The sequence below is a fragment of the Cebidichthys violaceus genome, unplaced genomic scaffold (assembly GCF_023349555.1).
Source record: "Cebidichthys violaceus isolate CVI_PGR_0920_01 unplaced genomic scaffold, fCebVio1.0.p SCAF_16, whole genome shotgun sequence".
Classification (NCBI taxonomy): domain Eukaryota; kingdom Metazoa; phylum Chordata; class Actinopteri; order Perciformes; family Stichaeidae; genus Cebidichthys; species Cebidichthys violaceus.
The window spans coordinates 3689711-3833889 of record NW_027176329.1 but is presented as its reverse complement, the minus strand read 5'-3'; the positions used below and the strand labels follow the sequence as shown (position 1 = coordinate 3833889).

The following is a 144179-nucleotide window of genomic DNA, read 5'->3' as shown; positions in this document are numbered from 1 at the left end:
AGATGAGAAGTGAAGGAACCCCTTTGAAAATGGTCATGCCAGTTTTTCCCTCGCCAAAATGTTGCAGGACTTTGGAAGGGGTTACCTTTCCCGACAAGCTAGCATTACGCAGTTGGTACCAATCGGTTCCTTTTCCAGTTTCATATGATACGAGTATTTTCACTCTAGCCTGTCACAGCCAGAAAGACAGTATGTCGGCCGGGCACGCCATCAGATTGCTAACAAGTTCAACTTTAACATTAGACAGGCAACACAACACCATAAATAGACAATGTTACACATGCTGTATTAAATATGAATGCCTTTCTACATAGGCAGCACTATTAAGAGTCTCTCCGGTAAACGGAGGCTGAATAAGTGACCTTCATGAGATGGTAAACAAACCGGTTAGGGCGGTGCAGGCCCACATGGGACCACAAACATCCCGCACGCTAACGTTGGCACTAGAATTAGCTGCTAACGGAAATCACTCCTTAATTAAATAAAATTCAGACAAACTTAATTTCTTCATTATTTCTTTATTATCCAAATCCAAATATGATAATTAAGAGGATTACTATATAATAGCACAGGCATTTAACAAATGTCTATTCATTAAATACATGTATTTTATTGTGTGAAGCACTACATGTTTGTATTAAAAGTATTATACAAATTAAGATTGACATTATACACACACAAACACAGTCCTCTCTATCTATATGACAACATGAAATACAGCAATTAAGTGCTGACTAAATGGTAAATAGTAAATGGATGTACTTGTATAGTTCTTTTCGAGTCTTTTCGACCACTCATTCACCCATTCACACCCATTCACACACTGATGACGGGCTACCATGCAAGGTGTCACCTGCCCCTCAGGACTACCTAACATAACATTCAGAAAACATTCTTACATCGCAGGCTCAGCTACAGGAGCAATTTGGGGTTAAGTGTCTTGCCCAAGGACACATCGACATGGACTAGTGGAGCCGGGCATCGAACCACCGATCTTCTGATTGACAAACGACCCTGCTCTCCACTGAGCCACATTAAAGAGATTGTCGATACAATAATTTGACGACAGCAGCTGTTTGCAATTGTAAACATCATGTCACGATTATAGCAGTTGAAATGGATGCAGGCTACAGTCAATATAAAAACACAAATATCAAGGTCGGAATGTTTTTAACCTTCAGTGTTCTCTGAGAATTACTCAGCATTCATTCACAACTATGGTAGCAATCTACTACCAAAGGACATTGAATGCACCACGGTTAATATTTATACGGGAAAAGTGTGTGGCAGCTGGACTAATGTGTTTGTCAGTAGCGTGCCTCTCTGCAGGCAACTGTGTTAAGTCTGCAGACTTGGTCTTTCACTTTGAATCCTTCATAAGCGCAGCCTCCGTCATCAGGCACTTTGACTTTTTCTTCGACCGCTCCTCCTACGTTTCACACTCTGCCGAGAAAGCTCTGCCGTCTTTGTGGTGAGGCTTCACCTCCGGCCCAATTTGTGGGCTTAGATTAGGGTGAAGCCAGCTGGTGGGCTCTGCAGTCCACGATGAGTCGAAGCGACGACATGCATGAGGCTCTGCAGCGTGCCCAGAAAACACAAATGCCATGTCAGAATTTCTCACAGATGCATGTTCCACATTAGACACTCGTATGTTCTGTAGACACACACACACACACACACACATGCACTAGTTTCTGTTGGTTTGTAAAAAGGATGATTACTTGTGATCAGGATATGTTGTGAGCATGACATTTTACGGTTTGAAAATGAACTCGTCACTTCTATGAAAGGAAGACAAAGTTTCTAAATCAACGCAAACATATTTAACGATATGTTATTTATTGGCCAACACGATATATTTGTGATAAGCAAATAGCACATAATATTGGCTATTCGATTAATCATTTGGGCTTCAATATGCAGCAGCGCCGCTTCTAAAATCCCTTTGCGTTCAGTCTGTCTGAAAGTGTAAGCAGAAAAGATATGACTGTGACCAGGTTTCTAAAGGATTCTCAACTGCTCAGTGTGAATAACTCTGACATTCTTCCCTCAAGTGTTCTTCAAAGACATCACTGCTCTCTGTGTCTATAATTGGCTGGGCCTGTTCGCTCTGTCACACCGCCAGATAAAGTGTTCAGCTTTTTAATGTGTGTCCTAGAACAAGAAGTCGTTTCACTGCAACCAAATATCACTCGACAAAACGCAAAGTATCCCTCTCTCCATGGCAATTTAATAGACAAGTGAGGCAGCTACTGTTTTGAAATGCCATTCTCTTTCCAGCCAGGCACACACACACACGCAATCACACACACACACACACACACACACACACACACACACACACACAAACACACACACACACACACACACACCCTTAAAGTGGCTTTATAATGAACAACATTCTCCAGTACGGCTGATTTTGTAATTTTCATTCGTGTCGTTGTATTTTAATTTATCTCTGAGCATTGTCCATTATGCACTGAACCCAGTTGAAGGTGAAATTGAAATTGGTACAGAGAAAGAATCATGTGTTTCCTCTCTTCTTCCTGCTTTGGTCTGTTTTTCATCAATGAGTGGCCCGTCATCCCCTCTCTCTCTCTCTCTCTCTCTCTCTAAAACAAATACATAATGGTTAGCTGTAGGATCTATTTGTGGAATCTTCTACATGCTTTAGATTTCTTTTTAAATATCTGCCTGTTCATTTTGGAACCAGAAATAGTCAATCATTATTTTTCTCTCGGTGAAAGTAGTTCCAATAAATACTGTGCAGAGCAACAAAGATACTGTGTCTGTGTCTGGGTGGTTGATTGAGTGATTGACCCAAAACTTAAGTCAGATTTGTGGCATCTAATCAGGCTTGATCCTGGGCGCCCTTCATTGGACTTTTTCTACTGACTTGAGACTGGACTTGGGCTGGCCTTAAATGACTCAAGACTTGACTAAACTTGTCTTGACAGAATCCAGACTTCCCGACTTGACATTTCACTTGGACGATAGGATTGTTAGGATACAATAAAGGATACAATAAAGTCTTTATATGTCACAATAAAGTCTTTCTATGTCACAAGTTGAACTGTCCCTGCTTAGCCTACTGCCACCACGATCTGCATCAGTATAAGTGGCAAACAATGGATGGGTGTCCTCCAAAGCTGCCTCTGTAAAGGCTGCAGACTGTGTGGAAACGGTTCGTCTCCTCAACGAATCCCCCAAGCGCACAACAATGCTATTCGGTGCCAGTGAGGTGGTTGAAATGAATTGGCTGAATTGTGTGCGAGCAGAGGACAGGATTGTGTTTATGCGTCGCTGTGTGTGAGTAATGACACAGCAGAGAAAACATGGCTGGCGCTGGTGTCGGCCTGCTGCTTCCATTTGCCAGTCTAGATGGGATTTTTCAGCGTTTGCACAGAGACGACTGACTGTTGATCAATATGTATTGATTTCCAGCCTCACCTCCACCGCTCTCATGTTTCATTGGATGTTGTGCTTCTCTTCCTGCTGCCTTTTGGATTAAACTTTGTTGGTATGACAATAATGAAACTCGTGTTGTCAGATCGACCACACATACCGCAATTATACAATCAGCAATCAAACAAGTAAGAAATGAAATTCAACAAATTACAATGCCATCCTTGTTGCAGATGGATGGTGAAAACTATGTGTTTTGGAGTCTTCAGTTATATTCAGTTGTCTGTTTTCTATAAGTAGCTGTTGTGAGAAAATATGTTTTTGCAATTGGGATCAAATTTACTCAAAGTTAAACGTAACCCAATAATAACAAAAACTAGAAGAAATTCTTTGACAGTGATACGAAAAATATATTGAATGCATACACAAGAGGAAACACTAGATGGCAACATTATTCAGCTTAGCCGTCAAAAGCGTTAAAGATCATTCGCCAGAAAGGTTTTAAAACATATTTTTGGTTTATTAGAACATGTGTCTTATTTGAGTTGTTTCGACCATCATCTTTATCAGTTATGATAATATTGTGCTCACTAAAGTAATTGCTGAGATCTGGGATTACAGTGGCATGATGTCCAACAGGTCAAGAAAACCCAGTGGACAGACAATTCAATTTCATTTATACAAACCCCAAATGAGCACAAACTAGTGCTGCAGCTAACAATCATTTTCAACATCGATGACTCTATTTTCTATCATAAAAATAACTAAAGGTGTTGTTTCTATCCACCGTTCTCCTCAGGTGCTGTGTATGATAACAGCTCCAGTCACCATGATCCTGTCCTCTCAGCAGGACGCCTCCTTCGCCTTCGCCTCCTTGGCCATAGTCTTCTCGGTCTACATCACTCTGGTGGTTCTGTTCGTCCCCAAGGTAAAAGCGGAGCGCTGTCCTCCTCTCATCACATCCTCCCTGTAGATTGCAGCACAACGGTTCAGAGGCAATGGATTGCCTTTCATCAGGGATCTAAGTCATCTGGGCTGGAACAACATGTCACATAATGACTCGTAGATTGGCTCAGCCTAGCTGTGTCAGCATCAATACCTGCTCAAGTCTCCAACAGTCTGCTATGCTTTCACCGTGGTTGTGTGTATTCATTTGCTCTTACCCTTCCCAGTCTGATTAATGCATTAATGCATTAATTACTATAACAGCCTCCATTCTTCTGGTTGCTTTTTTTCCACCAGATGTTGAACCTATAGTTTCAGGGATTTGCAGCCATTAGTGAGGTCTCATTGAACAAACAAGATGCAACGTTGTAATCAGTGAACTAAACTGGTGTTGTATTTTAGTTCTGGACAGATCCAGGCTAGTTGTTTTTACCTTTTTTTCAGAGTGAGATGAGAAGGTGGTTATTAAATGCACGATCTCTTAGATCACTTAACTCACGATTTGAAGTGAAAGCAGACTTGATGAGTGAAAGTTACCGTTCAAACCGTCCTCTGTAAAGATGCTTTGCAGTCATGTATACTTTTAACTTTGACATCCTCTACTTACCATGGTCCAAATGACCATTACATCAGAACTAAACATTTTGAGAAACATGCTGTTGTGATTTGAATTGAATTGAATGCAATGTGACGCACTAAATTCAGACTTTTGTTATGTATTGTTAGTCTATGGAAACATGGAGCATATTGTGTATTCCAGGTTAGTTTGGATGAAATACTGGCTGGGTTCAGCAGAGCTGTGTAGATAAACAGAAATCAGTGACTGAATACAGGACATGCTGATAAATATTCTGCTCAAAGTGTCCAGGGTTTTTAGACTGATGGCAGCAGCTCAAACAATGACTCACTCAGCAGTTTTCTCTCTGTAGGGAGTGGGAAGCAGCTCTTATTTTCCAAAGTGGAAGCCAGCTATTGTCCATAATTGTATAATTATTCAGCAACAGGAATGTATGGTTATTTATCCAGATTACAAGGCATTTATAGTGTCTCATTCTAAGCAGTCATCCGAACAATATTATATATCAACATTAGAGATTGAGAATATGGCTCTGTGAAAAAAAACAGACATTTAATCAGATAACAAATCAAAAGCAGTTTTAATATTGAATTATTCTGTGAATCATGTCAGAAATGCACTAGTTCTTGCTTCTGGAATGTAAATATGTCTTAGTGTCTTAGAGAGTAAATTGTTTCAGTAATGGGTGAGAATTTATTCATATTTAAACAGCAAACAAGTATATCTTGAAAAAGACACTTGATGGACAGTTATGGAGAAGCAGTGTATTTTGTGACATTAGAAACATTAAACGTTTATTTATTGGTTCCAAAGCCTCTGGATGTAGAATACAATCATTCAAGATAATACAATTGCAGAATAAAAATGTGAACAAAAAATGATATTATGAATATACGTCTATTATTCCCGCTCAGATGAATTAGTGGAATCCATTTTAACTTCCGCTGGAAGAGCTAAGCATCAACACGATCGGGAGAAGTCAGAAAGTATAAATGTGTACAAAACATGTAGTCCTTTACACCATAGATATATTGTCTTAAAATATACAATTAGACAATAGAGAAATCTGAAAAAAACGATCAAATATAATAAGAATAGTACAAAATAAAATATGAATAGGATAAAAAGTGACATTCAAGTACAAGCGTCCACAGTGAAGTTAAAATGAGGTTGTTAAATATTAGACTCAAGGTGAAAAGTTAAGTATTGTGTCACCCCACATGTCCCTGTTGTGGTTATTCTAAATGATGACAAAGACCTGGGCCCAGTAACAAATAACCATAATAATAACAACATGTATTCAGGTCTCAAAAATACGTTAAGCACATTTATACATCATTATTTAAGCTCTAAAGGGGTCAGTCCAAAAACTGACCCCTGAGGAACTCCGTCAGTGACTGGTGCACACTCAGAAGTCTTACATAGAAAGGATAACATGCGCATGATTTGTAGATGCGCCGTCTGATCACGCGGGGCGAGTGGCAGTCCGATGCCCAGGAGACCATGAAGACCGGCTCGTCCACCAATAACAATGACGAGGAGAAGTCCAGACAGCTGGAGAGAGAGAACAAGGAGCTCCAGAAGATCATCCAGGAGGTCAGCCAGGTCCTTTCTCTTTTCCCTCACATTTAGCAGGTCAATCTCTTATTAGGATTAAAATACACGTCAAGAAGATGGCATAGAATTAAGATTTTGATCTTGGCTTTGTAAATATGAATTTTTCAATATATGATAAAACAAAACAAAAAAAGTCCTCAAAGCCTTCCTCCTGTCGTCATATCTATTCATGCTTCACATATCACATGATGACAAGGCATCTCTGTGACTTTTCTGGTTTCTTTGATCAAAACTACCAGTTCAAGAAGGATCACTCCATTTTTCAAAACTTTGAGTAGCACACATGTCATATTGTTTACTTTGAATGCATTGTGTGGAGACAGATATCTTGACAACATATCTCAAAACCTGGGAAATGAAATGAAAACTATTGTCAGGGATTGATACGACTAGATGGATGTGAATTTGGGTAAACCGACCCGTTAAGCCATGTTTAGGGAATCAGTCTGAAACATGTCGTTCCACACAACTGCTTTCAACAATCAAACAAATTACATCATAAGCCTACCATGAACCAGCCTTTAGCATCAGAGGACAGATTGCTGAGTTGTTGTCACGATTTGTCCCCTCAGAAAGAGGAGCGTGTGTCTGAGCTAAGGAACCAGCTGTCTGAGCGACAGGCCCTGCGATCAAGGAGAAGAGCGTCCACTGTCACCAATCAGAACCACAGCTCCTCATCCAATGCCATTCCCCAGAGTGACCCACGGTCCCTGGCCCCTCCTCCGGGCTACCCCACCCCCATCTCTGACATCCACCCCATCCCTTCGTCCTTCGGCAACTCGTCCAGCCTCTACCAGCCGGACAGCAAGATCAGCCGAAACAACTGCCACACCAGCCATCTGCAGCTGCTGTACAAGTGAGGTGGTGGTGAACATTGGGGGGGGGGGGGGCGAGGACAGTAATGATGTTCACAGCTACATGGAGATGGAGAAAATGAAATACAAACATAGTTTGAAAAATAAATCAGTATCTGATGGAGCACCTGACTCCAAGACCCCTTCCACCAATCAGCTGATGCCGGAGGATAACCAGTTTTCGAGCAGATCAACATGTTATTTTTTTGTTAATGATACAATTTTGTATGTAATCTGCCGGTGATTTATCATGTGCCATCCAGAGTCTGAGAAACGATCGCTATCAGCTTAGCCCTGGCCTCCTTAGCTACAGGTGCTCGCCGTTTCTCATTGTAACACTGCTCATAACAGTGGAAGCAGGTTAACCACCGGAATTTATGTCAACTTCTAAAACTAAATGTTCTTGCCTCAAGATTAAAGAAAGACAAGCTCTTTAGTTTAAGTTGTATATGTATTTATTGGACTCTTATCAAGAGCAATACACCACCCTCCAAAACCAGAAGCACTCGAGCTAAAGTGTGTTCGTGTAGCATTAGCCTCAGTCTTTCAGCATGGTACCATGTATAAGTGCATATTTAAGACCCCTTTAAACAGGGCTCTCATGTTGAAATGAAACAGCCAGAAACTATTTTAAATCGTAGTGTTATATAGCAAGCTACAGCTGACAAAAATCTGCCAGCGACAAAATAGATGGTCTCTGACAAAAAATGTGAAGACTGCTTTTGTTAACTTATGTGTGAAATCAAAGTCCCAAGAATTTTGATGGTAAATCTGCAAACGTCATCATTGAAAACTGCAGTGCCAGAATGGAAAGACGGACATAGCAAGAGTAGCTAATGGGGCGTGGGGCTTAGCGAAGGGTCCGCTGGAGACCAAGATGCTACGGCAAAGCATTTATCATATCTGTACCTTCCGATGTTGCCTCCTAATGTGTCTAGATAGTGCTATGTACTGTATTAAGAGGCTGGACGAAAGGACAGACTCCATGATGATGTCAGATTTGTGACAAAGTAACTGGTTGTGTCCATAAAGTGATTTGTCATTTTAGCTCCTCTTGTTGAATGTTTGATGGTTTTTATATTGTTATTAGTCTCTGTTCAAAGAGACTGCTGAGTCATTGTACATAGTTGTGTGTCCATGCTAAACTCCTCACTGTAGATGAACGTAGTCCTGTAGATTTAGGGCCGAATAGAAAAGTACACTGCTGTCACTGTATCCAGTGTTGTGACTGCCACCCTGAAGTAGGCTACGAGCATCAATTCAAACACCTTTAAGTGTTTAATGTTAGACTGCAGTTGCGTGTGGGTGTACAAGAAAGGCAGACGTTAATACCGCTTTCAACTGACTAGGCTTAAATGTCAAACCTGAAGCTAATGCAGTTAGTTTTATTGGTATGTATTCAACTTTTTGAAGTTGTTCTTCAAGAGCTGAATTGTTTACATGTCTTAATGAATAAGTGAGTAAGAAAAATGTGACTGTTTAAAGAGATATGAATTGAAAAGAAGGTACATTCAGTGTCTGTGACATTTAGGGACTGAGGTATACCACAGTATCGAAACCTCCGCTTCCGATGCGGAATATGTTTGAAGGAAAAAAAATGTCGGCCGGCGAGGAAACATCTCGGTGAGTCTATCGTCTTGTTCAGATTCAGATCCACTTTATTATCCACACGGGGAAATTCCTTTGGTCCAGTGCTCCAGACATGAGGACAGCATAAAGTCCACAGTGAAAACAATAGCATAACGTACAGAGTAAGACCACAACATACTCATAGTAAAACACTTTTGATGACGCTCGCCCAAAGTTTAACATTTCTTTAAACTGTCAGCGACCAGAAAGAAAACGGCAAATGTGAAGCGCTCAGCTCAGAATAGACATTCAGCCCCTTGTGACTCGGCTGCTGATTGTAGCTGAGCGTAACTACATGGCACTCCCACTGGCCTCAGGAAAAAAACTCTTTAATGGACACGGCCCCTAATAGTGCACGTGACCCACATGTTGGGTTCCTTGCTCTCTTACAAAAAGTGTCTGATCAAATCCTTCAGGGTTAGTGAATAGGAGAAGCCATCATGTTGCTTCCATTCACAAGGTCAGTTTGTTCTCTTTCTGCTGTGTTCACTCTTCTGCTTTTTTTGCTTTCACTTCCAAATATAGCTTTCTGTGAACAGACAGGAAGACTCCCTGATACAGTTTCAATAGCAAGCTTTTCATGGCAGACAGTGAAATTACAGCAGGCGCTGGACTTCTTTAATCATAATACTAACTTGAGAATAACAGAGTTAACAGAATGGGGCTTTTGGTTTCTTAATGTGTTTCTCTGAGCTTTAAGTTGTCATTGTGTGACCAACATCTTTATTGAAACAACATGAGCTTATTTGGCTGCACTGGAAACACACTCACACCTCTTCTGTTGGATTCCTGGCTGTAGCTGCTCAATAAGCCGCAGTATTAAACACTGTAACCACAGATGTCACCAACGCAACCAGGGCGGAAATCATAAGGGTTCTAACTGTAGAGAAGGTAATGATAATGATAACCAAAACATGTTGTTTATACCTTCCAGAACTGTCACAAATCACCAGTACAAATAGTAGCTATACAGTTTGGTTAGATTCAGACTCAAAGTGATTTAGTTGGTGACAATGGGTTCAAGAAACTAATCATGACCATCAGTAGGAAACAGGAAGGGAACGGCAGTCTTTTGTGTCAAAGTCGCATTCACTTGCAAACTTCTTCTGGGGCTTTCAACTGCAATCCATCGTCGACTTCAGTGAAAGGAGTTTGCTACAGTTGTCATGGAGACCTGGGGTTATGATTTTGACCAAACTTCTGTTTCAAAAGGTCAAGAATACTTTTTGATAATCAATTTTGCAAGGCAGCACATGAAAATTGCAAGTGCTACAGTATGTAATGTTTGTCTTTGGCACTGCTCTGTATTTAAATTGAGGGTTCAGCTTTTCATTTTGAATGTTTCTTTGTATGCAATTCATTCTCAAAAGCACATTGTCTTCAACTCTCATGACAAATATATTGTGTGATCTCTACCTAAAGTGTAGATTTTGTCTTGACTCTCGTGTTATCACCGTGTGGCAGCACGACTTGTTTCATTAGTGTGGGTTGCAGTAACCACTTTTGAAGTGACTAACTACAGTATGTGGCGCAGATGTATAAACCATGAGAACATTGTGCACTGCTCCTGCTACATTCTTTTAAAGAGACCATGTGTAAAGATCCTGCTGTTTGTTTGTTTATGGTGTGTTTTAACTGTCCAGTCTGTAAAGCAGTGAAGATGTGATGATGTTGATACACATGACAATATGCACACTGACTGTAAATAATGATGATGTAAATAATGATGACATGTGACTTTGCATATACAAGCTGTATTTCATGTGGTACAGTATTCAAAATATATTTCTATATGCTGTAATATCTGATATCAGAGATCATTTGAAATGCAAGAATGAAAATAAAACTAGTTGTTTTTCCCAAACTATCATCTGTGTGCAATGTAGAACGCCTGTGGCTCAGTGGCAGTGCAGGGTCAAGACATTTAACCCCAAATTGCTGTATGAATGGGTGTGAATGCTAGTCGGTCCTGATGGGCAGGAGGCCCCTGTCATCAGTGCTCCTCCGCTCAGCCAACCGGTACCCCACAGCGGCCAACCGGCGCCGCACCAAAGCCCCCGTCTACCAGGTTGGCCAGAAAGTGTGGTTGTCGACCCGGGACCTACCCTTGTGGGTAGAGTCTAAGAAGTTAGCCAGGTTCATTGGCCCATTCGAGATCCAGAAGGTCATCAATCCTGCAGCAGTGAGGCTCAATCTGCCCCGGACCATGCGGGTCCACCCGTCATTCCACGTCTCCAAGGTGGAGCCGGTTCGAGAGAGCCCACTGGTTCCTGCTGCTCAACCTCCGCCGCCACCTCGATTCATCGATACCGGTCCAATACCTGGTCGACTGGGAGGGCTACGGTCCAGAAGAAAGATCCTGGGTCCCAGCTCGACACATTCTGGATGCCCCCTCTCATCAGGGAGTTTCACCGCTGCCGTCCTGACCAGCCCTCCAAGGGCTCTGTGCTCACTGGGGCTACCCAGCTAGACTCTGTTCCCCCTCTTCCATATGAAGCTCTAGCGCAAGTTCAGACAGGAAGACTATCCCCTCATGCTAGGCTTAAAGGCCTTTCTCCATACGGCTCTCCCACTAGCAGCACATACTCTATACCGGCTGTCACTGTCAGAGGTGTCATAGACTCAATCAGCTGTTAGTCAGCCGGGTCGCCCTCAGCCAATAGCGCTCAGGCACACCCTCTTCGTCAGCCTATCAGCATGCTGCTGTCTACTTTTAAAGGTGCTGCATCCCCGCTGCCAGGGTCTGCTGCTGTTTCATGCGACCCTCCTCCTCCCCAGCACCATCCGTCTTCGCCGATTCAGCGCTCCATCATCATCATCTCCAGCCAACTCCAGCCGATCCTCCAGCCACCACCACCAGTGTCTGGACTCCTCGGGGGGATTGATATTGTTGCCGCTCAGGGCGATCACAACTCGATCACAAATCTCCTCGGCGAGTTCAAGCGCCAAATAATTTCTGCGTAACTAATTAATGCATCATTCCGTCATAATAAAATGTTAACTACTAATCAGTCACTTGTCTCTCCTGATTGAACTGTAACTTCAGATGTTGGGGAGGATGAAGAGGAGCCGTCTTCTGGCGAGGACCACTCACCCACCGATGCTGAGGAGAAGGAGGCCGAGATGGATATGTCTGATGAATATTAGCCCCCCTCCGCCCGCCCGGCTTGGTTGTGGTTGTTTTGGGCCGTCGGGAGCCGTTCCTGTAATCTTGTGTGCTGCAATTGGGTCCGTATACAATCTGTTACAACATGTAAAGATGTCTATAGAGTTCTGTGGAAATGAGTCCTAAAACCCAGAAATGAGTCAACGTTTTTACACATCCGGTTCCCTCTTAGGTTTTTTTTTAATGGGATTTTGTTTAGATTTGAAGCTTTTTAAGTTTCTTTAAAAAAGCAGTTGCTTACAAAAAGCAAGATAAGACTAAATGTCGTCATGCCAACTAGTCCACCTTCACAGCCTCGTTGTGTATACTCACTCATGCGGATGTGGTGTAGTTTTGTTTATATCGTTCGTTTTTTTTACTTCTGGTGGTTGCATTCGTGCTTCAAAAATCATAAAAGTGGGGTTCATTTGTGCTGAACAAACAAGAGCTTATTTTCAGCTATAATCCAAAAAACAATGAAAATCAGCAGTACTAGGGCATAACGTCAAGCCCTGTACTGTATATACAGCACATCGGATTTATATTGACTGTGACAGATTCAAATGTTCATCAGAGTGACGGCCTGAAAGGAGAAAAGAGTCTGTTCAGTTTAGTCTTTTGAATTGTATTTTCATTTGTATTAGTGATATGTAGCACAGTACAATAGAATGTGTTAGACAATACAATATGCAATAGGCTCGCTCTGCAATAAGATACAACTCATAAAAAAATAGAATGCAAGAAAACAAATGAAAAAGGTGATAAGGTTAATGATACTTAGAGTGTTACAATAATCATAATACATTGAACTACTAATCAACTAAATACCAGTTTTGCTCTGGGTGTCTGTCATTATTTAGTTCATGCATTTTTCTATTATTATTCAGCTAATGTATCATGCATCATCTGTCATTTGGATTGACTTTGTTGTAATTGTATTGTATTGTTCATTCTGTACACATGACGTCTCTGTCCATCCTGATGGAGGGTCCCTCCTCTCTCCCTGAGGGTTAAAATGGAATTGAATTGAATCATTTTTGCATCTCCCTGTATGGCGACAGATAGGCATAGACAGTTTTATTTGTAAGTGCAGATGTCCATAAATTCTTAACGTTACTGTTAGAAATCCAATTTCAAGTGAAATGTTATACTTGCAGAAGTCATACAATGCAGTAAAATGAAATAGATTTTCAGCAGTAGTGTTTCAGGCAGAACAGCAGTTACCACTCGAGAGCCTTGCCTCAGCTCCAGATAATGTGGGCTTAGCCCCAGACCCCTCGATTCCCAGAAACGCCCCTGTTGTAGACCGTTAGTCCTGTTGAGGTAACAAGACACTACAGAAATAGAAACTAACGCCAGTGGAGCATTACATCATCAAAAAGTCAAATAAAGGAAAGATCAGATCAGTTTCAACCACACCAGGGTTTCTTCAGGTTGTGGTTGGGAAGGTGCTGCACTGACACAAGCTGCATTGTTTGCAATGCATTGAGTCATTAAAGTGTAACTTCACCCCGAGGTCTGAGCCTAACTCCACAATTTGCATTATTTAAAAAAAAAAAAAAATGCAAAAAACAAGACAAGATGCTGAGAAATGCTATGAATTTCATGACATAGCTAAGTCCATGGTTAAGATTGTTAGAGGGAAGATTGAGGCGTCTCCTAAAACTGATTCTGTGGATTCCAAAGATACCTCTAGACATCCTGTTTAAGAGCTGCTACTGTGCTGCCAACAACCACCACATACACCTAAGTGGCTCCCCTGCCCCTTACCTAATGTGTATGTGTGTGTGTGTGTGTGTGTGTGTGTGTGTGTGTGTGTGTGTGTGTGTGTGTGTGCCAGGACCGGTTAACTGGCACACACACACACACACACACACACACACACACACACACACACACACACACTAATACAATCTTTTCTTCTTATACATATATAGAAATGCACACACCTAGGTTAAGCTTTACATTTGAAGTACATTGTAAAGCTGAAGTGATTATAAAAATAATTTATATGAAAAGAGAAAATGAAATCATTTATTCGGATACAAAATATTGAAAGCCCTGATTCCCCACCAGGGGAGCTGGGTCGGTTGGGACACTTTTGTATCGACACCAAATAACCTTACATTGCTCACAGACTACCTGAACACTGATGAAAATAATTTGATCCCAGAGCAATTTGAATGATAAATGTGATTTTGAAAATGCTGTATGATTATGAAATGGTTAAATCACCGACGTCATAATGTCGCAGGCCTAGTGACGTAGGCTGTAGGTCAGTGTCAATGTCGCTGTGAACATGACGAGCGTAAACGTAGATTCTAATTGTAATCGTGTTAAGGCCTGCACTGCTAGCCCCAGTTTGCAGGAAGCCTGCACTCCTTGTGGATGATGCAAGCAGCACTACCAGCCCTCTCAGACGCTTTGCTGTAGGGAGATACTATATCCAGTGACAAAATAAAAACGGTTGTTATTGAAAGAGGGGCATCTTCGATTCACAACCGATGAGCGGAACACCCCGCTTGGGCAAGAGACAGTGGTCCAGGTGGCCACTTTTCTTCATTAACAAATGACATGTTTGAACAGTCGACTGCCCAACGGACAGCGAGCCATGAGAAGTGCTGACTGGCATTCAGAGGAAATAATGAGCTCCTAGAATTTGCTCTATAACGGGAACTATTTGGGGATTTTAGAGTTAATAGAAGAGTTCATCGACTTAATAGGAGAAAAAAAAAAAACAGGCAAGTAATTGCAGAGGAGCTTTGTGATGCAAAATCCATTGATCAATGTTATGCCTTATGTTGCCCATTCTCTAAACTTTAAACCATTCTCTAGAGGCCAGCAGTGTTTTGATTTACTGCAATCTGTGAACTCATTCTGCTCTGCATCTACACATGGGTGGAGGTGAGTTTTTAGGATCTATATAGACTTAACAATAAAGTCACTATCAAACACTTGGTGGCGCTGCTGAGCTGCCGCCACTAAAGCTATTTGGCAAAACTACAGTGAAATGAGAGAGACATTAGAGAGCATAGCTGCAGATGAAAATGAGAAAAGAGACACCGGAAGAGAAGCCAGCACACTCCACACACAGTTAGAGAAACATCTATGGTTAATACCTGGAATAATATTCTTATTGTATTCAAAATGACAAGTTTGCAGCTTCAAAAAGTGGACATAGATCTCATGACAGTACTGCAACTTCTTTGGTCTTGGCGCGATTTGCCTTCATACTATGCACCTTTGACTGTATAAAGCTCTCTACTTTATTTGATGTTCTGTAATGTATTCTTTCACATTTTGTTGGTGTTGGTTTTATTCAAATTAAGGTGTGTATTTTCACTCCTAATGATATATACTGTACATGGCATGTAGAGAACAAAACAGGCAGATAAGGGCAGTAATTAAACATGGAAAAATAAGAAATATCATTTCTAAATTAAAATATATGCTGTGTAGGGCTGTACTGAATGCCATTGTTTTTTTGTGTTTTTTTTTACCTGATGCTTTTATTAATGTTTTGAAATGAAGCTTTGAATGTTATATTTTATGATGTCATCACCTTAAAAAAATATGAATGTGTGTTACTGTGGTTGTAATTCATGAAGCTGTTGCTGCTATACCACCATAATACAGGTGCGTGCTTCCTTTTTGGGTTTTTTGACCGCAGTGAAAATGTTGTTTCTGAAAAGCTATTTACCAACAAATACGGTCTGAAGGCGAATATTTCTTTCAATAAAAATATGTTGTGAATTTTGGAAATGATTACATCTATCTTTTTTCATTAAATTTTGACTTTTGGACGGAGGCCGCGACGTTCACCGCGTGTGTAAGAAAGATCGGGGCTATAACACACAATGTTTTTGTCAGTTATTTATAATAATAATTTGAATGGCAATGTTATGAATGAATCTTAAAGCTATTAGGTAAAGCCCTAATGAAGTGTGATTTTTGCCTTCTACTATTGTGCGACCAAACTCTGTATGAGGGCATGTGTTGTATTTGTGTGTGCAGGGAGACAAATTGGTGTCCAGGGCCTGTGGTCACTGTTAGCAGATGTAAATTGTACAGCGATTCTGGCGTTTATACCCAGTGCTAGCCCGAATATAAATACAGAGGAATAATACACAGTGGAGCATCAGTTCTGCTCAGTGGAACTCTCTCCAAAACAAAACTTTATTGACACATGTCAATTTTAGCACCTCTTATTGACTGTTATCTTTGTCTATTGTTAACAGTCATGATAATGCGTCCATGCCCTGGATGGTTGGGACAGTGGGTATGGTCTGTTTTGGACAGTTGAAAAGGACGACTGTGACAATGGGTTGGGGGACGGGTTGGGACAGTGTGTAGGGACCGTTGGGACAGTTGCTAGTCACAGTGGGTAGGGTTGGTTGGGACAGTGGGTAGGGACAGCTTGGACAGTTGGTAGGGTTGGTTGGGACAGTGTGTGGGGATCATTGGGACAGTTGGTAAAGTCATAGTGGGTAGGGCCGATTGGTAGGGTTGGTTGGGACAGTGGTAGGGACAGTTTGGACACTGGCTAGGGGGACGGTTGGGACAGTAAGAAGGGAAAGTTGCGTAGAAACGGTTCAGGCATCTTTCTCTGGTAAATTATAAAATTAGAAGTATTACAATCTAAATTTGAACACCTTATAATTACAATGTCTCTTGTTCACAGATTTCTTTGAGGAAAAAATAAATAGAATATTATGTTTTCATAAATTACTGAGATATGAGATTTGGCAAACAATGGTTTCTGATTGGCTACATCACAGTGGCTCCTGTTCTGCTAGGACAAGCCTTTGTCTTGTTTTTGACTGCTCTTTGTTGATTTGTAACAAGGAACTGTAAACAATACTGTCCCAGGTGAAGCAGACACACTTTGGATTCATGAGCTCACCACCAGCAAAAAGTCATACAGCTAACTCTAGCATCAACTGACGGGCCGGAAAACTAGTTTTCCAACATGTTTTTCTTTTGTATGTGGCATATCTAAAAACAGTATCGTAGAAGGAACACAAAAAAGATGCCAAACATACTTGCACACTGTAGATTTCAAAACTGTGAATAAAATATGAGTATAGTGAGACTAGTTAGAAGGTTCCCACTTTTAGGTTGAATGTGAAGAGGGACTGGCTGAGTTTAAACATGGTGAATGACCAATACTTGCTAAAAAGTATCGGCCATTGTGCCAACCAACCCCGCTCTCCACTGTCACGGAGGGAACTCTTGATGAGGACTCGGACACAGGTGTTAAGGTTCAACTGACGATCTTTTATTTTCAACAAAAAGGCTCAGGGAAATCCCTGGAAACAAAACCTCTTTTAGCGAGGCAGGAAAACAAACTAACAAAGCAGAACTAAAAACTCCGATTTAACTCAAAGTGCAGTAAAGTTAAAACGGCAAAAGCCAAACCAAAAATCACTTCGCTAGGAAGGTATAATACTACAAATAAAAAAGCTCTGATTCAACTCAAAGAGCTGAATGATCAAAATGGCAAAATACAAAACAAGGTCGCTCTTACAGAGGAAACAAGAAACAAGAAACGAGAAACAAGAAACAAGAACAGGATAGACAATACTAAGGCTTGGACTTGCTGATATCATGAGGCGGGTGTGCAAGGCAAAAGGACATGACACACTGGCACAGGACAAGGGGAGACGCAGACTATAAGTACACATGAGGGAAGTGGGGGAACAGGTGGAGACAATCAGGAATCAGGGAAGACAATCAGACTGGTGACACATGAGGAAGGGCAAGGAACCTGAAACGAGAGGAGAGTTAATTTCCAAAATAAAACAGGAAGTCACAAAACAAACGTGGAGACAGGACAAAAACCCAGCTTGACATACAGGTGTGACATCCACCTTTCCACTGCAGGTGTCAGGTGCCGCTCTGTAGGCAGCTGGAGGAGGAAGCGGGGGGATTACCGTGATTACCAGGGACTTCCCCTCCTCACTTCCACTCAGTGTAGCTGTTGAGGAACTTTCACTCCACAGGAAACTCTCTCACTACACTCTAAAGTTATAATACAGAGCCAGCAAAGGCAAGTCATGGTATCTGATGTAATACCAAGGCAACTGGCAACAAACAGAAGTGCATTTTGCCATACAAAATGTTTGCAAAAATGTGTTCAGAACACACTGAGCATTGGGGTGGACATCAGCAGAGACACTGATTATGCTGAAGGGGAGGTTTAAGAGGGCTTTATGGATTCTGTGATACCTTCTTCTAGGCTGTGGAACTGGGATATTGTTAGAAACCATTGTACATGTTGACAAAAGCTGCAGAAGAGCAACCTTTCTGCGCTAACAACTGTTTAAAGGTGCTAAATTTGATATTCTGAGCATTAATATAGGACCAAACAACTATTGTCTGTGTAAAGATATAGTGTTGTAATGTCTACCTGAGCAGAGAATGAAGTAGCTCTCTCTCTCGCTCTGTGATTTTATCTGAGCTTTATTTACTGGATAAGGCAGTTTATTTTATGTGTTACAGCCTCTTTCACAGTGCACAGAAGCCTTAGAACAATGTGGTTCTTTTGCCCTGCGGTTTACAATTTAACCATAATGTTGCAACTTCCTCCCAACCGGCATTTGATATTTTCTTCCAACAGTCGACAGCCCCTGCATTCAGCTAATTGTCGTTTTTTTGTTTTTACATTTCTTAGTTTAACATTGTATGTAGTTCTAACACAAACCACAAACCTTTCATTTATTCTTTCCTTTTCAGAATTATTTTTATTCAAACATTCATACAGCACCACAGGCACCATGGCATTATTTGAAAATATCACTAAAAAATACAGTGACAAATAGCTGATCAATAATCAATAATAATAAATAAATAAAATAAATTATGTATAAAATCCAGCCCAAATACTGAAAACATAAATAAATAAATAAATAAATACATAGATAAATAAAATAAATATCACAATGTTATATTGAATAAATACATCCTTTAAAATCTTCTTCTGTCAGTCTGTAGTAACACAATAAATACGCAGTCGTTGTAATACATTTGTACAAATGACCGCTTGAGCATTAGAGTACATCAAAAGGTATTGACACTAAGGCCAGTACATAGTACGTAACATTATAGACCCATAGAGATATCTATGATACTACACTACAGTGATCTCCTTGTTCATTGCTACAGTTAACTAATCTTGGTTTACTTGAAAACTTGAAATGACTTGCTAAAAGTTTTGGGTGTGAAGTCTATTCTGAAAGTTGCACAGACTGGCTATAGGCCTCACAGTGGAGCCCTCTAGATGTCAGTCACCTGTCCTCACAAAGCAAACACACCGAAGAATGTCTTCCCCGACTCCTCCTCCAGGCCCGGCAGCATCTTCTCTTCCGTCACCGTCCTTAGTCTGTCGAACTTCTCCAGGTCGAACACAGCTCCCATGTACACAGAGGAGAACCAGCTCCCCTCCTCATCTGGATTGCTGCTGGCTTTCTTTTGGCAGACACTGCGGATGGAGTGCAGGATGGTCCGTTCCCCAGTCCCCATTGAACTGGACCTGCGCTTCACAGTGTGACTCACGTGGACGATGGGCTGCGAGGTGACATCATCAGTATCGCTGCTGCTGCACTTGACCCGGAACGACGCCTGGCTGTAAACGAAGTAGAGGCCACTTTGAGGAATCACAATTTGGTTGTTGTTGAGTTTCAGCCCTCCTTGAGAGTGGGACTGGTCCACCGCATTCCTCCATTCCACTGAGGTCTTCATAGTAGAGTTGTATCGTCCTGTTGAAGAGGATTGCGAGATGATTATCGAGAAAAGAATGGAGTATTTTAAGGCAAACAACAAGGACAGGGAGGATTCAAAAGAATGTTACTATCCTTCATAATGAAATGGAAGTTTGTCTTTAACATGACTCAGGAATAAATAAATAAGAGGTAACCCCAAGAACTTCCCCGAAGAAGCCCTGGAGCTCAATCGAGAAGCCTTAGAACTTCCTGAAGGATTACTAACTCTAACCCCCTCAAGAACCTTTGGTTTCAGACCTACTGGACTGAGAAAACCAAAAGTTAAGACTAAAAGCCCAAAATAATTGAAAATACTTCTGCGATCAATTTTCTCACATCGCTCTTGTTATATGTATCAAACAGCCCCAGGTATTCTTTGATGCTGAATTGATTGCTTATATTTACCTTCTAAATGAATGGCTGCTCTCACATCTGAAATCTGCCTCAATGTGCGTCGAAGATCTGGAAAGAAGATAAGAAAGAAGTTTAGAATAACAGCTCCACTTTTCACTTAATAAGTAATAAGTGTCTCAACAAGGGTCAAATTAAGTCAATTAAAGGAAAGGTTCTCACCATAATGTTCTTCACTGTGTCCTGGGCTCTGTTTCAAGAAGAGAAAGATAGAGAGACTGTTAAGGATGGCTGGGTTCAGGTGAGTCCCTTTCGATAATGCAGAGACTAATGCAAGACTTGTGTTCCTACCTTGTCATGCCTGTTGAAGAAGAGAACAGCAGCGGCAGCAGCAGCAGCCACAAGGCAGAGTGTGAACACCAGCAGGGCCGTGGTTTGCTTTGAGCTCGGTTTGGCTCGCGTTGTTTCTCTCCTGGCTTCTGTGTGGACAGTGGCGTCCAGCAGTACCTTGCATTCACCTTCCATTGTTTTGAATGAGTTCCGTTTATCACTTCAAGTAAAGCTGAGCTCTTCGACGCTGTATTGAGAGCAGTCGTTCTTCTTCTACTGTCGCTCAAGCGAGCGTCTCTTTTAAAACCAGTTACCTTCGGGGAAACTCCAGTGATGTCACTCAATGTGAGTGAATGGAGATTTGATGAGGAAGAGAGACCCAGAGACTGGGAGGATCTTACACACCACACACTCCTACACACACAGCATATTTATGACTGTGTTATCCCATGAGCACATACACACAACCCCCTTTCACACCTCAGTGTACACACACACACACACACACACACACACACACACACCCACAGAGATTCACACACACACACAAACACACACAAGGATACACACATTGACACCCTGACATGGTCTCAAACACCCTTATACTCAGTCTGCCATACACCTGCATACCAAACGCACCTGCAGTAATTTTCTCTGAAATTTTAAACCAAAAAAATTTCACATTTTACCCAATCGAGTGTTACGTATGCTGTGGTGTACTGGTCATCTCTATGTAGGTCAAACATATGGAAACTGGGTTAAAGTGAGGGGTAGCAAACCACAGAAACATCATTCACTTATTCATCAAAACATCTGCTGTATTTGACAACATTGCAAAAAATTACTCACACTACCAGAATACTAATTAACTGCAACATGACATTGTGTCATTGATAATATCTACCATGCATTGTCTCGCTTCCTTTATTTATATATAAATCGACCAGCGGGAACGCAGGGTCAACGCAGTTCAGCTTTTCATGTGTGGGTCAAAATAGAAATATTTTAGAATGTAAAAACAAACACTGATAAAACATGTTTTCATGATAAATAGATGAATTAAATGATTCCTATACAGTATATACCTATCGGAACATAAAATTGGAATTGACGTTTTCGACGCGATGTATGACTTAAACTCTGATTACCTGAAACAAAATTATTTTCATAGTCGTTTAGGTTATTAGGTTAACATGGTGGCTATGACAACATCACAGAGCATCTGTACATATACTATATATAGATACATAGTAGCAGTAACGACTCTGATGAGTAGCAATGAGTCGTGTCTATTGGAGACAGGAGTGTGGGAGAGTTATTATTCAGATTGACTCAGATTTTATAAACATTTATACCACAGCATTTCAAAACAACCCTTTAGAGCAGCTGTCTGCTGTAGTGGAAGCTCAACTAACAAACAGCCATTCTACAGTATTACTTCAGTTTGGATTGACTTCTTGACCGTGCAAATACACCCCCCCAGAGATATGGAACCAAGTCTGTAGCTCTTTTTATTTCATGGATAACAAATGATAATCGCTTGGCAGAAATCCCAGATCTGGATCAGCACCAAAGAGTAATCAGTAGATCTGTGGCCCCAGGCTTATCTGCCACCACGTTGTATAGAAAACCCTTTTTCTATCCCACAAGAAGCCTGAAAACCAACCTTCTTGGTAGAGATAATGTAGAAGGAACATTTACCGTTTTAATTTAATTTATATATAAAACAGTGTACAAAGTGAAGCTTGTGCAAAATAGCTGCAGTTGTCAAGTTAATTAAGGAGGGTTTTGTGGTCATATCACAGGTCTCAAATCAACCATGTGACTCCGTCATGAGGATCAGACTTTTCATTCTTACATTTTTTACAGCCACATTTCATGTGGCTGTAAAAGCTGTCATACTCTAAATATATTTTGGGTGGAGTATCACGGCAGCTAAATGAGATCACTGATGGTTTACCAGATAAGATGATTAGTGTTGTTTAAAATATATCTTGAGCAGATGATCAGACAGGTTGTATACAGTTAACAACGGATAAGATATTTGAGCTAAAACCTTATACGGAGGATAAAACTCAACATGTCTAGTAATACCACATTACATATGGAAACTATACGCACACAACTACAGCAAGAGCACTAGTCAAATGTATGTAATCATTTTTCCAAATACATTTATCTAACCTGGGGGTTTATTTAAAACCTGTATGGCAGCTTGCATTTCTTGACCCATGAGGTCAATGGTATCATTATTGATATGAATGATGGCTAAAAACAAGGCGCACATCCCTCAATAATAATAATACATTTTATTTGTATAGCGCTTTAAAAGGTACTCAAAGACACTTTACATGGTCAAAACAGAAACAATAAAAGCCATTACAATGTAAAATAAATAGATGACATATCAGTAAGGAACAGCACAAAAACATACAGAACTTCACAGGTTAAAAGCAGATTTAAATCGGTGAGTTTTAAGTGCAGTTTTGAAAGTGCCGAGTGACGTAGAATGTCTGAGGTGTTGGGGGAGGGAGTTTCGGAGGGAGGGGGCAGTGATGGAGAAGGCCCTGTCCCCCCAGGTCCGATGCTTGGACAGAGTAGGAGGGGTAAGGAGGTTGGCTGAGGTTGCGGTTGGGAGCGTGTCGATGCAGGAGGCCTTAAGGTATGAAGGGGCGAGGTTGTGAAGGGCTTTGTATGTGATGAGGAGAATCTGGAACTTCTTCTCTGCTCTATGTGGAGCCAGTGGAGGTTCTGAAGGACTGGGGTGATCTGATCTCTGGTGGAGTGGGAGAGCAGACGGGCAGCTGAGTTCTGGATGTTTCGTAGTTTGTTGATGATTTTGGTGGGTGAGCCGTACAGGATGCTGTTGCAGTAGTCCAGTCGAGAGGTGATGAAGGTGTGGATGAGTGCTGTGGAGGAGAGGGAGGGGCGGAGACGGGCGATGTTTTTGAGATGAAATCATTTTTTGTGATGTGATTGACGTGGCGTTCAAAAGAGAGGGTTTGATAAAAAATGATTCCAAGGTTACAGATACTGAAAGTTAGCTGCCACATGCCAGTCGGATGCTACTGGCTAGCTAACAAGCTGATCAAGCTGATGCTTTATCAATTTTCCTCCTAATTCCTCCCTTCTCCCTGATGATTTCGCCAACTTCTTTGACAAGAAGGTGAACGATATCAGATCCTCCTTCTCTCAGCCCCCCTCTCCCTGTCCACCCGCTCCCTCTCTACCCTGTCCAGCTCTTACCCCTCAGCTATCCCTCCCCTCTCCATGCCCCATCTTACCCTATCTTGCTCCCCTCTCCCCTAACGAAGTTCTCAACCTTGTTACATCTAACCGCCCCACCACGTGCTCCCTTGACCCGATCCCCTCGCCTCTTCTTCTTGTTTTTGCTCTGGTTTATGCTCTGTTTCATGCTCTTAGATGCTTGTGTAAACAAAGGAGATGCACTTATGACTTCCGGTGACTAGTAGTTCTCTTGAATACCTGTGTTGAATACACTTATTGTAAGTCGCTTTGGATAAAAGCGTCTGCTAAATGACTGTAACGTAATGTTCGATCCCTCACTTGCTCCCTCACACACTGTGCCTACATACAACAATCACATTAGATGCATTCCCCCTTCGTTCTCACACTGTACCATAGGAAGACAATGGTTTTGCAGTTTCTAGCGACGCACCTTGGTGTGATCGGGGCCTAACTCTAAATGAGTTAGTTAGATTGATGTGTTTTGAATCTGTTTAACTACAATAATAATGAATTATCTCTTTTTATACTTCAATAACTGGATTATTTCACAGTTCAACCTGAGGGATAAGTAGTTTCACATACTGTACAAAACTCTTCCTATCATTGATTAAACAGTGATAGTGAAATCTGGGCACTCACAATACTGTATTTAAACTTGATTATAATATGCTGATTGTAAATATTTACTGTAGCAATTAAACAAGAACAGATGGACTGAGTATTTCTGAGCGTTTATTTAACTTGATAAATAGTAATGTATGAAGTAAATAAAGAGGAACATTACAGCTTTGAAAACAAAATCTCATTCAGTGAGAATGACTAAACTTCCTTTTCCAATGAGGGTGATTTTAGCAGCGTAGAGTATGCTAAATAAAAACATGACATTATTTTTACCCCTCCTCTTGTGGTCTACAGAAGTATACTTTTACTAAGTTTCTGCATCTCATTTTGCATTACAATTTGAAAAGAATTACGGAGAAGAAAAGTCTCCTCGTTGCAGTACATCCCCCGGTTTTTTGGTTTCTATTTCTGCCACAAAAAGTAAATTCCCTTCATATGAAAAAGAAAACTTGAAACTTGTCCCCAAACCTACAAATACACTGTGTTTTTTCGTAGATTGGCTCACACTGCTCAGCTTCCTCATCCACATATCCCTGGTAGATATTCTGCTGGTAAGAAGTGGGCTACACAAAGAATATACTGCTGCTCACACATAATTACAACTTGATTACATCAGTAATTCTTTGACATTAGTTGAACGGTTATTTGGCTCTTTTCATTTGATGCAGTACCTCTTAGACCAGAAAACATCTGGATAGGGCAAAATGCATGGAGAAAGTATAAAACTCAAAAACTTGACCTTTTCCCATACTGAAGCCAGGCCTGCCTGGGTAGGGTGCTTGCAGGTGCCTGGTCACCTGAACCATGGGTTTGCCAATAAGGGAGGTCACGCTCACAAGAAGGGCCGAAATCATTTGGCAGCCTATGGCGGGCAAAAGCCTTGGCATGCTGACCTCCAGCTGCAGGAACTTACCATACAAGGAAATGAAATGGACAGGATGGTTGCCTTTATGTGACTGTGTGTGGCAGAGTGGGCTCTTCTGACTGTTGTCAGTCACTTGGGTGCTCCTGAGTGGTGTTTTTTTATTGGACTGCTGATCTAGTTAATCACTGTCCATAATGTAAATGGTAAATAGACTTTACACCCATAGGCAAAGCCTACGGGAGCAATTTAGGGTGTAGTGTCTTGTCCAAGGACACATCGTCATAGACTAGCGAAGCCGGGGATCGAACCGCCGATCATCTGATTGAAGGACAACCCGCTCAATCACTGAGCTCAGTCGTCCCTGTTTGACTGTCCACCATGTTCAAACTCCTGTGGCGAGAGGACCAGAGCAGTCACCTGATCACCATCGATTGATTGCAGTTTTAGAAAAACTGTTCCGACATCACAATGGTGTCGATGGTGTGCCTTCATGTTCATTTTGAGGCCAAATCATTACTTACTTTCTCTTTTGCTTCAGTCTATACAATTTCAAGTTATTGTGGATTGCCATTCATTTATGCTGTCTCTTCCCCTACATTATGTATGTAATAATTATGTATGTAATCCAACCAGTGCTACTGAGTGAGAAGCTGCGGGTGGTGGGGGTTAACGCGTCCACCGTCTCCTGGATCACTGACTACCTCACAGGCAGACCACAGTTTGTCCGACTGGGCCGTGTGCTGTCTGATACGGTGGTCAGTGATACTGGAGCCCCACAGGGAACTGTTCTGTCTCCCTTCCTGTTCACCTTGTACACCACTGACTTCCAGTACAACTCGGGGTCATGCCATCTGCAGAAGTTCTCTGATGACTCTGCAGTGGTCGGGTGTATAAGGGACGGACGGGAGGAGGAGTACAGGGCAGTGGTGGATGACTTTGTGGAGTGGGCCGGTAGAAATCACCTGCTTCTGAACCTGGCCAAGACCAGAGAGATGGTGGTCGACTTCGGGAGGAGGACGACGGCTCCACAGCCACTGAGAGTTCTGGGAGAGGACGTGGACATGGTGAAGGAGTACAAGTACCTGGGTGTTTCCATCGACAGCAGACTGAGCTGGAAGGCCAACATCAACGCTGTGTACAAGAAGGGGATGAGTCGACTCTTTTTCTTGAGGAAACTTGGATCCTTCAACGTGTGCAGTAAGATGTTGGAGATGTTCTACCAGTCTGTTGTGGCCAGTGCACTTCACTTTGCTGTAGTCTGCTGGGGGAGCAGCATTGGAGCCGGAGACACCAACAGACTTAATAAACTGATTAAGAAGGCCGGCTCCATCATCGGCTGCAAACTGGACACTCTGGAAAAGGTGGTGGAGAGGAGGACACTGAAGAAACTATTATCCATATTGGATAACCAGGACCACCCTCTCCACCACCTACTGCAGGGACAGCGGAGCACTTTCTCCAACAGACTGATCCAGCTCTGCTGTTACAAGGACAGATACAGGAGAACATTCCTGCCTACTGCTATAAGACTCTATAACAAATCACCTCAGGCCAAATCATTCACTGGTGGTTAAACCTTTGCACTACTGTTTATTTAGTTGATTTAATATTATTCTGTTATTCTATTCATTGTGTATATAGTGTGCAATTTTTATATAATATCTTTACTCTGTTATTATAATTGTATATATTGTGTATTGAAATGTGCATTTTTTTTTTTTTATATATATATATATATATATATATATATATATATATATATATATAATAAGATTTGTACTGTAAGCTATTGCTGCTCTGTATCCTATTGCTGCTTGCAACTAAATAATTTCCCCTCGCGGGATCAATAAAGTTACTATCTATTTATCTATCTATCTATCTATCTATCTGTCTGTCTGTCTGTCTGTCTGTCTGTCTGTCTGTCTATCTATCTATCTATCTATCTATCTATCTATCTATCTATCTATCTATCTGTCTGTCTGTCTGTCTGTCTGTCTGTCTGTCTGTCTGTCTGTCTATCTATCTATCTATCTATCTATCTATCTATCTATCTATCTATCTATCTATCTATCTATCAGTCAGTCTGTCTGTCTGTCTGTCTGTCTGTCTGTCTGTCTGTCTGTCTATCTATCTATCTATCTATCTATCTCTATCTATCTATCTATCTATCTATCTCTATCTATCTATCTATCTATCTATCTATCTATCTATCTATCTATCTATCTATCTATCTATCTATCTATCTGTCTATCTAATAAACCTTCAGTGAGTCGTTCACCTCATGCATGAACTAGGTCATACTCTGGAGCTAGTCTGGGCATTTGGTTTTCCTGTTTGCGATGCTGTGCAGTGAACATGTTGCGCAAGTTCCTCTCTTTAACCTAATACTTTCTGGAGGGGGGGTTCAAACTTGCTCTGAGCTGGCATCACCTATTGTTTGTCCTCCTCAGATACAGATAATAACTAATATCTGGCCTATTGTCAGTCTACCGAATGTATCCCAGGAGGCCAAAATGGCTGACCTGCCTGCAGCTTTCCTTCCATTTTAGGGGAAGCAAGCAGCACATCACTCATTCAGTAATGTCAACCACAAGAAAAGGTGATAATGTGGAGGAATGTTTCAGGTGATAATTCTGAGGAGGTTGTTTGAGGAGAGCCAGGGGAAACCCCATGTCTTCCCTTCTTGGTTTGATTCCATTCTTAACACCTTTCAAGTGAGAGTAATTTTATAATAGAATGTTGGTCTTTAAAATTCCATTTGTCATAGTAGTAATAGTTTTGGGCATCTAGTCAAATCCTTTTTGATAGAGCCAGATGAAAAACATGTATGTACAGCATCTATCTAAACTACATTGTACTGTTTGTGTTAGTATTTGGATAACTGAACATTACAGCCGCATGTGATAGTTGAACATGTGATTGTGACACCATGAGCAGTAACATTTTTGGACTTTACTTGAGAAAGATAAAGTGAAAAACCACCCACTTATAGTCATACACACAAACTTAAGAATAACATACTTTTTCAGTATGTTATTCAGATACAGATTTCTCGGGACATGATGAATAATAAGTGAGCTTGGCTGTGAGAAGGCGTAAGTTGCTTGATAAATGTCTCTTATTCCTATGATAAATATGGCTCTGTGCAGGCCAGTCCAGTTCTTTCACAACAAACTGGGAGAACCCTTTATGGAGCTCACTTTGTGCACATGATGACTCTGTTTAAACAGCAAAGGGACGAACACAAACTGTTGGCACAAAGTTAAAAGCGTACTATAGTCTAGAATATCAGTGTAGCATTAAGAAGTCCATCCATTTAAACTAAGGGACTGAGTCCAAACTTTGAAAAACTACCATCCATTTTCGCTGAAATGAGGAAGTCATCTGATCCAAACAGAAGCAGTGAACCTGCTGACCTCTATCCAATATGGAAATTCAAATAGAAACCATTCCAGAGAATAAGAGATGACTTTAGTCACATGGGGACCAGTTAGCACATGCATGTGAAAATGTGATGCGAGGAGTTCAGAAAGAAAAGAAAACACCAGAGTTATGCAACAGTGGCTGGATAATGAGGCAATGCAGGATTCCCATTGAACTTTCTACCTGTCTGGGCGAGCCTCGTGGAGGCTCAGGGAGGATCAGGAGGGAGGAGGGATTGAAGGGGTGGAGAGGTCTGGAGTTTTGTAGAGGTGGATGAAACTCTATGTGAAACCTGTGGTTTCCTGTCACCTTGTAAACCCCTGAGCCGTTGCGTATGCAAAATGTTTGTTCCTGTTGGGTTAGGTTTGTCGCAACATTTTCCACAATCATGGAGGAGGGGTTTATCACATAACAGTGTGACCCATATAAGGTCCCCGCTAACAAATTTGGATTGAAGCTGTAAATAGATTCTGTAGTCAGTATATTCAATTCACTGTGTTTGAATGTGGTCACTTTTAAGCAGAAAACATTGGAGAAACAAATCTGGAGTTTAGGTAGAAAATCCTCTGGAAAAGGAAGACTGTCATGGGACACTACTTTCCCCTCAAAATTCCACTATTACTACTTCCAGAAATGGAATGATGGAGTTTAATAGAGACCTTGAAACATAGTTCCAAAACTCCTCTCAATTACACAAGAGTAACACTGAAATAATAGTTTTTGATTCAAATATGAAAGACTGATATTCACTGTGCACATCTTAATGTTGTACTGATCAATATTTATTATAGTAGCAATGGGTCAAGTGCCTATGTATGAGGTGAAAGGTGACACTCGTCTCAGCCATCTCTACAGACCTCACTTTAACAGGGGTTTTTTTTAGCCTCTACTAAAACATAGATTTGGTTTCATGGCTCACATATTCTGTTCCTATGAACTCATTATAGCAGCAGGCAGATGTTCATTTGGAAAACCAAATAATTTAAAGCATTTTAAATTGTCTTGAGGGGGCTCGACCTCAGACCTAAGATTTCAGATGTGACCCTGTTGCTAGTGAGCATAATAGAGCATGCAGTCTTGGATATTGAATATATACATCTGGTGGCCAAAAACATGATTCTAAATGCTGATGTTGTAAATATGCAACTGTTTGCTAACATGTTTGGCATAACATTTCATAAGGTTATAATAAGCCAAAGTTGTGTTTACAGCTTTTCAATAACAAATTAATGAATGCAGCTTTGACTATAGGTCCCTGAAGAGCAAGACTAAAACTACAAAACCTAAAATTCAAAAAGCTGCATCGAGACCACAGCAAAGTCTGTCTTTTACTGCCACACACTGCACTAGAAACATGACTATTCCACTTGTTCTGTCATATATGTTGTTGTTTTGTTGTTTTAGTCATGGTGTCTAATGCAAAGCACTATGAATTGCCCTGTACATGAAAATTGTTATACAAATAAAGTTGCATTGCTTTGCCAAACTAGTACCAGAGGCAGTGTTGCAACACTATTACTGTTGCTAAGCCCAGCACTACATCTTCTACTGCTATTACAACCACAGATGGGTGACAAAGGAACAGAGCAGGGCTTCCGGAACAGCTTCAGTGCTGCTTGTCACAGATGCTTCAATTGTGTGGAACTCGACTGGATGGATGAAGAGTGTTCCTCCAGAATATGTGTTCTGATTTGGTGTTTTTGAAGATGGTGGTGGAGAGCCCTGTCTAACATGCTAACATCTAATGAGATCTGGTGATTGTGAAGACCTAGCACATGATGAACAGAGCCCTGGTGCCCTGTATGGAGAAATCAGTGGTGATTTTGGAGTGAAAATTGAAGTGGGGCCAGACAATCTTCAAACAATAAAATATGATGATGCAATCCAAACATACCATCGATACAGTATGTCTGAACCGCACTCTCACAACCAATAAACTGTGACTGCTGTGACCAAAGTATCGCCAACAGCAGTGATGACAAGATTCCAGCCAAATAGTGATACCATCTAAAATGACACACTGAAGATCTGATGACATATCTTACCATACCAACAAATAGGACATCAAATAGCTAACTCATGACCAGCAACGAAAGGTGCATTTGTCATCTGTTGAGCAACTTCCACCGTGTAAACATTGTACATGCAATCCAAAAGTTGCTTTTGAATAATGGCTGAAGTGCCCTTAAAACAGGGTTGAGCATCATAATGGTTCCTTAGTCTGGAGTCTCCCTCGTACTTAGGTATGTTCTAGGCAGAATTATAGCATGTATAAAACCTTGTGACGAGTCTGCCGGCTCGTTAAACCCTGGCTTTTTGAGATTCATATTTGAGACTGTGTTCTTCAGTCTGACGTTCAATTGTTCAATGCCACGTCTGTACGCACCGTCAAGCTGAGAGGCAATGTTCGTTGTTCCCAGTAAGCCTAACTTGATGGAATTATCCACCTGCGATGCTTAACTCTCCTGTTTTACCAGCTTTTCTGAAAGACGTTTCAGACAGTTTCCCCTCCGAAAAGAAGACATGGAAATCAAAACAGGGCTTTTTATATATTTTAGCAAGTTAGCCAAGTTTTCCTTCAGAACCACTCGTGGTTGAATTATCTCTTTTTCATCTTTTCCTTCTTGAGATATGATTAAGTCGTCCGGTCGATGTGGTCCCAAACGTTTTGTTTCCAATTTTTGCTCCAGGGAGTAAAGTGATAAATTGTAGTGTCGTTAAATAATCGGGTCATCACTGCTGTTAATGTAACATTAATGTAGGTACAATATAAATCTCTTTTTAGCTAGCTAGTAAGACGTGTACACCCTTGCTCCATTAAAAACAACCAACGGGATGCTTCTAGGGGCCCTGGCCATCAGGCTACACTCACAATCTAAATATTCACGTTGAACGTGCGCGTACATGCGCATATGGTTTGTCGTGAGAGTGCAGTCGGTCAAGTTCTGTCATGCCCCACCAAGCGGGAACGAGCAAGCAGCTTCAGGTACAAAGACAAAGAGATTTCAGTCAGAATATGATGAAAAATTGCAAAAATGTTGAGTTTGCCACTATTGTGTCTGAAATAGAGAGAAGCCTATAACTTCTTCTGTACAACAGCACCCTCTGGTGGGGCCGTGCACCACGGGCCCCAAATGATGGGAGAAATCTGTTGTCATTGTGTTTCTCCACTCAGTTATTCAGATTTTTTTAGTATGTGTTGCTATCTTCTTACTGATACTACTGATAGCAGTACCACTTCTTCTACTGGTAAACACATTTGTGTATTATGGTATATCATTTTACTGTTGTGAAAACACAGCTAAGGACTAAACCGGTGATATAAACGGTGTCTACAGTCAGGCTTCACAATGTTTGCTTGCAGCACCACCGTGTGGTGACACTGGCTGCTTGTCACTCAATTGTAACATGAAACTAACAGTAAGAGGGTTTACTTACACTGAGGCACCGAAACAGAAACATCTGTATGTTGTAGTGCGATGCAATACAGCAGCCCTGTAATAACACTATGTTAGTTATTTTTGTATTTACTCAGTCAGTATGCTTTTAGGCTATTGGCTGTACTCTGCAGTGTTGTTTGGGACCAAATTATGTTGAAAGGTGATGGTTACAATTGTCCACCCCATTTACATAAAGAAGATCAAATTATTAGAATTATTATTTATGTAATGAAATCAGAAACCATAGAGATGAATCCACATAACTCTGACTGTGTCCACAAAAATTCAAAACCAGTTTCACAAAGGTAGCATACAAGATCATTATAAAGTTTTTACTTTTCTGCTTTCACTTGTAAGATTAGATAAGCTAGTGTTGCCATGGTCACAACATTACTTTACAGACTACTGTCAGTCAACGGTCTGGTCCAAAATGATTAAGTGGACCTTTATGGCAGTAGCTTGTACTGCCTAGCTATTTAGTTATTTAGAACGGTGGTGCATGTTGCTTTTTGACATTTGCACAATAACACAATTTATTGATTGCATACTAAATGTATTTATATGGATTTACAATACATTAATTGTATCTAAAATTCCAAATCTATTCTGGTCCCTGAACCATTTAATCTAAATAAATATAAATACATCTGATGAATTATGAAATTAATATAGGCTGATACAAAAGCAGTATGTACCTTCTTTTTTTTTTTAAAATAGGCTAATAATAGCCTATTAGCTAGTACAAGCTTATGTCATGAGACAGACACCTTTAAATCCGTCTGTGAACTGATAGAGGATTTTGATCAGAGAATGGCGGTACTAGCAAATTGTCATCTAATCCTGCAAATATTGTGTACCATAAAATCATTTGTTCTTCGTTTTTGCATGCAAAACAGCATCTAATGACAAAATGGCAAAATGTAAAGTATAATGTTTTCACTAATAACCACGATTCCAAATGAACTAGATGTACCAATATTAGTGGTAACAGTAGTGGCCTAGTACAGGAATAGCAGGGATGCTGCTGTGAAGCTGTTCAAATCAAGCCTCCGTCTAGCTTCATCAATTTTACCGTAAAACCGGAACAAAATGTTCCCTAACAATTGTGGAAAAAATATTTTATTTATTTTATTATGGAGTGAAAGTTGGATTTCTACGGTATTACCGATATTATCTTATACGTGTTCAACTTTATGTCTTACTCTGGAAAACGTTCAGTCATGTTACTTAACGAGGCGTTAGTAGTTACAGCAGATAGAGGCCGCTGTGACTTTTAGACACATTACGGTTTTATGTTGCTAGGGAGTGACTCACACGACACAATGGAGCTGCAATGACAACGTAGTAGATAGCAGGTGCCTGTTAATGCAGCTCACACGGCGCGTTATTAAGTGTCCCTCAAACTTTGACAACGCGTGGTTGAAATGGTGTTATCTTCGGACTGCTAGCAGCTAACTAACTGTTGTTTTTGCGCTGACGAATCAGCTTTGAGGGATAACCAACAGCTCCGTTAGCTAGATGGCTAGTTAGCTCAGCGCTTGAGCTCTGCTGAATAATACTGGCATTGGCTGTTTTCCCTGCTAACCGAGATATTAGAATCTGTCTGAAAGGTATCATGGAGTTTCCTTTTGACATTAACCAGTTATTCTCCGAGAGGGTCTCCATCTTGGACCAGACCCTTGTTGCTGGTCGTAAATCAGCAGGAATGTAAGTCAGAAGATGTGAATTCTTGTTCTCTTTATTGTAACGTTAAGTTAACGCGTTGTTTGTAGATAAAGTTACCAACAACGGGACCATCTCTAGATCTCTTATATAGAGAGAATGTCATTCCAAACTCCGTTTAAACTGTGCATATAAGCCGACTAAGTTAAATGCTGCTGTTGTTTTGATGAAATATTCGATTTTGACGTTACTTCTGTAATAATACAAATATAACAGGACAATATTGAGAAAATGACAGCAGGCTGGACACTTCATGCCCATCGACCGTCTAGAACCCTGCATGTAGTAATACTGTGAGGAAGAGGCGGAGCATCCACAGGAAGTGGTGTCATTCAACCACTGCTTTTCACTCATATTCTACTCCTCTGTTGTGATTGTAGGCCACAGCTTCAAGCCCACATAGCCACAGTTATTGATGAACTTGGGAGAGCCTCAGCAAAGGTAAGTCTCTGATCGTGTAGTAATATGTTCATGATTTTATTTGTTGTTTAGTTGTATGTGTAGACAAACTATTTGTATAGATATACACTCTGTGACCTCAGACACATATATTCTGTATCACTTAGAACCAGCTTGTTCACACTGTGGCAGTGACTTAACACCACTAGCAATCCTGTCATAGAACTGAGCATGCAGACCTCAATGCTTTGCGCAACCGTCCAGACTGTGAGTGGACACGGCAATCAACTTCACCCCAGAAATGTTCAGTGGGGTCGATATGACGGGATTCAGGTCGTCATGACATTAGCAAAATTTCATCTGACATAACATTCCTAAACCATTCCAGTACCAATTGTGTGTTGTATGACAGCTAGCAGTAAGAAGCCATCGGGGCTACGTGATGTCATTGCATGCAATGGAACACTAGCTAGCTAACATCTGCAAAAGGCATTCATCTCTACCTGATCACCGTGGTTGGTACGGTGATAACCAAACGTAACTGGTCCTTGAAATTCTGCTTTTTTATTTGATGTTTTTATTTATTAATGTGAATTCTTGAGCACATTTGGATATAAAAATAACTAACTTAGTAAATTACCCATATATATATATATATATATATATATATATATATATATATATATGTTTGTGTATTGTTATATCTCCTTAACGCTTTGTGCTATATGAGTGACCGTAAAAGAATTGGCGCCATTTGGCCAATAGATGGCGCTGTAGCAGCATGAACTATACAGCAAGGAATCTCCGTCCGTATGCTTGTGTCTTTAGCACATCGAATCTACTTTCTACTTTTTACTTGGTGACTGGAGGTAGTGGTTAGTGTAGTTCTGCTGCCTTGCCGCTTGCTGGCATAGTGGGCAACATTGTGGAACCTCCTCTTTGCGTAGCACTGCATACCGTTTAGCAGCTGGAGATGGGTACTGCTCAATGCACCCCTCCATAGAGGTTAACCTTTAACCTTTCCATGTTTAAGGTTAATTCACTTTGTTAATTAGTATCTGATGTGAACATGTATCATTCACAGAGAGAAGATGAAGGGTCCATCACTCAGCTCCAGATGGTCATTAATTAAAGGGATAGTTCAGGTGCTTGTCAGGTTTTTTTTTTACTACAGTAGATGGAGTTTGGAGAAACTACAGGAGTAGCAGCACTTGAGCAAAGCAATGAACTGCTCTGGACGTCTTTTAGACACCTAAAATCAATATCAGTCGAAGTGTAGCCATTGTATTTATCTCTCCGGTCTTCAAAGCCACAATAACAAACAAACTGACCAATCAGAGGCAGAGGTAGACCAGCAGCTTCAATGTTGTGAGACATTCCAGTTGTTTTCAAAGGAGTTCATAGATAAGTGCTTCAGTTTCCCGTCTGACAGCGAGATAAAGCACAGAAAATATTAAATATAGCAAACACTTTATCTGATATAGATGTTTTATGCAGGCCTTTTTTGAGGAGACTGAAATAGGTTTTGCTGCAAATGAATATGAGGATTGTGAATGAGTAGATGATCAGGAGAGAAGACATTTAGTCAGTGAGGCTGTGTGGAATCCATGTCAACCTTGAAAACCCTAATATATCCTAACCATTGAAATGGTGTGTTTTCATGCAAATAACCAGTATAGATGACAGTATCAATATCCGTGTATTTGCATAATGAGCGTTGGCGTGTCGAAAGAATGTCTACGTGTGGGACTCACAACGTTGTCAGCTGTGCGCCGGGAACCGAGGAGTAATATTATCACTGGAGACGGCTACAGACGATACTGCCGCTGCTGTGGAGGCTGTTCTAAACTCGGCACTCTGCTTTCATGTCTGGAACGTGGATTATTTTCCTACGAGATTCCGGTTGAGACTCGTTTCAAGGTTCCTCCTCTCCTCTTTTCTCTCCTCTTCCTCGTTTGTGTCAGTAACTGTAACATAATGCTCTGACTGCCACGTCTTTACGACACTCTGTGAATCTTCCACCCTACAAGTAATGTAAAACATTTCCACAAATCCTCCCAGAATCTATAAGGGAGACCCCGACATCTCTCCAGCCTTCACTCAGTGGCCTCTCTTTGGTGTTTGGGCTGCTGAATAATAGTTTCAAATTTGATAAGACCTTCTTGATTTACAAATTAATTTGAGATATACGGCATGTCTTCTAAATATTGTCCGACGTCATAGGCTAGTTCTTTCTTTTTTATATATATATATTTTAACTCGCTTTGCTCCAGCACAAAGTGTCTTCATACTTCACCCACAGAATGACCATCTGTAGAAAAGTAAAGTTTAAACTTAAACTCTTTTAAACTTAAAGATTCTTGGTTCACTGTGGAGACATACAAGAAGAACTAAGCTTCTTTTAGGAATTCAAGGTAACACAGGTTGGGTAGGGTTACACTGATGGTCATTAAGAGGTTGATCTTTTGCAAAGTAAGGTATTGTTGTTGTGGTACCAAAACTCTGAGGTCATGTCAGCATGTTGATAGCCGTTTACCAGTGTTCATGTTTGCTGTCCACAGGCCCAACAGCTCCCAGCATCTATAACCAGCGCTTCTAAGCTGCAGTCCCAGAGGCATCAGCTCTACCTGCTGAAGGACGGAGAGAGCAACGGGTACATCGCACACCTTCCCTCAGCTTTCACTCGTTACACACACACACACACACACACACACACACACACACACACACACACACACACACACACACTCACACACACACACTGTTTGTCTCTTTAGTTCACAATGCATGGACTGTAGTGTCTTACTCATTGCTGCTCTACTTCCTTCATCCCAACCAAACTCTCTGCCCCTCCTCTCCCCGCATACAGAGGACGTGGTGTGGCCGTGGGATTCCTCAAGGTCGGCTACAAGAAGTTATTTCTGCTGGTAAGTCACTTATTTTCTTTAATTCTCTTCATTTCTGACTTCTCAGTCCAGCTATAATTCCACATCCTCCACTGATTATATGTCGATATGAATTTGCTTCACCTGCTGTTCTGGTTGTATTTCCTCCACAGGACCGACAGGGTGTGCACATAGAGGCGGAGCCACTGTGTGTTCTGGATTTCTACATAGCAGAGAACCTTCAGCGACACGGCTATGGGCTGGAGCTGTTTGATTTCATGTTGCAGGTGAAACATTCCTCTCTCTGGGACAAATTACTAGAAAGCAGGCTCAGTGCAGTGGAAGATGTGCAGATATGTGAAAGTACTAATCTTTAGTACTGATCTTTGGTCCTGATCTTTAGTACTGATCTTTGGTCATGATCTTTAGTACTGATCTTTAGTATTGATCTTTAGTATTGATCTTTAGTCCTGATCTTTAGTACTGATCTTTAGTATTGATCTTTGGTCATGATCTTTAGTACTGATCTTTGGTCATGATCTTTAGTCCTGATCTTTGGTCATGATCTTTAGTACTGATCTTTAGTACTGATCTTTAGTACTGATCTTTAGTCCTGATCTTTAGTCCTGATCTTTAGTATTGATCTTTGGTCATGATCTTTAGTCCTGATCTTTAGTACTGATCTTTAGTATTGATCTTTAGTCCTGATCTTTAGTACTGATCTTTAGTCCTGATCTTTAGTCCTGATCTTTAGTATTGATCTTTAGTATTGATCTTTAGTCCTGATCTTTAGTCCTGATCTTTAGTACTGATCTTTAGTACTGATCTTTAGTCCTGATCTTTAGTCCTGATCTTTAGTCCTGATCTTTAGTATTGATCTTTGGTCATGATCTTTAGTCCTGATCTTTAGTACTGATCTTTAGTATTGATCTTTAGTCCTGATCTTTAGTACTGATCTTTAGTCCTGATCTTTAGTCCTGATCTTTAGTCCTGATCTTTAGTATTGATCTTTAGTATTGATCTTTAGTCCTGATCTTTAGTCCTGATCTTTAGTACTGATCTTTAGTACTGATCTTTAGTCCTGATCTTTAGTCCTGATCTTTAGTACTGATCTTTAGTCCTGATCTTTAGTATTGATCTTTAGTCATGATCTTTAGTACTGATCTTTAGTACTAATCTTTAGTCCTGATCTTTAGTACTGATCTTTAGTCCTGATCTTTAGTCCTGATCTTTAGTCCTGATCTTTAGTCCTGATCTTTAGTACTGATCTTTAGTACTGATCTTTAGTACTGATCTTTAGTCCTGATCTTTAGTATTGATCTTTAGTACTGATCTTTAGTACTGATCTTTAGTATTGATCTTTAGTACTGATCTTTAGTCCTGATCTTTAGTATTGATCTTTAGTACTGATCTTTCGTACTGATCTTTCAAACCCATGCTCATGTCCATCCTTACTTTGAAAGTTCTCTGCCACCTACATTGTTGATGCAGAAAATTATTGGGACTAATTAAACCCTAAACTGTATATGGGTATTTATGAATACAATGAATACACATATCCCAGCCTTGCATGTAAACTCAAATTCACAAATGTTTATGCGTGTACTGTATTTCTCACAATAACAGACCCTTTACAGAAGTTACCTAACCATAATCACAACAATAGTCAGCATGCTAGAGATTAACATAAACACCAGTGATTAGCATCAGCTAATTCAAAAGGTAACAGCTTTAATGAATGGTAAGTCCAGCTACATGTTAAAGTGAAGTAGACCAAGGCCAGCACTTCATGAGGTGCTTTTTATGTTCTGTGACTGTAGCATGAGGCGGAATTAGCAAGCTAGCTCGCTAACTAACCAGCCCCTACATGAACAATAGAAAAACGTAATGCTTCATCCACACACTCATGTCACAGCTTAAAGTACATCGCTATCACCAGATAATCAGTCACTAAAACTGATTTACCACATTTTCTAATGTGCTGATGTCTTAATTTCAAGAAAAGAGAGAAAAGGCCTCTTCAGTGCTGTGACTGTAATGCTACAGTGGTTACGGAAAATGAGCTGACAATAGACATGACTGGTTGTGTCTTAGCCCCCCATCCCTACCCATGTTGATACGTTTTTGCATTTTGAATTTCAAGGTTAGAGGCACTTTAGCTAAAACTCTGGGGTTTAGTTTGTCTTTAACAACTCTGTTGAGAGAAACCACATCTGAATATTGTAAAACCAGTTATCTTCCACCTGCAGTACAGATGATAATCACATCATACCTTTGTGTTGTTTATCAGTGACAGCATGTTTTCTCTTTCTCTTCTGCAGCACAAGAATTTAGAGCCAGTTCTGATGGCTTACGACAGACCCTCGCCCAAATTCCTGTCTTTCCTGGCGAAGCATTACTGCCTGACACCAAGTGTTCCTCAGGTACAGTCTGTACTTTCTCTGGATGTGTAACATAAAACAGAGCGGTAGTATTAGCAATCCAAGGTGTTAAAAGATAGCTTCACATCTTTAACCCTGTGCTTACATGAACTTACTGTAATCTGTCTTTTAATGATTCTATTTTCAATGTATACAAGTTAAACACTTAATGTCTCCATCAAAAAGAATGGTACATAACACAAATACCAAAGCCAGCCGACCAACCATAAAACATCCTTCAATGACAATGAAATATGAATTGTTAAGAATCATGTGGACTTTAGGGATCTTAAGGGAGAGGCCCAAACAGAGCAAAATCCATCCACGTCTGCTTAAAGGACATGTGTGAGCCTTTCCAATGGGACAAGAAGAACTTGAAACATATATAAATAACCTCCATATAGATAATAACCACTGCTGCTGCTTTGGTCCTGTTGTGGAAGTCCCAGATGTCCTGTCTGGGTTCATAACATAACGTGTGAGTTATCACAACGTACAACTTTCAAAAAGCACTGCTTTTTATGCCGCTATGGTTGGTGGAGGGTCCGAGGGCATTTTGTACATTTGAAAGTTAAATGCATCAACTTTGAGAGCAAAATGAAGAGGCTGGATCTATGAAGAACCGTGTTCTCTTATTCCAGCAGCGGTGACAATATTAGTTATCCCGTCTGAATTGGGACATGAATTACACATATGATGTTTGTCAATTTGAAAGGTCGTTTTGCTCGTGAAGAAAGTTTCAGTTTACTACATCTCTGTCCCATACACAAATGTGACCTTATCCTACCTGAATATGTTTTATCAAGCCTCTTTTTTTGTAATCTTATCTTTAAGTTTTTGTGTGTGAGTACATACATCCCAGTACAAAACACACAGGCGGCGCAGCTTCAGAGAGAGAAGTCTCTTACGCCTCTCTTCAGTGTGTTGTTTTTCAATTACGTATTTTCAGTCTTATATGATCTTTTAAATTGACTAACGTCATATGAGTGATTCACGGGATCAAAAAAAGTTTGTCCCTTGAAGGCATCCACCTAAATAACCCAGAACCAAATAGAAAGCTCTCCAGTCAAGCGATATCTGCAATATCTTTTGCCCAGATCTAAAAAAAACAGAGACTTCTTCTCTAGTAAACCCATTAGCTTCATGTCATTCTACCAGGTAAACGTTATCAACATTTAAGATGATCGGTTTTGAATGATGAGCTCCAGTTTATGAATCAAATAGCTTGTGAACAAAAGCTGTGTCAGGTTTAGTAGCTACAGCTAATGTTTCAGATCAACATTTAAGAACGCATAAGGATCAGACTCAGCAATATTTAGGACTCGGGTCAGCATCAGGGCCGAGCTGGCGGTGCTTCTGGTGGTCTACAGAGTGAGCCGTGTTCGTATACTGGTCTTATTCATCAGTCCCTCCTCGTTTCCACTTGACGGCACCTTAGCAAGCTCCGTTTTCTGAATGAATACCATGAGATGTGGTTAAAAGCTAGTAAGCAGACCTTTGAGCTTAGATTGTTCGTGGTTACATAGCTTGCTCCTAAAGGCTCAACCTCTACGCTCATAGCCACAGGAAGCTCACTGCGCATGTAAACACACAGGGTTACAGACAGACACACTGTGGGCGTAATGTCCTGCATTATTGTAAAACAACATTACTCGTGAGCACCTTGACTGATCTTGTCTTTCTTTTTGTTCTGTCCAGGCCAATAACTTTGTGGTGTTTCAAGGCTTCTTCCTCAACAGATCAGGTAACTTTTCCACGACTCTGATGCCATGGCTTTTTTTTTTTTTTTTTTTCGTCGTGAAAGGTTCTCTGTGGTAATGTGAGCGTTGAGGTCAGGTAAGTGCGCGGGTTCAAACGTGACGTCGAACCAGCCGAACCTGTATTTGACCGGCTTTCTTGGAAATTGAATCTCAACCCAAAATCCGTTTATATTTGTCTGGAAAAAGAAGCTGCTCAATGCCATAACAACCGCATACTTTTGTAAATACTCGTTGTCAAGTTCAGTTACATCACGTAATGTTGCATGCTACAGCTTTACAGTGAATTCTTGCTTTTGGCATCACATTCAGTTCACCTTTTTTGTTGGAAGACAAGAGTCCCCCTCATTAGAGATTCTGCGAGTCCAAAAGAAGGCTCTAGACCCAGGACTGCTGATCTGCTTTTATTCCACTTCCAAAATCTTTTGTTTCATCAAACTCCCCCAGGCTCGCCCTCCTCTCTTCTGACGGATCAGGGGCAGTACGGCTGTTTGTAAGGACTTTTCTTTTCTCATACGTCCCCAGCATCACGTCCTCCCTCCTTCCTTTGTCCCATAATCAAGTCCTTACTCTATGTATGAAGCTCTTGGTCTCACGTAGTTTCTCAGCCAGTGTCAGTTCCTCTATCGCCTGTATTGATCTACATATACATGTCCAATATATGTCATGCATTTTGTCATATATTGAACCCAGGAAGCTACAACCTGTAGACCCCCTGACTGACAAGACAGTACCCGCCTGGTTCCTGACCCTCCGATGTCTCTAAATGTGTGTCAGTCGATGCTTTGTGTGACACTCTGCCACCATTACGCCACATGAATGTGATCCCTGTAAACGATAAGAGCATGCTAAGAAGATAGGTAGCCTCCAAAAAGATTGGATTGCTTTATTGCACAAAACAGGAAGGGTTGCCATTCACGCACAGAAAGCACAGCCGGGTCTCCCTGCAGCTTGCAGCCTACAAAACAAGGCCAATGGTACACACACACACACACACACACACACACACACACACACACACACACACACACACACACACACATATACTGTTTTCTAGTTGTCTACTTCTCTAGTAAAGGAAATTACATTCAAATCAGATGCACACACTTTTAGACTCAATGTGTTTTTCCTTTAATCCATTTACACTATGATGACTATGATGATTGATGTTGGTGGATCACACTAGTAATACATCATTATTTCATCATGATAACTCTCACCTGCACACTGCCTTAGGTTAACGGTGTTGTGGGTGTGTGTCTTGCACTGCGTGGTGCTCATTGTACCAACTGTTAGTTATTCTTCAACACCAATAAGAACCAGATAGCATGAAAGGAAGCGAAATGCAAGTCTGAAACAAATTGTACATGTTAGAAACATTGGTTCTAACAATATGGCTGCTGTCAGACGGAGGCTACCACTCCATTGTAAGCATTCATTCATTGTGTCGAAGGCCTCGCAGTAGAGATGAATCAAATCCACCTCAAAAACTGAATCTGAATGTTGGATTCTTGTTATCTTGAACTACTCCAGTGACTGTGAGCAAGAGCAACTCTTCCACACGGCAGAAGAGACGATTGTCAAGTCTCTCAATGAGTCCAGTCGTTGTTGACAGAAATGTTGCTCCTGTTCCCAAATCTGGTTCAAGTTGCTGAAGATCTCAAGGCCAGTATGTGAATTGTGTTTTGGGGGCGGATCTTTCACAGGCTTTCACCACTGGATCATTTTCTAACACTGGGAAAGGAGGCAGCGTTATCATGTAGCTCGTGAAGGGCGGTGTGTGAGGGAGGCAGAGCCCACCGTGTTCTGAGTGTGTTTCTCCTCCACAGCGGCGCAGTTGAGAAAAGTTCCCCTCAGAAAGCCGGACGGAGAGATCAAACCCTACTCTTTAATGGAGAGAGAAGGTGAGCAGCCATAGACGGAGACGGTGTGACTGCGGTGTATGAAGTAATATAAAGTGGGAGTTTATATTAAGCCTCCTACCATGAGATGGAAGTCAAACTGTATTATATTCAGGCCATATAGATCAAAGAGTTCACTACGTGTTTAATGCCCTGCGTTACAAAACATAAGCCGAGGTCGAACTAACCAACAGTCTATCTCAAATATAGTTCTATTAAATATGACAGAACCATTTCGATTAGCATTTACAGGCAGGAGTGAAATATCTCACCATCAAAATATATACATAAATATATAGATTTACTGTCATTTTAACTGTAAAATGATTATCTTTGGATTCTATTTGTCTATATAGGGGCACCCCACCAATTTAAATCTGTTTACTGTCTTCTGTGTCTCTGGGGAGCTTTACCCCCGTGACATCATCAGGGTGAGCATTTAACAAAGGCACAAAAGACACGAGATAATAGGAAGTGTAGGATCTGGTGTCATCCTCCAGCAGCAGTGCACATTAGTACTCTTCTTTGAGTCGGCAATGACTTCTGTGCACAGAACACTCCCTGTTTTACTCATGAGTACTCCAGGTGGCCGCGTCAAACTACTCTTATCAGTTTTTTACGAGTGACATTTGGCACTTTTTAAAGTTTAGACGAAGCCTCTAGATATCTTTCTTTTGTTCCCGTTCAGTGGTGCTTCGGGAGCAGCGGGCTCGTCCTTGGCCGTTTGCTCCTCCTCACTCCCCCCAGCGGTCGGGATCCTCCCAGTGCTCCCCCTCCCTCAGCGTGGGATCCTCCCCCAGCAGGGCGCCCCCTCACACCTCCCCAGCTTCTGCCCCTGGGGGCCACAGGGACCAGAGCCCGCAGTCCCCTCTCATCGAGCGCTGCAGAGCAAGACGCAGCAGGTAAGAAAGAACAAACATGTAGAGCTTTTAAAATGTGTTTTTAAAAGATGTGTCAGAGATACATGTATTCATTCATTCATTGTATTGTGAAAGTGTAAAAGAACGCTATGATGGAGTATACATATGATGGCCATTCATAAGTTGTTCCACAATGTTTTGGGTTGGTACCATGTATTTGACACACTTGAGGAACAGCATAAAAAAAGTCATGCTGTGATTTGGATTCAAAACTTTTGACTTTTGGAGATTTCTGTAAGCGTTTCATTTTTTTGCAGCTTGGATAGTGAGCTGTGGAATCGGCTCAGAAACCCTCTTATCGTCAGTATAGCTGGAAAGCCATGTGTCCAGAAGTGGTGTCTCTGGATAGCCCACAGGTCTCACTGTGGACAGGTCTCACTGTGGACAGGTCTCACTGTGGATAGCCCACAGGTCTCACTGTGGACAGGTCTCACTGTGGATAGGTCTCACTGTGGATAGGTCTCACTGTGGACAGCCCACAGGTCTCACTATGGACAGGTCTCACTGTGGATAGGTCTCACTGTGGACAGGTCTCACTGTGGATAGGTCTCACTGTGGACAGGTCTCACTGTGGATAGGTCTCACTGTGGACAGGTCTCACTCTGGATAGCCCACAGGTCTCACTGTGGACAGGTCTCACTGTGGATAGCCCACAGGTCTCACTGTGGACAGGTGTCACTGTGGATAGGTCTCACTGTGGATAGCCCACAGGTCTCACTGTGGACAGGTCTCACTGTGGACAGGTCTCACTGTGGATAGCCCACAGGTCTCACTGTGGATAGCCCACAGGTCTCACTGTGGACAGGTCTCACTGTGGACAGGTCTCACTGTGGATAGGTCTCACTGTGGACAGGTCTCACTCTGGATAGCCCACAGGTCTCACTGTGGACAGGTCTCACTGTGGACAGGTCTCACTGTGGATAGGTCTCACTGTGGATAGCCCACAGGTCTCACTGTGGACAGGTCTCACTGTGGACAGGTCTCACTGTGGATAGGTCTCACTGTGGATAGCCCACAGGTCTCACTGTGGACAGGTCTCACTGTGGATAGCCCACAGGTCTCACTGTTGACAGGTCTCACTGTGGACAGGTCTCACTGTGGACAGTTTGTTTGAGAAAACGGTCACAGTGAGGTCTGTGTCGCTGCACACGGTCAGAGGTTCAAGACACTAATACCTGGTGACTGAATGCAGTTTAATCTTCCAGATTTAAATGATGTCCCAAATGATTGATTATCATCTGACTCATTGCTTCACTATTGATGCCATTTAGCTTCTGCTCCATTCATTTCAGTTGATTGAAAACTTTCTAAACACTGTCTCTCTCTCTCTCTGTCTCTCTTCATCTTGTGTTCTCCATATCACTCCATGTATCTTCTGTTCCCTATCTGATGTACTCCTCTCACTGTCATCGTCTGCTCATACTTCACACGATAGTTCCCTAAATAGAGCTCATCTGGGCTTCCATTGACCCGCCTCTGACTGGCACTCTTCCCTTTAAAGGAGTGGCTGTGGTGTTTTAGAAGTTTCTGTGACGTGAAGTGTGTTAACATGTGCACTAGTGTCTTATTCTGTTTTTGGTCGTGTTCTGAACATCCTGGGTTTTCATGTCCCAGTATGAGTTTTCACCGACTCAGCTACTACGTTCTGTAAACAGACGCAATGTCCAGCGTCCTGCTGTCATAACCCGGACACTAGAGCGCCTGTAGACACACTCATGAAGAAGAGGAGTGTGCTGTTAGCATCGTTTTTAAAACATGGTGGTGATCCACTGAGCAGAGGAGAACACCATGGCTCTGTCTCTGCTTGCCTTTTTTCTAGAACCCATTAAAGTATCTGCCACAGAACTCCACGTGAGAGATTGCCTTCTGTCACACACTTTATTATTATTATTATTATTATAGGAGATGAGGCTGCTCTTTCTACTCTACTTCTTTTCATTCTTGGGCTTTTTATTTCTTATGAGTTTGGTTTTATTCATACGCCATGTGTGTTTACTCTCATTCATGTTTTGTCGTATTTTGGTTTTACTCAGTTTTGTAATTATGTCCTTTTTTTTTTTTGCCCCTTTTTTTTTTTCTTGCCCTTGTCTTTTGACGTGCATGTCCATCCCCTCTTGTACCCCCGTCTCCCCTCTCTGGATGTTTTGGGATGCTTTCATCCTCCATCTCTCTGGTGCAGACTGGGTCTGGTTGCCAGAAGCAGCCTGTACAGTCGGCACATGGACAGCAGAGCTGCTGGGCTGCTGGACAGACCCTTACCAGGTAAGGTAACGTGAGGATCAGTCACACTAATGCTTGGTTACTGTGTTATACTGGTCATCAATATTACATGGTCAAAATGCTCCATTTCCATGTCCACGGTCATTATTTGGTATAGAATGGATCCAAATGAAGCTGTGTGCGTCTGTGTGACGATGCCAAAGAGTCCCGCACACACTTTATTAACAACAGTTCTTCTTCAGACATTCAAAGCATGATATGAATCCTACCCGATGGACGATGAGTGGGCGTGGTGTAACACCTGAGCCGCTGACGAGGAGTGGGACCCGGTCGAAAGACGGTATCAAATGCATTCAGGACACTTTATGTGTCCGATATCTGTCCTCGCTGTAGAGAGAGTAACGTCATAGAAGAAAACAGGCTCACAGTCACACCCGTAGACACATTCACTCACAGTCAGTGTGTGAATGTGTCTTCTGATGGTTGAACACTACTGTGAGTGCTCAGAGGACTAGAAAGGGTCTATACTAGTCCATTACAGTTAGTTTGTAAAGCTGTTAGGTTTTCACATTACATAAGTGTAATTTACAATTATTGTTGATTGAATCTATTTGTAATTGATTTAAAAGTTGAAGTGTAGAGATGCTGAATGTTGCTCTTGGTGACCTCTACCCTGAGAATAGGGAGCAGCACAGTCAGGGAGCTCCGCTCATGTGGTAGGACCTTGTGCCTCCTCAGGTCTGAGACCAGTGGGGGATCAGTCACACGCACTGGGATACACAGACACACAGAGGTTGGCCAGTATTCACACAGCAGGAAGCAGGTATTTACATAACAAGCATGAAAGAAGCAATGAGGAGGTGTAGTGACCCCCCCCCTTTGTGCAGACGTTTGTGGCTGAAACGCATCATGAACTGGGAGACCGAGCAAACAACCAACGCTGTCTTTACTCTCTTATTTTTATTTTTTTATTTTGAACACATTGCTGTATCTTTCAATGTTGAAGATCACAACTTTTTGTGTCTGTAGGGACTCACACACACACACACACACACACACACACACACACACACACACACACACACACACACACACACACACACACACACACACACACACACACACCTCCCAATGAGGCCCTGCACAACAAACAGCTGATCTGATGTCATTTGTTCCTCACCAAAAAGAAAAGAATACCGTATTTTTCGTACTATAAGGCGCACTTAAAATCCTTACATTTTCTCAAAAATTGATAGTGCGCCTTATAATCCAGCGCCCCTTATGTATGGTTACTTGTTGTGCTTATTGATCGATTTTATGTGGTACAATGCGCTCAAAAATCTGTCGAAATGTGTAAGTACGACTTTGGTAAGCAACGAAGCCGCTCCGCTCAATGGATATTCGGAGCATTACGGTACGCACGGGAGGCAACGCCGGGCTAGTTACGCCACTATCTGCCAATGGATTGCTGATGCGTGGGCTGAGGTGTCGGTCGCAACTGTCGTCCGAGCTTTCACGAAAGCTGGAATCATCACTGAACAGCCAAGTACCGATAACAGCAACAAGACTGACTCGGAAAATGACTTTTCGCCTTATAGTCCGAAAAGTACGGTAGTTCACCTTCAGTATGAAGTGATCAGACACCTGATTCGGAGCATGTTCCCGTACGCCCGGCACACATGAACAGGTTCCAGCCTTCAGAACGTTGTTCACGTTTTTATGCCGAGCAGCCAAGAAACGATACACCGCTCATGCCGGGATCAGACCGCTTGAGATCCGCTCAGCAGTTTTTTTTTACCTGTTGTGTCTCAGTGGAAGACAACAGACAGCATGTGGGATGCTTCACCCCCTAAAAACGGTCCTAAACTCATCTAAGTTCTTTACATGAACGCACATCTTGTCCTGTGAGCCACCGAACAAACAATCACCACAAATATCACTAACAACCCTTGACATGTAGGCTATATTCACACACACACACACACACTCACACACACACACTCCTGATATTTCTACCAAGTCCTTTTAATAATATAAACTCTTAACAGTACATGTGAAGGCACATAGAAATGTTCAGTAGGAGGACGTGGTGGCTGTTAGAGTTGCTCTCTGCCGTGCGTTTTAGTCACACATGTCTGCACATAGGGTCATTATGCAGCGACGTGTTTATGTCAACTTTAAGGCAGCAGTCTTCCCCTTCCTTCTTGCTGACCCCTGTACTGTCTTGCCCCTGAACCCAGGTCCCAGCCTCTCTCGCTTCCACCTCTGTGTGCGTCCAAGAGGGATGTCATCCACAGGCAGGCCCCCGTAGACGGCACAGAGAGGCTCCTGGATTCACGTGCCGAGGCCCGTGGTGCTCAGGAGGAGATCGGGCTGTTGGACGGTCCACGGCGTCCGGCGCCAGGCGTGCCGGCCAGCCGGAGACGTACGTTGGAGAAGGACAGTGACGGAGGCAGGCGAGGCTGGTCCTGGACTGTAGGAGAGAACTGCTACACCGCCCAGTGGGTGAAGCAGAGGCAGGAGCACAGGAGCACCCGGCCCTGGTGATCGGGGAGCTAGTTGTTATATTTAACTCTGTATTGTATTCTGGAACCATTAAACACTTTCAGAACACAAATGTGTGCTGAAGCAGAAACTTTCAAGTCACTTCAGGCCCAAACTCTGATGTGGAATAAAGCACGGCCAGTCTGTCTGTTCTGAAGGGGTTAGTGCTCATATAGAGATAAAAAAAGAGTGTGAATGAGAGGACTAAGCGTCCTCACTAGAACACTAGTCCTCCTTCAGCTTAGTGGTGGAGACGTGAAGTCATGTGACCGTGGTGGACTTCCTTTATAGCCTAACGTTAGCTTTTTACTTCTGCTGATTGTATTCACGCTTCAAAAAAAAAAGAAGAAAAATACAAGTGGTGTTCATTAGGGAAGTATCATAAACGTTTGTTTGCCACAGAGATTATTTCCTGCAATAATTCAGAATCCCATTGGCTGTTTGTGGAGGGAACCAGTGATGCCAACTTCCTGTTGGACTACAAAACTCCATGGTCCCTGCAGCTCTCTATAGGAAGGAACCAAGCACAGCGCTTCACTACCAGAACGGCGTCAACGGAAGATTATGGCTCAAATGCAAACACAAAGAAGAATGATGACATCCATCAATCATACATAATATAATCCTAGTGTTTGAATGCAGCTTTGATTGAAACAGAACTCAACAAATATCCTCAGTGAAATGAGGAAATAAGCTAAATGAGCAAGGTTTTACTCAGTCTCACCTAATACTTCTTCTTACTGAAGCATTTGGCTGAATATGAGCAGATAATATTGCCCGAAACACTTCAGAATTCATCCTACTGCTTTTGTCAGCAGTCACATCATCAATAAATACAAGGGAACCAGTTCCATTGGCAGCCATACATGCCCACGCCATAACGCTAACCTCCACCATGCTTCACTGATGAGGTGGTATGCTTTGGATCATGAGCAGTTCCTTCCCTTCTCCATACTCTTCTCTTCCCATCATTCTGGTACAAGTTGATCTTTGTCTCATCTGTCCATAGGATGTTGTTCCAGAACTGTTCAGGCTCTTTTAGATGTTTTTTTTGGCAAACTCTAATCTGGTCTTCCTGTTTTTGAGGCTCACCAATGGTTTACATCTTGTGGTGAACCCTCTGTATTTACTCTGGTGAAGTCTTCTCTTGATTGTTGACTTTGACACAGATACGCCTACCTCCTGGAGAGTGTTCTTGATCTGGCCAACTGCTGTGAAGGGGTTTTTCTTCACCAGGGAAATAATTCTTCTGTCATCCACCACAGTTGTTTTCCGTGGTCTTCCAGGTCTTTTGGTGTTGCTGAGCTCACCAGTGCGTTCTTTCTTTTTAAGAATGTACCAAACAGTTGATTTGGCCACACCCAATGTTTTTCGCTATCTCTCTGATAGGTTTGTTTCGATTTTTCAGCCTAATAATGGCTTGCTTCACTGATAGTGACAGCTCTTTGGACTTCATATTGAGAGTTGACAGCAACAGACTCCAAACACAAATACCACACTTGAAATGAACTCTAGACCTTTTGTCTGCTCCTTGTCAATGAAATAACGAGGGAATAACACACACCTGGCCATGGAACAGCTGAGCAGCCAATTGTCCAATTACTTTTGGTCCCTTAAAAAGGAGGGGCCACATATAAAATGTGTTGTAATTCCTACACCGTTCACCTGATTGGGATGTAAATACCCTCAAATTAAAGCTGAAAGTCTGCACTTAAGGCGCATCTTGATTGTTTCATTCAAAATCCATTGTGGTGGTGTACAGAGCCAAAATGATGAAAATTGTGTCAATGTCCAAATATTTATGGACCCAACTGTAGCTTGGTGTTGCATCGCTTGATAACACAAGACGTTGAATATGCTTCAGTGCAGACATATTTCCACAGAAAACTCTCTGTCACATGGAACTACTTTTCTTCCCAAAAAGCAGTGCCAGGGAAAGCTGTTGAGACTTTGCCATTCACTCCCAGTGTACTGGAGGGGAAGCGCACGTTTCTGACGCGGATGTTCACAATCGTAACACATGAAACATGAAAGATACGGCCATTCCTCAGCTGGTTAGGTGAACATCTTCTCTTTGTACGTTTGGCCGACCGAGGCTCATCACATGAGTCATTTGTTTGAGATGAGTCAGACTCTGCTGTTAGTTTAGAGGAGGGGCGATTCTGGGCTTTTCACCCATGTTGCTACACACAAACTGAACCCAAGCAGGAAACGCACCAGGATCCACATTAGCTGTGAATTATACTTTATATAATGTGCTTAAAATCCATATGGAGGTCAATATTCTGTGACAGTTCCCATTATCATTATCATAATAAGTAATTACCATTATCGCTGTTTATTTCTGTCCATTGTTAATATTGCTTTTTGTTATTTCTGTTTGTTTCATTGTTTGCTTTCAGTCGTTACTCTTCTTATGATTTTCCCATTCTTATTATTGTTAGTAACATTATCTATACAGGACAAACGCTCACATACACACACACACACACACACACACGTGACAAACACAACCGATCTCATCACACAACTCTCCACCCAGGAGAGTGTGGTGGCTTGTTGTGGTGCCGGCACTGGGCCTGGCCACTCGACTGACTGATCCACTTCCCTACATTTTACTTTTATTCTCCTCAGTCTAAACCTGTTATTTTCCTCAGTGTCCTTGTGTCCTTTGTTCTCGTCTTACTTTGTATCATTTCTTGGCTCGTATATGTGTTTATGTACGTGTCTGCACTTGTTTTGTACTCACCTCTCTACACAGTAATACAAAAAGAAAAAGTTCCTCTATTTACACAAGGCAGTGAAAAGGCCATTTAGGCAAATTATAGAAGCAGCATTGTGTGTTCAGCTCTGCTCTCCTTTTAATCCTCATAATCAATAAGCAGTGACTAGCTGCTTTCACCACAAATACACACCCTCAACACGCTGTCGTATGAACACATCAGATCATCTCCACGCGTGTATGATTACGCGTTCATCAGTCCGTCTGATCGCCCTCATGGTTAGCTCTGTACAGTACGGGCAGGGCTGGGTTTACCGACGCCAACATGATACCCGAGACCAGAACAACTGCTAAAATAAATACTAAATAATCCTCACTCAAGGTCCACCTTCTAGCTTCCATACATAGGTCATGTGATGACAACAGAGCAAACTCCATCCACTTGTGAGAACCGGTTGATAGCGAGTCACCCTGGCTTGATCCCTTATTTATAGTGATGGTAATACTGACGATCTCCTGTCAGGAGGAGCCAGAGGAGGCTCGGGTAAAGGCCGTCAGGACTATCCACCGGTTTAAAAGATCTCTATTCATATATAGTGCGGAATACATTTGCGTCTGATAAAACAGTGAATCACAGAAATGACACCAGAATGAAGTCCATATAGAAGATGAGGTGGATTGTAGCAGCCTGCCGTGGCGCGTTAATGTTTGCTCTGGCCCTCGACACATTCGGCACGTCCCGTCACTCAGTATCCCGGCAACCTCTGCATGAGCAGACACTCTGCAGCGCCTCTGAATCACTGCTGAATGCATGACTGCAGAATCAGTCAGACACATCAGGTAAGAGTAACCGGACTTCATTCATTTCTCCTGGAAACTCTCAAAACTCGTACGCCATTCCGTTTCTTTCAAGTGTTCTTCGTCATTAAATGAGGGCGTTTACATTTTGACACGATTAACAGTCGGGGTCTTTGAACAGTGGTGCGTTGAGGAGCAGAGTGAACTCATCTTCCCCGTAGCTGCGTAGTCACTTTACCTGTCAGACTCAATTTGCTCAGGTTTCTCATCTTTGCCATTTACTTTGACCTTTTCCAGCAAAGAGCTCATTCTTGCTGAGCTTGTTTTTCCTCTCCGTCAGCAGAGGAAAGATAGACTGGGCTTGTTGAACCATGAGAACATTAGCTGCTTACAGGGAGGATGTTTAATGACTAAAATGAGAGCTGCATAGTTTCACGGGTCGCTTAATGTGAGGGGAACAAAAAAAACATTTCCACATTCTCAGGGCCAACAAGAAGCCCAATAAAGGAATTATTTAACATTTTGGGAAATTAGCTTATTCTCTTTATTTATTTATCAAACTCATGTGTACAGAAGTGGAGTCAGGGTTGGGTTAGCTTAGCTTACCATAGCATAAAGACTGAGAGCAGGGGGAAACAAAGAAAATCAGTTAAATGAGTATATTCTTCCTTTTGGGGAGTGAGATGTCCAGATACATATTAATTTCATGCTTCTATGTTACATTAACGTCACAACCTACACAGCAGCTCTATCCTTTGAAGACATATTCAGGTCTACAGTGTTTAGGGGTCCTGGAAGCCTCCATGTGGCGTCTAGTCGGCGTCTCGCAGTAAGGAGAGGTAGACGTCGGACTGGAGGAAGCGGGGATAACAGTCTGTGTCCAGGAGGGAGTAGATGCGCTTCTGTGCGTGGGACAGAGAGGTGTGAGAGGGAGCCTGCAGCAGCTGGACGGTCAGATCCCTGGTCTTACTGTCCAGGTTCACCTACAGGACGACACACACAGCATGGGCTACGCTCATTCACGGGACAATCCAGTATCGTTTCTATCAGCTCAACTGTCGCCTCTACTGCAGACTCAACCGCGAAGACATCCAAAACGTAAGGCTGTTAAATGGTAAATAGAAAATGTTAAAGGACTGTACTTGTATTTCTCTTTTCTAGTCTTTCCGACATCTCAAGGGAGCTTTCACACTACTTGTCATCATTCACCCATTCACGCACTGATGACAGGAGCTAAGTTGCCACCTGCCCATCAGACTAACTCATTCACACACCGCAGGCACAGATACGGGCGCAATTTCGGGGTTGAGTGTCTTGCTCAAGGACACGTCGACGTGCGGCCAGCGGAGCCGGGGATCGAACCACCGACCCTCTGATTGAAGGGCGACCCTGCTCTCCACTGAGCCACAGTTAAGCAAAACTTAATGCTAGGAAACATAAACCTTATGCAACGGAACGCAACGCTTGATGCTAAAGTAGTAAATTCCCACCTACGGGAGGCCTTAACTGGAGCCACTCATGAAGACCACGGTAAATAGTAAATGGACTGTTCTGGTATAGTTCTTTTCTAGTCTTACGACCGCTCAAAGCTCTTTAACACTACATGTCATCATTCACCCATTCATACACTGATGACAGGGCTACCATGCAAGGTACCACCTGCTCATCAGGACTAACTAACATCTGTAGGAACAGCCTGCAGGAGTTTGGGGTTAAGTGTCTTGACCAAGGACACATGGACATGGACTAGTGGAGCCAGGGATCGAACCTCTGATTGAAGGACGACCCGCTCTACCACTGAGCCACAGTCCCCAGTTAAAAGCTACCTTACAATAGCAACACTCTCTGTCTGTACCTCTTTATCTCTATGAGATATGTATATGTAATGTATACTTATATCAATAGATATATAGATGCATCCATCAATGATTATCGGAGCTGAAGGGGTTTTACTGCAGTCGGAAATAAAACCCTCTAAAAAGTCCCTGTACTGAGTCATTAACTCTTAAGAGAGCAAGATCCCACACTGGGAGCATTTTGATTGCCTCTAAATGGCTCTCAACATGGCCGGGATCTCACAGCTAATGGGGCTAATAACAGCGCTAACTACGGCAAAAGCGCTAACAGTGTTTACCTGAGGGGGAACTGGAGGGTAGGCGCTATGTTTCCTTGACAACGCTGTTGGTCGGGAGAAACACATTCAAATAATTGAAGAGGTCTCATCCTAAAGGGGACAGCTGGCCCCCCAACAACACGTTCTGTCCTGCCCAGCAGGTGTCGCTGTTGAAGCATGTTAATAATAAAATTAAAAAAAATAAAAGAAGAGGGGAAAAATATTCAATATATTCAATTTGAAATGATACTGAGATATCATGGTATATTTCAACCAATGACTCTTTTCCTATATTTTGGTGGAGCTGAGCCATCTGTTTAATCTCAGAACTAAAAGGTCACCTAAAGGCTTTAGAAAGAAGCTGGAGTTTGCAAATGATTACATGAAATCAGCTGATGATGCAACGCTGTGATGTAAAACTCAAAGCGCCCACACAAGCTTCCCAAAACACAAGGAGCATCCACAACACACAGAGCACATTGTTCGGAGGGGAGTGCATTGAGGGACAAACAGACAAGGTGGCAGGACTGGAATTACACTTCCTGTTTCATGCAGCGCCGCGTAGCTGGAGGTGCATGCAGCTGAATGGGGTATAAAAGCAGGCGTGTACCTCCCGGGGGGCACCTGGCTGGATGTAGGTGCCGCAGATATCTTTGGCTCTCCTCTGCAGGCTGAAGTTGTTGGACGACTGTCTGTACTGCTCACAGGCCAGATAGAACTGCAGATTCTCCTCGCTGAACTCAGATCGCAGGAATGCTCCAAACACTGACACACCAGCTGAGAGGAGGAGGAGGAGGAGGAAGAGGAGGGAGAAGATAAGTGGGGCAGGTTAAAAGAGGACACCCACACTGTGACACACCAATCCCTCAGGCCTTATAAGCACATCTCGAACAGCGACGTTTCCCAGCTTCACGATAAAAACACCCGTCGTCTCCACGCTCATCGTCCTGTGACTCATGGCTTGTTTTTAGTCTGAGGTATCAAACGTGACCGACTGCTTTGTACAGGGCGGCTTCAAACTGCTGACAGCACACCTACAACATGTCACAGTTCACATGTGGCAGCTGCAGAGGACTGCACTCCAAATTAGCATGGCACTGATAAGGAGGCCAAGTCACACAGGGAGCTGAAGTTAGTCCTCAGGCTGTTTGGGTGTGGGTGTGGGGGTGGGGGTGTGTGTGTGTGTGTGTGTGTGTGCGCGTGTTGAGGACAGTTAAGCAATGACGTACCAAAACATATGACATATTGAAGCACACCAATCAACTCCTTATACCTCAGCTTCAAAGAAGAGCAAATGACAAATCTCAATAAATAATCTGAATGTTAAGGAGCAGTCAGGAAACTTTTTCATATTCTTTGATACTGGGCTTCTTTACAGCAACATTTCAAAAGAGTACATAACACATTCTTGGTTTTTTTTTGTATTATTTAACTTTTTTATTTAACTTTTATTTAACGATTGAATGAATGAATTTTAAAATACATTGAGATAAAATCTTGTTCTGTCCAAGAAGACAGCACAGTTTAACCTCAAGTGCAATTCATTTTAATAAATACACCAAAACAAAAACAAAACATTACAGAGTAAAAACTAAAGTCTACGCATCAACAGAAGAGGTCTGGTGTGAACAAGTAGCTCATGGTGGTAACTTTACATAGATATTACTCTAGAACCACTGTTGTTTTTAGGTGCAAATTGCACACTGGTATTTTATATAATGTGCTCTATAACATTTCACACACAGGTGATGATGTGTTGGGCACACACATGTTCTCCTCACTTTGCTGTTATATTGCTCAATTCCCTGTTAGTATGTGCTGTCAGGATGTTCGCTTCACCTTGTTGTCCTGCTGCTTCATGTTTGCTAATCCTCTCAGAAAGGTGCCTGAGATCCTGTTCTGGACCAGGTCTCTCCCAAAACACACGCACACACACACACGCACACACACACACACACACACACACACACACACGCACACACACACGCACACGCACACACACACACACACACGGGAAGCAAGCCTCTTCGTTCGTGCCTCTAGTTAGCGCTGCATGTGACTATATGCATGTACAGGGGTTCCATTACAACCCACACATGATGTTATACTAGGAGCTGACACAATTGAAGACCAGGACAAAGAGCTTTTAACCTACAACAGAGATCCACCTTAAATCTCAGCAGTTGTGAGATCCCGTCTACTTGTTTGTCTGGACTAGAGTTACATTATTGTTGTGTGCTAATCTCAGATTATTCTGTACTTCCATCATCTCAAGGCAATGATTGTGATGCATTACCTTAAAAGAGACCTCCAGTGATTTAGTATTGAACTTTCATAAAGTTGGAGAGAACATTAAATCGAAATCAAAGCAGCAGAGTCCCAGACATCCTGCTTTTAGTCTCTAGAATGGGAGAAGCTCCAAAATCACATCACACTTGGTAGAACCTTCCTGCCTGGTACACATTCACAATCCCTGATTTAAGAATTGTGACATATCCCCTAAAACTGAGTCCATGGTTCTCAGCAGGAAACCGGTGGATTGCCCACTCCGGGTAGGGAATGATTGTCCTTACCCCAAGTGAAGGAGTTCAAGTACCTCGGGGTCTTGTTCGCGAGTGAGGGAACAATGGAACGTGAGATCGGCCGGAGAATCGGAGCAGCTGGGGCGGTATTGCAGTCGCTCTACCGCACCGTTGTGACGAAAAGAGAGCTGAGCCGCAAGGCAAAGCTCTCTATCTACCGGGCGATCTTCGTTCCTACCCTCACCTATGGTCATGTGGACTGGGTCATGACCCAAAGAATTAGATCGCGGGTACAAGCGGCCGAAATGGGTTTCCTCAGCAGGGTGGCTGGCGTCTCCCTTAGAGATAGGGTGAGAAGTTGGGTCATCCGTGAGGGACTCGGAGTAGAGCCGCCGCTCCTTTGCGTGGAAAGGAGCCAGTCGAGGTGGTTCGGGCATCTGGTGAGGATACCACCTGGGCGCCTCCCTAGGGAGGTGTTCCAGGCACGACCAGCTGGGAGGAGACCCAGAGGGAGGCCCGGGACCAGGTGGATGGACTATATCTCCAAACTGGCCTGGGAGCGCCTCGGGATCCCCCCAGTCAGAGCTGGCTGATGTGGCTCGGGAAAGAGAAGTTTGGAGTCCACCTGCTGGAGCTGTTGCCCCAGCGACCCGATCCCGGATAAGTGGTTGAAGAGGAGAAGAGATGAGACTTGAGTATCTTAAGGTTAAGTGTCTCGCTCAAGGACACATCGACATGAGACTAACGGAGCAGGAGCCGGGGGATCGAACCGCCGATCCTCTGCTCTCCACTTAACCGCGGTCACCCCTTATATGCATAGCCAGAGCGTAGCCAGAGCCATCTCTACAGCGCTGTGTCAGCGCTAAAGAAAGAACGGTCCGCCTCCACACATTACCATTAATGTAAAGGGACATTTTCATTTTCAATTCAGGTGACAGAAGCATGTTTTAGCACGCTTATGACATTAATGTACTGCCGTAAGACGGACTCTGTTACAGTAGTGATTTATATTAGTCTCTGTGTTTACTAGCTGTTCTATTCATAGAAGCAGCAGGTCAGGTGAAGTGCTGCTCTTTCAGCTTTATTGCACAGCACACAGTAACCAGTGACGTCAGCTCTGATGTCAACATCACATGGGAGCTCAGATAAAAGCAGGGCGACCTTGAGACCGATTAGACTTTTAGTTGCACAAACATTTCTCCAAGGAAGACGTGGTCAGTCAGCTGAACGTCAGAGTGTAGAGGAAAGAAGAAGCTATCCTGTAACAGCAGTTAAAGGCTACCTGAGGAGTTTGCATTGCTATAAAGCATCATCAGTAACACATTTCCTACCACATAAAGAATGTGTAAAGCCTTGTTTCACGTCTTAAAGTTGGAATTGTTAGCTAAGGGTCTTCTTCTCCCGTTTTATTGGCACAACTTTTATGTTTTTTTTAAAGAAATAGACAAAATGGACAAAGAAGTAAACGCTAAGAGGTAAGTTAAGCCAATGAGGAGTGTGATGACAGTATGTTAAACGTCCAATAGTAGTTTAAATCGGGTAATGTTAAGGGGGGGGGCTGAGTTATGCATGTGTGGGGGGGGGGGAAAGTAGAGGAAATATTAAACATATAATACTAATGTCACAGTGCTGAAGAAAACATGCAGTCCTAACGTAGAGACAACTTTCATAGCCTGTATGAACCCTGGTTTACTGCACAACTCAGACAGCCTCATCAGTCTGAGGAGGAGACAGACTGTAGATCCAGACCAGCAACACACTGACAGCAAAGAGCAGCTACTCTGAAAAGATGCAAACAGGGTTTCTGCATCAGTTTGGAAGGGCCTGTCTTTTGTAGGCCGAGTTTCTTTTCAAGAGAAAACGAGTGTGATGTGAAAAGATCCGAGATGCTGTTTTTAGGCCGTAGCGCTGCGCCCAACACTGTACTTATACTGACAGATGTGGAGCATTCTGTATCTGTCGTACGGAATTATGGCTCCACAGTGACATCATCACTCCGGTGGGAACAGATACCTGCTGCCTTCAGGTGACTGTAGAGAGTGAGCAGTGTGAAGGAGAGGCCTTCAGTATAGGCAAGGCAAGTTTATTTGTATAGCACATTTCAACAACAAGAGATCCAGTAATACTGAGACTGAAATTCTGCCATTGTCTGTGTTTAAGTGGATGTCGTTGAAAACCTTAACAAGAGCAGTTTCAGTACTGTGGTGCTGTCGAAAGCCTGACTGGAAGACATCCAAACAGTTATTTACGGCCAAGAAGTTGTTCAGCTGTTGAAAAAACGCCTTTTCAATTATTTTACTTAAAAATGGAAGGTTTGATATTGGCCTATAATTTGTCATTGTTGCGGAGTCTAAATTAGCCTTCTTTAGGAGTGGTTTAATAACTGCAGTTTTTAGGGCTTGTGGGAAGACACCTGAGCGAAGGGATGTGTTTACAATTTGTAATAATCACTTACTACTAACGGTCATGACACACATGTCATATAGAAATGTGTAATTAGAGAATCAACAGATTTGAACCATGTATGTGCTGGAGGAACAGGCAGCATTGAGAAGTAATAGTTAATATGGGGAAGTATTTCCATTTTGATGAGTGCAGTTCATCCTATGAGGGACACACAGACCTATCAGCTATCCTCAGGCCCACTTCTCCCTGGGTTTATAGGTTAGCAGGGGACCAGACCTCTGAATCCATTTCTCTGGTGTGTTCAGTGGTTTGGGCTCACTTTGGGCTCACTGAGCGGGTCGTCCTCTAATGAAGACCAGTTCCTCAGTCACCACGTGGAAGACTTCGGGCAAGTTACTGAACCCCAAATGGCAACTCAGTGTGTGTGAATGTGGATTAGATTAGATCCTGATGGGCAGGTAGCATCTTGTATAGCAGCCTCTGTAATCAGTGCGTGAACGTATGCGTGACTGGGTGAATGATGAAGTGTACAGCTCTTTGATTGGTCGGAAGACTAGGAAGGTTCTGTATAAATGTAAGTCCGTGTATGACTGAATCAACCTTTCAAAAGGTCATCAAGTGTTCGTCTACATCTCACCTCAGAACGGAGCAGGACTTACTTCGGCTGAGCAGCAGCGCGTTCAGGGACTCCGCCCAATTCTCCAGCTCTTCTTGACTGATCTTCCTCTTCTTGTAGTGGCCCACCTGACTCCACTGACGCATGAAGAGCAGGCGAGACCTCCTCTCCGTGACACTGTGGACCAGGACCACCAAAGGACAGGGAGAGTTCATACCAAACAGTGCTGCACTCATCACATCTCACCACAGGCTCACGTGAGGCTTCACAGCAATCTCATGAGGGTAAGATTTAACAATACAGACTCAGAACCAGGTGGATTTCATGTGAGACATCGGTTTGTCTAAGAACAGTCACTTAAAAAGGCACAGTAACAGCTACGTGAGATGGATCTATCAGTTAGCAACATGTATGATTCTCACCTGTCTTTCTGTTCTGTGTTGGACAGGTTGGAGTTTGAGGAATGAGGACTCTGAAAGAGAAAACACAAAGTCAACTGTGTTTCTTCCTCCTGTTGCACTCGGTGAGAGCCCAATGAAGCAGCTCTCCAGGTTTCACCATCACATAGAACCGGGTTTAAATCTCTGAACTAAGCCAACAATAAGATACAAATAAGCAGACCCGGACAAGTTGAAAGTGTAACTAACATCTTTTATAACTCATAACTAATCCCAGCTCAAGGGTTTCCAGCGCTTTCAACCACTTCACATGGTTGTCATCAGCAGGTGGAGTCGCAGCAGAGCTCAGTAGCTGTACGATTAACCCGGACATTATATTTGTAGAAATGTTAAGCTTAACTGTTGAGTTAAGCGTAATCTAAAGCATCTACAATCCATATTAATACGAACAGAAAGCTAACGTTTGGTAAGATTTGTAACAAATGATCAAACCTTCGCTATGGATCGTCTTTAGGACCCGGCCTCTATACTGCCCTACTGTGTAGACTGAAGCTGAACTGGTTGCCCACCTGGCCGAACAGACTCCTGAGGTGTAGTTTAGCAGATGTCAGTTTGGGTTTATGGTGGTGCCTGTGCTGGGATTTGAAGGGGTTGGAGGAGGAGGAAGGAGACGAGGGATGCATATCGTCTCTCTCCATGCTCTCCGTGCTGCCCTGGGCGGCCGGGGCCAGCTGGCCGTCACTGTAGGCCCTGCAGCCTTCATTGATGACACACACTCTGAGGTGGTTCTTGCCCGGTTTCTCCAGCTCGCTCAGGTTCTCTGCGCTGACGCTGTGCTCCTTGACCAGCCCCTTGGGACTGGCTGTAGGCTCCCGGATGGTGGGGGTCGGGCAGGTCGAGCTCCCTACCAGCTCATCTCCCTCCGTGTGAGGTGTGTAGGTGCCGGACTTCCGGTTCTTCTCGTGATCCGAGGTCTTCAGTGCCACCCTCTTCCATGGGAAGAAGTCCAGATCCAGGAGGGATCCCTCTGAGCTGAATCTGCGCATGGTAGCTGTATAAGAAGTGATGGAATGGAGCAGGAACAAGACAAGTACAGGCCAGAGATGAGGAGAAAGGGCTGAGAGGAGATGGGAGCTGCAGTGAAGTACAGCCTGCTAAACAAAGCAGAGAGGATTGGGGATGGGAAAATTGGACGATCAGAAAAATGGGTCAAAGAATGAATGAATTGCTCCACATGAATGACGCCTGATAGAAACGCCTTTCAAACTCTTCATTTACATACACACTTAAATTAGTTAATTACAATTGTAAGCGTAGACCGTTTCAGATCTGACTCAGCTTTATCATCATTTTGGCTTAACTGTCCTCAACACGCGCACACACACACACACACACACACACACACACACACACACACACACACATATATCATTGTGGCAAGCACTACAAATATTTGTATGAAAAGTACTATACAACTAAAGAGTTATATACAGTATATGATTGAGTGATTTTTATTATATACACACACAAACACAGTCCTGTCTATCTATATGACAACATACAATACAGCAAAAAAAGTGCTGAATAAAGAGAATGTTGATATAATAAGCAGCTGTTTGTCACAATTACAGCAGTTGAAGTGGATGCAGGCTGCAGTCAACATGAAAACATAAGTAGTGTCTTTACGTAATGGTTTGGGATTATTCCAGCTGTGTGTCAAACCTCTTTCATTCGTTTACGGATGCTGAAAAGACTTCCTCAAAAGGATCGAGGAGTGAGAGGTGCTTCTTACTTGTTTGCAGTGAAAGGGATCGCGTGTGTAAACTTTGTAAAGAGTCAACTCACTTATCATATAGATTGCAGGGTGTAGGTGTGCTAGTGGAGCTCCGCCCCTCCCTGTTAGTATAGCAGGGGAGTAAACAGTGAGACGGGTTAGGGTGGGGGAGTGTGAATTGTAAAGATGAACTTGTGTAATTAAAGCTTTCTACTCTTTCTACCTCCCTGATTGTCCTTCTTCACTGTTTTTCCTTAAATGCAAGTCAAAAAGATGATATAGAGAGGAAGTACAATTAGTATTAGTAAAAAAGAAGAGGAGATTATGTGTAAATAAACGTTTGATATGATTTAGTCTCATCATTTTACAATTTGTGACAACGTATTTTAAGTTTTGACTTAAAAGGTTACCAACTTCTACATAGTGCCTTCTATTTTGACTTCAAAAATAATGGTTTTACTTTAGTATTTTTTACTTATTATGAGTATCTAGCAGGATTGGGCTTCCATAGACTACCGAGTGAAAGGAGAACATTGTTATCACTAGAATTACCAGTCAGCCCATAAGGAAGTGGACCTGAATTCTACCACTTTTCCATTGTATACTGGTTGATGATCGTTTGAATTCATTTCATGCCACCCAGCCACATGCAGCCCTCTCTCACGGCACTGGGAACAGCAACAGTTGGCTGATGTTTCCACTCTAAAGGACGTTCAGAGAGCACCCGTGTAGATTTACCTCTTCGTCCAGCAGTTATTCAGCTTACTCCATGGCCGATACTTCCATTCCTCCAGACCTCATGAGCAACAGGACCCGAAGGTTCCAGATACAGCAATGCCGATGTCAGCTCCCCAAAGACAGAGAAATCCAACCTGAGACGTGCTGTCTCCAGTTCTAGGCTCAGCGACCCGCGCGGACTCGGACCGCTCTGTCCTCCTGTGTCCAAACAGACTCGCGATGAAGAGAGAATTCCGGTGTCATAAAGTTTCCACCCGTGACACTTCTAAGGTAGAGACAAGCCTCCTCCTCATGACTGCCGCCACACCTTCACTTCTGTCTGAACTTGTCCGTCAGACCAGACTTCTTAAGGTGAACTGCCGCATGCACGCGCGCACACACAGACACACACACACACACACACACACACACACGCGCGCGCGCGCGCACACGCACACAAACAGACACACACACACACACACACACACACACACACACACACGCACACGCGCACACAAACAAACAAACACACACACACACACACACACACACACAAATAAACAGACACACCTGTGTGTGAATAGAAAGTCTGAAGAATAGAATAGAAAATACAACCCCATTTTACAACATCGAATCCTACATTCTACCACTACAACAACCATTGGCTATCATAGTAGCTACTATACCACTACCACTAATAATAATAATAACAATTATAACAATTATAATCACAATTTTTTTTTCTTATCTAGATATATAGAATCATGTATTAAGGTGGAAGTAGAAATACTACGCACGTTGAACACTACGAACAGTTTTAAATGAACTATAAACTTATAGTTTATATAGAACTATAAAGTGACAGCTATCAGGCATGACACAGACGCGTCTCGCTACGTCATTGGGGTCCTTTGACGTTGCGTTCAGTGCCTTGTTTAATTTGGGAAAACTAAGCTAGTTAGCTAACGGATCAACCGGAATCCGGGTCACACTCAGACCAGGATTTTCCTTCAAATTGGAATTCCCCAGGTTGTAGTATACTATAGCAGACTATAAATGAAGAAAAGCAAGACCTCCACTGTACGTGGATAGCGATCTCCCAGGGGAGATCGGCTAGTTAGCACTGTTATCGTTCCGGTAACTGGGATTATTACCTAATGTTAGCTGGCTGGCTAAGCTAATAACGTCAACAAGGCACTGAAGCTGTCTGTAACTGGTGCTGTCTTATTATTTAACCACTTAAGTAGTTTGGTGGTGGATAAAGGTTGCTAGGTTGGTTCCTTTCCCCTTAATAGTTCAAATTAACGCTTGCTACCTAACGCTCAATTTGCGGTTCTGACTTTATTTCAGACATTCTGAAGTCTGTCGGAGTCTGGCGGTATGATAGAAGTCACTGTGAAGACTCTGGACTCCCAGAGCAGGAGCTACCAAGTCAGAGGCGAGGTAATGCTCTTACCCGGATTCAAACACACTTTACTGAGACTCCTCTTTTCCCTCCCGTTTCAATTGTGTGTTGTGTCACCAGCTGACAGTGAAGCAGTTCAAGGAACACATAGCTTCATCAGTGGAGATCCCAGTAGACAAGCAGAGGCTCATCTACCAGGGCAGAGTGCTGCAGGACGACAGAACGCTGACTGAATACAGTGAGTACACGAAACCTGCTCAATTAACATCTGTTTTAAGTTATTACTATATGTATTCATATATTACAGTATGAAGTCCATCTTTTTGTTTCTCCATCAGATGTAGATGGGAAGGTAATCCACCTGGTGGAGCGTGCCCCACCTCAGGCCACCATGTCTGGTTCCAGTGGTGCGGGTGTTTCTCCTGGGGGACCAGATGGGGGAAGCAGCAGCAGCAGCAGCAGCAGCAGCAGCCATGCCTCTACCTCTTCCCAGGGTGCACCACACGACCGTAACAGTTACGTGATGCTGGGGACCTTCAACCTGCCCGTCAACATCATGGACACTCAGCAGATCCAGGTGGGGATGACCCTGCTGCATGCAAACTGAAGCTTCAGGATCATTTGCTGGAGGGAAGAACGATTTTCATGCTTTGTGATAGCTGGAATTTGTTTTGTAGATGTCTGTTCAGCAGATGATGGCTGGAGTCGGTGAAGCTGGAAGGAACACCAGGGTCAGCACCAGCTCCGGGGTAAAGGCTCATCATTCACCAGTCATCATCTCATCAGTCTTTAAGTCCTTAGTCTCCCTCTTCCTGTACAGCTGACTGATGTCTGTGTGTACAGAGCAATGGCTCGGTGGACGTGCAGATCAACTTGGACCAGTCGGTGCAGAGTGAGCCCAGGATGAGGCTGCAGCTGGCGGAGAACCTGCTCAGAGACGCTCGCTCTCTGATCCACAGGCTGGAGGTACGGTGCACATGCTGCTTTTGTTGCCTTGGTTGTTATTTACAGGCTCATAGCATTGTCACCATGTTCAGAGTAATAAAGGCCCTGTCTACGCGTATACAGATATAGTTTTTAAAATGGATATTTTCCTCTACGTTTTAAAATACAATTCTGTTCACAAATTTGTTTTATAAAATATTACGGTCCACACTAGAACCATAGACTGTATATATGGAGGCGACGCAGTCATCGTGACATCATACATTGTTTTGTGGACTGCTGTTTTGAAGCCTTGATTTTGGCGATTTTGCCGTTGCCATCTTGGATTACAGCAGTCACCATGTTGTTGTTTTTGACAACCAATGAACAGAAGTTACCATATTTGGAATGCGGAGGAGTGACGTAGAGACGCCGTATACGGCTCTGGTAGCTGCATCGACCTGTCAATCACAGTGTAGCCCCGCCCTAAAGCATACCCTGCTTTATGGTCTGTTTGACTCTAAATGGACCATCATTTACTAAATGAACATCATGCTGTATTGAAGAAGACCTAAACTAGAGATTGAGACCATAAACTCGTGTTTACAATGTTTACTGAGGGAATAAATCAAGAGAGAAGTAGAGTCATTTTAGACTAGACTTCTACACAATTTGAATTTTTGATTGAAAGTTTTAAGACACTTCCGCGTTGGCTTCACTCGGCAGAACCGGAGGTTGCTGTCTGACTAGAATGCAAAAATAACTCAAAATGCTTGCTGGGCCAGTAGGTGTCAATAAAGGCTATGTCAACTGTCCCTCAAAGAGGACTCTGAGCATGCTCAGTAAGCTTATTTTCTGTTGGCAGTGTTAACAAATCGTAAACAATAGTTGTTGGGACTTCACCATGTGGATGGAACAAATGGAGTTGGGCCTACATTGGCCTACATGGTTCAACAGCCTGATATGGGTTAAAATCACATGTTCCCTTCCCCTTAAAGTCGACATTTGCTGGTTTTAAGGAAGAAAGTTCCCTTATTTTTCGTGGAATTCCCGCTGCCATACGGAGGAATTATCACAGCGCAGCTTCAAGCTCCGGATCATAAATTTAACAAAGAATCTCAGAGTAAGAGGCTTGTGTCTGGGCAGGGATAGGTCATAGTGTATTTATTACCTTGTTTTGTTTAAGTTTACAATAATGTTAACGGGACAATCTGCCTTGTTTTGAGTGTTTCTTTTATTTTTTCTTTATTGTTTAACTAACACACACACACACACACACACACACACACACACACACACACACACACACACATACATACATATAGGTTTTGCTAGTCATCTCAGGCACACATGGTATGTAAACGCGGTCTGTATCATGGCCCCGCCGCCAATTTGTAGTTTTGAGTAGTGACCACGTACGAGACTACATCCACCATTTTGGTAGTCCTATATATCTTCCACCATTTTTGTATTCGAAACTGCATCTGCTATTTTTCCGTGCAAAATGCTATTTTGTAGTCTCGCGTGGTGTGGACATGTACAAGACTACACCCACCATTTTGATAGTTTTCTTGCTCCCCCCCCCCCCCCCCCCCCCCCCCACACACACACACACACACACACACACACACACACACACACACACACACACACAAACACGCACACTCTCTTTCACCACAGATTGTTTGTTGATTTTAGAATGTAGGCTCGTAATTGTATAGTAGTTGTTAGTCAGAATCAGAACCGTTTATTGCCAAGTACGTTACACATACAAGGAATTTGACTTGGTGAACGGTGCAAAACAATGAACACAATGCAATATTCAAGACGTTGAATATTTAGAAAAACATTGAAATTTACAATAAAATATGGTAAACAAACGGATAACTACAATAATACTACAATAATAGGTTTAGATATTATTTGACTTGATCAATATTATTTGAACTTAATAAACTGTTATACTGTAAAGAGCAGCTGTCTGTGATTACTTTGTGCATGTGTAGTGTGATAATAGCTGATATGTGGTCTGTACTCAAATTCAAACCTTCACTGTTCACTCTGAATGTGGAATAGTACTTTGACTGTTGACATTGTGAGTGAACACTAATTATGAGACTTAGTTTATAGTTTGGTTATTGGTCCCTGTTCTCAGGATGGTGCCCTGTTATTATTAATAATTGTTAATAATCTTATTGATATTAATGATTTTATTGATAATAATATATAACAATAATTTAGTTTTTATACTTGCTGATAACCAAACACGCTCCTGCCAGATCCCAACACAGTTCCCACCATGCTTTGGGTGAAAAGGAAGTGTACTGTAACGTTTTGAGAAAAAGTCTAAATTTGACCAGAAAAGGGGTAATATTTTTAGAATAAAGTCATATAAGTTCAAGATGTTCACTGAAATAATTGTTCATAGTAAACACAGGCGAGTGCAGTCTGTCTTGTATCTGTCAAATGACGGGTGTGAATGACCTTAAAGTGGAAATGAAGCAATCAACCAAGTTGAGCTGGTTTACTAACTGGATTTCCACTTGATTGGCCCGGCTGAATTCAACAGATACAACAGTAAAAACAGAGAAAGATGGCGACTGAGGAGCCACTGGACAAAACGAGACAAAGGGGAGGACACTACCCCTGCATGTAAAAGTTAGTTTTGCGAGGTTAAAGCCAAAGCACTTCTTATTCTGAAGCCCATTATATTATTTGTTGACGTAACTTCCTGGTAGCTTATTAGCTAGCTAGCCAGCCACCTGCTCAACATTCAGAGGAGAATAAAGAACCTCATAGCTGTGGAGCTTACCTGCTCATCAGATACATAACTACATAACTTCTATGACCCAACAGTACAGACCAGTACTGAGTGCGCATTGTATTGTGATGTGTTGTAGGGAGTGTCCAGTGACAGCAGATCCCATTCACAGCCAGAGGTACCTCAGTCCTCTTCCTCCCCACCGCCATCTTCCTCCTCTATTAGAGGAGCTGTAGCATCACAACTCATGGACAGCAGCTCACCTCCTGCTCCATCATCCTCCACCTCCACCCAGACCGAGGGACCAGCCAGCACTGGGCCCAAGTAAGTCAGAGTTATGGACTGAATGGCTCCAGTAACAACTGATATAAACACCTAATCCATGGTATATGGATACATTCTGTTGATAGTGACAGCTGATCTCTAGGTCTTTGCACTTAAACATGGTATAGACCCCTTGTCTGTTGGTCAACATGACGACTTGTTTTTGTGGGTGGAGCGTAGTGGAGGCAGAATCATTCTCTAAATACGTTAGTTAATGCTAGCTATCAATGTGTTTTAGCCTCCAGCTAACAGCATGACGTAATCATGACATTGGCTGTAAAAGGGTTTGTAAAAATGCCTTCTTGTTGCGTTGATTGTGCCCGCATTGTGATTGGATCTCAATATGGAAATGACTAAGCCAGGTCTGGTGCAATCAGTGGAGGCAATGCCACGAGTGTGAATCACTCACTGCAGCGGAGGACCTGCTAGCGACTAGTGCTTGTACTTGAAGCTTCTGCCCGGGAGCTTGTGCAGGGAGCCGCGTTGAGAACTACGGTGGCCTTCAAATATTGTAAAAAAGGGGAACGGCTCTCGAAGAGGACCAGCTCACTGTGTAGATAAGAAGAGCTCATTCGAAACCCAACGATTTTTAGTTTCAGGTAATAATACACAAATACAAAACATAGCTATGTTAATGCTATGCTGATCATTTTAAGCCAGGTCTAACAACTATTATAAATTATTCAACTCTACTGGATCCAAAACATCTGCACATTGTTTGCTCACCAACAGCCTGTTCCAAAGATACTGCAGGCAGAAACACTGTGCCGACATTTTGCCCCTTTCACTGAAATCTGCTTCTACCATTCAGACCGCCAGGTTGCTATGGATCCAGACATCATTACATCATCTTTCTAATCGCATGTATGGCCGATCACCGGGATCATCGGCAGGGCCTTTGTAGCGCTGACTCCTCCTGTTCCCCGTTTGTCCTCAGTCACCCGAGTCCAGCAGACTTTGTGGAGGTTCTGTCGGAGGTCAGGAGGGTGGAGGAGAGGTTACGACCCTTCATAGAGAGGACCCACTCAATACTCGGGGCAGCCACCTCAGCAGACTACAACAACAATGTAAGGAGGGAGTGCGTGTGTGTGTGTGTGTGTGTGTGTGTGTGTGTGTGTGTGTGTGTGTGTGTGTGTGTGTGTGTGTGTGTGTGTGTGTGTGTGTGTGTGATAGCTGTATACAGTATGGATTGTGTGTGTGATAGCTGTGTACAGTATGGAGTGTGTGTGATAGCTGTGTACAGTATGGAGTGTGTGTGATAGCTGTATACAGTATGGATTGTGTGTGTGATAGCTGTATACAGTATGGATTGTGTGTGTGATAGCTGTGTACAGTATGGAGTGTGATAGCTGTATACAGTATGGAGTGTGTTTTTGCTGTTACATACATCAACATACTGTGAACAGCTCAGTGTCCATCAACAGCACACTGAATATTTTAGTGGTCTGCATACTGACTGTTGTGGTGGATGGACTTGGACTTGTAGCACCTTTCTAGTCACCATTCACACACACATTCATACACTGATGGCAGAGGCTGCTGTACAGGGTGCCAGCGGCCCTTAAGGGTCTAATCTAGAGCGCATTCACACACACACACACACACACACACACACACACACACACACACACACCGATGGAACAGCCTTCGAGAGCAATCTGGGTTATTGAATGATTTACAATGCAGGCGCAAAAGACAGTATTAATAAAGGTTTTTAATAAATGTGCAGATGTTTGTGAATTGAAACATACAATACAAAACACGCTGACAGTGGTAGCTGTGCTCCTTTATCAGTGTTTGGACGGTGCATAAGTGGGCAGATACAGACTACAAACCATCAGACTTCCAGCCGGTCCAGCTGTGCCCACGTCATCAGAAACTCAGGGTTCAGAATCACGTGTGTTCCTCGATTCTTCTCTCCTCACACCTTTTCCTTCATCTCTCCTCACACCTTCAGTGGGAGGGGCTAAGATGTGAGGAAAATAATGGACAGGTTTTAGATGGGCTACCTCAATCTTGTCTGTGTGGTCGTATGTTTAAAGTTACCTCCAACACACACACACACACACACACACACACACACACACACACACACACACACACACACACACAGTCATCGGGAGCTGTTTAAAACACAATGACTGTTTCACTCTAAAATAAGCTTTGTTTTTCCTTTGCATATGTTTAATAACCACCTACGGTATGATTGTCAGTGGAAGATAAGCACTGCATCGTCAAATCAAAGTTAACATTTACTGAACACATATCATTCTCCTTACTAATATTACATTGACACAGTGCTTTGTGTGTGACGTCTTTCTGGCCACATTGCCATGAAATCTGCGGTAGAATTCCTGTTAATTATTTAGATGAACTCTTGACCTTTTCTCTAGAGTTTTTATTCCGAAATGTTCATTTGTACCCATAAAATAACTATGATCTAAAAGGCAGACTGCCATGAAGTTTACAGAGTACATTCATGCTCACTTTCCTTTAATTTCACCCTGATGACAAACTTTATAAAAGCTGTAAGAATAGATAAAGTAATGGTAAACGGACTGTACTTGTATAGTACTACATGTCATCATTCACCCATTCACACCCATTCATACACTGATGACAGAGCTACCATGCAAGGTACCACCTGCCCATCAGGACTATCTAACATTACTACAGGTGCAATTTGGGGTCAAGTGACATTGACATGGACTAGTGGAGCCGGGGATCGAACCGCTGATCCTCTGGTTGAAGGACGACCCGCTCCTCCACTGAGCCTCAGTCACTAGTATGTTCTTTGTTCTGTTTCAGGTCAAACGTTTGGCCTGAAATCACCCAAAGCTGTTTAATAAAAGAGTCCGTCTGCTTCCACAGACCCAGGAAAGAGAGGAGGATCAGCGCGTTCTCAACCTGGTCGGAGATGCTCTGCGTCTCCTCGGCAACAGCTTAGTTGTCCTCGGTGACCTACGCTGTAACCTGGCGACCTCTCCTCCGCGTCACCTGTACGTGGCTCGTCCAATGGCCCACTACACCCACCCGGTCCTGCTCCAGGCTGGTTTGCCTCACATGCCCCTTCCAGTAGGTTCACAGCACTCTGACATTGTGTGTGGAGTCATTTCTGTCAGCTGTGGAGAAATGTGGTCGTGTTGAGAGATACAGCGATAACAGAAAAACATCATTTATTACATCTAGTATAATTGTGAGCAGGCTGTGGGTTTTCAGAGACATCTGTTCAGTGCCTCACACATACTAATACATTACATTACAGTCATTTAGCAGACGCTTTTACCCAAAGCGACTTACAATTGAGTATCTATACACCGTAGGCTACGGGAGCAATTTTGGGGTTAAGTGTCTTGCTCAAGGACACATTGACATGAGACTAGTGGAGCAGGAGCCGGGGATCGAACCTCTGACCCTCTGATTAAAGGACAGCCCTGCTCTCCACTTAGCCACGGTCACCAAACATGGTACTATTGAACCAGACAAAGTGATGCTGTTAGTGTTACCTACTGTGGCTCTGGGTTCATGGCTTCATGGTGCATTTCTTTGTACCTACTTTAAGTTCACTTTAATCACATTTGCTAAACTACTTACTAATAAAGAAGACAAAACATAATTATACACATACAGATCTGTAATACTTTCCATATTCAGTCACCAAACAGTCTTAAGAAGAAAACGTCCTCTTCAAACCCACTAATCCCGTTTTCACAAAAATTCTGACATTCACCAATGTTTTCTTATTTTGGATTTGTTCTTCGATAAGAACAGAATCTACTCAAGAGCACACACATTTGCACAAAATAGTTGGTTATTGCGTTTCCTTCAGTTCTACAGTTGCATAACATTGGATTCAAATTTCACTATTTTATTATAATCTTAAATAACTTGTTTTACACATACCTATTCATACTGGCTTTGTCTAATTTCAAACAACCTCTGAATACAGTTAGGAAGCAGAAGAAGCTAAACTACTTCTAATGGAGGAGGAGTTGATGAGTCTGCGCTGTACGACAGATGATGCTCCTGTATCTCTTGTTTGCTGTTGCTATTGAGAGCGCTTAATATGTCAATATCCATGACAGTCTAATAAGCTACAATGACAGTCATGGTAAATGGACTGCACTTGTATATCTCTTTTCTAGTGTAACAACCACTCAAAGCTTTAACACTACATGTCATCATTTCACCCATTCATACACTGATGACAGAGCTACCATGCAAGGTGCCACCTGCCCATCAGGACTACCTAACATAACTACAGGAGCAATTTGGGGTCAAGTGACATTGACATGGAAACATCGACATGGACTAGAGGAGCCGGGGATCAAATTGAGGGACGAGCCGCTCTACCTTCCGATCCACAGTTGTACATAAATATAGAAACGCACTGACCTGAATTCATATCAAACGATCACATAAATAATCAGAAACGGTTATACTCAAACTTTACATCGCGATGTCGTTTACATGAGTCTGTGCTGGACCGTGCACTAAACCATGTATTTCTCCTCTAGATAAACTTAGGGACCACAATGACCATGACGTCTAATGGGAGACAGACGGCTGAAGGACAACGCCAGCCGTCTCACGGCGCCGGCCAATCGGATCAGCAGGCGTCGGGCCAGATTCAGTCAAACGGGACCAGTCATCAACAAGGACAGGGAGGACCCCGAGTAATCCGGATCACCCACCAGACCATGGAGCCTGTAGTCATGATGCAGGTGAACGTCGACGGTACGTGTGTCATGTCGTCACAGAACCTGACTATAAATGTACTGACAGACAGCATCCCATGTATTTCAATGGGAATTATGGATGACAAGGACTGATGGAGCGTGAGGAGTGCATGAAAGTACAGACAGACAAGTGAAACCAGGAATTGAGCACATCTGCATGAGCAGATAATGATTAATGTGGAATGAATATGGAAATATATAAATAATAAAGTTATGTTTGTGTTAAAAAAATGATAGGACATAAGTCTATACAGAGCTCTTCTTGTGTGGAACAGGTGAGTCAGCTGCTGGGTCTCAGGTTCCAGGACAGCCAAATACCGCAGGTACTGGACAGCCTGGTGAGTTGTTGCTATGGTAATAGCTGCCTCCTCCTTCCAGTTGCAGTGATTCATCTTTTGGACACTTTGGGTCAGAAGAAATGTAAGTGGACACATTCAAAGGTCTGTTTTTCAGGACAAACGTCTTTGTTTCCAGGACTGCCCCAGGTCCACTTGCCAGGCCTGCCCCCTGAGTTCATGCAGGCCATCGTGCACCAGATCTCCCACCAAGCTGCCGCCATGGCCACCGCAGTCTCAGCCGGCCACCCGGCTCAGATGCAGTCTGTCCCTAGCTCAGCTGCCAACGTGGGGGGAGCCGCTTCCCCACAGCCCCCCCACCCTGCTCAGGCGAGGGTGGTCATCACCAGACCATCCTTCTCCCCCCACATCCCTCAGCCTGTGGGACCCCGAGGAACCACCATCAACCTGAGGGCCACAGTACCCACAGCTGGTCAGCAGCCAGAACAGGTAACGCCAACACCGAGTGAAAAGAGACTGAGCTACAGCAACTAAAGACTTTCATTATCCATTCATCCGAACGTTTTTTTTCTTGATGAAGAGATCAATTGTTTGGTTGATAGAACATAAGAAAAACAGTTTTAAAAGCCCATCAAAATTTCCCAAAAGTCCAAAAATATGAAATTGACTATCATGGTAAGATGTTTAAGATGAGCTTTTAATCATCTTCACAAAGTCTAAATGAGAGTTCTGTAGGCCTAAAAAAAACAGGAAAACATTTGGAAAGTTTAAACAAGATTCTATATTATTTTTTTTACTTTAAAAATGAATTAGAAGATTCAACTTGCATCTATCTGCCAATTCATTTTCTATCGATCTCTAGCTATGTCCTATGAGTATTGAATAATCCAGATGAATTACTGTTGTGCAGTGAGCGTGAAGCTGCTTGTTAAGCTCCGCCTCCCTCACCCTCTGTGAGCAGGGTCCCCCGCTGGCTCCCTCCTCCCTCACCCAGATGATCAGTGGTCTGGTGGGACAGCTCCTGATGCCGGGGCGGACAGGTCAGTGTCAAATCTTTCATCTAGATATCTTTACAATAGTAGCTGGATATGCCACTTCTTTTCATTACTTTCTTGATATTACCACTATTTATCGGTGTGGTAGGTGTGCGTATGTGTGGATGTTGTGGTGCTTTCACACCTGTAGTTCGGTTATTTTGGTCCAGACCAAGAGGGGAAAAAAAATAATACATTGTTGCGTTTTAGTTCCTGTTCCTACTAACATTTTACAAATGAACCAAGAGGAGTAACATAAAGTTATACAGACTGACAGCGAACGCCTGCATGAGGCCTATCACTGTATCTACTGTTCATTGGAGAACAGCTTCTGACCTTAATCTGTGAAAACACCTGCGCTGACGTCTTCTACATGGCCGTATACAGATCAATAAGATCACTTCCTGAACAGATCTCTCCATCAAGTGGATTTATTTGTAGTTTAGCTTTTGAAATCATGCTAAAAATCACACAGCTGCTATCATAAATACCTGTGGTTGGTCCTTTGGCTTTCACAAAGCTCACCAGAGTCGGCTTAGAATCGGACCGAGACCTACCGTTTCAAGAAATCTCGTTTCGGTTGCTTCACACCGGCCAAAACAAACTTTACTAACAAGGCAAAAGGACCTGATGTGTTTTTAACCAGAGCAAAGAGGCTCGCGTTGAAGCACTCTGAATGTACCGTTTCAGGAGCTTCACAGTCAGAGTAGCTAACAACATAACAGCTCGAGTTAAGTAGTCCATCGCTGTCACATTGAGTCGTTATTGTTGTCCGGGGGCGCTGGAGCTGGTCGTCCTTTAACCACAAGGTTGGTGGTTAGATACTGAGACTCCCACCAGCAGCCTGCTACCCCGAAAATGCTGGATGGGTGAAATGCAGAGGTGAAAGTTCATTATCGTCTTGTATATGATGATTGAGATCAAGTTAAAGACTGTTACGTTAAACTGTAGTTGTAAGTATGTAAGTGCAACATTGATTTTGGAATGTCACTACATTGATCCCACTCATGTATCTTGGCCCCATTTTATAGAGACAAAAACAAATCTCAGGGATCTGTATCACGATTGTTCGTTTATGTTGTTCTTGGTTAACCCTCCTCCAGGTGATCCCATGTCCACGTCCTCTTTGTCCAGCTCTCAGTCCTCCTCCTTGTCTGACTCCTCCACCACGTCTCCCCCTCCTCCCTCTGCCAACACCTCTGGACAGACATCCACCCACACCACCAATACTACCTCCATAGGTCTGCCAGCAGAGGGCAGTCACGAGGGAAGTCTGGCCCAGCTGCTGGGCTCTCTGCTGGGCGGAGCAGGAGGTCCCGGCTCTGGAGCGGCTCCCTCCATCACTGTGACACTGCCGGGGGTGCCGGCCTTCTTCCAGGGCATGTCAGACTTCACACAGGTGAGTCCACTTAGTGCTCCAGAAAACCAAATACATGGCGGCATGCGTACTTTCTCCTGGTTCCCCTGTCACGAGGGACAGAACATGTTACTCTGGTTGATTGATTCATCGTAACATGAATAATGATGTAAAAGCAGAATATTGCCAAAGGAGATTATAGCAACGACCAAAAAAGGTGAAGGCTGTAGCTTTCATGGCATTATACGCTCACAATACATAACATTTAAGAAATGTGGTAAGCAGACAACATGTAAATGTTACACTTACACAGATTAACAAGCTGTCAAAGCAATATTTATTATGTATCTACTCATAATAATTCATCCACATAGTCAATGAGAATGACATATAGGATATGTGTTGCCACTGAAATGAATGAACTACCTTAACAGGACAGACTGGGATTGAGGATCAGCAATTGTTAAGATGATCAGTTGAGTATCTTTTGATTCATGAAAGGGGATCAAACAGACAAACTGACGATGATGAACTCCACAACATTGATGTCCCAGTGAAAAGCATTGTGGTTACTATCAACATCAAATATCCGTATGTGCAGAAAAAGACTTGATGTGAACATGAACCTGCTAACATTATTTTCTCTGCCCAGCCAACTGCGAGTGGAGCCGGTGCCCCAGTCCCCCCTCAGACCAGTGGTCCCGCCCCGGCTCAGGCCGCCGGCGGCGGTGGCGGCGGCGGCGGCGGCGGTTCGGGTGGAGACTCTCTGAGCCCGGAGCTGTTCACCGGCATCGTGCAGGGAGTGCTGTCCACCATGATGAGCTCTCTGGGGGCCCAGCAGGGCCACGGAGAGAGCATCGCCCAGTTCATCCAAAGACTGTCCCAGACCAGCAACCTTTTCACTCCTGGCTCTGGAGACGCTGTGGGTGAGTCGTACATCGGCAGAAAGCAGCAGAAAGTCCACACTCGCCTCATACTCACTGTTTTACGTTTCAGCCAGTGCGCTGGGATTGTTGTGGCGAAAATGAAGAGAAGAGACGGAGTTCTTGGAGTAGCAGCCAGCGGGAAGTGTTTTAATGAGCGCAAGGCAACATTCAACAAAATCCAACGTATCGGTTATTACAGCTTACCCTTATAGTCTAATTCACCCCCCTTAAGTCACTTTCCACCAATCAGATCAGTCGGCCGAATCACATAAACAAATCATTCCTGGAATCCCTTGCCTAATACCTAGTTTGGTGAAGTTCTTTCGAGACCATTATACCAAAATATGTTGACAGGACGTTCTGTTCGTTAGCCGGGAAATATTTGGGAGTTCCCGGACGCCACGACCTACCACTCTCAGGCCGCTGGCACGCATACTTTCTAAGAAACATTTGTTTATTCAACTGGATTGAGATATCAGAATCACGCCGTGGCTTTAGTTTAATTCTAAGTTATATGATGATTTTCTTCTACAGGATCAGGCCAAAACATTGAACACATCCCATCCTAATAGTAATCCCAGCATTTCTCATGATCGTTATTGATAAACCAGCTCTCCTCCCGGCAGGGTTCTTTGGTGACCTGCTGTCCCTGGTGTGTCAGAGCTTCTCCATGGTGGACATGGTGCTGCTGCTTCATGGGAACGCCCAGCCTCTGAGTCGCATCCAGCCGCAGCTCACCGACTTCTTCACTGAACACTACCTTCGGGGCAGAGAGCCCACTGACGCTAACATAGCTGTAAGTGCCGTACAGAGAATCCCTCGCACTTTGTCCGCACACTACTTCTTCTGTCACTTCATTGTTCATCATATTATGTAACATTGGTCAGGCACAAGAAAGAATGCGTACATTCCGTCCAGTAGGGATGTCCCGATGTGATCGCAAAGATCAGGTAGGGCTGAACTGTTTCAAAAAAAGAGATCTAATTGTAACCATTTTGGCGGATTTTGCGATATTAGAGGAAATTATCATTTTTACGGTCTCGTTCTCATTTCCATTGCAAAACACATTCAAATGATAATGGTGTCATTTGATGTTTCTCCGTCTGTAGAAGATGATGTGTAAGCAGCACAACTATGTTTCATTTGAAATGGTATCTTGACAACATTTCGCCTTTTAACGAAAAAACGCGATTAGAAAATTGCAGAATGCCATCTTGGGATTTTGATTACATTTTCATGCATTGTTCAGCCTTAGTATCATCCCACACAGCGGCACACTCCGGATCTCAGGCACACACAAGCTTCTCCACCGCGACACGGTGACGATCCACACAGAAATATACACTAAACACCACCGGTGTCACTGGCTGGGAATAAAACCTGTGTTTTCCATGTCAATGTGTTCTGTATCGTTTCATCCTGTTCTGCTTTTACATCTTTTGAATGTGTGTTAGCATGTAAGACGTGTTTCTATTCACGGTCCTTGCCTGAGGTTTGCACCGTGTAGCCGTTTCATCCAGAAAAACAGAAGTATCGGATCAGGACTCTGGATCTGCATACACTACATATTCAATGACTCGATCGGGATTGGGATATGGGGCAAAAAAAAACTCGATCGGGACATTCCTAGTTGACGGTGTTGAGTGCTGTTAGGATCTGTTGATGTGTGTTGCACATGTAAAGACTTTCACACATTGTCCTCTCTGCAGACAGCAGCTGAGGAGCTCATTAACGGACTGGAGGAGTACATATCTGAGAGCTTTGTAAGGACTACACTCACAGACCTCATGCAGACCTCTACAGTCCATCTCATGCACTGTGCTGTGTGGCAGGTACGTAGTGATGGTGTGTGTGTTTGTGTGTGTTGTGTCTAGGCCACAGTGTCGGTGCGAGACGGCGTGGACATCGTTCAGACCAACCTGTCTTTCCTCAGACAGCAGTTCACGCAGATGGCCTCACATATCCTGCACCACAATGGTAAGTCAGTCATCATCCTTTGCCTCTCTGACTCAGGTTAACGTGTTTAATATTCCACTTTCTCTAAGACTGAGCAGTTGTCAGTTACCTAGAATACGGCTGGAAGACATAAGAGTCCAGAGGTGACAGATCCTCAGGGTAGGAAATCAGGAAAGAGTGAGCTTTTCAGAGCCCTTCAGCACCGCTCTGAACTCATGAAATGACTCTGATCTGTGCTGAGATTAAGGGGAGGAGTCCCACCTCTCTTATTTTAGGAGCTGCAGGAGGGGATGTTCATTGTTGACTGTGAGCTATTACTTTCACATAATGCACAGATGAATTCATTTCCCCAACACTCAGCTCACCAAGTTTAAAACGGTATTTAAAATGATTGTTTCATCCATGTAAGTGGTATCCCTTTGCCTACGGCTGATGGTTTAATCAATATATACATGAGAATATTAAAGTAGGTCATTTGAGCTGCATGAAAGGACTTTTGAGTCATGTGCATTATCTGAGGAGCAAAGTTTGATTACTGCAGAAATTGCTTGTGTCAGAGCAGCTTCTACAGAGACAGCATGTTCTCTGTAAAATGATTACGTTGTTCTCAAAACGTATCTTGTAATGAGATCGTTGACATTAAGGGCTCCATATTGTCTCTCCTCCTCTAGATATGTTTGTGCCTGAACGCCGCCTCCTGCAGCTCCTAACATGTTAGGATGTCTTTGATGAGAAGATGAGGAGGTGTGAGTGGTTTTCTGTCTTCATGCAGATCACACGTTTGGCCCCCGTCTGCTGCTGCTGTGCACCCAGGGCCTGTTTGAGTGTCTGGCCCTGAACCTGTACTGCCTCGGAGGAGAGCAGAGATCTCTGACTGCCGTCATCAACCACCGCATTGTTAGTACTCATCATGTATGACCGCAGCATTCTGGGATACGAGTCACAGCTTGATGTTACTGCATGTTTCTGTGTGTGTGTGTGTGTGTGTGTGTGTGTGTGTGTGTGTTTGTGTAGAGGAGGATGTCTGCAGAAGTCAATCCCAGTCTGGTCAACTGGCTGACCAGTATGATGTCTATGAGGCTGCATGTCATTCTGGAACACAACCCGATTACTGAGGACCAGATCCAGCACTACATCATCTATACACAGGTAATCAATAGTCATTAGTGAGCCAACCCACTGCACTGCAGAAGAAGGATGAGGAACAGGATATATCGGGCTTTGAATACACAAGTGATACGTATTAGTAGGACGGATGGAACAGTGCTGGTGTGGCTCTGCACATGAGACTTGTTGAAACCTTTAGAATCTCACCAGACTTACCCTTTAAGACGGTTTCTGCTGGAGGAATTGTCTGCATTAACTGATTACATTTCAGTCAAAAGATAAAACGCAGACTGCTGTTAAGGAGCCTTTCACACATACAGACTCTAAAGCTGGGACAACGACAGGCTGTCCATTAGGTTCATAGTGGATCAATCAGTACATTATTCAGCCGTTCTTTTTTTAAGTTGAGTCTAACAGACTAATTGCTTCCACATTACTTTCACTCTTGCATGCAGCTTTTTATGTTGCTGTATCTGTGCTGATGATTTTAGTCATTCAGATTGTGGAAGTGCTAAAGTTTGGAGTAGGACCAGGATTTAGATCTAGTATTTTCAACATGAGAACCATCTATTCATCACTTTCTGCAGGAGAGATGCTTGATTTATGGTGTGTAGGAGTGACTGACGATTTTAGTTTTTAGGGTCTGTAATAATAAAATATTGGAAATAATGAACCACTTTATTTTACTGGGAACAACCAGTGTCCAAGTTCTTAGATGCAAAAAAAAAAATCCTTGAATCAAAAGAATAATGAGAGATGAAAAATCATTAATACAAATGAACACACACAAAATTATTATTGCCTTGGCCAAGACCATGCAGCCCAACATTGTACCCTTTAAAAGTGTGACGAACTTTTCTCTGTTACATTCACCAACTCTGACCACATCCGGTACAGTCTGAGTCAACAGTTTGTGTATCTGCTGCAGTACTAATATAAACATGTAATAGGAATGAATGGGTCAATGTGATCAACCCCTCTGTCAGATGGAAGAGAGTTTGTCTCCGGCTCCAGCCACCACAGCAGAGGAGGCCATGGCTTCGTCAGGCGACAGTGGAGAGAGGGGAGCGTCTCCCGGAGAAAACACGGCCTTATCAGGGGACACTCCTGCTGGGGCCCCGACAGGACGGGAGGGGGCGGCCCCTGAGGTGGAGCCATGGGCAGCAGCTGTTCCACCTGTAAGGAATGAGGGTTTTCCCAGGATTATATGGATATCAAAGTTTAATGCCTATTGCCGAACATGGCTATCAAGCAGCACAAATCTAGGTTTTCAAACTGGCATTCACAAAAAATACCTGTTTATCCGATCCAACCTGGTAATATACGACGCTAACCTGACCCCTACCTGTAAACAAACAGATTCAACGCCGTCATAGCCGTCAGCTTCGTCTCAGATAAGGAGCGCCCAAAGTAAACACTGTCAGCTCTGATGGTTGCCGTAGTTAGTGCTGTTAGCAACGTTGGCTACGAGTCGCCGGCTCAGTCATCGCCATGTTGAGAGGCATCCGAGTCCTTGCCAGACGAGTTCACACAACGCTAATTAGGCCTATCGGCACAAGGCAATGCTCAGTGTATTTCACACCAGCCGCTGGTGTCCCACACTGCTGCTAGATACAGTCTATAGTGCTAGATACAGTCTATAGTGCTAGATACAGTCTATAGTGCTAGACACAGTCTATGCTGCTAGATACAGTCTATAGTGCTAGATACAGTCTATAGTGCTAGATACAGTCTATGCTGCTAGAGACAGTCTATAGTGCTAGATACAGTCTATGCTGCTAGATATAGTCTATGCTGCTAGATGCAGTCTATAGTGCTAGATACAGCCTATAGTGCTAGATACAGTCTATGCTGCTAGATACAGTCTATAGTGCTAGATACAGTCTATAGTGCTAGATACAGTCTATGGTGTTAGATACAGTCTATGGTGTTAGATACAGTCTATAGTGCTAGATACAGTCTATGCTGCTAGATATAGTCTATGCTGCTAGATACAGTCTATAGTGCTAGATACAGTCTATGCTGCTAGATATAGTCTATGCTGCTAGATACAGTCTATAGTGCTAGATACAGTCTATAGTGTTAGATACAGTCTATCGTGCTAGATACAGTCTATAGTGCTAGATATAGTCTATGCTGCTAAAGACAGTCTATAGTGCTAGATACAGTCTATAGTGCTAGATACAGTCTATGCTGCTAGAGACAGTCTATACTGCTAGATACAGTCTATCGTGCTAGATACAGTCTATGCTGCTAGATACAGTCTATGCTGCTAGATACAGTCTATAGTGCTAGATACAGTCTATAGTGCTAGATACAGTCTATGGTGTTAGATACAGTCTATGGTGTTAGATACAGTCTATAGTGCTAGACACAGTCTATGCTGCTAGATACAGTCTATAGTGCTAGATACAGTCTATAGTGCTAGATATAGTCTATGCTGCTAGAGACAGTCTATAGTGCTAGATACAGTCTATAGTGCTAGATACAGTCTATGCTGCTAGAGACAGTCTATAGTGCTAGACACAGTCTATGCTGCTAGATACAGTCTATAGTGCTAGATACAGTCTATAGTGCTAGATACAGTCTATCGTGCTAGATACAGTCTATAGTGCTAGATATAGTCTATGCTGCTAGAGACAGTCTATAGTGCTAGATACAGTCTATAGTGCTAGATACAGTCTATGCTGCTAGAGACAGTCTATAGTGCTAGATACAGTCTATCGTGCTAGATACAGTCTATGCTGCTAGATATAGTCTATGGTGTTAGATACAGTCTATAGTGCTAGATACAGTCTATGCTGCTAGATATAGTCTATGCTGCTAGATACAGTCTATAGTGCTAGATACAGTCTATAGTGTTAGATACAGTCTATGCTGCTAGAGACAGTCTATAGTGCTAGATACAGTCTATAGTGTTAGATACAGTCTATCGTGCTAGATACAGTCTATAGTGCTAGATATAGTCTATGCTGCTAGAGACAGTCTATAGTGCTAGATACAGTCTATAATGCTAGATACAGTCTATGCTGCTAGATAGTCTATAGTGCTAGATACGGTCTATGGTGCTAGATACAGTCTATGGTGTTAGATACAGTCTATGGTGTTAGATACAGTCTATGGTGTTAGATACAGTCTATAGTGCTAGATACAGTCTATGCTGCTAGATATAGTCTATGCTGCTAGATACAGTCTATGCTGCTAGATACAGTTTATAGTGCTAGATACAGTCTATGGTGTTAGATACAGTCTATGGTGTTAGATACAGTCTATGGTGCTAGATACAGTCTATGGTGCTAGATACAGTCTATAGTGCTAGATACAGTCTATGGTGCTAGATACAGTCTATGGTGTTAGATACAGTCTATGGTGTTAGATACAGTCTATAGTGCTAGATACAGTCTATGGTGTTAGATACAGTCTATAGTGCTAGTGCATAAAAAAGTTTTTGAAGTTGATGCTCCAGATAAAAACAGCGCTCGTGGGGATGGGGGGATGTAGTGAGCAAAACCTCATGTGTCAACAGTGACTGTGTATGTACTCTCACTGCCAGGTGTCTTTTTATATCGTATGTAAAGCACTTTGATGTTTAAAGCGCTATAGAAATAAACATATTGCTATGTAGCACATCAGTTTCATAAATTAGCGTGATCGTCCGCTCGTTGGATTATGACTATGTATAATAATGTGTTTGTCAGGAATGGGTTCCCATCATCAGACATGACATGCTGTCTCAGAGGAAGATCAAAACTCAGCCGCCGCTGTCCGACGCCTACCTGCACGGTATGCCCGCCAAGAGGAGGAAGGTGAGCCGTGCTCTGTGGTCTGAGAGAAACTGTCCAAATGTTTGAGCTCTGTCCAAACTGAAGAAATGAGGGGACTTGTTGACAATAGCTTGCTTGCTAATACGATAGAACAGAGTTGTTGGAAGACAGAGCCAGGCTAACCATTTCCTATTGCTTCCAGTCTTTATTTAGAAGCTAGGCTAAATACGTCCTGAAGATATCTCTGTCCTGGACAAGCAGAGATGTCATAATGTTCCTATAAGTCTAGTTTCTGTCCTTAGACAACCCAGTGTGAAGGGCCACACCTGTCCCTGTCGGACGCAGTGAGTCGAGCTGCTCGTGCTGCAGGAGCCCAGCCTGTCACTGACCCACACAGCCTGCAGGGGGAGCTGGAGAGGCCAGAGTTGCAGGAAGCATATGCCAAACAGGTAATGTCCCGAAATGAATTCATGCCAGCATTGTTGTTAGTCATCTTAACCTACATAGTCCATTGTCATCTAGCTTAAATCTCAGGATAAGGATTGATGGATGGTCTTGGGTGAAGTTCTGCTGATTATTTTGAAATGAAGGCACCAAGAGTGGAGAATGGAAACCAGTAGGACTCATGTGATTGGCTGGCATGGCACTGTGGCTGCACATCGCTTTTCTAAAAAACACTGGATCCTGAATATGAAAATTAAAAAAGGGCCCAAACAATAGAAAAGACTATATATAAGACTAGAATTTTTTAAACTGTCTCATAAGTCATTATAATGACAGGGGCAGTGTACACAGTAATAGAGAGTGCTGCTCCGCCTGTGAAAAGTCTCTTAAGTGAGAAAATAATCCTGATGATGTCATAATGATGTCATCTCAGCTTGGGTTTGTAGACTACACATTACTAACAGAACACCTGTGTTGCAAACTAGAAATGTGGAGTTTGAAAGACTTGGGTGTTTACCGGGCATTATGGGAAATGCATGTTTAAGTGTATTTGGACTTGACACCAGACATTATGGCCGTAAGAAGCCACAGCTGTGAAACCTCTCTCCAGAGCTATATGCAACTGAAACTCTGGGGCCGAAAGTGGAGCAACATCCTCACCACGCCATCAACACACCTCCACCTGAGAAATAAACAGAAGCCTAGAACAAGAAGTTCTCAGAGGCAGATTCTCTGTGGTTGAACAAGAAATGGAAAGAAACAAATAATGTGATTAATTAATACATCTATGTATGCAGTCTTTACTTATGTAATTATATTCCTTACATTTTAGTACCTGAATGCCAAATCTGCATCATACGTCACAATTTAATGCTGTTTTCTGCTTCCATGGTACAATTCAACAACTTATAATGGGGCCTGTAAGGATGAGAGTGATCATTTGTATCTGGAAATTACTTGTATAGAGTGACTTCACCTGGAAAACACTTGGCCCTTCAGCAGTACAGAACTGGAGGATTGGTCCCTTTGACAGCTTTGAAGAACAGGAACATAAAGCCCATGTAACCTTCATGTATGAAGAACAGGAACATAAAGCCCATGTAACCTTCATGTATGAAGAACAGAAACATAAAGCCCATGTAACCTTCATGTATGAAGAACAGAAACATAAAGCCCATGTAACCTTCATGTATGAAGAACAGGAACATAAAGCCCATGTAACCTTCATGTATGAAGAACAGAAACATAAAGCCCATGTAACCTTCATGTATGAAGAACAGAAACATAAAGCCCATGTAACCTTCATGTATGAAGAACAGAAACATAAAGCCCATGTAACCTTCATGTATGAAGAACAGAAACATAAAACCCATGTAACCTTCATGTATGAAGAACAGGAACATAAAACCCATGTAACCTTCATGTATGAAGAACAGAAACATAAAGCCCATGTAACCTTCATGTATGAAGAACAGGAACATAAAACCCATGTAACCTTCATGTATGAAGAACAGAAACATAAAGCCCATGTAACCTTCATGTTTGAAGAACAGGAACATAAAGCCCATGTAACCTTCATGTATGAAGAACAGAAACATAAAGCCCATGTAATCTTCATGTATGAAGAACAGAAACATAAAGCCCATGTAACCTTCATGTTTGAAGAACAGGAAACATGAAACCCATGTAACCTTCATGTATGAAGAACAGAAACATAAAGCCCATGTAACCTTCATGTATGAAGAACAGAAACATAAAGCCCATGTAACCTTCATGTATGAAGAACAGAAACATAAAGCCCATGTAACCTTCATGTATGAAGAACAGAAACATAAAGCCCATGTAACCTTCATGTTTGACGAACAGAAACATAAAGCCCATGTAACCTTCATGTATGACGAACAGAAACATAAAACCCATGTAACCTTCATGTATGAAGAACAGGAAACAGGAGTTTTCTTATGAAGGCCGTTCTCTCACTGACCTGCTGTCTCTCTGTCTGTCCTCCTGCCAGGTGAAGAGTGACATCAGAGAGCGAGTGAGAGACAATCCAAACTACAACACCCAGCGATTCCCCAACACACACCAAGCTTTCTCTATAGAGGACTCGTAATCTTCCTCCGCCTTGTGCTACCAGCGGGTCCAGAACAGGATCTCTACACACTAGCTGCAGCATGTAAACTCTGGCTCATGTAGTGTGGTTTCATCCCGTTGTGAACTCGGCCTGAAAGGACCACAGCTGCTGACTTCAGTGAGCCTGCTGTGGTTGGTTAGGGTGGAGAGACCTGCCGCCTGTGGACCTTCCATAGCACCCGGCTGAAAGAACTGTGAGCTGAGTCATCTCATTCCCTCTGAGAGCACAAAGATGGAATCAGTTAGTGTCGGGATACCTCACACTGAATAATAAAGTAATAATGTTACATAGAAAAAAGTCATAATATTAGCAGAGTATTGTTGTAAAATTGTGAAGGACAAAGTGGTAAATTATGAGATAAGCTTGAAATTTTACTTCAATACAATATTTCAAGAACAATTTAAATATTATGAGAAAATACTAATTATCCCTCGTAGTAAATGGTGACATTGTCTCAACACAAGTCATCTGCAAGAACAAATAGTAGCTGTTCCATATGTTTATGGAATGAATTAAATGTGATGTTCTTCTAAAATATCATGACTTTATTCTCATATGGCTTAATGCTCAAGATGGCTTTTTTCTCCATATATTATGGCTTCGATTTCTCCCCAGCAGCGGTCCTGATGCTGCTGAGTGCTTCTGTCACGGTCTACACATGTAGTTGCATTATATATCTGTACAAGGAAAAACTGTAAATGATTGCAAATTGTACATAGTAAATGGTAAGTGACGTCATAGAGCTCTGTCAGGGTCAGTCTGGTAAGTAGTGTTGCTCACATCGTGCTTTTCAGTAAATGATGACTTTTGGACTGAAGACTGAGACCGTTGGGGTCCACAGAGGAGGCTCGCTGTCTGTGTGTTTGTGGGGGGGGGGGGGGACTATTGCACACAATGTATTTGTTATTAATAATAATTAGAATATCAACGTTCATTGCATTCCTAGTTAGAGGCTAATGTTGATTTGTTTTTTACACTGTGGATCCATAACAGTCTTCATCAGTTTATCGGCCAGAGCATGGGGAAAAAAAATCCAAAACGCAACAACAGCAGCAGCTCTTCCTTTTCAGCGTTATTTAGGCGACAGTAGCCTGATAATATCTCAACAGGACACGTCAGTGATGTGTTCATGATCTGCCAGTGAGCTGCAGTCAGTAGACGTTTGTCAAACTCCAGGCTTGCTTTGTGCTCGTTAACATCACTGAAATAAATTGACTTCTGAATAAATGTTTCAGAATTGCTTTATTAACAAGGAATCTCAGGTTTAGAGTTACACTTGACAGTGTTTCATACGAGGGGCTGCAGAGACGAATCTATGGGGTCATGAGATGGATAAGACATTTTTATTAACATTACTGATGCAAATAAACAAATTATACTCTCAAAACGAACAAAACACAAACGGAACATTTAGAGATACTCATGGTAAAAGATGCCAGAAAACACAGCAGTGAGCTGTCGGCTACAAGCCACATTTCAGAAAGACAAGAACACCAAATCTAATTGCTTCTAAATGTGAATATTCACATTAACTTGGTCCAAATGGTGGAAACTTGCATGACCAAAAAAAAAAAATCAGCCTTAGTGTACTGTAATCTGATAAATGTATTCAAGTCCAAGCACAACGTTTAAAGCCATAAAGAATATCCATAATAGGCCTACAGTTGTCAAATAAGCTGGTGTTATTCACTCTGCTGTGCTTTTATTCATCAAGTAGGTCTGCTTGATGTGTGAGTGAGAACAGAAGGACATGCAGGCTTGAGGGAGCCCCAAATGTCTATCTGGTCTGTGCTGCCATATCCTCCTCTGGACCACACACAGAAAATGATAAACAACATAAAAAAAAACATGTATTGCTAGTCATAACTTTATTTTATTCATACAACCAGATCACACCGAGGTTACTGCAGCAGTACATGAGGAAATGAAGCAGCGTAGAACCTGACCAGTCATGTTTCTATACAGAGGTGGCTGATGTACCAAAGCTACTGTCACAGCATGCTTTATTGCTCGGTTTCCAGAAGCACTAAATATGATCAAGCTGTGTGAAACGGTTACAGTGAAGTCTGAACGAATGCTTGAGCGCCCAGTCCAAGTATGTCCAGCATTTAGGTAGCACTCCACATCCTCCACCTCCCGTACAGAGAGGATGCTTTGCACAGTCACATACAGTTTGAGGCATTCAGCCCACTGTAATAACAAATTAGCAATACAACAATGCATTCGTTTTATTTTATTTTTTTACCATTTCACGAAGCAGAGCGTCTCCGTGGTTCCCAGCTACTGAGCTACTGTTCTGTGTCAAACTGGTGGGCGGCTGATTGATGAATGTCTAGTGTCTATAAAGATACAAGAACAAAACCCACAAGGCTTCAATATAGATGCTTCATTTATGAAATGGCACAAAACCATATCTGACATACATCTTCACTGCATTTTTCTGTTGTGAAAAAAAGTGTTCATTCAACAACATTTTCTTAGGGCAAATTTGGAAGCGTTAAATGTCAAACAAAAAAGGCTCCATAAGGACTCTGCTAACATTACAGTGTGATTTACACCGACATGACCAACATATATGGGATTGCAACATCCTGATACTTTAAGGGTTCAGTGTCTGAAACGCTGATCTTATGAGTCCTCCTGTTAGAGTAATGTTTGATAAAACAACAGTGAGCAGCGGTTTCAAGACAATTACTGAACCCTTTTGGATGTTTATTAAAATGGCACCATATATATATATATATATATATATATATATATTTATGAGGCGTTTTAGAGGATTTACATCTGGGCTTCAGAGTACTGCGAGATGGACTAACCCCATGATAAGATGAGTACAGGATAACATCAGCCTCATACACACATCCCTGCTACTGAGTTCAACTCACACGTATTTCATTTCATTAAAACTAACACCAAAGACGTGAAGATGCATTAATTGGCAATTGAGTTACTTGCAGTGACTGAGGTTGTGAAAATCAGGCTCCTCTTCATCCAGTGAATCGAAGGCATGGAAAGACCCCCCCCCCCCCCCCCGAAAACAACCAATCAGAGCCGAGGAGTCGCCACCGCATAGTCAATCACTGCATTTTTATTTCTCCCCTCAAATGTTTCCAGATATTTATTGAAGTGTACTGAGATTTCACGGAGTTTCCAGTTTAGCGTTCAGGACAATCTCCCCCATAAAACTGAGCAATCTGGTTATTAGGCTACATTCACCCGACTACCTTTTTGTTTGAAATGGTGTTTTAAAATAAAAACGACCTCCATCCAGACGAGCGTTTTAGCGCCATTTCAGAAATAATCTCTGTCCATACTGAAAACGCATATCACATGACCGTTCAAGTGGTCGCAAAGCGCTCGAATAACAGCTCGTCTCCTGCGCAGTTTAGAAAATGTAGAATTTAACCACACAACAGCTGCTCGTATTGACAACAAGGTCAGCCACCCTTGTTATTTGTTATCCATGTTGAATTATCATTCATTATCCACTGGTGGTTGAGGCTGATGTTGTTTTCTTCCGGAAAAGGGTCACATGATAGGGGCGTGACGAATCAAGTTTCAGTTTCTGCCCGTCCAGACTGAAACACAACCCTGGAGTTTCAAAGGGTTTTCAAACGTCTCAGTGTTAGGGGTTCTAAAACACCGGAGCAGTGTGGACGCGAGGCTTAAACGCAGCAAAAGTAATGCTTTTTGAAAACGGAGTAGTGTGGATGTAGCATAAGACTTCCTCACAAACAGACCTAAGGCAGTTTGGACTGGCAGCAACACCTCCTCCACTGTTGAACACCGGAGCCCCCCAGGGCTGTGTGCTCAGCCCCCTCCTGTTCACGCTGTACACCCACGACTGCTACCCCGAACATGAAGAGAACTCTGTTGTGAAGTTTGCAGAGGACACGAACAATGGGACTTCATAGAGAGAGGAAATCAACAAACCTTCAGAGTGGAGCTCAGAGAACAACCTGCTGCTCAACGTCAGTAAAAGCAAGGAGCTGACTGACTTTAGAAAAATCCAAGCTATGACAAACTTCCTGTCTACATCAATGGAGCTGAGGTGGAGCAAGTTAACAGCGTTTAGTTCCTGGTAATCAGCATCACAAACAACCTGACAGTCATCACTCATCTCCATCCTCGTGAATGAAGCTCATGAACGACTGTATGTAACTTTTCCAGAGGAGCAATAGAAAGGTCCCTGACTGCAAGCATTACCAACTGGTATGGGATGTGTGCCACCAGGACAGGAGGCTCTACAGCGGGGGATTACAACCCCCCAGAGCATCGCTGGTACCGTTAACATCAATGACGTCAGCGAGAAGAGCTGAAGGATATTAAAGACTAAACACACCACAGCTACAACCTGTTCACCTGCTGCCCTCTGGAAAGAGATACAGAAGCATCAGCTGTCTTACCAGCAGACTTCAGATCAGCTGTGAGACTCCACCCTCCACTATGTAAGATAGTTGTGTTTTTTTTAAGGTAACGTTGATACCTTTTATGTGGATGTCCAATATGTCCTGATGGTTAATGTAGTCCACTGAAGAAATAAATTCCTCAGTCCATGTTACATTAACCAAGAAAGATGATCACTCCTGCTGCAGAGCCGTGCCTGTTGTGCCTACATGTACCAGGATGCATTGCGGGTGAGCAGCAATTTTGCTTCTTATAAACACAAAAAAACGTCAATGACGGATATATTCTTATATGTTAACCAATTCCTCTTTTTTTTTACCTTACTAGGACAGGCTTAATTGACTTTTCTCATCGTAACACACTTTATTCCAACTGGACAGAAACAAAATAAAACCAAAACGATTCGTCACAATGACAAACCCAAAATCACCCCGCTGGTCTTGGTTGTCTATTCCAGTTGATCTTCGGTAGTCTCCAGCATACCTTCGACTGAGTGAGGAAAACTTGCATAGTGATGCACACAAGACTCGCTCTCTCTGGGCCGACATTCATTACAGTAGAATGATTCCATTTCTGTTGCAGTTTGAGCAAAAGCACCACCAGCTGGTGTTCACATTCTGGAGGGTCCCCGTCGGCCATATCCTCCCTGCTGCTGCCTGGAGCTGAACATTGGAGTCAGCCAGTACGCTGTAAAATCTACACCGTAAAAATTCCTCATCAATATTTTGGGATGCCATTTCCGCTGTTTAAAATGTAACACAAGCAACGTGAACAATTACGTTTTAGAGGGTCATTGTCAGAGTAGTATTGATGACCAATCACGTTTAAGCAGGCTTTGGTTGAATGCAGGTCCGTGTTGACAGCAATACCCAAAAATGTAATCTGGGAACCCACTGTCTGACGATGATCGAGCTATTTATTGGTTTAAAATGAGCTTGTACACAATCCGGTCATTCCTCTCGTCTCTCAACTCAAACTCTAGTCTCAAGATGCTGACCTGACTGAGCACAGCACAAATGGAAGTCTTGGTCTGAATATCCGCAACCAGAACCCCCAGAACTGCAGCGGCCTCCCTCGAAGGCTTGGCTTTGTAAGCAAGCCATTCAAAGTCGCTCCCTCTTCAGTGGTGGTTCAATGAGCTGGATTCTGTTTGTTGTTGGTGTTGGTAACCAAAAATCAGTAAATACAACTTCAGACACAGAGAGAACAGAGGAGATAGACGGAGAATGGACCTGGTTGCTACGTTCTGATGAAGTCCCAGCCTCCCCTGTGCGCCGCGTTTGGCCGGGAGTTACACACCTATGCAGCACAAAGGCTCTTTGCTGATGCCAAGAAATGTCCCAAACAGAGCAAAATATGAAGACAAGAGACAATACAGGCCGAGGGCAGGGTCTCTGCAGATACATATATTATGTTTAAGCAGACTCGCTGCTGCTAGTTCCTTAGCTTGTTTCTTCGTTAGCCTGTTAGCTTGTGGATATTATGCCTGAAACTTCAGTAACTCTTCTGCAGTTAGATGGATAATTAGAATCTTTTAGTGTCTGTTAAATGTTAATAAATGTCTAACATTTTTATTAAATGTATTTATTCTTCTTTCACACCTAAATGTGTCTTCTTTCACACCTAAATTTCAAACTGTAGTTTTATACGAATATACAGCACAGTCTCACGTGGGTTATCAGAGAGGGATTATTTCTGTGCGAGTCTCAAACTAAATTCAGGAAGAGGCTGCATGGTATACCTTTAAACTTGAGTTATAATGTTGTGGATACATCAGAAAGCTATGTAGTATTATTATTAGTTTGAAAGTGTCTTAGCTAACTACACTAGTATGCTAACACATAGCTAACATCAGCTTGCTAACAGCTAACTTTAACTATCAACTGCACCACTATTAGAAATATGTTGCTGCAATAATCCTTTGGCATGCTGAAATCAAATGCTGACGGCATTTTGTTAGCGTTTCAGCCCTTCGTTACTTATTACAGTGCAGATTGTTTTTCAGAGAATGACACGTTGCGTTCTGACTCTATGAAGGATGTTTTGATGGTCGACAACATCTGCAATGTTGAGTGTTGTATTCAGGTTAAATATGAAAAAAAGTTAAGGTTTACATCCTCAATTCTCAAATTGTTGCATCCGATAAAAATGCTCTACAGGTTTTAAAAAGTCCAGGGGTCTCATTTATAAAATATTCAGATCTATAAAGCCAATGCGTAAACCTGCCTCTGTACAATTTATTTTTATAAATCCCCAATCAACCCGTAAACGTGTGCAGCTGGTTCAGCCTCCTGTACACGCCCACATTCAACCATAAATGGTCGATGCAAAGCACCTTATGAATGTTGATGCCTGCTGCTGAGCTGCTGATCAGAGGGTCTTTACGGTGAATCATGTAGACTACCGAGAGGAAGAACACTTCCAGTTCTTCCATTCAGTCCTAACAGTGCCAGAGTATCTATCGTGCAGCATAACACATCACGAGTCTCACCGTATTTATGTTTACAGACAACAATCAGTGGTACCCACCACTCATTTTAAAAATACAAATGTTTGATAGGTAAACATAATTTATTTATGTATTTACTTATGGCATTATGATTAGGACTGATGATGTGATATGGAGTGACCGTACGAGAGCCGTCTCTGGCTTTATTTACACACTTTTACACAATCCTTATGTGCAGGTGATGAAGATGAAGGTGAGCTGACTGAAGGTGTGTGACATCACCATGGTGACTCCTCTGCTCCAGGGAGCTCCGATACATCAGACAGCTGTTTACAGTTTGTGTACTGTACAGTATGCTGAATGTGGCACTATGGAATAAACCATAAATGAATAAATAAAGTTGTGTTCACTGCAGCTACTTTAATAACACTCTAAGATTATACTTGGTGATTTATGCACAGTAATAGAAGATTATTGAAAACTATTGACGCTGTGTTCTGCAGTTCTTCATCACTAGTTGACGTTATGTTCCAGATGACGATCAGCTGACCACGAGTGTCGGTGGTTCGATCTCTCGTCTGCGCTCCGGGGTGCAGACACTGCTCTGATTAATATTAGGCGAAATTTGATTTGAAGTTTGAGTTGGTTTATATCTTTAACAGTCATCTACACTAGTACAAGCACAAATAACTGCTGCTTTGACTGTTTATGATAAAGAGAATGCATATGTAAGTGCAACGTAACGTGTGATATGAAGTGAAATGACATGCGAGAGGCATCATTAGACGTGTAACGATGTCTCTCACATGTCATTTCTAGTCTGGCTTCAGTTCACCACCTCACCTTCTGCGTCTCTAAACGTTCGTACGCACGGGTCAGAGTTCCCGTACAGGCGATCATGTTCTCCCGTCAAGTTGCTTTTGATAGATCACAACGTCGTACGCTTATAAATGAGAGCCCTGGTTGCTGTGTAGAAGTCGCTTTTAAACTCGCGCGTGTCATCACAGCTGGCTGGCTGACTGGCAGAGACGACAGCGATGTACCTCCTGGATCCCAAAACCCAGTTCTATCTTCAGCTTAACCACATTTGAAATAAAAGTTCAATTCAAATTTGAAAAAAGGCAAAAGCAGTGCTAAGTCTTGACTTTGTATTTAAATCAGGGGCAACACTGAGGTTTTAGGATGGAGAGCCTAACCCTCCACTTTAATGTGTTCCTACGCTGAGAATGTTGGGAGTCACATGGACCTTAAACACACTGGCCATTGTTCCTCTAACGGTGATCCCGGGGTCAGTTTCTGCTCTGGCGCAGAGACGACAGGAGGAGGGGCAGCAGGTTGAGAGCGGGGCGAGGCTCCTGCACCCCCAGGGCCACCAGAGCCCCCGCCAGCAGAGAGGTCACTGTGGGCAGGACAGGGGGCTGATCCGGCATCACCTGCAACAAGAGCTCAGTCAAAACCGCAAGCTCAGCCGTCCAGCTCATCTTCTGTTCGACTTTATCAACGGAAACACAAAATGAACAGCTTCGTCGACAGAAGCGCTCTTCCCATGGACGTTTGGAATATTATGCGGTCATACAAACAGAAGATGTTAAACAGATCAATGTAACGTTCTTGGCGTCGGCGTCTTCACTGTGCTCTCCGCTCTGCTGTAGGACACACACACGTAAGACAATGATGACGCTCGTCTGCCTGAACGACGCAGTTCAAGGTACTTCTTCTTATAAAAAACTAACAAAAGTTCAGTATTAATTCACTCTGAATGAACAGGCACACAGCAGGGGTCGTCTCCGCCTGCTAAAAGTAACACCAGCTAGACTCTCCTCCTCTATAGCTCTAGAAGGACAGCGTGCTGCTATAATAACGCTCTGAATCCTGCTGCTCAAAACATTACACACCTGCTTACCTTTTCAACTGTATGACAGTGAATGAGTCCATCCTGTCCAATGTAAAAAGTAGAGAATGCATCATATGACCTATAAAAGATGAAACACGGATCAAATTAGATTGTAAACCAATGTAACGACTGAAAAGAAGGCTTTTAAAGCAGTGTTCGATTTAACCTAGTAGCAGCTGTGTAACAGCAGCAGCTCCAGGCTGGATGCACGGTGCGCTACCTGTACAGGTGGGACTTGTCTTTGCGGTAGAAGCGCAGCAGCAGGGAGTAGAAGGGAAGGCCCCGGATCCTCCAGCGAGCCTTAATGGTCCCGTCCTCCATGTGCTTAGTGAGCTTCAGCACCTCCAGCCGAGCCTTGGCGTAGTAACACAGACACAGGAGGCGCCACAGCGAGAGGGTGAGCTGGTACACCGTACGGCCTCTGACCAACACACACACACACACACACACACACACACACACACACACACACACACACACACACACACACACACACACACACACACACACACACACACACACACACACACACACACACACACACACACACACACACACCCGGGTCACACAGTGTGCAGACTGCAAACAGTGTTTGATCAGAGCATACCGGTGTCTGTAATCAGGTACCTGGTCCTGGTATTGATGAGCCCGTTGATGAATTCCATGTCATTGGAGTACATGGTGTAATCATGGTTCTTCATAAAGAAACTTGGAAGCTGCAAAACAACATTGAAGGTATAGTTTTACAACGCGTTCCCACTTTGGTACTGCAAGTACAACTTCAGTCTAAAGCGATCCCAAGAGCTTATAACTGGTGTAGAATGTGTTTTACTACAGAGAGGCATTCATTCGGCTCTTCTTGTACTTTATCACAGCTGAGAAGCAGAGGCTTTTTACCCTCCGGCACGTAAAGATGACAGCTTTTCCCTTCTGTAGCTGTGCTGAGGACATACAGTGTAGCGCACCGACTGCCTGGGCATCTCCAAAAGAAGTCTTTTTTGTCCCATGTATTTGTGCTACACACTAAAGGGCTGGGTGTACTAGACTATAGATCCACGGGTGTGGCGACTAGTAATACTCTCAACGACACCTGAGCCAATCGCTGCGCAGCGAGACAACATAAGGACAGAAAGATGGAAATGCTTGCTGAAAAAGAAAGCTGAAAAGGAGCCAGTGATAGAACACCAAATACAGAACCCAGACCAAGACATGACCGCCAACAGCTTGTGATTGAACATTTACAAATAATTGTTACATATTTATGATATTAAATACCATTATTAAATAATAAAAATATGTCACAGATAGGGATAGACCCGTTACCCGGTTCTTCACGGAAACTGATAAGACGGTAGTAAAAACCCAGAGTACCGATAAGGTTCAGACTTAACGGTTCTGCCATCGATACTTTAGAAGTTACGGAGTGAGACGTCCTCTCTCTGTGTCTTGGCATGAGGGGCGGAGTCATCACACACACACACACACACACACACACACACACACACACACACACACACACACACACACACACACACACACACACACACACACACACACACACGAGAGAAGAAAACATTTGAGAACTCTGGTCGTCTCAAACACAATGAAACCCTCACAAGTGAGTTTATCACAACATGTGACCAACAAGCAGAACATCAATGTGTTTGTGGAGCAGCCGTCAGTGATGTCATACGGTAGTGATGTCATACGGTAGTGATGTCATACGGAGTCTGATCACAAGAGCAGGATCATCAATGGAAGATCGTCACTAAGCTGTGAATGTGTTTTAAGGATTTGGAACCTTTAGTGGATGTCGGGCTGAGGCTGCACACATGAACCTAGACGATTTGTTTACATATGAATAATAAAGGAATGTTGATTATTTTTTAATGAATTGTCTATTTATTTATTTTTTCTCACAAAATAATCAAAAAGAATCGATAAGAGTATCGATAAGAAACCGAACCGATAAACAATACTAGTATTGATAAAAAGGTATTGATATAGATTTAACGACACTAGAACGATACTGTAAATATCACCCACATCTATTCACAGATCAATTCCAACCGACAGTGCCGTTTTGATAACATTAAATATTTTTTTATGCCGATTCATGACGCATCTAATGGTTGTAAAATGCTTAATTAAATGACTTTATTATGCAACATGTTCAGCATTATTCCCTTAATGCTTCACATTTACAGCAAGTATGTATTTTGTTCTTGTTGAAATCAACAGATCGGCTGAGGAGTGATGCCTGTTGCCCCGCCTCCTGTTCATGTCTGCACCCCTCACAGCCTGATCCCCGTCTGTGCAGAGACACGAGCTTCAGCTCAGCTGTAGCGCTCCGTTTACGGAGGAACTTTCACAGTAAAGTGATTCTTACAACCCTACAACAGTATTACGGCCACTCTTAGTGAAAACGAAATATTTGTAGGATGAAAAATACAAATTTAATTTTTGTCCTTATAATCTCAGACAACATTCACGCACTGCTCCCAACAGAAAAATAGATATAGAAAAACACAGGAAAAAAAAGATTGACGTTATTGAATTGATAAAATCCTTTAAATGATGACACCTGTTACGTTACAATAGAATACCATGGCTTTGTTAAGTATACTTCATGGTACAGTGTGCATTCTTACCTCTATCCTCAGTCTTTCATACATCACGGCCAGTCTCTCCTCTTCCTCACTACCTCCCTCAGTATGACCCCCCTCCGCTCTCTCTGCATGGCTGCACAGAGAGGTAGATGGCAGCAGAGGCAGCTCCACAGGCCCGTTGTCTAGTTCAATATCCTGCCTGGATTTCAGCCCGCTGCCAGGTACCGGCTCTGTGGCCGGGCAATGAAAACAATAAAACTGGGAGCCATACATGAAGGGCGCGGGACACCTCTCCGCTTCAAACAGGCTTCTGAAGCAGCCGTGTTCTCTCTTGAAGCTGTCAATGCTGATGTCATCCTCTCTGCTGCCTTCCACCGTGGTCAACAGGAAGGAGAAGTCGGGGGACTTGCGAGGCCCCGGCGGCGAGAGGAGCTCTCCGAGTTTATTGCGAGCCGACAGAGGGATCTCCAGCAGCGTGTGGAGGCCGTCCGACTCGCCCTGTCGCACAAGCACACACACGCTGAGAGACTCCCAGTCTTCCTCATAGAAAGCTCCCGCTTGAGGCTGGCTAGCGTGGTGGAACGGATGGGACAGGACCGACTGCTTCGTGCTCCGATACCTCAGGCCGTTGGGGGGCACCAGGGCCCATGATGCACTGCTCAGGGGGCGGGTCTGACGGGTCCACTGCCAGTCGACTGCCTGAAGGAGCAATAAGGACACGGTAGCATTGTACTTAACAGAACAACACTCGCTCACATAGTGTGTTGATACCTTTTATTACGATAGTCTCACATTTGAAGAAATCAGAATCACATTTATTGGCCAAGTGTGTGAACACAACGCACACAAAAATGTAGGTATATATATATATATATATATATATAGAAAGCACCAATTTAAGCTCGAGAACCCGCTTACTCAGACTAGCCAGTGGAGATTTCACCCTTAAATCCTGAAGGAGGGAAATTAGATTTGAAATTTCAAAGAGAGAAAACACTAACATACATGGCCTAACCACAGCAGACTAACTCGTCTACCCTTATTGACAGGGTAAAGAGTAAACTCAGACAAGTGAGAAGAAATGCCTCTGGGCAGATTCAGACTCCCTTTACTGTGAAACGGTCCCCAACAGGCTTTGTAAATGGGAATATATAGAACACCTGCTTTAGAGCAAACGTACAAAAGAAATTCCTCCGTTGGAACCCATTCGATTGGACTTGTAAAAGGTGGAACGGGTCATGCTGCTATGCTGAAAATGAGCATTCTTCCTAGGTAATTATATCAAATGATACAAAATCCTCCTCTCACACAAAACCATCAACAACTCGAACGGCTTCATACGGGCTCAGAAGAAGCCACGGCTCAAAATGGCTTTTTCTTCACCTTCCTGACATCTGAAAGTATCAGTTTATGCTCATCTTCGCCTTACGGCCGACCGGGTGCACAAAGACTCTACATCTGTACGGTGTGATGTGGACGGCTCCATGTCAAAACTCCCCCTTAACAAACATGTTAAAGGAAACATGTGAAAACAACTTACACATGTAGATATTACAAATGACTAACAGGAGACTGCAAGAACCTCCCCTAAGAAGCTGTAAGAGAATAAAAGCTTTTCAATTCAAAATGTTAAACCAAGCTCACATATCCTCTTCTTCATACGTTTGATACAGACTTTTCTCCTTCATGTCTCAAGTGTAAAGTAGAGACGGACAGTCTGCCCCATAGCCTGTGGTTTTTCTAGAAACTACAGAAATTGTGGCATATTATAAGGCAGCAAACTAGCCATTAATCTAGAAGTTATCCAAAATGCATTCTGGCACGGTGCTATTAGCATAAGAGAAAGTTGTAGAACTAGATAACAGACAACGTCCCAACAAAACCCAGAGGCACATGATCATACTTAATTATGTACGCAAATAAAGAGGATCTTAGAATGATGCAGATTACCTGACTGAGACTCCAGCTCTGTTTTCCGACGGCTCGCCTTCTGCCATGGCTGCGGATACAACCCACCCAGAAGGCGACGCCCCCTCTGCTTACAGCCATTCACCACAGGGGGCAGAGGCAACCCCAGTTACCAGCTGACCATCGCCCACAGCACTGAAGATACCAAAGACGCAGAGCACCAACCCCTCGTGACTGGACGACTCCCCAACTACAGCAGCGGGATCTCTACCTCTTCAGACCTGAGACCACAGGGACAAGAGGGAAGAGCTCGTGAGTGATTCGAGGCCCGACACCAAGGGGTTCTGTTCAAACGCTGCCCAACAAAGTATTTCTTACGTGCTGAAAATATTCACCAACAATCAAATTCATGGGACATATACATTGTGATGCTGGAATGATAATTCTGATCATTTCGATAACTGATAATCAGTAATTTTATCAAGCAAAAATGTCAAACAGCTGCTGGGCCCAACGTCTCACATGAGAGGATTTGTTTAGATGTAGAGCTGCAACGGTTGATCGATAGCTGATCACTTTGACATACTGTGTGGTAAATTGTGATGGTCTTTTTTCACAACTATTTATATATATATATATATATATATATATATATATATATATATATATAGATAGATAGATTTTGACCTGGGTCTTCTACTAAGGTTTTCAGAGACTGTGCCAAGAGCACATGACCTGCAGCAGACCACACGTTTCTAATCAGACTCCAGAGTGACAGACAGACAGACTGACTGAGCAGACAGGAACAGACTACAAAAGAAGTGCGTCTCCTTGTAATGTGCACAAGTGAAAATGAGTACACATGAGTGAATCGTCTTACTTATGAAGACTGATTTGGTAAGTTGTGAAGGGCATGTCGCGTGGCAGACGTTTGACAAAATAAACAATCTAAAATACCCACACGGTGAGCAATAACTAAAGTTGCAGCACTAACATGTGTGACATGCAACAGATGACATTTCTAAATGTTTCCTGATCACCTGGCGCTGCTATTCAGAGTCCTGGCAACACTCGGAATGATAACGGTGTGAATCAAGAAGGACTTTTCAGTGACAGAAGAGGAGAAAACGTCAACGTTATTGGAACTTCTGTGTGATTCAATTGCACTGATTTTGTGACAATGATTAGGCTACGATTAGGCTACGATTCATCACATTAGCTTGATCATTTTTGAAATGCCAATCAACATTTATGTGAAATTGGAAACAGCTGTATTTTAAATGGCTTCTGATAACTATTATCAGAAGCCATTATAGACACATGTGTGGGACACGGTTTTCTTAACAAACAGCTGGGACATCAAGATATCTTCCCTTAAACGTTGACATTACCTTCAGAGCTGTTACCTAGCGCTGGCTGCCTCACTTGACAGGCAATGATAGCTGCTAGCTTACACGGCTAACTAGCTACCAGCTAGTAGCAAGCTAACCACCGGCTTGGCAAACGTCCCTGTAATGTTACCTTATAGATCCTAAAACCCGCTGGAGTCGGTCTAGATGCAATGGTTCTCCAGGTCACGGTTTGTACCGGAGGATAAGGCGAGTAACAAGCTGTTCAGCGTTAACGCGAGCTCACTTACACAAATGTCATTCCAGCCCTGCGTGTCCTTGCCCGGCCAAACACGCCTCACGTCACGCAGCGCGTCGTAATGCTGCCTTCACTGCTATTGGAAATACGGGTACTGTCCCAGTCTAGGATATGTCAATGATTTGCAACTACAGTACATTGAATTTGATGAGTTCTTATTTTAGTGCAGTGCCACATTTAAAAATACAACAAAACAAACAACCTCCTTCTTGGCATCTTAGAGGACAAAAATGTTTACAATAATAACCCATAACATTTGCAATCCAAGGAGAATGAAATGAACAAGGAAAAGGAAAAAAAAAAATGTTTTATTTAAACCTTTATTTAACCAGGAGAGTCCCATTGAGATTATAAATCTCTTTTTCAAGGGAGACCTGACCCAGACAGGAAGCAACATAAAAAACACATAGTTACAGACAGAAAACACAGAACAAGACAAGTTAAAAGAAACTAAAAGTTAAGAGACAGTGACGTAACCGAGTTAATCAATAATAGAGAGGCAAAGTCCCGCAGCTTCTGGTGTCCCCCAAGGGACCATATTTTGGAATAAATATGTACATATATGTTTTCACACGTTTGAAATGTGCTATGAATTACACTTATGTTATTTGTCAATTTAGAAGAGAATTTTATAGATTTGTTGTAGTGTCATTTAGCTTTGCTTGCTAGCTAGCTAGCTAACTTAGCTAAATCCATGCACAAATGTAACGTTATCTTACCTGATGTGTTTTATCCAGCGACTCTTTTTATCAACCGCGAAGCAAAAGAACTTTCTTGACGTGCAAAATGATCTTTTAAATTGACAAACATCTTATATGTAAATACATGGCACAATTCAAACAGTGTCCAAAAGTTCTTTGTTTCTTGCCATAGGCAAAACATTTTTACAAACTAAGGCTACATCCATACTAATATGTTCTGTTCAAAACCCGAGGTTTTAAAACGAAAACGATCTCCATCCACACGGCGTTTCAGCATCGTTTTAGAAATGATTTCCCTAGGTATTGCTCTATCTCGCTCACATAAATCTCGCACACATAAAATGTACTTTAAAATGAACACTTACAACTTTTACTAGATTATGGTTAAAGACATTTAGTCAGCACACGTCTCTCACTCGTTTCCTGTTTCATTGATGTCTGTTCTCTCACTCGTAGCTCTGCTGGTGGCTGAAGTCTTTGTAGCACTGGAGAGCCTTTATGCTTTTGTTCGTTTACAGTTTTTTTGTGAACTTCACAATAGTTGTGCTCAACAAAATAAGCAATAATAAGAAAAGGAAAGTCCTGCATTTTGTGTCCATTGTCCTCCTCAAAGCCACAAACAATGACTTCAAATGTAGTGTGGACGCTAGGGTTGAACGTAGCAAAACTTATGCTTTTAAAACGTGAACGTAGCCTTAAATCCCTTGATGGTCCATCAGTAAGGCCGTGACTTTGCCTCTCTATATCCATAAATACTACATTCATATTATTTTCCACTTTCACTGGCTTTTGATGCATTTTTATTTTTGTGCAAAATTATTACATTTTATGTTGTAAAAGTGTTAGACAAAGTAAAATACTCTACACACGCGCGTGGATCTCATTTGCGTTCTCGGTTTTTGACAGTGATTTGCCGTCATAGGTGTGTGAGTGAGTGTGTGTGCGTGTGTGATAGAGATATATTGAGAGGAAGGGGGGCATTATTATCTCTTTTTTTTTAAAGCAAGACAAAAGGCAATAACAAAAACAGTGAATACAGGCCTGTTACACAACATTTAGTCAGTGAATGAGAGGACAGGGTGATGTGTACATGTGTGTCTGAGAAAAGGAAAGCGAAAGGAAATAAATAAATAACTTTATAAACTAAATAAAACTAAATATATTATATCATAATTTACATAATCATAACAACATCAATAATCATGTAGACTTATTTTTAAATACCACTAGTAACACTTAACTATAACAATAACAATAATGGTAATAATAATAATACAAATAACAACAATAATAATAATGATGATGATGATGATGATGATGATGATGATAATAATAATAATGGATGGCTCCCAGGGAGCTGGCCCATTGTGGGTTTGATCCCTTTAAAAGAACAACAGTCCCCAGACCCTGAGGAGGGGTCTGTTTTTGCCTTTTGTCAGTCAGTTGAATCCGTTATCGGTGGCCCAGCCGTCCTTCGGAGGGGGGGGGGGGGGATTATGAGGTTACCTCGCACATACTCACATTCACTACTGAACCTCTTACACACACCCAAACAGCTCCTACATACTATGCTCACACATGCTCAAACAAAAACCTCTCACACACACACACACAAAATGCTCAAGATCATTTCTATATGCGTTTCAGTGTGTGTGAGATCCTTTTAGCGCGTGAGGGTGAGACGGTGAGGCATTTATCGAGGCGTTAATCTCACTGTCGCACAGATGCGTAACTCAGCTGTGATGTGTGTATCGGCTGGCATCAGTTATCTTTTGCTACTTATTCCTACCACTACTTTTATTTTTTCCATTTTCTGTTAATTTTTTTAAATTATTGCATCTATCTGTCATGTCTCATCATTTTTTGTCATTTCAGTATTTCCTGTTTTATTTTACTTTTGTTTCAGTCTTCACTTCCTCCCATTGTGTGTTTGTCAGCCTGCCCCATGGTTGACCAACAGCCTATATTCATAGCACTGGGAACATGTTTCAAGTGTGCGTTTTTGTGTATGTGTGTGTGTGTGTGTGTGTGTGTTTTTGTGTATGTGTGTGTGTGTGTGTGTGTGTGTGTGTGTGTGTGTGTGTGTGTGTGTGTGTTTTTGTGTATGTGTGTGTGTTTGTGTGTGTGTGTGTGTGTTATATTTTTTTAATTCCATATAAAAAAAGATCTGAATATATACTGAATGTGCATGTTTTCTTACACGATTATGTGGCTTTTAAAAAATAGTAGTGTACTTTGATGAACATAGGTTTGTCTGAAAGGAATACTAATCGTGTAAGAAAACACACACATAAAGCTCGTGATGACTCCCAGCAGCACCTTGGAGAGCGCAGCTCAATAACACACACGTTCTATTGCATTCAATGGCTCATAGTAAAGCCAGATTTACACTGTGTATCCATCAATGATATGATATGTTCAAATATATATGAACAACTGCTAAACAGCAACTAATAAATAAGCTGTTTAGTGAATCCCGTTTTCTATAAAACCATGGACTGCTGTGCATGACAAGTGTGACAAGTGAAGTACATTTGAAAACAGTAAAATGCTCACTAGTGGAATAGATGTCAGATTTGATGTCTGTACCTGTACGTATATGACAAGTTTACATTTTATTTTTATTTTTTTTATCACACTGACCTCTCTTCTGTCTTTTGATTCTATTAGGTGTGAGGGTGTGTAACACAGTAAATGTTATGATGTATTTTGGGTTCAAAGAAGCGCCTGTGAATAGGTGGATAGACACTGCTGTACATTCTTCCCTGTAAACGTCCCGTTATTTTTACTGCTTACTCTTTCTCCCAGCACTATTGGTAAACTGGCAAATGGTAAGCTGGCAAAACTGGCAAGCTCTTCTAACTCGGTAGTTATGTTTTGTCCACAATTTCTCCCACAAAACTTTCCTTCATACGTAATGTGTAACGTAATGATGCAATTCATACAAATCCTTGTTCTTTCCTAAATGCTTCCAAAGACACATAAATCATATTCTCAAGCTTTTTGATGAATTTTCATCTCATCTCATCTTCAACCGCTTATCCGGGATCGGGTCGCTGGGGCAACAGCTCCAGCAGGGGACCCCCAAACTTCTCTTTCCCGGTGCCACATCAGCCAGCTCTGACTGGGGGATCCCGAGGCGCTCCCAGGACCAGTTTGGAGATATAGTCCATCCACCTGGTCCTGGGCCTCCCTCGGGGTCTCCTCCCAGCCGGTCGTGCCTGGAACACCTCCTTAGGGAGGCGCCCAGGTGGCATCCTCACCAGATGCCCGAACCACCTCGACTGGCTCCTTTCCACGCAAAGGAGCGGCGGCTCTACTCCAAGTCCCTCACGGACGACCCAACTTCTCACCCTGTCTCTAAGAGAGACGCCAGCCACCCTCCTGAGGAAACCCATTTCGACCGCTTGTACTTTTTGATGAATTTTGGAAATGGTAAATGGACTGTACTATAATCTTTTCTAGTCTTCTGACCACTCAAAACACTTTTACACTACATGTCATCATTCACCCATTCACACCCATTCATACACTGGTGACAGGGGCTACCATGCAAGGTACCGCCTGTCCATCAGGACTCTAACTCAATCACACACACCTTCAGGCCTTCAGGAGCAAGTGGCTTGCCCATGAACGCATTTCCATGGACTAGAGGAGCTGGGGATTGAGGGACAACCCGCCCTACGTTCTGAGCCACAGTAAGTGTCTCATTGATGTAACTAAGAAACAACCGTGGTGCTAGAGAGGGAGAGAACCGCAAGGTTGGAGGTTCAATCCTTGGCTGACATGTGTCCTGTGGCGAAGTGTCCCTGTGCAAGACGCTGATTTAAGTGGGCTCCCCGGGCGTTTCTCAGCAGCCCACTGCTCCCTATATACTATACTATATACTATACTATATACAATACTATATACTATACTACATACTATACTATATACAATACTATATACTAGGTATGGGTTAAATGCAGAGAATACATTTCCCCACTGTGGGACTAATAACGGATTGAGTGATTGATTGATTGATTGATTTAATTTATTTATTTAGAAAACTGCTAATTCTGCAACAAACACATTTTCCTAGAAATTCTTCACAATAAAGTTCTGCTGTTATTTTGTTATCTAAAAGCTTTTATTTTGAAGCAGCAAGCCCTTAGTCTGTGTGTGTGAGCAGATTGTTTTGTTGTGTGTGTGAGCATGTACACAGTATGTAAGGGCTCTTTGGGTGAGTGTAAGAGGTTCACTCGTGAATGTGAGAGGCATATGTAGGTAATTATGAATTATGGCCATTATGGCATCCCATAATACAGGGCTGTTCTGTCTCAGAGATGTTGTACTCATTCTCTATAGATCCTGTGTGAAGGGCTAGCATTGAAGGTTTGTTTCCAAAGGGTTTCAATTGATCAGTTTATAAAGAAGATGTAATTGTTCTCATGAAAACCCAGGAAGAGATTTAAAAAGTGGAGGGAATTGTTAAAGTTAACCTTATCAGCTGCAAAGGTAGTACACACACCCTAAAAGTACTGGCAGTTGGGAGTTGGTGGGGGGTCTGCTGTTCAGGCTGCCATGGGGTTGACTTGGAAGAAGGATGGTTTCAAATATCTTGGAGTATAAAAGAAAATTGTTGCACATAGCCACGACGCAAAAAAAACAACGTTTCGACTTGACAGTCTTCTTCAGGGTAATGAACTGCCATGTTGAAGCGTTGGTAAATGATATAATCATTTTTGCAGCGTGGCTACGAGTGTGCAACAATCTTCCCGTACACTTAAGTTGTCACTGTGGTCAGCACCTTTCCAACAGTGGTGTGGGATCCCCCTCTCTCTCATCAATGGTACTATAGCCCAAAAGAAGTGGGAGGGGGTGGTGGGTAGAAGAAAGACTTAATAAATGGAAATATCTGAAGCCATGAATCTCCTTTAGACAGAACAATTATCATTAGCAACCTGGTATCTGCTCTGCGGCGTCGGTTGGCCTGAATCCAGCCTAAAGTGCTAATACAAAAGTTATGGATTTGACGTTATGCATTTGAACTTTTTAAACCTCTGTGGATTACCTCCTCTTCTTTTCTGAGACATGGAACCTTTTTAAATGTAAGAGACTGGAGCCTATGTTCTCGGCCCTGCCTATTTGAAGAGCCTCTCATTAATGGGGCTAGAAGGGGTGTTCAAGAAAGCCTCACCACCTCACCTGTCTACCACTGGAGCACTCAATCGGAGAACAGTGGATGTAGAAAAAAAACAATGATCTAAAAACATTGGCGTTGAACTTACATCCAATCTTCAACAGAAGAACAGACCATGTAAACACAGTTCCTAAGTTCAGCCGCTCCGCATAAAAAACAACAACAGCTGATGCAACTCGGTTCCTAGAAAAGTTTCACCAGGGTCCAATCCCAGCTCAGCTCCAATATAAATGACCGACTTTTCCTGAGCCAGTGCTGTAGGAACGGTTCAGATTCATTGTGCATTGCAGTTTGGAGGATGATCACATGCATGTGGTCAGTAGCGGAGAGCCAGTGACCCAGCCTACTTCTCAGATTACACCCTATATATAACACCCCCCTCTCCCTCCTCCCTCTCCAGCACAACTTCCCTGGAAGCTCGCTCTCCTTCCACACTGGTCCTGGCGCTCTCCGCTGTCATCTAAGATCCCCCTCCGCCTTTCAATGTTTACCCACCATCTGCCTGTCAAACGTCTGCATGCTCAGGATTACCGGAGACCATTTTATTCAACGCTACCATATCTGCTTTCCTTTAACGGTCTTTCTTTTGGAATCAGGGGGCTCTGGAGGTCTGACCTGAGAGGGGCAGGAGGGGAGAGCTGAGACTCAAGCTGCCCACATCTCTGCCTTCCTTCTCCTTTCTTCTAGCTTGTTGCTTTGGGAGTTTTGGTTCAATCTGACAGGTAGGAGTTGAGCTTTGGAGGACTGCCGCACCATGGATCATTCTTTAATTGGTTGTCTACGCAGCCCTCATGCCCCGGCCCAACTGCACCCCGCAGTCACCCACTCGCCACTGACCCTGCTCGGCCAGAGCGACCACGTCTCCTACCTGGATCTACCCAGCTCCTCGCCCCCCTGCAGCTACTCTGGAGGAGAGGACAATGGAGTGTTCAGCAGCACAGGCCACCTGCCTCAGCAGCAGCACCCACCTGGCTGGCCCGTCCCCCCCCAGATGCTCTCACCTAACAGTGTCTGCCTGCCACCGCTCGAGGCCACGGCGGCCCCGGAACCGTGCTCGGGGGGCCAGAACCTGTGTGGCTCCAAGCCCAGTTTGGACAACGGTGAACCCAAGGGTGCGTCGTGTGTAACTGGGGAATATAGCCGGCAAAGTCTGTCTTCAGAGGGCCCAGACAGAGGGAGCAGTAAAGGCACGAATGATAACTCAGGTAAGAGCGCGAAGTCCAGTTTCCCAAGAAACTGTATTTTTGTATAAAGCTCACAGTTTAATTTTCTCTGTCCTGCAAACACATTTATCTTTTCATAGAACCTGCTCCCCTTAATGAAAGAAGTTTTACAATTTTACAACCTTTGTATACGAAGCTCCAGACAGATTTTCTTTTAAATGTATTTTGCTTGTCTTATGATGGTTTTCTGTTGTTTACACTGCCAGAAAAAAATCCATCTTAAAAAGCTTTCTAGTGAGTCCTAAATCCTTATTTTGTTACCAAAAAAAGAAAAAAAAGTGTTTCAAATCCAAATGAACTTGTATAAAACGTTTGGTTATATTTCTCAACTCATTTGAGTATATAAATGCGACCAACAGCTTTAATCCTAAATCATGTTCCATCATAAACACCAGCTAAACTAAATATGCTTATTTTTTTTACGTTAAGAAACATTAATAACCAAAAAGATCCAATGTTTAACATGAGCATATGCCTTATATTATACAATCAGAAAGTATTTTCTTCATGTTTGAGCGAAAAATAAAAATATTTATTTATTAAGAGTGTAAAATATAGGGCAATTAATTTTGCGCATAATATGTCTTAATCAAGCGGCAACCTCTGGTTCTGAAAAGTGAAGCAAAAGCAGAAGTACATTAACGCTGCATTCTCTCTACTGACCATCAGGGGGCGACTCCTCTGGTTGTATAGAAGTCTAGTCTAAAATGACTTCTCTCTTGATTTATTCCCTCAGTAAACATTGTGAACATGAGTTTATGGTCTCAATCTCTAGTTTACAGTCTTCTTCAATACAGCATGATGTTCATTTAGTAGATTATGCTCCATTTAGAGTCAAATAGGCCATAAAGCAGGGGATGCTTTAGGGCGGGGCTACGTTTACTAAAATCCAAGATGGTGATGGTCAAAATGTCGAACCAATGGGTTTACATTCACTTCTTATATACAGTCTATGATTTTTAACAATACAGCTTTTAAGCCAATATGAACAAAACGTGTTGCATGTAATATGTAAACTCCAACCAGGTTGTTAAATCCCCTTACAAAACAGAGAGGTCTCTTCAATGGCAGCTGAGGCCCAAAACAGATTCATCTATACTGTTGGTGGGACTCACTGGTGACAGAAAGGGAAGGCGATGGTGAAAGTGTAGGTCATGTATCAACGGCATGAAATCTAACTTCCTTGCATAATTTTTAAAGGTCTTCATCTGCACACATATGCTTCCTCCTGGTAAAAGGAGACCAGGATATATCCACTAGATTTAAAGGCACCATATCTGCATCATTTAGCCCCTCTGACGAGCAGCTCAAAGCAGTTGCCAAGTTGAGAACTTTCCGATTCTCCCGAGTTTATGTCCCGGCCAGGAGAAGGGAGCTTTGACTGACAGAATGAACACTTTGAAAGGATATGCTGAAGCTGCCAGCGTCCTAAACCAAATCCAATTTCCTAACTCTAACTTCATTGGCACTCACATAAGCCACAGGACTTTTATTACAGTTTTCTCTGGACTTAATGTTCTCAAAAAAGGATCTAGTGATGATGAAATAACCATAGTTATTACTGACCTACAACCCTGAAAAAAGCAAGCTGTATGCACAGTGAAGCTGTAAAAAAGTGACCTCCCTATTTATCAACTGCACTGATTTCAACTGTCACAATGACTGAAAACACAAAGACTTCAAGGCTAAGTAGAATCTAATCAAAAGTAATTTGTTTAATACTACCAATAAAATATCATGACAACACGACAGTAACTCACTGGGTGGCTGTAGTTTCACATTATGGCGCAGACTCTTTCCTGGCACACTGTGGTTTGTCAGCACATCCCTCAAATATACAACTAATGAAATGTCAGCTGGATTTATGCACTGGGGACATTAGAACACAGTGGAAATGATTATTCAGTGTTTTTTAACCATGAAGCATTACTTTCAAAAACGATCTCCTCATTGTCACCATGCACTGACCACAAATACATAAAAGGTATCCTTGAAATATACTTGTAATGACAGACAATATGAGTGGGGAAAATATGATTTCACCATTAGAGTGTTTATATTCAATAACATGTCTAGTATAGGACTAAAATAGTTCATATTGACTTTCCCCTTTATTCTGAAACATCTAGATAACTATGACAATATTCTACGTACTGTCACAGACAAAATATTCCATTTATTACAACTTGGCGCTTACTTTTAGCTTTTATTCTCTTACTTACCACTAATTGGTAGGTGGTGGTAATACACCAAGAAAATTAGCAATGTGTCAGAAAAAGGCATGAAGATAGCCAAGTGTAAAACATGGATCTGAACAATGCAGGTTTCAATAAAAATAGCTTTGTAAATATTGTCTGCAGTAAATTATTTTACAACAGATTTGTTTGAGCTCAAGGATATAAATATTCATTTTGTGTTAGATATGCTAAATGTTAAAAGACCTTTGTTTAGTATAGGAGTGAAGGAGTAAAACTCCACCGGATACCTTTAACTATCAGATTGTGACAGGACCTTCACAATGGCTTCCCATAACAATCCAACATCACCACAAAGAAGTTTTTCATTAACATTAATTCATTTATTGATTTTTAGATTTCTTAAACTGGACAGTTCACAAAGATGAATTGCAACAAAACATAAAACAATTGCACTAATGTCGCGTAATAATAACAAATCAGTAATTTTCTTCTCTTTGCCATAACCTTCATTCCGCTGGGTACAAAAACAAGATCAGGGCAAACAGGGACTGAATTAAGGTATTTTTACATTTTATAACTTCACTTCTTTTATACTCAGGTTCTTTTTTGCCAGGAGAGAAGCTATCATTCCCCATATTGGTGAAGAATATGAAAGTAAAGTAGATTCACCCAAAAACGACTGTACTTTGTGCCAGACACTAATTGTGTTTGTCACTGTGAGAAGTGAGCTTCTTTAGTTTCTTGACAGGGACAGTGTGTAAATAAGTGTCAAGCTGCAAGCACAGTATAGATACTTTCAATTTGTACTCATAGTAAGTAAGGCTCAGGAGAGGCTTAGTACCTTACGGTAGAGGCTTAGCCCTAAACTGAGCAGTCGAAAAGTTCCACTGTAAATTAGGTTATTGTAACCCTCTTGTAAAGCTCTTTCATATGGCAAATAAAAAGGCAGCTTTGACACTCAGTTATTCCAAATACATTTGGTAAATACCAGTGGTGGGCCATCAGGGCCAGCAAATCCTTCTCTGCTGGCCTAAACTGAATCACAATAAAAAACTATTTTATAATTTAATAAAATGATACACTACATGTATTCTAATATGTTTTCCCATTAGCTTATTTTCTCATTGTACAGCTACTGTCTTCCTCAGTTGCTCTGCTTCCAGTGCAGCTTGTTTTAAGTAGAGCTTTTATCCAATCAGATTTCACCTCTATGTCTCTAGGTAAGAAGAGAGGCCCGAGGCCCGCTAGGTAGACTTTTCAGTTTAAGTAAATGGGGATGATATTGTTGATTGTCAAAGTGTTCAACCAATTAGATCTTTAGTTTGACATGTTGGGCGTATTCTTTGATGTGCCAGAGCTACCAAGTATGTCAACATTACCGTGCAGCTCAACATTAACGTGCGGTGTGATTGGTCAGTGGGCTAAGGTCACTGTTGTCAAACTAAAGCTAGCTAAGAGAAGTTAGCAGTAGTTGTAAGAGTTCAAGTTGAAAGATATGTATGAAGTTATGACATTGACATGACATTTTTAGCGTTTTGCCTGGTGTAGATTTGTTACCTAGCTTTGTTTTTTTAACACTCAATGGCTGAAGGAGGAGAAACGGATTTCTTGAGAAGGATATTTGCAGAAAAGCTGGACATCAGCCCTGACCCAGCCAGGAAAAGGATTTGTACAAACGATATTTCTGGCTGACAGCGTCAGAGAAGCGTTGCACATTTTATGGCTAAGAATGTGTTTTATTTGCGACTGAGCGTCTTGGTGTTTGGAGCTAAGCTGGATTTGCTAACCTGAGTTGGCTAACCAAGGCAGCAACAAGACACCATAGCATGGCAGGACACTTACAAGCTACGGTGCTTTTGAAAACTTTTGCTGAGACCCGAGTGGATCCACAACTCAACGAACACGTTCACAGGAGGACCTCTGGCTGGAACTGAACCGAACCGATGTTCTGTACAACCGCGTCATTAAACCCTGTTTGAATCAGTAGGGAACAGCTAAATGCTGCGGGGAGAGTTTGTAGCTTGTGTGCTGCTGTTGGTTTTCCTAGTAAGCTAGTTTAGCATAGCCTCCCAGAACACACGGGCCACACCAGGGTACAATGTTTTGTTTCCGGGTCAGAGTGTCTCTTACGTGGTGGGTTGCCATGTTGAGCGAAGTCCACAGAAAACATTATATTTCCCACAATTTAAGCTTCTGCATTTTCCAAATGCACTAGTATTATTCTAACGTATTGTTTGGTCCGTAAGCTTCGTACTGAACGGTTTAATACGAATACGAATTATTACACCCCTAGAAACAAATAATAACCAGTAGCTGTAGCATCATAATGAGGTTATTAGGAGGAGGTTCAACTGTAGTAGGACAACACTGAAGGCCCAGGTATAAAATGCACGGCCCGCCACTGACAAATAGTTGCTTCATTCTTCACCACAAAAAAGTTAGACAGGGTAAGAAATGAGCAGCCAGGCCAGGTTAAAAACGTAAACTTATAATCGGAAACACCAATCACAATTTACAGACCCACTTCCTGCATCGTTTTTTACCGGCTATACTTAGCTGGCCACTCACAGTTGTAATAAACTGAAATGATCCTTTAATAATTATTTCCTCTAAAAAAGTATTTAGAATGTTTTCATTTGTTTTGTAGTTATTAGAAATGAGAGCATTAATCCCAAACAAAGAGTTTTACTTTTGATATAATTCAGCTGTCTGGCACTGCTTGGGTTGAATACCCCAGGTCACAACACCAGCAGTAAAAGGTGATTGGCACTCTTAATCGTCTTGCTTTTATTTTATTTTTGTTTCAGATGGGCCCCTGCAGTTTGACAACCCCCTCCTCATTTTTTTTAAATCCTGTGTTTGTTCTTCCTCTCCCTCTCTTTTGGAGACTAAGTTGTGGTTGGAAAATGTTCTGTTTTTCATTTCAGAGTCCCAAGACAGGAGCTTTAAGTCAGACATGACCAGCAAGCCCAGGAAGGAGCGCACAGCCTTCACCAAAGAACAGATCCGGGAACTGGAGTCCGAGTTTGCACACCACAACTATTTAACCAGACTGAGACGCTACGAAATAGCTGTCAACCTCGACCTCACGGAACGACAAGTACGGTACCTGCTGAAACACTGTAAATCATTGTATGGGCAGAGAAGGAGAAAACAGGAGCAGCACGATACATATTGTAGCCATCAAAATCGTACTAGCTAATGTACTCTAAGTAAAAAAATATAATTAAAGAGGGACTCAATACACCATGACTTTTATTAAAATCCTTTGCCAACCATCACGTATTGTGACTCAACACTAATCACTCAAGTCATAACACTGGATGAATTTTAAAGCAGAGATCCGACTGAAATGTCCAGGTCATAAATCACCACTGTCTCTTTGTCTTGAGAACAAGAGTTTTGGTCCTCATAAGAGATATGTTATGTTGTTTAGTGGTGGAAACGGGAGAAGAAGTACTTTGATGGGCCAGATTAAATGATAAATATCAGTTTCATCTGTGTGTTCAGTAACTTTGCCAAATCTGAAAGCTGTGCTTTGTGCGTGTACTTTTGAACTTTGCTTGCATAAATAGAAAATATCCAGTATTTCTGTCTCAAGGTGTTTCTTAACCAACAATATCTTTGCAAGGTGTGAACACTATCATAAGTCTACTACCGAAGAGCCTTGTGGATGTATTGTGATTACTTTCTTGCAAACAAGATGCAGGATACAGCCAGCTAGCAGTTTTTATCCAGACTTTGTGTCAAGCTAGGCTAAACATATCCTGGACATATCTCTGTACTGGACACGCGGATATGGAGCTGATACCAATCTTCTCATCTGACTTTGGGTAAGACAACTGTTGTCACTGTTGGACAGTTTGTTTAAATGCTCTCCACACCCAAACAAGCGTATTATGAAGTTGGGGGTAGTTATGCTGGGAATTATTTGTGGCATGAACTAATATAAAGCATTAGGTGTAAACTGTCCCGCCCTTAAACGTAATGGGAGAAGTCAATGAAGGGCACGTCCACACAGTCCTTTAGCTAGGGCGTTGTCAATGTTCTCCAGAGAAATTACTTCACATCGCCTTTGTCAATTTATCCAATTATTATTTGAATACTGATTAATCCCATTTAAACATTTTGTTTTTGCATACGTAAAAGCCAAATTGGTGCATACAGATATTTCCTGATTAAATGAACAATCTTTATCATCCTTTACTGAGAATTCCAAGCTGTGATTGAGGGTGTGTAATAGACAGCCAACAAAATAAGAAAGAATTCCTCCTAAAATGGCAAATGGTTCAGTAGGGCCTGAGCACAGACAATGTCGGGCCGCGAGGTCCCTATTGAAACTGTAGTGTTTATTAATATTATTCTGAAAGTGAATCGCCTTTTTGGGGGCTTTATCATATCCGAAAACTCACCAAAGTCGGCATGCATATCAGGACTGGTGAAAATGTATATATAGTATATTTTATGGGTCCCACGCTCGAATATGAAAAATTGCTCGCTAGTGCCCCCTAGAAGTTGGAAAGGCAAGCCCCGACAGCCTGTATGTCCAAATAACCTAAAATGTTACAGACATGAGCAACTGAATGAGTGCTACAAAAAATCCTCCTGGGACCCTAAGCTCCTCCTACCAAAAATTCCCGCCATTTTTAATTTTGTGAAAAACACATTTTTGCAAGCTCCTCCTACATGCTGAGTCCAATTGCTACTAAATTTGCTGTGGATCAGTACTGGATCTATATAATAAAATGTTATCAAAAGATTTTTGATATCTCATTTTGTTTAGAAGATATGGACCAATTAACTTCATAGGGCTTGGCTTTGTTTTTCAATACTCATAACTTCAAAACCATTTAACCTATAATCATGAAATTTGTGTAATATGTGCACATCGCATATTGTTACGTACCCTACAATTTTCATTCCATTCAACCACTAGGGAGCGATACAGTAGTTAAGCCAATTTGGGCTTTTTTGTAAATTTTCATCGTTTTCAGGCGTTGTACTTTAACGAACTCCTCCCACAGAATTCATGTGATCGACTTCAAATTTGGTCAGAATGATCTAAAGACATTAATAATGAAAAGTTGCTAAAATGGTCTACTGATAGAATTTGGTCAATGCTATCTAAATACCTTTGCAATTCAAAGTTGCTTAAAGGTTTACGTTTGGTGGAATGGGGTAGCTGTGGCGTGGCGGCTATTTTACGTGATTCGCCATTAAACAACAAGCTGATGTAACTCCACTGGACTTGCTTATATCTGTCCCAAACTTGCCATGCTTGATAACAGTCATGGCCTTGAGACAGTACTGTGACATGCAATGAGGATGTCTACAAGCCAATTTTCACTCAGTCATAGCGCCACCTACTGGCAACAGGAAGTCAGCGTTATGTGACAGATGGAATCTGATTTACATGATGTGCACTTGATGTATAGCAACATAATGCCTGTTTGCACATGTTCTCTAGCGCCACATAGTGGATACAGGAACTGGTGGAATATTTGCACTACATAATTTCCAGCATTGCAGAGTCCAGCGGGAAAAATATGTTAAACTCCAGGACGCGTTGTCCGATGGACAAAGACATTCACAGTCGCGTCTGCTAGCATCCCGCCAGTACCCCCGAGACGCGGGAAGGTGCGAGGGCCCGTACATCGCTGCTTGCAGCTTTAATTTATTTATTTTTTTTTCCACTTAAACAAATTATATAACACATGTTTATTGCTGAGCTTTCAATGTCTTATTATTTGTAGTTTAGACAGGGCCAGGTAAGTTGTTTCCTCATGCATCCAGTCTCTATGCTAAGCTATGCTAATTATGATCTTGCTTAATCATTTATCAGTGTGGATTTCTAGCCATTTAAAAAAAATAATAACAAAAAAAGTATCTTGATCAATAATATGCCACTAGTGTTATTGTAGGGCTCATATGTATTATCTTTAGATTACAGGATTGTCCTTATATAGCCACCAGTTTCTGACACATTCAAAAAAGTCAAACATTTAGTAATAATTGCTTTAATTTTCCACATTTTCAAATAAAACATTGACATCCATCACTGTGGATGAAGACATTATATATATAGCTTGAATTAGAAAACTGTACGCGACTTCACAGGAGAAAAAACCTCAGTGTTTTGATATTAGCAAACGGTTGGACTAATTCTCTGAGGCTAATTGATTCCAAACCACAGAGACTCTTTGAAATGTCAGCGTGCTGCTCTCAGTGTGTGTGAAGTGACTTTTTGATGCTGTGTAATACAGTCCAGATGCTTTTCTTAATGCTTATAAAGAAACATTTGTATGAAGTTAACATTACTGCAGATGTGGACACCAGCCCAGCCTCATTTTGGGTTTTAAAAGTGTTTGGAAACACTTGTGTGTTAACAGTCATTGTGAAACGAGTCAGACGACTGCTTCAGGGTATTTATGGAAAGTATAGGGAGTAGTGTGTCAGCTGCATGGAATGTCTGTTAGCATACTTTAGTAATATATATACAGTATATGAGATAATACTGTTAAGTATGTAGGGAAATGATGATAGACGTTATCACTATCACTATTGGTCGGTGCTAATGTTCGGCCCAGATTATCTGGTAATGTGAGCAACAGTAAACGTTCTCGCCCTTGAGGCTAACGCTAGCTAGCGTATTTTTGTTGGCAGATATTAAATCTGACAGTTAAAATCTCACCTCCAGTTCTCGCTGAATGTGCTCCCCCATGAGATCATGTGAGAGAGATCACGTGAGGTACGTTGCTCTCTCTGGCACTATAATCTTAATAACATCCTGTAGTGTGTGATGTGTCATTCCTGTCAAATCTTGTAGTTCATGCATGTTTGAGGTTAGAAACAAGAATATCTGTGAAGATTTTGTGTGATGCGGCCAATTTCAAAAATCTTTAGCCTAATAGTGGCATAAAACAGACCAGTGAACAGTCTAATAAAGTAGTCCAGCATGCTCCAGATAAAAGCATGTACAAAATATCAGCAGATGAAGTTTTACTATTTTGTGCAGCGTTCCAGATGACCAGTGGTGGGCGCTCTCCAGCGGGGTGATGATGCCCGTCAGAAGGCAATGGTTGCCGGGCAGAGGGACTTAAAGCGTAAAAGTCTCATCCAAACCGTGAGGGGAGTCTCTTAGGAGGTTTATTCAAAACTCCCCTGTGGTGATGAAAGGTTCATTCAGTGACACAGGAATGTCTCTGAAGCACTAACCAATATAGTTGTTAGTTATTCAGGTGATGAACAAGCAGGGGTTTTCTCGGCCTTGTTACCTCTCTCCCACTTGGTCTGATGGAAGCTGTCCAAGGAGCTTCGGACTGTTGAGGTGAGGACTGTAATAAGCAGAGAAGAACAGGTAGCATGACAGCTTTCTATGATCAGAGTTGGTGTAGAAAAACCTGGAAGAGGCTGACTTAATACCGCTTACTTCCTCTTAGCGATTACGTTTGTTATCAACATTTTTCATTAGTGGTTAAACAAACAGGGTCCACATCTGACTAAGCATGAATGTGGTTAATGAATGAAAAACTCAATACTACTAAGATTAATACTAACAATCAGGTCCTGTTCTACTTCGGTTAACTCATCTTGAGTATTTCACTAAACGTACAGACATTCTGAGATGGTGGAAATCCTACCCTTGGCTAGACTGTCAACTGAAGATAGTCACAGAGCATATCAGACATGAGTAACGTCAACAGCTGTGTGTGTGGGCATAGTCAGCTGCAAAGTCTGATAAAAACGTATCCACTGCGTTTATAGTTTTGCAAGATAACCCCCACTTATAGTCAAGTTGTATGGAGATTTCAATAGCAAATTTATGTAACAGTGAATATTGTGGATCCTGGGCATGATTGGAGACAAAGCACCTGACTCTTGAAAGACTTTCTCTGGAATTTTGTTTCTTATAGTTTTATGACCTGACTGGGGGTTGTCCCTGACAAATCCAATAGGGTTTTTGTGTGGTTTAATCTGGTTACGATGTAACAGTCTGCAGGTTTGCTCTTTCTGGCCTTTACCAGCCCTAATTCGGTACACAACTGGGGAGAGTTTGTCCACGCTCACATGGGTACCTGACCAGCACGTGAGGAACTTGCAAGCAAGTCTCCCCCATGGTTGGGCTGAGGTGTAGTACAACATTTTCTTCCCCACTTAGAGTTCATCATGAGAAGCATTTTAGTTGTAGTAGGATTTACGGCCTGCCGCACTCTTGTCCAGATGTTTGTAAGCGGAGGCGAAGAAACATCTGGTGTGTCATATATGCTTTTGCAATGTTAGTTGGCAGGTAGAGCCAGCCAGGTGTAGTGGAAGGATCATTTGTCTGCCTGTCATCATTTTGAAGGGAAATAACCCAGTTGCTTCTGGGTTGCTCTGATGGCCACCAAGACCAAGGGAAGTTTGGCATTCCAATCTCTGTGGTTGTCTCTTTTTTGTTGACCAGAGTTCGGTTTCCCCGCTCTACCTGACTGGAGGCTTGAGTGTCGTGGCTGATGTGAAGGTTGGCCTCAGGCATAGTACCCGCCAAAGCTTGCGCATGCCATTGGCAGTCAAGTAGGCTCTCTTGTCAGAGTCGACCTGACTGGGAAGACCAAACCATGAAAAGATGTAATTCATCAATAAGAAGGCAGTCATCTGAGCTGTGTTGTTTGGGGTCAGTAAGAACTCCAACTCTTTGGTGAATGCGCATGTGACAGTGAGGAAGGAAGGATTCGTTGCCTCTGATTTGGTGAGAGGCCCTACCCAGTCAATTTGGATGTTTAACCAAGAGGAGATGTCTATTCGGTGTAGTGAAGTTAGTTTGACGGGATTTAATTTGAATTGGAAACCAAGAGGCCATGTACACAAGGGGCCCCTGAGTTTCTTCCTATGGAACCGCATGTCCGACTTGTTCACTAAGTGATCACAGGCCATAAACAGTTAGCATGGTTTTACTAGCATAGGCCACATTACATTTGTTTGAGTCGTGTAGCGGGTAGAGGCCTGCGCTCAAACAGTAATCAGAGAATCCCACCTCCAAGTGAAACTCTGTAACAATCAGGATAGGCTTAGCAAGGAGCCGTACAGAGCTACTACCTTCAGTAGTAGTGGTTTTCAATTTATTTGGTGGGAGTAACTACAGATTCCCAAGAAGCCTTCTCTGGTGCCTTGATGTTTTAGATACCCTGAGGCTTCACAGCATCTGATCCCAAGTGGAGGCCAGAATAGTTGACTTTGGTCTTACGCCATTGACATGCTGGGATGATCCAGGGGTTGGCTCTGATGTGGAGGCGACAGACAGGACATTGACTGCCTAAAGGACGATTTGGGTGTTGTTATTGAGCTTAACGCGAACAACAGAGTCATCTTCAAGGCTTGAAAGGTGGCATTGTTTTTTTTTTTGGTTTGTTATATGCCACCTGTGCATCAGGGTGGTCAGGGAGCAATGGAGGGGGAATGCGCCTGAACTCTCTACTGACAAGCCAGGCCGATTGTGTAGACTTGGATATGAGTATTTCCTCTGCAGTAATGTTCTGCACCAATACGTAGGTCAACCTGGAGTGTAGCTTCACAAGGGGAGTGGCTTCTATAGAAAGACCTAGATCAAAGAAGAGAGTTGGAAGAATGCCTGTGAGTGCTTTGACCAGGTCATATATTCATGCCTATGAACACATCCCTGGTGTAGGCAGGGATTAACATATGCTTATTGGCAACCTGACAAGCTTCACATATTGTCCCTCCTGATTTCACGAGTCGTCAGCGGTCAGCGTAGTATGTGACATAGGAAGAATTTCTCGAGGAAAGCGGAAAGTTTCTGCACAAGATTGGCTTGTGATACAGCTTACTTGTGGTACAGCTCTTGGCAAATGACAATGGGCCAGTACTACATCTCAAACGTCAGTGCCCTTGAAGTTGATACCATTTACTATCTGTGGGCAGTATTTATCTGTAGGGATGGGGGCATTCAACAAGCACAAAAACGTCTCTCCTTGGTCCACAAGTTCTTTTGGAGGCCATGAGAGTGCTGGTGTGCCGGTGTTTGACTCTGGGACTTCAACAACTGTGGTTGTCCCTGGTTGGTTAGGTGGAACACATTGAACCAGGGTTTTGGTCTCCACAGTGTCAAGAACTTTAAGGAAAAAGATAGGCACTATCGTTTGCAGCTTGTTGAAAAGCTCTGATGACAGGGTGATATCAGCAGCCATTTCAAGGAGTGCTTTGTGAATAAGCACATATTTAAGCGCCCTCGATATAAATGTTTTTGTTTTTTTTTACCATTCCTCTGTTCAGGAGTGGGTGTATGGGTAGTATCAGTGAAAGAAACAGTTATTTCAGCTGACAGTTTTTCTTTTCTTTTTTTGCAGTTAAAAATTAAATGCACATAAAAGAAAGATCCGGTTTATGTTTGTGCATGTTTTACAAGTTCTATAAACAGGATTCAGAGCATTCTTAAAACAGCAAGCAACTATTTGTTTAGTACAAAAAGGATCTGACTGCTAGTTGTCCATTGAGTAAATTGTGGAGTTCAGGAGAGACTTTGTCCTCTTCCTCCTGGGTTGCACTATAGAAAACAATACCCATAAGGGGTCCGCGGAGGTACTGCAGGGGGTCCGCAACATTTTTGGCAGGTTCCCCGTGATGGACCGAGAGCCTATTCAGTCCCCAGCTGACTAAGATCCCAGACACAAGGACGCACGCTGCAATATTATTTGAAAAGAAGATACCGTTGTAAAAATAGTTTTTTTTAAAATTAAAAAACGACATTTACTTCACCCACGAATCCTTGTGCAATCATTTTTGCAAGATATTCCTGGCTAAAACACTGCAGCTTCTATCCAAGTGTATGGACATTGTTATGAGCGAAAATGGATTGTTTTGTAACTCGACCAAAACACATAAATCTGTCCATTATTTTAAAAGTTCAGTATTGTATGCAAGATAACAGGTATGTTTATGCATGGCAGTGGCACTAATAGGGCATCTCTCATTTTTCGTTTCCACATTTATGTTTAAAATAAAAACGTCAATTTGAATAGCTTCTATGCATGATTATCATGCAATTGACAGACAATGTTGATGTTGGCATTGGTATCAGTTGACAAGATATGTTTATAAATGGCAGTGGCCACCTTACTCACTGTACTTTGCACATGTTTAAAATAAAAACATGAAGCTCTGAACCTGTGTATTATTTGAATAGCTTAGTATTGAATGCACAGTAACAAAGTATGTTTATGCATGGCACCAGGCCCAGTTTAATATAAAACACAATTTTATACAATATATATAGTAGGGGGTCCCTGCTCCATCTCTCTATCAGTTTGGGGGTCCTTGGCCTGAAAAACGTTGAAGACCCCTGGTTTTGTGTTTCCTCTTAGGTGAAGGTATGGTTCCAGAACAGAAGGATGAAGTGGAAGCGTGTGAAGGGAGGCCAGCAGGGGGCAGCAGCACGAGAGAAAGAGCTGGTGAATGTAAAGAAAGGGATATTACTGCCATCTGAGATTTCAGAGATCATAGGACTGAAGCGCTCTGCCAGCTCGCAGAGGCTGGTGACCGAGGATGACAGCCACGACAGCGACCAGAGCTCAGAGAATTCTAACTTATGATGTTCCATGGTGTTATTGGACTGGACAGAAATGAAGGAAACATTGGTGAGCCATACAAACTAAATGCAAACAGCTTGCTGTGAGCAAAGTCTCCTAACAAACTATAAAATGAGACTCAGAGAACATTCCAGAGATGCTTATCCTTGATGAAGGGCTTTTATTTTACAATGTCCAGAAATGTGTAATTTGTATACTCTATTGTACTTCTAGTAAAAATCAACACAAACATGTTTATGTTGCATGTACAATAAACTGAAGATCAAAGAGGTCACAAGAGTTTAACCACCATACACCCAAACTTCTTGAGCTATTTTTTTGCATTGGAAAAGTAAGTAGCTGGTTAACGTGTGTTAATCTCCTTGTTCTGCTTTTCGCTCCCTCTAAAGGTTTACATGCTTTTTACTTGCGAAAACTTGGATTTCCAATGCAAATAAATGAGAAAAAACCAAAGCTCTTGGTGGTGATTTCTTAACATGTATACATACCATTAGGCACAGACAACTGCCTGGGGCCCCAATCAGCTATAGATTTACCATGATGTACCCATCAATAACTTGGAACAGAGTAATCTGTTCCAAGAGAATACACAGCAAGATGTGCATGCCGGTTGTAGGATAATGACATTCTGTTCCATTTTCCAAAACTGCACTTAAAACTCATCTATTTAAATCAGCTTTTAACCTGGAAAGTCAGTTATGTATGTTTCTTTTTCCATGTTGTTCCTTACTGTTATGATGTCATCTGTTTTGTTGTATTATAATTGCTTTTATTGTGTCTTTGAGTGCCTTTTAAAGCGCTATATAAATACAATGTATTATTATTAATATTATTATATGCCTGCATTAAAATTGCATGCAATGCATTATATAAAGATTATAAGGCACTACAACTATGAAGGGAGTGTGAAAAGCTGATGTGGAGCCGCAACATCCTGTGCTGTCCGTCAAGCCTGTTTCCCCAAACCTTCTCATTACGCCGGAGATGTCAGCTGAGGAGCTCCACCTGACACCACATCAGGGAAATGGATGTGTAGAAACGTGAGATAGAAGTGAAGGCTATGCACCTTCGGGGGAGAGCTTTCGAACTAAAACACCACTCTAGTGTCGCTCCCCAGTCACCTGTTACACAGCAAACCCTTTACTCATCCCATTTTGCGCATCGCCTATTTTTACACCATGCGTCGTGATGCGTGCCCAGGTTCTCAAGCTGGGTGATTTAGTGGATCTTTATGATTCATTTTTAAACACGTCTGATGATGTGGTCAGCCCCTCCTGAAGTAAGAAGTGTGCCTCTTTCTGTTGAGTTGGTGGCAGATGAGGGGAATTTGTGTTTGGCAGTAGCTAATGTACTTAGCAAGCTAATAGTACATTGGCTACCTATTTGTCTGCTGACAAAATAGTGACACAAAGCCACTTACCTGTTTGATGAGGATGTGTTGATGCGTAGATGGCTCCCGGTGTCTGGGACGGAGGGTGATGGGGTTACACAGGTCAAGGTATTAAGTTTAGCTCATGACCAGGACTTGTCCGGCCATTTTGGATCGGGTTCACCCTAATTTTTTTTCGGGTTAAAATCCGATGTAACCAAATTATGTCGATCTTGTCATGGTTGCCAAATAACTGGGTAAATGGACTGTACTTATATCATACGTAGCGCTTTTCTAGTCCCTTGTCCACTCAAAGCGCTACACTACATGTCTACACTTTAACACTACATGTCATCATTCACCCATTCATACAACATTCACACACACCCTTCCAGCCAATGTGTCTGGTTTGCTGTTTGTCAAGACTCAATTGATTCTGCCAATGCTTTGCTTTGCAGGGCACCTCGCTTGACCCCACCTGATTTTATGCATCCCTATAACATGGAGGTAGATGCCAGTGCTTATTGTTCTTGAGTGGGGGGAAAGATTATTATAGACATTAGTGTGATAGAAAGACTACCAAAGACTAGTTATGGAGCATAATAGTATGTTGTTTTTGTATATGTATATTTATATATATGTATACATATATATGTATGTTTGTATTTTCACAGAGAGGAAAAAAAACTGGGAGTTGTGGAATGCATGTGGCCAGTGTCATGCCTGATTATGGATGTATCTCATACTCGGATCCCTGTGGAAGACGCTTTTCCTTTTAGCAGGAAGTGTCATGTTGTCATGACAGCCTACCATGCCAAAATCAACACAACCAGCTGAAGACTTTTCCACATTTGCCTGGAAAGCAGGCCTGCTTTGCTTTCCCAACTAAACGATTTAGTGAGATTTACAGCAGTGCACTGATGTTGATAGGTGGTGCACTCTAAGGTAGGAGTCTTCTAACTTTTGTGAGTGCTTCAACAAATCTGGTGAGTCTGAGCTGCGAGGGTGAGAAATTTGATCTTTCATGAGAGCAGAAAAGGAACAGAGATATTGAAATCAGTGTGAGGTCTCAGTTTTTCCTTAGTGACTGTTGGGAAAAACTCTGACCATGGATGTTCCTGCACTGGATTTTACAAACACATTGGAAAGTTTCCATGCTGTTAATCTGGGAAATATTAAAAACGGCCATCAGTGAAAAATCTACAACTACTGAAAAATGTATAGTCAAATAGTTAATTAATAAAAAAATCAATATTTAATGTCTCATAAGCCAGATGGTGTCTTTTTGGTCCAGAGGGATTTGTTCATCCCTGGTTAAATGGGTGTAATGCCGTGATAGTAACCTTTGTAAGTCTAATACCACGATGTGACAGTGGAAAGTAGGATCAGGTGCCAACGAATTGTGCTCAAGATGTTCAGATTCTGCAGATTATGGATGAATGAGACTGAGTGACAAAATGGGAAACCCCGAAGCCCTCCAATAAACTGTCAGGAGACGCTGACTGACAGCATGTGTTACCCATTAAGAGTTTTAGTTGTTGGACTAAGATGCACTTTGACTTGTGCTACGAGGGAATTGGCTGCAAAGATCAAGAACCATAGGTGCAGAAACACAAAATTACTTCTCAGACATAAAGGCAGTTCACATTACACTGCAGAAATGAGGCAGGTTCACTATAGGCCATAGAAATGAGAGCGGTTCACGTTACTCCAGAGAAATGAGGGCGGTCACTTGGATCGGAGAAATTAGGCCTGTCACGTTAGACTGGCGAAATGAGATACTGCATCACTAAAACTGCAGTAAAAAATCATGAGAAGCTCCAAATTTACATAAAAACGTCTTTTTTGTGATATTCTTAATTTAAGCTTAAACTGGGACAGGCAGTTTATTTTTTGCGTGGTTGGGCAAAAAACTCAGGATAACTTTTTAACATATTGTAATTCCAGCGGCCTGAGAGAACACTAGACTTCTACACCTCCTTTTGGCTCTGCTTTCGGGCTTTAGAAAGTTTGGCCCGTGACGAGAAACTTTGACCAATCACAGGTCGTTTCAGAGAGTGAGCGTTCTTCTTGGCTGCTCTACAAGTGGCAAGCGGATAAATTGATTGATTGAAGAAGCTTGTGCTCCAGTTTTTTTTTCTGGTGAGTGAAATTCAACTGTTAGTATTACTTTATTTATGTCAGCACCAGGACAAACTGGCAGCCAGGAGCAACAATATACAGACTTAATGTTAATTGGCTAGCAGCACAGGGTAGTATATCGCCTAGCTTGTTAGCCTGAGCTAACTTGGTAGCTTTGAGCTAGGTGGGAGTGCCTCACCACCGAGGCCTCATTCGGCCCACCTCAGCTCCACCCACACCCCGTCACTTTCCCTCTTCGGACAGGTCCACTGATTGCCACAAGGTATTTCGCACACTGGCATAGGCTGATAGCCATGCAAGTGTACAGTAGCTGTATTTTGGCAGTGAGCCGCAGTCAAGCTGATCACAGAATAAACACAAACCTTTTGGTAGATTTACTGGGGCAAACAGATTTATAGATGGTTTAGGAGCTCCACATGTTGTGTTGTGAGTGATTGCGCAGGCCGAGTTGGTCTACCTGCACCTCCTTACAGCCAAGAGCTTAAGAATTGAAATGTTAATATTGAGGTTGGCAGGGATTCTGGAAAATACAATATTATATCTGTTTTTGCCTGGTGCAGTTGAGTGTAAAATTAGTGTAATTTCAATGAACTGTGAAATAGTTATAAACAACTATGTAACCCACATTTTCCTTAAGATTTGCCTCTACTGTTTTTGTTTTCCTGGGGATCTCCAGGGTCTTCCCTTTTTCAGAAATCTAATTGCTCAGTCATCCTTCATTTAGCTCAGTATGTTCTTCAGTCTTTTTCCAGGGTTTTGTTTTCCAGTCATCAGAACGTTTTGCCACTACTGATCCAGTCTCCTCGCCTGCCAGAATGCCACACGCTGGCATTGCCCTGCTGGCTTTTTCCAACCGCTAGTTCCTGAAACCACACCAGTCCTTCATTAAATCTCCTGCCTGCTCCAGAGCTTCAGTCAACGATCCACATAGCCACAAATAACGAGACTGCATAGGAAAAGACATGTACTCCATTTTACCTTTCCCTTCTTATGGATAAGGTGTATGGAACCTAATTAATACAATTTATCTCGTCTATTAACTTCCGCTCATCCAGGTTCGGGTCTTGGGAGCAGCAGGTTTAGAATTATTATAATATTTAGAGTATTCCAGACATCCCTCTCCCCAGCAACGCTCTCCAGCTCTTCCTGGGGAATCCCAAGGCGTTCCCATGCCAGACGGGATATATAATCTATCCAGCGTGTTCTGGGTCGTGTAAAGGGCGAGATCAGGAGGTGTCCTGATCAGATGCCCGAACCACCTCAGCTGAACTTAGTAGAACATTTAAAGAAATGTACTGTAATAGTATATAGCGCTAAAATATGGAAACTGTTACCTTATCACACAGAAACCCGACTGGCAAACTCAGATTCGGCCAGCCACGGTTCTGGTCTTTAACTTAATTACCAACTCGCGGTGACTGATCTAACATAACTGATCTAGCATTTCTTCACAGCACTAACGGAACTCGGCGGTCCGTGAACATACACAATAACACGTTAACAATACAGTAAACTTTGAACAAAACGAACAAGGTAATAAGTACACTATGATCTCTGCCCAGACACAAGCCTATTACTCTGAGATGACAGTCGATGTAGTTCAAGCTTCAAGCTGCACGACGATAAACCCCCCTGTATGGCAGCGGGTGGGGATTCCTCTAAGGGAATCAATCCTCTTCCTTATGACCAGAAAAATTAGAGAGAGAATTCTATTCTTCTATTCCTCTGAAGAAGGTGCATCTGCCTTCTGCAGGTTAAAGTTGGCAGAGTTGCTGGGCTGCTTTTCCTCCGGGATCCAAAACAGTCTATTGTTCGTGCAGCGAATATAGATTATTACAGGGGAGCCCCTGTGGAGCCTATGGCCCTCATCCAATGAGACCCCAGTGTTGAGTTTGGATGAAAGGTCACACGTAGGTGAGACTTAACGTCTCACAGAGCTTGGTGTGACCTTAACTCAAATCAGGCTGTTGACTACCCTTTAGCCCTCAACTACCCCAACCTTTTGTTCCAACCGCATTGTAAAGTCCCAACACTGTTTCCCCGCAATGGTCCAACACAATAAAGACATTCAGCTGATGATTGACTAAACTATTGAATTCACTGTCTCTCTGTTTCCCCATTACACATTTCAGATTAGGTCTGGCATGTGTTAAACTGTCCCGAAAATGAGGAGGAAAGAAGACAAAAATTGTTGAGGAGAGTGAATGTGGGCCAAGGTGGGTGGGAGGCTTGAGAGGAAAGAAGAAATAGAGGGCAGATAAAGCACATACAGATTCAAGTCGGATTAACACAATCTTCTGTGTTAGTCAAAATATTGCACTCAGTTTGAAGCATGTTTTCAAAAGTCATAGTTAATAGAGGATAATAAAGATAAGGTAAGAAAAGATATAACTTTATTAATTCCGAAGCAAATTCTTTTGACAGAGATTGATCAAAGATTACTTAAGGAAATAAGAAAAAAAAACAATAGAGTCAAAATATGTACATATATGAACAATAGAGTGATACATATTAAGTATATAAGAAATAAACTGCAAAGAGTTTTGGGCTTGGGCTGGTGGTAAACAGCTCAGTTATTTTTTACATGAAGATGTCTTTGTTTTCCTGGCACATAGTAACAACAACAACAACAACAAAATATCGGCTATTGGCCAAATTGTTATTTTAGACATGGGTATTGCTATCGGCCCAGAACTTCAGAATTGGTGCATCTCTCAAATTTTTATATAAGCTTATCTGGAGCCAGGTGACGTGTATGGAACCGGCTTTCGCCGTTTATTTGACACTTACGGTTAGTAGTTAATTTTTACATTTAAAAAAAAAAAAGTATGTTGTAGCCATTTAGCTTGTCAATTTATATTTTTCTTTTAAGTTTGTAAATAGCTGTGTATATTTTTAGACCACAGCATTTAGACCACTAGATGGTAGTATGTACCTACTAGTCTATGAGGTAACTGATCAGATGTTAGTCGGGTGTTTACAGGTTTACAGGTGAACAGCAAGGTAGGTGAGCATAGGTGACAGGAACACACAGCTCTTACGGTATGCAGACAATGGAATAATAAGCCTTATCAACAGCAAATCTGTTCAACAGCAAATAATCTGGATAACTTCATGTTCACTTCATCACGGTGTTCTACTTCAGCTTGTTTTAAGCAGAGCTTTTATCTAATCAGATTTCGCCCCTATGGTGTCTCTAAGTAAAACAATCTGCGTGGAGGCCTTCAGGATTATAAGTGAATCCCTTTGCAGTTTAAGTGAATGGGGACCAATCTGATTTTTTGTTTGACATGTTGGGCGTATTCTCTGACATGCCAGAGCTTCTAGCTCCGATGTTCTGTACAACCGCGTGATTAAACTCTGTCAACAAAGACAGGAGGATGGACTTTGTCTTTAAGTGAACAGCAGCTTTGGTAGTGAAGTGCTTTTGTTGTTTTACATCTGCAGTAGCGTTACTACTGTGTTCATTTGTCTATGGTGTCGTTTTGATGATATGGTTAATATTGTTCCCTCTGATGTGAATAATATGTAAATGGTGCTCTTCAGTGTGTGGATGAATGTGCGTTTTATCGCCGCAGTGTTGCTGGTCAGCTTTTTTACAGAGTCGTCCATATCACCAGAATCAACATGAGGCTCTGTCTCAGTTAAGAGTTCAGAATTGGCAGTGTGTTCTTTTTCCATTGTCAGTTACGCAAATTCAGTTTTGTGAATACGCACTCAGTTTGTTTATACATCCATCCATTGTCCTTCGCTTATCCGGGGTCGGGTCGCGGTGGCAGCAGGCCAAGCAGGCTGACCCAGACTTCCCTCTCCCCCACAACATTTTACAGCTCGTACTGGAGGATCCCGAGGCGTTCCCAGGCCAGCTGGGGGATGTAATCCCTCCTGCGTGTTCTGGGTCTTCCCCAGGGTCTCCTCCCAGTTGGGGGGTGGCCGGAAAACCTCCAGTGGGAGGCGCCCAGGAGGCATCCTGATTAGATGCCCGAACCACCTCAGCTGACTCCTTTCAATGCGAAGGAGTAGCGGCTCAACTCCAAGTTCCCTCCTGATGTTCGAGCTCCTTACCCTATCTCTAAGGCTACATCCATATTACTCCGTTTTTGTTTGGAAACGGAGTTTTCAAACGAAAACGATCTCCGTCCACACAGCGTTTCAGCCATCAAACAGATACAGTTTGTGGAAAGTTTAATAAGTTTTATTTTTCAGACTTAACGTTAGTTACAGCGCTGCGGGTCTCTCTCTCTCTCTCTCTCTCTCTCTCTCTCTCTCTCTCTCTCTCTCTCTCTCTCTCTCCCTCTCTCCGCTCACTTATCTCTCTCTCTCTCTCTCTCACGCCACTGACTGATCGCTACAATAACAGCTGTTTCCTCCGCAGACATGCAGATTTTAACTGGACAACAGCTGCTAGTAAAGACAACAAGGTCAGCAATGCCTGTAATCAGTTGTCCGCGTTAAGTTAACCTGGTAGTCGATCGCGGGTGTCTACGTCATCGTTTCCAAACTTATGCGTTTCCGTCCGTCCACACGAATACGCTACCCGGAGTTTTCAAAGTTATCCGGCTTCGGGATCGTTTCTAAACTCCTCCGTTTACGGTGCTCGAAAATGCCAGCGTAATGTGGACGCTCAGTGTAACCGTAGCAAAACAAATGCGTTTCCAAGCGAAAACGGAGTAATGTGGATGTACTCTAAGGCTGAGCCCGGCCTACGGAAGAAACTCATTTCGGCCGCTTATAGCCGCGACCTTGTCCTTTCGGTCACGACCCAGAGTTCGTGACCATAGGTGAGGGTAGGAACGTTGACCGACCAGTAAATTGAGAGTTTCGCCTTCCGGCTCATCGCTCTCTTCACCAAGACGGTCCGGTGCAGCGCCTGCTTTACTGCTGCGGCCGCACCGATCCGCCTGTCGATCTCCCGCTCCATCTTACCCTCACTCGTGAACAAGACCCCGAGATACTTGAACTCCTTCGCTTGAGTTAGGCACTCCGTCCGCACCTGGAGGGAGCAATCCACCGGTTTCCGGCAGAGCACCGTGGCCTCAGATTTGGAGGCGCTAACTCTCATCCCCACCGCGTCACACTCGGCACACACATACATGTGTGCATATATATACATATATACATAAACATACATACATATGAGTAAGTACATTTGCTCAAAAGAGAAGTTCTTTGTCTCGTAGTGATGCTTCACATTACCGCTTTTAATAATCTCCACAGTCCACAGAATAGTTATACCTCCAACGATGGTGTCATGGATAATGTGACAATAGTCCATTTTAGGCATTTCACAGTTATGGAACTTTTTGAAACTTCTCTTAGGGGGTTCAAGAGATCCAGCGCAAATTAGGTCAGCAGAATTTTACATAACCCAATCTGCCCCAAATTGGACATGCTGGATAAGAACCCAGGCCCGAAGGCATCTAACACCCACATTTATTTAATGTCATAGCGCCACCTACTGACAACAGGAAATTAACCTCATGTAACAAAGATTATCTTATTTGCATGAAATATACATGTTGTGATCTACACATGATATACAGCAACATGATGCGAAATTAGTGTGCCCTCTAGCGCAATATATTGGGCATAGGAAGTGGTATAAAATCTGCAATATGTCATTTCCAGCATCATGCAGCCAACTTGTACCCTCCGTGTCTGATGGTCACGGAAATGTAGAGCTGCATCAACCAGCGTCCAGCCAAATACACCAGATGTGCACAGCCTGCAGCTTTAATTATTTGTCTCACTTCGAATTAATTGCATTTTCGAGGGGTGAAAAGTTGCTCAATAGCGCCCCATACAAAATGTTATACAAAAGCCCTGTGTTACCTTTCTCCTAGATGTAACATGTGGAGACGTACAAAAAGTCTCTTGGAGGTATGCCGTAAACCCAACAAGGACTCAATTTGGAATTGAAAAAGCTGGTTTAGGGCATTTCTTGGCATTTCCAGGCACTGTAACAAACTCCTCAAATTTAGTGAGTGTAGAGTTAAGATGTTAGTGATGCTCAATAATGAAGGTTTTACGTTTTTTATGGAATGCGTTACTGTGGAGATGCAGTCACTTGAGCATACAATTTCCAATCTGCTCAAATTTCACATGCTCCAGGCCTGAAGATAGCTACAGGTCTTTATTTTATTTACTTTTATTTATTGTAACTTTTTTTATTGACTCATTCATCCTTTTATTTATTCCTCTCAATATTTCCACATTTATTTTCTCATTACTTTACAGATGTATTCCTTATTATGGCACTCTTATGACTCCATATCTATGGCAATAAAATGGCATTGAAATAAACGAAAATAAACGTTTGCTTCTGGCCGCAATTCAATCCGATTCTTTCTTTGGAGGTTGCCTCAGTTTGAGTGACAAAAACAGATGAACTGCGTGTGCGTGTGCCCGTGAGCGCAGCAGGCATGGCATCACCTCAGATCAGTCAGCGTAAAGAAACTGCATCAAGTCGTCTGTTAGGCAGACCGAGACAGGAAAACTCGCCACCATTCCTTCGCAATAAAAGTGTTAAATACATTTGGAAACCAGGGTATCCAACACAAGAAAATGTGGACAAATTAGAAAATGACAACTTGGAGTGCACTCAAATAGATCAGCAGTTTTTAATATAGAATATGTGACACATGAGAAGTAAACTAAATCAAGCCTTTTCCAGAAGTCAAGCAATAGTTGGAATTGTACCTATTTGATCTCTTTAGAGTACAGTCTATGGTGTAAACCTTGACTATTTGGATGCTGTATCATTTTCAGCCTAATGCTGAGTATGAGAGGGTGAAGAGAACGTTGTGTCTTTATCTTTGAAACAGTAAAGTAACTCGGTATATCCGAGCTCTCTCGTGGGCTTCCTCGGCGATTGAGTTTGATGACTTGACAAAAATCTGTCAAACTATGAATTGTTGTAAAAGTACAAAACAATTAGGCCTTTATTTTGAAAAGGCATAGCGGAAATTGTGTTGTTTAGTAGTGTGTCTGGCTTGGCGCCTCTACGGAGTGAGAGGAGTCCTCTCAGCAGAGCGGCTCAGTGGGGCTGAAGCTGTGAGAGTACGCAGCACGAACACGGCGAGAACAGCGAGAACAGCGGGAACACAGCGCCTCGGAACACACTTTGAGCTTCTGCTGGACCAACGGCAGCGCTGGTGGAGACGGTAAGTTCCCTCTAGTGATACTACGGACTGTGTAGAACACACCTTGATTACCGTGTCAAAACATGTAGCTCAACAGCTTGAAAGAAATGATTTCCCCACGTTAAATACCGTTCTCCATTCCTCTGCGCTGTCATGTAACGTTACCGCACGTTTCATTAGCGTTACATGTAAATATGCAGGCCTAGCTGTCAGCCGCACTGGGCCCAATGAAGCCAATTTTAACTTTTATGATTTTCAACACTTGTTGGCATCATAGCCTGAAGTCGAGCCCGGTCTGGTCCACCGTTACACGCCAGGGTCCGCTTAAGAACCTTGCAATGTGTCTGCATTCAGCCACAAAGCTAGCTGTATTTGTCCTCATTTGATAAGAATAGAGATATCCCCCAGAATCATGAGTTACCGCGTACACATCTACCTCACCGAGCGACACTGAAGTCCACTCTTTTACCAGTCACGGCTTTTATTCCCAGTCTCCCGTTAACGTACCGCGCAGTGGACAAGGGGGCTGTCATTCAGCTGTCACCCAATTATGAAAGTCATAATTTATTGCTGTTGAATGCGGACCAAATTTACCCGAACATGTTTGAGTTGCCACAGGGCTTGTTTAGGTGCGTGTGCGTGTGTGTGTGTGTGTGTGTGTGTGTGTGTGTGTGTGTGTGTGTGTGTGTGTGTGTTTGCAGCAAGGCTATATTAATTAACATATTTTTTAAATCCAAACCTTGTCCTTTTCAGCATAGGAGAGAAGTAAGTATGTTGCCAAGCAACACGTTTTTGAAGCCTGGACTATATTTCAGTCTGTTGTGGAAACATCCTCCCGATCTGTCCCCATCACTGATCACTGATCACTGATCACTGAACACTGGATGAACGCTTACATCTGGGATTTTGGTCGAATCGAAAAAGCCTTCATTCCGTTGTTTTACTGATTGCCGCTCTACTCAATACTGAATGGAAATTAGCGTATGAAATCACTGCTGGCTGCTGTGGCGCTACATGTGCAAATGGAGTGCCATCCACCCTGCTGCTTTAGCGCTCATTCATCTCTCAGCAGCAGTATACTGTGAGCGTGGGTATACTCCATTGAGTGAGGGGATGTATTCACTTGTTGGGTGTTTGTGTGCTTTCACTGCTCTGACTTATTATGCATGCTGTGTTGACCCCCCAGGCTCCTACTGAAGTCCCCTTGGAATACAAGCAGCCTGTTAAACATTTGGTGAGGACTTCTCCTGCTCTACCAAGATGGGGAATGGATTATCAGATCATCACTCCCTCTTCCCCTGCCTGCCGTCCTTCCAGGCTCTCCACATTGTCATTCTAGGACTGGACTGTGCAGGCAAGACCACTGTACTGTACCGCCTGCGTTTCAACGAGTTTGTAAACACTGTCCCAACTAAGGGTTTTAACACGGAGAAGATCAAGGTGTCACTTGGAGGCGGCCAACGGACGGCGTCCTTCCACTTCTGGGATGTAGGCGGTCAGGAGAAGCTGCGTCCTTTGTGGCGCTCCTACACGCGGTGTGCTGATGGCATCGTGTTCGTGGTGGATTCTGTGGATGCTGAGCGCATCGAGGAGGCCAAGACGGAGCTGCACAAGATCACACGGCTCACGGAGAACCAGGGGGTGCCAGTTCTGGTGGTGGCTAACAAACAGGACCTGAGGAACTCGCTCAGTATGGCTGAGATGGAGAGCATGTTGGCTCTAGGTGAGCTCAGCCCCGCCACAGCCTGGCACCTTCTGCCTGCTTGTGCTATCATCGGTGAGGGACTGCAGGAAGGTCTGGAGAAGCTGCATGCCATGATCATGAAGAGGAGGAAGATGCTGCGGCAGCAGAAGAAGAAGAAGAGATGATGTGCCAACAAAGGGAACTATAAAATGTGAGATGAATCTAAAGCTGCATAAGAACTGCTGTGAGCTGCGTACAATCTGCTGGCCCACTGTGACCAGTCATTTGGCTTCCCTTTGAAGTCTGATTGATCCTTGCAGTGTAACTGTTTGTTCAGGCTGGCCAGTGCTAGGCTCCCACAGAGGACAGTGGGGTTGATTTTGCCCTGTGGACTTTGGATGCCGACAATCTCGTCAGCAACAGCCATTCATCAAGGAAGTCCAGTGTTATGCTATTCAGCAGAAAGCTGTGAGGTTTACACTGAACTCTTTAAAGTGGACAATGAGCTCCGACTTCTCCGTTTATGTTTCTTGTTCAAACGTGTCGCTACCAAAGCTTGTGTTAGAGCCACTAGATGAACGCTGCATATGTCACTGTAGGGACAAGTATTTTGTGTCCATGTTGCACAATGGGGTGGGGGGGTTGGTCAAAAAGTTTACAAAAAGAGTAATGTTCACTAAGAACAGGATGCACAATGACCCTAACATGTAAAACACTGTTCTCTGGTGTCATAGAGCATGTCGATCCATTTAGAACATTCCATTTTGCTGTGGATTCCTTCTGAATGAGAAAGGGCGAGTCACTTCACCGACAGGAAGTCAAGAGCAGGATGTGAAGGATGTCCACTGCCTCCACTGACGGAGCTCAGTGAAGGTCATGGCGGATCGCTCCTCTAGTGCCACATTTGGATCTTTGTCCCAGTAAATAATGCACAACCTCCACTTGACTTGCTCCTCTGTAACGTGCATGTACAGATCACACCACAGTTAATAATGGGAAAGTGTCAGTCAAATTGAATACGACGTAATAATCTTAAATTATTATGTAGAATTGATTATGAATTAGGGGGACACCAATGTATCTGCCTGGGCGATTCTATTTTTGCTGATATTTGCTCATTTTAGATATGTCAGTGTTAACGTCAGTGTGGAAATGCCAAAGATATGATTGAGGTAACTTAGAGGAAGCATAAAATGTTAAATATAAAGTGACTATCATCTATCTGACATGTAGACTAAGTTACCAGCAGATGCTTGTTTCCTGGGAGCTATCTAGCTGGTTAGATAGCTGATTATGGTTGCTTGCTAGTACAGCTGGGTGTGATTTCAAAATTGTATGTACTAGTAATCAAAATGATCCTTTCACGATACCTTACCTGAAGGAGTACAAACATGGTGTCAAAAGACACCAACATGCTCAAATATTAAATATCTAAATTCAAACAGCTGTTCAAGTAAACAAGATTCCATTTTTGACCAGACATTCATCACGTGACCGCTCTAGACTGGTGCTGCGGAGAGTTCAGTGAGGACCAATGCTCGTCCTCCCCTTCTATCGAACAGATGTTAGTGCTGGACTGTTTTTGATCACCCACAATGCACTTTGTACTTTGTAAAGTTAGCTTAGTGGGCTAACACTACTTCAACATTCCTTAGCTAGCTTGACTATCTTTGGTAACGGGTGTTTACATGTAGATCTATTAAACAACTCAGAAGATAGCACATTGTTTGAACCCACTAGCTGCGTGTGTGTGTGTGTGTGTGTGTGTGTGTGTGTGTGTGTGTGTGTGTGTGTGTGTGTGTGTGTGTGTGTGTGTGTGTGTGTGTGTGAAGATGAACCAATACGACTCAATCAATACACGAGTCTTAGATGCTGCTACGTCAATACATAACTCTGAATCCAATGGATTGATGCAAGTAGAACTGCCATAATCAAGACGAAGACGCAACCTTCTGCCTCTATGCCGTGTTGTGATTGTAAGCCTTCTCCACCGATAGACAGCTTCAACTTGAAACATAGTATCCAAATGATGTGACTTGTGTCTTGCATAATTAAATGAAATTGAGACGAACGTAAGGGTGGGCGATATATTGATATATTCATTTTGTGATATGAGACTAGATGTCGTAATAATTTGCCAGCAGGCTGTTCCGATCTATTATCTGCCGTTCCCCACGCAGTCGTGTTCTGTCAGAGATAATGAAATATGTCAGAAACCTGAACCTCTGAAGAGTTTCAAATGGGAAGATATCTATGCAAGTTTTTTTTTTTTATAAACTTGCGTCTGTTGGAGCTGTTGCATAAACCACATTCAGAGTGTGAGAAACTTTTATCATTGCGGCATTAATATTTGTTTTCATCGTTGTGCTTCCTGGCTGGGTCAGTAACAGTGATGGAAAAGTAGAAGTCCTCATTGACTTGACTGTGAGCACAGTTGGTCCACTGCCCTTCCTGCATCTGGAGCATCCTTCCTCTCCAGCAATATGGCTGCCTGCCCAGTGGCCATAAATATTTTCCATTACACAAAGCTCACGCAGGGCTGGGTGGCATGCCAGGTTAAGCCTCTCCCTCTTCCCATGGCCTTTGGCTGGAGGATGACAGATGTGCTTTAACTCCGTGACGGAGGGGGGCTTTAGGGGTCACTTGTTCCCAAACATCCATATCAGCCCGCCTGATTTCCTGGCCTGGACTCAGATCCTGCGCAGTAATTAACAGTGGATTAGTGTGAGAGCAACGGGACCAGCTGACATGCAAGACACACAACATCTCTAGGTTTCAACAGGTATGTTTTTTTTAATGCAAATGGATCAGGAACAGCAAAGGATGATGTCGCTCTTTGACTGTTTTTTAAAAAAAAATGTATCCTTTGGTCCCCAGATCTATGGTTACATTTAGAATCTGTTATTGTCCCGTCATGATCCAAAGCCTGGCACTTTAGAAATGTGAAAATTAGGGACATGAGGCACAAAAGTACATAGCTACAGATAGCTTTCATTTTTTGACTGACACCAAATGTATTTTCATCTGAGCCTTCCTTTCAAGAGTAATGCTTGTCTGATGATCTGAAATACATCTTAACTTGATTTGAAACTGAAATGTTGATCAGATTGCACATAAAATGAATAAAGATTACATATGTCTATCGCTAAGTAAAAGTGAGCAGAGGATTCAGATTTTGTTGTTCACAAGAGAAATAGATGATAGGTGCAATTTCAATGTGTAAATAAGGGAAATATGAAATCCACATTTCAGATGTGCTTTTGGCCAATGTCTGCTGCTGCATGGGGCCGGTGATGTGAACCTGGACCTCATCGCCGGCTCGGCCCTTTCTATGTCGACCCCCGGGCGAGTCAATTCATGGCGGGTCTGGTGGCGGAGAGGGGAGTGTGTGTGTGTGTGTACGTCAAGAGAAGGGGCTATGTTCCACACGGCCCAATCGGTCTTACGCCTAACCAGTTTGGGCTTCACAATCAACTGTTGAGGAGCAGGCCCCTGCCTGCACCTTGAGTCTGACGCGGACAATGTCTTCACATGTTGGTGCTTTCAGCTTTCCTCCAAGATAAAAGTGTTTACAACTCAACGAGCTCTCCTGCTGCAGAGGCAGATGCTGTTGTCGGTCATTCCGTGAGCTCCGGTTTGCCGCTTGGCGCCATAGTGTGCAGAAGTTACTCAGATGATGGCAGCGCAGCCCTGGAGTCATCCTCCGGTTCTGGGGGCTCTGTCTCGAGAGGCTGGGGGAAATGGGCCCACTCTCCAGGCTTGTCTCCTGAGAGGGACAGGCTGTGGAGGCCTGGTCTGTCCGGCAGTGCAGACCATCCAGGCAGCTAGAGCGGGATCCACCATTGCCTGTTGTGAGGCAAAGTGGTCAGGGTTGCAGTGTGTGAGGAAAGGAGGCTAGATCCCCTTACCCTAGGAAAGGAAAGGTCTATTTCCTTTTTTTTTTGCAATGGTAGGTAGATAGTGGGCTGTCTCACACCACTGGTAAAGTTTATGCAGCAGTCAGTTCTGTCCTGTCCTGTTTTTTTTTTACTTTTTTTGAGCCACAAGTCTAACTGTGGCATACACTTACTAGTTAGAAATGTCATTGTATATGTGAATGTTTAATGTTGAGGAGGAGCTTGTCAAATTGTGATAAGTGAGCCGTCTAATTACTACACAATGGCAGCTTCTTATTCTGTCTTTTCAGTTTAAGGGGTTGAGGCATTCAAATGTTTACAGCTGGGATAAAAGATTAGAAATTGATGGAAAGATCGAAAACAAAACAGAAATTTAGCGATACAAACGACACAAAGCATCAATACTGACAGGTACTACATCTCCAAAAATGAAGCTACTAGCAGCTTTGATCCAAAAGTTTCAGTGGTGGTAGCAGCTTTAAGAAACCCATAATAACTGGACACCCCCTGCAGGGCCTGCCAGTTTTTATTTGTAATCCAACATTAAAGCCATCGTAGAATGTACTAGTGGTCGGTAAATACTTCAATAAAGGAATGTGGAGCAGGTCTGGACTCTTAAACCTTTCATTTTCTTGGAGTTTTTACAATAACTTCCCTTGCTCCTGACATTCAGATACAATATAGCCATAATATATTTGATTCAAACATATCAAGATAACAGGATCTTGCAGTTTTCCTCTCTACCAACTCTACATTTGTGCTTGTGTATTTCAGTCACATTCAGTCCACTCTTTGATCCCTCGCTTTTCCTCCAGCTGAGGAAATGGAAATGAAAGCCCAACTATCCCTCTGAAGAGTGTGTATTCACAGATGGGAGTGTAGTGGGGTTTGTTCATTCTGATTGACGACCGTGTGATCTGCTATTCTGCTTCCCAGTGAGTGTGAGCTGTGCAGGGTGTAAACGGTACGGCCGTCAGAGTGTAGGACAGGATGTGGCGATAAGGGTTGAGGAACCACTCCCTGCCGGCCTTTGGTTTCCTGAGAACAGCCTGGCTGTCTGCCACTGCAACCCCACCCCCAACCCTTAAGCACTCACGAGGGACACTTTCAAATTGTCTACTGTCCTGTTTGAAACGAAGAGTCAAACGTCAACTGATCGTGCCACGACAGTTACAAGGTTATTGTATTGTCATTGTACAACAGGGTTCCACAACGAAATTCAGATTGGAGTCCCATTCTGCTACACAACAAAACACAAAAAAAAACGATATTATATATGGATGGTGGAGGATAAGTTAAGGAGTCTCACAGACCAAGGAAAGAAGCTGTTCTGAAGCCTGGTCGTACAACAGCTGATACCTCTGTGTCTCTTTCCAGACAGCAGCGGGGGGAACAGGCTGTGGGTGGGTTTAGTCTTTTAATGTCCTTTGGGCTCACCGGTATCCCTGATGCTCAGTAGACGGTACCAGTAGTACACGGTACCAGTAGTACACGGTACCAGTAGTAGACGGTAACCAGTGATGTTCTGGTCAGTTTTAAAACCCCGCAGTAGAGCCTCCTGTCCTGGCCCTGAACATCTCATGAGAGTTTTGTAATGTTTCAGTCAACGATGCTTTCTATTGCTCCTCTGGAAACGTTTCTATAAGAAATACAGTCGTTCATGAGCTTCATTCACGAGGATGGAGATGCGTGATGACTGTCAGGTTGTTTGTGATGCTAAATCCCAGGAACTAAAAGCTGTTAACTTGCTCCACCTCAGCTCCATTGATGTAGACAGGAAGTTTGTATTTGCTTGTTTTTTTCTAAAATAACAACATTCTGATGTAGTTCTTGGTGCGACTGTGGCTCAGTGGGTAGAGCAGGGTCGTCCATCAATCAGGGGATCGTCGGTTCAAACCCCGGCTCCGCTAGTCCATGTCAAAGTGTCCTTGGGCAAGACACTTAATCCCAAATTACTCCTGTAGCTGTGTGAATGTTAGATAGTCCTGATGGGCAGGTGGCACCTTGCATGGTAGCCCCCTGTCATCAGTGTATGAATGGGTGAATGATGACATGTAGTGTTAAAGGGCTTTGAGTGGTCGGAAGACTTGAAAATATCTATACAAGTACAGTCCATTTACTTTCAATGTGAGTGATGGCTGAGTGGAGAGCAGTGGAGACAGCGTCCTCTGTGGATCTGTCGGTTCTGTATGTAAACTGGTGAGGGTCCAGGCTGGCTGGGATGTTGGTTTTGATGTGCTGGAGAACCAGTTTCTCAAAGCTCTACCATCAGAATGGGGCTGAGTGTCATTTAGACCGGACACTGCAGTGATGACATCAGTTAGCTGGTTGGTACATGGTCTTTGTACACTGTCGTCTCTCTGCTCTCTCTATTCCACCCCCAGTGTCCATTCAGGTTCATCTTTTGGTTAATAAATCATTTTTTGTTTAATCATCAAGTTGTCCATGATGCTTTTTTTCCTGAGTGATTTACTTTGTTACTTCCCTCATCCCCTACAACTTCGGAGTACGTAACATATACGACATGGGATGTCAGCAGAAACAGCAGCTTTACTCATATTCACTCTCATCAGGTGACTCTTTAGTACAGGGGTCACTACTGGGCGGACTGCGGTCCAGACCCAGACGCTGTTTTATCTGGACCTGGACCTATAACTGATAGATAATTGAGAATTATATAACTTTGATGGAGAGCTTCTATTTTTAACCGGCGCAGTCTTTACGGCACTCGTTCAGCGATCCAGGAAGCACACCGACCAATTACATGCGTTGTAAATCACATCAGGTGATGCTACTCAGCCAATCAAATATGTGTATTCTGATAAACTTCCCGACTCGAGTGAGCTTCACACACACAGGAGAGACGGGCTTAAACGTTCATTCTTCCTACGGACAGTTTAAAACCAGTGTGTCTCATGTGTTCAGAGACCGTGACGATTATTAAAAGCGATAATGTGAAGCGTCACTACGAGACAAAGCACAACTCTTTTGAGCAAACGTACCCTCTCACATCTGAAATCAAGGCACAGAAAACAAACCTAAGAGTCCAATATGATCAGAATCCTAACACGTTTAATTCACTGTCCAACAATGATGTTCACAGAGAGAATAGAGCTGAAACAAGTGGTTTAATAACCACAGCTATAGCTCACACAATTCTCTTTTTAGAAGATGACAAGAATATAATATCTTTGCTGTTTTGATCACTTCACACCTGAATGAACTGAATTTAAAGCTGCAGGACAATTCAGTTCAATTCCTTTTTCTAAAATGTACTAAAAAAGTACTTTATTTTAAGATAAACATTTTTCAAAAGCTTTCTGTTATGTAATTTATTCTTTAATCAGTCCTTATTTTACTTGAAACAAGAGAACAACATTGATTTATTATTAGATTATGTATTATTTATAATTCATCCAGTTCAATTTGAAAACTGACAAATATTGTATTTGATATTTTGTATTATTATATTATTCAAATTGAACTTTCTTTATTTGATTTGACAGCCAGTTGTTGACTACATACAGATGTTAATACAACTGTTAGCTACTTCAGAAATACATGGAACTAAATCATAGAACAAGTCAGACATTATAGTGATGTTCTGGAGCTTTGATGAGGAAATTCTCTCTAAATGGACCTCGCTGGAAGCAAAAAGTGATTATGTGAAAGTATTGAAGTGTCGTTGAGATTCTAATTGTTATTGCTTAATCACTTAAACATCGGAGATATAGTCTACCTTGATTCTCTCTCTCTGACACACACAAGCATCAGTCCAGAAGTCTATTAAAAATGTTTTTTAACTGTTTTAAAAATTCATAAAATGTTTTTTGTCTAACAAAATATTGTGCTTCAATCCATATTTCCAGATCTTTATGAAAGAACAAACGACCCAGTACTGCCTCTGGAAATGACACATACAAAGAAATGACACATAGATATCTTCTTTTCATTCAAAATGCAGTGTAATACTATTGGGATTACTCGTCATTGAAATGCTATTACTTTTCAGACATGATCACACTGAGGATCTATATTAATGCCACGCCGTTTAGTTTTCCAATCTTCCCTTTTGTTAACTTTTGTTTTCAGACCCTGAAGCAGCAGAACACACATCCTGCAGCGCCATCTACAGGTTAGCTGCAGCGCGCAAAATGACAGGAGGGGTGGAGGCTTATGAGGAGTATGTTACAGTTCGAATGAAACAGAAGTTTTATGAAGTGTTACAAGACAGCAAAGACGGACTGCGCCCTCAGCCAACTGCAGGTTTAACAAATAGTTTCTCATAAGTGACTACAATCTTACTTTCTATTTGTACATTAACCATTTCCAGTTTCTTTCACCATAAAGTAGACTTGTGCCCAAATGGTTTCCTTTTGACAGGATATCTTCAGTGTTTTCTAAGGAATTATAGTAAACGGCATTCTAACATTTTGAAGAACAACATAAAAAAATGCATATTAGTTGCGGAGATGCATTTGCAATCATTTTTGACATGTAGGGCAAAAACTAATACATCTTTCAATGTCCAATAACAACAATTCTCATACATTTTCCAACTCCTTCCTAACTCTGACCAGAAGTCTAAACATCCTAATTTGCAGTGCTGTGATTGAGAAATAGGCAATAAATCTGAAAAGCCAAACAAGACTCCATGGACATCAATATTGATACTGCGTGGGTTATGCTTTTCAAGTGAGCAAATTGTTGGCTAACCAGTTAACAGGTTCATGTTTTAGCAATAATTTCAAGTGGGTCTCAAAAAAGACTTTTTTTTTTTAAATAAATAAAATCCAAAATATACATGACTCACAATGTAATAAGATAACTCAGTACAAAATAATGATAATAATACTTACTATTATTATCATCATTAATAAACAAGATATTATAACCAACTGGTTTTAATTGTTACTATCTTCTTTTGATGTTGTTATACTTTCACTGTGGTCTTTTATGAACCTTTTATTTCACTGTCAAAGTCTATTCTACTGATACTGATTTTGTTTTACTGCATGGCAATCAGCACCCATTGCATCACTGATATTTGCTGCTGTCAATATGCATCCGCTTGTTTCAAAAAGTTCTGGTCAATGCTAAATATCCTCACATATTCACCAAAGCGCATACAGAAGAAGCACCAGCAGGAGTTTTTAGCTCTGGCACCATCCTTGCCTGGGTCCAGACCTTTGAATCCGCCCACTCCAGAGTGCAACAAGTTGACAGTTCTGTCTGAAATCAGCATCATCCTTCACATTGTTACAAGTTGCTGTTGCCAGCACACAACAGTTCAATGACCTTTTATTTCACAGGCTTTTTTTTCTCAGCATTGAGATTAGAAATTGCCAATAAAGGCTTCTATTTTGTTAATGCTGTGAAATCAGTAAGCGCAATAGAGAACGATTAATACAATTTAGCTTGGTCACCTCCCACAGTCTGTTTCCCTCGGTGTAGTCAGAGGAGAAGGGGGGGGTCACCACTGCCACACCAATCTCAGCCCACTCCACTTCTGTAGTCTTTAAGTGATACCTCAACACCATGGGCAACTATGTGTGTGTGTGTGTGTGTGTGTGTGTGTGTGTTTGTTAGTTGCATTTACAGGTTCCACATTTTGTTATGCTTGTTTTTCATGCAAAATGCAAGTTAACTCAACTTTTAACCTTTGTTTAAACTCAAAGTTCATAAAGTTGATTTAACTACAATGGCCTAATTGTCTCAAAATAGTTTTCTGTTCTCAAAGTTGATTGAATTTGTTGTCACTTGTTTCAACTTAAAACTGAGTTAAATCAAAGAATAATTTTACATTACCAATGCAAGGAAACTTGCCTTACCTAGTCGAACAAGCTCACAGCTCTGCATTATTGTAACTCACTTTCAGGTGTATATCTTAACTACATGTATACAACTCGCTATTTCAAGTTCAGAGG

At 42.5% G+C, this 144179-nt stretch overlaps 8 protein-coding genes across 14 annotated transcripts in view; 5 read left to right on the top strand and 3 right to left on the bottom strand.

Moving 5' to 3' along the window:
* The window catches only part of gabbr1b (gamma-aminobutyric acid (GABA) B receptor, 1b), a 160415-nt gene extending 149530 nt beyond the window's left edge, over positions 1-10885 (top strand). For both annotated transcript variants that reach the window (XM_068710790.1, XM_068710789.1), the window contains exons 22-24: positions 4205-4333; positions 6380-6523; positions 7117-10885. In XM_068710790.1, coding sequence (XP_068566891.1) covers positions 4205-4333; positions 6380-6523; positions 7117-7404 — 561 coding nt within the window. In that variant the 3' untranslated portion in view covers positions 7405-10885. The remainder of the gene's footprint in view (positions 1-4204; positions 4334-6379; positions 6524-7116) is intronic.
* Positions 10886-19056: 8171 nt separating this feature from the next.
* On the bottom strand, positions 19057-20866 carry tnfa (tumor necrosis factor a (TNF superfamily, member 2)). The gene is made up of 4 exons (XM_068710545.1): positions 20635-20866; positions 20506-20533; positions 20338-20394; positions 19057-19929 (listed from the first exon to the last, which is right to left on the bottom strand). Exons 1-4 carry the CDS (start codon positions 20806-20808, stop codon positions 19469-19471), a joined length of 720 nt encoding a protein of 239 aa, XP_068566646.1. The 5' UTR covers positions 20809-20866; the 3' UTR covers positions 19057-19468.
* Positions 20867-33526: 12660 nt separating this feature from the next.
* atat1 (alpha tubulin acetyltransferase 1) lies at positions 33527-49052 on the top strand. 4 transcript variants are annotated; one of them, XM_068710784.1, is made up of 12 exons: positions 33527-33918; positions 34314-34374; positions 36894-36985; positions 37202-37259; positions 37391-37504; positions 39539-39640; positions 41336-41381; positions 43224-43298; positions 43984-44197; positions 46395-46477; positions 47174-47258; positions 48676-49052. In XM_068710784.1, exons 1-12 carry the CDS (start codon positions 33827-33829, stop codon positions 48980-48982), a joined length of 1329 nt encoding a protein of 442 aa, XP_068566885.1. In that variant the 5' UTR covers positions 33527-33826; the 3' UTR covers positions 48983-49052. The 4 variants fall into 4 exon arrangements, with proteins under 4 accessions (XP_068566885.1, XP_068566886.1, XP_068566888.1 ...); XM_068710785.1 differs by lacking the exon at positions 47174-47258 and having other exon boundaries at positions 48676-48830; XM_068710787.1 differs by lacking the exons at positions 47174-47258; positions 48676-49052 and adding an exon at positions 46678-46788.
* Positions 49053-53029: 3977 nt separating this feature from the next.
* On the bottom strand, positions 53030-63370 carry si:ch211-152p11.4 (regulator of G-protein signaling 8). Of its 2 annotated transcripts, none has more exons than XM_068710782.1 (6): positions 63067-63370; positions 61124-61708; positions 60579-60628; positions 60200-60333; positions 55223-55389; positions 53030-53482 (listed from the first exon to the last, which is right to left on the bottom strand). In XM_068710782.1, the coding sequence occupies exons 2-6, from the start codon at positions 61598-61600 to the stop codon at positions 53312-53314; spliced, it is 999 nt and encodes a 332-aa protein (XP_068566883.1). In that variant the 5' UTR covers positions 61601-61708; positions 63067-63370; the 3' UTR covers positions 53030-53311. The 2 variants fall into 2 exon arrangements, with proteins under 2 accessions (XP_068566883.1, XP_068566884.1); XM_068710783.1 differs by having other exon boundaries at positions 61124-61705.
* A 630-nt stretch (positions 63371-64000) lies between these two features.
* bag6l (BCL2 associated athanogene 6, like) lies at positions 64001-87443 on the top strand. The gene is made up of 24 exons (XM_068710779.1): positions 64001-64317; positions 64396-64488; positions 64571-64688; positions 64789-65027; positions 65128-65199; positions 65294-65416; positions 68275-68459; positions 69397-69526; positions 71331-71534; positions 72977-73196; positions 73474-73536; positions 73673-73983; positions 74456-74534; positions 75632-75927; positions 76538-76811; positions 77438-77607; positions 78521-78574; positions 78686-78788; positions 79540-79664; positions 79782-79916; positions 80861-81052; positions 83573-83680; positions 83941-84087; positions 86097-87443. The coding sequence occupies exons 2-24, from the start codon at positions 64426-64428 to the stop codon at positions 86193-86195; spliced, it is 3510 nt and encodes a 1169-aa protein (XP_068566880.1). The 5' UTR covers positions 64001-64317; positions 64396-64425; the 3' UTR covers positions 86196-87443.
* A 5809-nt stretch (positions 87444-93252) lies between these two features.
* Positions 93253-101177, bottom strand: cunh6orf136 (chromosome unknown C6orf136 homolog). Of its 2 annotated transcripts, none has more exons than XM_068710781.1 (7): positions 101126-101177; positions 99529-99767; positions 97621-98277; positions 95597-95685; positions 95190-95390; positions 94979-95048; positions 93253-94508 (listed from the first exon to the last, which is right to left on the bottom strand). In XM_068710781.1, the coding sequence occupies exons 2-7, from the start codon at positions 99625-99627 to the stop codon at positions 94365-94367; spliced, it is 1260 nt and encodes a 419-aa protein (XP_068566882.1). In that variant the 5' UTR covers positions 99628-99767; positions 101126-101177; the 3' UTR covers positions 93253-94364. The 2 variants fall into 2 exon arrangements, with proteins under 2 accessions (XP_068566882.1, XP_068566881.1); XM_068710780.1 differs by having other exon boundaries at positions 101008-101166.
* A 6298-nt stretch (positions 101178-107475) lies between these two features.
* On the top strand, positions 107476-122443 carry meox2b (mesenchyme homeobox 2b). The gene is made up of 3 exons (XM_068710544.1): positions 107476-108221; positions 113365-113537; positions 121795-122443. The coding sequence occupies exons 1-3, from the start codon at positions 107771-107773 to the stop codon at positions 122020-122022; spliced, it is 852 nt and encodes a 283-aa protein (XP_068566645.1). The 5' UTR covers positions 107476-107770; the 3' UTR covers positions 122023-122443.
* Positions 122444-132570: 10127 nt separating this feature from the next.
* On the top strand, positions 132571-140686 carry arl4ab (ADP-ribosylation factor-like 4ab). The gene is made up of 2 exons (XM_068710778.1): positions 132571-132693; positions 133859-140686. Exon 2 carries the CDS (start codon positions 133933-133935, stop codon positions 134539-134541), a length of 609 nt encoding a protein of 202 aa, XP_068566879.1. The 5' UTR covers positions 132571-132693; positions 133859-133932; the 3' UTR covers positions 134542-140686.
* Positions 140687-144179: the final 3493 nt, after the last annotated feature.

Bases quoted from the DNA above. Each gene is read 5' to 3' on its own strand.
- tnfa (XM_068710545.1), bottom strand. From the start codon at position 20,808: ATGGAAGGTGAATGCAAGGTACTGCTGGACGCCACTGTCCACACAGAA. The intron at 20,534-20,634 runs GTAGGAACACAA...TTCTTGAAACAG, and splicing joins TCTTCAACAGGCATGACAAG to AGCCCAGGACACAGTGAAGA. The intron at 20,395-20,505 runs GTGAGAACCTTT...TCTTCTTTCCAG, and splicing joins ACACAGTGAAGAACATTATG to ATCTTCGACGCACATTGAGG.
- atat1 (XM_068710784.1), top strand. From the start codon at position 33,827: ATGGAGTTTCCTTTTGACATTAACCAGTTATTCTCCGAGAGGGTCTCC. The intron at 43,299-43,983 runs GTGAGCAGCCAT...GTTCCCGTTCAG, and splicing joins CTCTTTAATGGAGAGAGAAG to TGGTGCTTCGGGAGCAGCGG. The intron at 47,259-48,675 runs GTATTTACATAA...CCCTGAACCCAG, and splicing joins ATTCACACAGCAGGAAGCAG to GTCCCAGCCTCTCTCGCTTC.
- si:ch211-152p11.4 (XM_068710782.1), bottom strand. From the start codon at position 61,600: ATGCGCAGATTCAGCTCAGAGGGATCCCTCCTGGATCTGGACTTCTTC. The intron at 60,629-61,123 runs GTGGGCAACCAG...TTTCTCTTTCAG, and splicing joins TCAGGAGTCTGTTCGGCCAG to AGTCCTCATTCCTCAAACTC. The intron at 60,334-60,578 runs GTGAGAATCATA...CCTGGTCCACAG, and splicing joins AACACAGAACAGAAAGACAG to TGTCACGGAGAGGAGGTCTC.
- bag6l (XM_068710779.1), top strand. From the start codon at position 64,426: ATGATAGAAGTCACTGTGAAGACTCTGGACTCCCAGAGCAGGAGCTAC. The intron at 65,417-68,274 runs GTACGGTGCACA...GATGTGTTGTAG, and splicing joins CTCTGATCCACAGGCTGGAG to GGAGTGTCCAGTGACAGCAG. The intron at 73,537-73,672 runs GTGAGTTGTTGC...CTTTGTTTCCAG, and splicing joins CGCAGGTACTGGACAGCCTG to GACTGCCCCAGGTCCACTTG.
- cunh6orf136 (XM_068710781.1), bottom strand. From the start codon at position 99,627: ATGGCTGTAAGCAGAGGGGGCGTCGCCTTCTGGGTGGGTTGTATCCGC. The intron at 95,686-97,620 runs GTAAGAATGCAC...GTTGTTTTGCAG, and splicing joins ATGAAAGACTGAGGATAGAG to CTTCCAAGTTTCTTTATGAA. The intron at 94,509-94,978 runs GTAAGCAGGTGT...CTCTTGTTGCAG, and splicing joins ACTGTCATACAGTTGAAAAG to GTGATGCCGGATCAGCCCCC.
- meox2b (XM_068710544.1), top strand. From the start codon at position 107,771: ATGGATCATTCTTTAATTGGTTGTCTACGCAGCCCTCATGCCCCGGCC. The intron at 108,222-113,364 runs GTAAGAGCGCGA...TTTTCATTTCAG, and splicing joins AGGCACGAATGATAACTCAG to AGTCCCAAGACAGGAGCTTT. The intron at 113,538-121,794 runs GTACGGTACCTG...GTTTCCTCTTAG, and splicing joins TCGACCTCACGGAACGACAA to GTGAAGGTATGGTTCCAGAA.
- arl4ab (XM_068710778.1), top strand. From the start codon at position 133,933: ATGGGGAATGGATTATCAGATCATCACTCCCTCTTCCCCTGCCTGCCG.